Raw genomic sequence first — 121,896 nt, forward strand, 5'->3', positions numbered from 1 at the left:
AGCCTTTGGAATTATTCCCAGGGGAGAAGGTCCAGCACATAACTGGCCAGTAGATAATATTGACCCTTTATCTACTGCTTCAGGGGAACTTAGATGGATACTGAACTTGATACATACTCTGGGTTGGGTTTTGTGTATCTAGTGACTGAAGCCACTGTCTTCAAAACTACCAAAAAGCTGGAACAAGAATATTGTGCCCATTTGGCCCTCTCACATTTCCTCAGATCAAAGCACTCACTTCTCTGCCCACAGGGTACAAACAATGGGCAAAGAAACATTGCAGTCAATGGACTGGGCTTATCATACTCCTTATCACCCTCAAAGGAGTCGATTAGGAGACGACTAGAACTGGACTAAAACCAATAACTACTTAAAAAGTTGCAGGGGTGACGATGGTTTGAAGGATTGGTCTACAAACCTCTCGCTTGTGTTTTGCAACTTAACAGGAGGGAGACTGAAGTTGGGTCTCAGTGAAACAAATTGTTAAGCTTTTACAGTAGAAGTAGGGGAAAGAGAGTGGGGGATAATAGAGGAACATTAAGAAAGGTCTTTCGTGGTTTATGACAATTTCCTTTTTTAAAAAAGATATTTTATTTATTTATTTCAGAGAGAGAGAGCACAAGCAGGGGGAGGGGCAGAGGGAGAAGCAGACTCCCTACGGAGCAGGGACCTCCCCTGCCCCCCCACCATGCAGGGCTCCATCCCAAGACCCTGAAATCATGACCTGAGCCAAGGGTGGGTGCTTAACCGACTGAGCCACCCAAGTGCCCCAACAATTTTCTTTTTTTTAATGCTGAGTTAGTCCTTTTGTGGTGTCAAAACAAAGTACCATAGACTGGGTGGCTAGTGTACAACAGAAATTTATTTCTTACAGTTCTGGAGGCTGAAAGTCAGAGATCACAGTGCCAACATGGTTGAGTTCTAATGGGGGCCCTCTTTCAGTCTGCAAAACACTGATTTCTCATCGAGTCCCCACAAGGCACAGAGAAGAGAACAACAGTCTCTCTCATGACTTTTAAAAGGGCACTAATCTTATTTATGAGGGAACAACCTTCATCTAATCCTGATCATCTCCCAAAGGCTCCACTTCCTAGTACCATCACATTGAGGGGAGGGTTTTTTTGACATAAATTCAGGAGTTAGGGATGGACACAAACAATCAGTCCATAACAAACACACTGGAACAGTAGTCCCTGGTCTGGGTTTACATTCAAGGGCTCCCGAGGGTGATAACGTAGAACGGACTAGCATCCACTAATTTGAACCTAACGTAAGAATTTCGAAGAGCTTGATGGGATAGACTATCCCTTCCCCCACCTTGCCAAGATGGAGCTAACTGCACAAATGTTTTGTTGCCTAGTGGACAGAATAGCCCCATTTTCTCTACTTATTCAATCTGACCCTCTAAATTTGGAACGGACTGAAAGCTAAGTCCAAGCACATCTCATCTCATTACCAGCTACATGGAGTAGCCCAGGGGCTAAAGCAGAGGGATCTTATTCGAAAGGAAAGGTTTGAATTAAAATTAATGATTAATGAAATAAAAGTGAAATTATTGCTGAGGGGAAAGGAGCCAATAAATGGCTTTTGCAGAAGGGAAAATCTAACAATGAGGGCGAGACTTAAACCGAGACTTAGAATAAGAGAATAATATTCTGTCTTACTTCAGAATCATGTGCCTGTTCCCAAGGAAGGACCCTGCCAAAACCTCTTCCTCTTTTGAGGGATGCCTGGGTGGCTCATGTCTGCTTTTGGCTCAGGTCATGATCTCAGGGTCCTGGGATCGAGCCCCATATTGGGCTCCTGCTCAGCAGGGAGTCTGCTTCTCCCTCTGCCTCTCCCCCTGGCTTGTGATCTCTCTCTCTCGATCACTCTCTCTTTCTCCCTCTCTCAAATAAATAAATCAAATCTTAAAAACAAAACAAAACCTCTTCCTCTTTTGAAGAGCCAGAAAGTGAACCGAAGAGAAACAAACTTCCAGGAATGGTCTACATTCTCAAAATGAATGATAAAAATGGGAAGTGCTAACAATGACTATATAGAAAAATATTAATGTGACTGTGTCTTTTGGTTTTTGTTTCACAGGACATTAGTCCTACAGGGGAGAACTGGCCTTTCCAAGGAAGAGGTAGACTTGATTAATGATAGATTGATTACAGGTCTTAATCATTTAGCAGATGTATACCTTATATAGTTGAGATAGCTCTAGATAAGGGAGGCAGGAGAATCATCAAGTCAGCATAAAAATATGAGAAAATTTATGCTGATACTATTTAGCGGTTTAGTTTCTGCTTGAATTCTACCTCCTCACTGGTCATTGCAAATGTTTGTGTCTGTGCATGCATTTCCATTGTAAGGCAAGTTCATTTCTTTCAAAATAAGGATAATTGTTTTGTTGTAAAAAGGTCTTGACTGCCGATTAGAATGGCGGACTGAGCTGTGACAGTTGATTCCCACAGGCCAGAAACGAGTCTGTACTGTTTTGCTAAAGTTCCTGCCTGGCACTGACCCCTGGCCAAGGCATGAAACTTATCGATCGATGGTGTTGTTTCGTAAACATGGGTCTGAGGAGTTTGGGGGTAGTTGTGATTTGTACCACGTTGTCGCCACTGATTATTAATATCAGCAAGACCAGTGCTTTATGGCTGGTCTCAGCTCTGCTGTTGAGACTGGCTATTCAGCAGGAATATACCTACAGCACCAGTAAAATGTAACAAACGCCTGCAAGACACCATCTTGGGCTTTCTGCTTCTATGATATTCTGTGCACACGTCAGTGGTTCCTGATCTGAGAGAGAAAACGGCCTCTGGCTTCAACCCTCACATAAGGCAAACAAAGCAGCCTACCCTGGCCTCTCCAGACTCCTACCAGTGAGGCAGACTTTGTTGTGATGCAATCTTCACTTTAATGCCATTGAGATACATATATATACATATATATATGAAATATAAATATATATATATTTTTAAACAGACTGTAAATTTGTAAGCACTGTCATTTTGAGTCTTGTGAATCTTCTTGAACAATAAAACCCTGTTGGACTGTCAGTACATGCGTAGATATTACACATTAACTAAAAATATCCCAAGAAAATAAGGACACGTAGTTTAGGTTATCATCAGGGATGCTGTTTAAAAGATAAGAAAGTAAATAATAGATGACAAAAGGATGTAATATTACTTAATTTAGGGGTGCCTGGGTGGCTCAGTGGGTTAAGCCGCTGCCTTCGGCTCAGGTCATGATCCGGGGTCATGGGATCAAGTCCCGCATTGGGCTCCTTGCTTGGCAGGGAACCTGCTTCTCTCGCTGCCTCTGCCTGCCTCTCTGCCTGCTTGTGTGTACTCACTTGTTCTCGCTCTCTCTCTCTGGCAAATAAATAAAATCTTTAAAAAAATATATTACTTAATTTAGGAGGAACATAATAAGCAGAATATTTTGACAACAGAACCCCACTACTTAAGGGGGGATGGACAAAACTGGCTGCTCCAGGTCCAGTTAGAACCATCTTCAACACATAATAGTTTATTTGAAATTAAAACACTTGACTAAACATTCAGCTGCTATGATATCATACTGAGGTTGGCCAAGAGCCTGGTCGGACTCCAGAGAATGGTTTTATGATATTTGAATTTATAATCCTAGAGTTTTCCCTAACTCCAAGCTAAGGGCACCATGTTTCATGCCTAAAATGAGACAGTGAGGAAATTTAAGGAGAGGTATTGATGAATAAGTTGGTTTGGTGAAATACTTTGTAGCATCCCACGTGAGTTGAAGTGGGAATCATTTGGAAACCCAACCATGGACAAATTTTCATTTCTTAAATATAATAGTTATCTAGAACTAGGGCAAAAGTTTTAAGGAGTATAAGATTAGTTAGGTCCACCAGATAAGCATAAAAAAGAGATGGTATTTGACAATTTTTTGAAATCACGGTGTAAAAGCAAAGATATCTTACTCTAAAATTATTTAAAAAATTATAAAAATTATTTGTAGGTGATCTAGGGATAAAATCTAAGACAAGGTTTTCCCTAACAGAATGATCTATATGGGTGGAGGCCTGCTTTTCCTACTGGAAGACTGACCCTACCTTCAAATATAATTTAAGACCTGATATCATTTCAACAATTAAATCATAGAACTACTGGGTAGCATAAGACAGACACTGTGGTTATTTCACGACTGAATAAACATGACACAAGAAAAGAACACACAGTTCTTGGCTCAGATAAATAGTTCTCCACCCAAATACTGGAAATCACATAAGGAAAAACTGCCATTAAATTCTGGATGACTCTGTCCACCAATTACTTGGAAGAGTAAATAGATCATCAGGGACAGTCTAAAATAAAACCTGATGGTTGTTAGCTAGCAGTAGTTGAACATTTTAGAGATGCTGGTTCTTGTGCTATGTGTTAAGTATAGTATGTAACTTACAGTAATGCCATAGATAACATTATTATTACCTCTTCACAGATAAGGAAACTGAGGACCATAAAGCACTCCAGTTTTTGAACATGGGGCCCCTGTTTAATGACCTGTGCAGACAGGCTATATGCAGCAATAGAGAAAGACTATCTGAAAGGACCAGAAGTGGTTATTTCAAATGAAGAATTCATAAGAATTTATTCTAGCTCTTCTTCTGTACATCATGCATAACTTATACAAATCATAGCACCAATTAAATTACCACTTTTATAAAGAATGTTCTTTTATTCCTCATTCATTCATCCCTTTCTTCTTCTTCTTCCTCTTCATCATCAACATCATCATCACTCAGTATTAACTGTAAACTGTGCATTGCCCTAATATACTAAACCTTAATCAAAGAATCACCCAGGGCGCCTGGGTGGCTCAGTGGGTTAAGCTGCTGCCTTCGGCTCAGGTCATGATCTCAGGGTCCTGGGATCGAGTCCCACATCGGGCTCTCTGCTCGGCAGGGAGCCTGTTTCCTCCTCTCTCTCTCTGCCTGCCTTTCTGCCTACTTGTGATCTCTCTCTGTCAAATAAATAAATAAAATCTTTAAAAAAAAAAAAAAAAAAAAAAGAATCACCCAAAGGATACCTGGGTGGCCCAGTTGGTTAAGGGTCTGTCTTCCGCTCAGGTCATAATCCCAGGGTCCTGGGATCAAGTCCTGCATCAGGCTCCCTGCTCAAGCAGGAAGCCTCCTTCTCCCATTGTTTGTGCTCTCTCTTTCTCTCTCTCAAATAAATAAATTAATTAAATAATAAGATAAAAATAATAAAAACTTAAAAAAAAAAGAATCAACCAATAAAAAATCCTTACCTTCTGCTTCCTGGTATGCAGAGGATTTTAACAGATCCCCACACCCTTTCAGTAAAGCCAAACAATCCCTCCTACTAAGAAGATGCTGCACAACACAGAATGATGTAAAATAAAAATAAGCAGGGGTGCCTGGATGGCTCAGTCAGTTGGACGTCTGCCTTCGGTCAGGTCATGATCCCAGGGTCCTGGGATCGAGCCTGGCATCGGGCTCCCTGCTCAGCGGGGAGCCTGCTTCTCCTCTGCCTCCACCTGCCACTCTCCCTGCTTGTGCTCTCTTGGTCAAATAAAAAAATAATATCTTTAAAAATAATAAAAACAAAGAAAAATAAAAGTATGTAAAATAGAGACTGAGCTGTCTGGTATAGAGGTGATTCTTTGATTTTCTCTTTCTTATATTAAAAAATGTGCAAATTTAAACTCCTATTCTGTGAGGAAGAAAGTAACAAGAGAACCACTCAATTGACATTATGTAAGGTAGACTTTCTCAAACGCAACAGAGAGGCATCTAATACTTTTAACTGAAATTTTATATTTGGACCAGTTTTGTTGTATTAATAGTAAAAATGCTTCAAACAACATTTCTAAAGCCACCAGTGTACTCAGGAGGTACCTCCAGTGGTTTTACTAGCACAAAATTAGCTTTTAGTTTATAATTTTTTTTGTTAAGTATGTCACCAACACTTGAGTTTAAGTAAGATCACAGTTCTTCAAGTGTTCTTGCTTTTGGTTCTACTCTTGCATATACGTTCATACAATGTGCTTTATTAGTCAAATTTCCCATCCTAATCAAGCAACAGGTTATTACTGAGCGTTTGCCATTTGTAAGACTTTGATGGACATTGTGAGAGAGAAAAGAAATAGATGACAGGCATTTGTCTATGAAGAACTACACTGAGTGGGAGAGAAAAACAAATGAAAAGGGAATTCCTTTGGAAACATTCATTCCATGCCTACAGGGAGACTGTTACCACCCTGGTTCCACAAATACCTGCCTCTCTGGCCACCCATCACTTTCTTCTGCTGGCTCCCATCACTCAGCATTGACCCTTTAACGTAACTCTTCCTCAGTGTTCTCTTGTTCTTCTCTCTACACACGGTCACCCTCAATGACCTCAATTCTTCCAAGTCTTCAAATGAACGTCAATGCAAATGACTCCCCAATCTGTAATTCTTTGTGCTGTGGAATCACATTTCCAACTGCCTGCGGGATTCATTCCAGAGGACTTTGTGGTTATCTCCTCTACACGCAATACCCTCCAGGTCCAGAGACAGGCTTCACAGGGCTAAGAATCCTGTCCAGTCTCCTTGCTAGTTACTGGTTTAAATGAGCACAAAGCATTCTTTTTGGTCTCAGGGCCTGAGTCACTGCTGGGTTTGAGATTCAATCTAGGCATTGGCAAGTGAATAAACAGAGAGTGCCACATGGAGAGATAGCCTCTTTTTTCTCCAATATAGTGTAACAGAGGAAAACTTTTTTTTCTTTCTTTCTAGGTTCTTTGGCTTGTCTAATACTGAAATTGACATGAGACAGCTGAGCAGGAGAAAAATTTAATTTCATACTTATGGGCTCATAAAAATATGAGACTCGAAGAGGTGACCAAAGCAGAGAGTTTTTATACCTTTTAGGCAAAGACACAATAAATCCGTGAAGAACTGACAAGACAAAGAAGTTTGGGCCTGAAGTAGAAAGCTCATGAAGTAACTAGGTTTGCTTATATAGCCTTTTCTGCCCTGAATTTCTTCTCTCTGGCAATAAGGATGCTTTCTACCCTCCAGGTGCAAGGAGTGCACGCTTCACATGGGGGGTTTATTTTCTGTCTTCAGGGGGACAAAGGAGGAGAGTGTCTTTGTGGTAGTGACTATTCCTTATGTAATTTTATTTTATTTATTTATTTTTAAAGATTTTATTTATTCACTTGACAGAGATCACAAATAGGCAGAGAGGCAGGCAGAGAAAGAGAGGGAAGCAGGCTCCCTGTGGAGCAGAGAGCCCGATGTGGGGCTCCATCCCAGGACCCTGGGATCATGACCTGAGCCAAAGGCAGAGGCTTTAACCCACTGAGCCACCCAGGTGCCCCCTGTTCCTTAAGTAATTTTAATTCAAAAGAATCAAAATCCCAAAGACGCATATTTGGGGCACCCTGCCCCAAACGCTATCAGATATCTTGTGCAGATATGAGGCCAGAAAAGTTCAAGAATCTTAAAAAGCAGCCTAAGGAAAAAGCTGACACAAGGAAGAGAACAGAGCAAGAGAAGGGTAATGGAACTGGAGGTACTTTAGGTTAGCCCTAAAAGCCCGTCCCACCTCTGGATTTCTGATTGGCGGACCCAATACTTTCCTTATTATTCCAGTCCATTTGACTAAGGGCTTCTGTCCCTTGTTGCAAAAAGCATTCCGATGGACATACTCACCGTTGGTTAATGGACTTATGGACACAGTCACTTACACTAGAAATCAGAGTCACTGCAGATGCCTTCTTCTTTCACAGTCACACTGTTCTGTGGTTTCTGCATCCACAATCTATCTCATTTCAGCTCCTTCTTTTCATTACCTATTGTCACCCCCATAGCCATTACCTCTGTCCTACAACACTGCAACAGTTCCTAACTGGAATCTCTCTACTTTTTTTTTTTTTTTTTAAGATTTTATTTATTTATCTGACAGAGAGAGAGAGAGATCACAAGTATGTAGAGAGGCAGGCGGGGTGGGGTGGGAGAGGGAAGTAGGCTCCCCGCTGAGCAGAGAACCCGATGTGGGGCTCCATCCCAGGAACCTGAGATCATGACCTGAGCTGAAGGCAGAGGCTTAACCCACTGAGCCACACAGGCGCCCCAATCTTTCCTCTTCTTTTGTTTCATTTGACGTGTTTCTTTTTGCTAGTAACTTTTTAGATAGAGTGAAAAAAATTTTTTTAAATAAAACATAGATTGATGCTATAACTTGGCAGAAATTCCAACAGATTTCCATGACCTATGACAGCGTTTCCTGAATGTGTTCCATAGAACAGTAGTCCCAGGAAAATATTAAAGAAAGGGTTTTGTAGGGGCGCCTGGGTGGCTCAGTGGGTGAAGCCGCTGCCTTCGGCTCAGGTCATGATCTCAGGGTCCTGGGATCGCCTCTCTCTCTCTCTCTCTCTGCCTGCCTCTCTGCCTACTTGTGATCTCTGTCTGTCAAATAAATAAATAAAATGTTAAAAAAAAAAAAAAAGAAAGGGTTTTGTGATCAAATACATTTAGGAATTTCATCTTTGGTAGCCAGATTTTGAGATAGCTCCCAAAGATTCTTCCTATCTCTGGGTACTTACTCTCTTCTATGGTGCCTTCCCACACAGTATCAGGATTGGTTTATGTGAGCACCAGAATATGGCAGAAGTGATGGTATGCTACTTCAGGATGAGGTCATAAACCTTAGCTTCTGTGTTGGTCTTTCTTGGATCACTCATTGTGGGGAAGCCAGTTGCCATTTCATGAGAAGAGATCCATGTGGCAAAGAACTAAGACCTTCTGGGGCACCTAGGTGGCTCAGTGGGTTAAAGCCTCTGCCTTTCCCTTGGGTCATGATCTCAGGGTCCTGGGATCAAGCCCCACATTGGGCTCTCTGCTCAGTAGGAAGCCTGCTTCCCTTCCTCTCTCTCTACCTGCTTGTGATCTCTGTCTGTCAAATAAATAAATAAAATCTTTAGGAAAAATAAAGAGAACCAAGACCTTCAACCAACAGCCAGAGTCCACCTGATGGGCTTATAGCCTTTCTCTACTGGAGTGCTTAAAAAAACAATGATGGAAAGAGCCCTTTCCTTGGTTATCACCTCGTCCCTTGAGCCTCCACAGATTAACACGACAGACTGTGCTGGAATAGAAAAATAGTTATTTACAAAGGAGAGCTATAATATACAAGAGACAAGAGTTAACATATCAACAACTTGAGCTTTCCTTTGCATACCTGAGGGGAAAGTATCCAAAGACTTTATTGGGAGGGTGCCCTCACCAGGCCCTTCCCTCTATTCCTAACAGGACTGTCCAGGCTCTTGCCCTGCCTCTGCTCCAAACATCTCTTCTTCAGGATAGTCCTACAACCCCATACTATCCTTGGGAAAAAACCTTGTCCTTCTCCTTCTATAGGAAAAGATTTCTTCCTCTGGATCTTTCTCCCAACATCTGCCCAAGCCTAGGGGCCTTATTGTTTCATAAAGAGACAATAAGAGAAGAAGGAAGTCAGCACAAATAACTGTAAGAAGTCTGACTATATAATCTGCTTCTGCTGGGCAGGAAGTTTTCATCAGTGGGGTACCCACTCTTAGTGGCTCTGGTCTCAAGTAAAATTCTGAACTAGGTGAATAGCAACACTGCCAGTGCTTTGGTCATTTGCAATGTAAGTATATCTCCCAAGGACTTGCATTAATGACTTATCTTGAAAATACCAAAGTCTAAATTCATACTGAAAAAAGAATGTGTTCTCCGTCATCAAGATTCCCCAGTGTGCCGATGAGTTTCCAATGGTTCCTTTCCCACTCCTCCAAAGAGCTTAAGGCCGTTACAAAATTACTTACTGGCTTTTAAAGTCTCCCTTCTCTCTAACTCAGAGATTGGCACCAGCCTCAGTTGTGCTCTTTAGACTCCCACACCCCTCCTGCAAATAGGTGAGAAGGAAACTGTTGATACTTTCCATCACTAGGGCATGGTCCAGTGAAAACAAGAATTGGAAAAGATCAGGGAAAGGGTGTCTGGTTGGCTTGCTCAGAAGAACGTATAACTCTTGATGTCGGGGTCATGAATTTCAGACCCATGTTAGGTATAGAGATGACATGAATAAACTGAAATAATCAGGGAAAAAGAAGTTGATAGCTTGAATGTGTAACTCCAAGAGACTGTTTCATGTTTATTCATTCAGCTACTATTTGTTGAGTGCCTGTTATATGCCAGGCATGCTGGTTACAAAGACAAGTAAAACATGATTCTCTGAGAGCTCATAGCTTGAGAGAAGATTGATGATTGGGAAATTGTTTGGCCAGATGTTTTAACCTCCAGTCTAATCTTCAATTTGCTAAATGAACCACTTTGAGTGCCTTGTTCTCAAAATGCAATTAGTAAAATTTCCTCCAAGTATTGAAACATGATTGCCTAGGTTCCTAAGTGTACAATACTTGATTTGGACAAGTATGTGATCTTTTAACTTCTGTTTCCTTTCCTAAGTCAATTTCAAAGATATACTAATAGAAGTCAACCTCAAGATCCCTCTTTACACCTAGATCAAATCCTAAACAGCAGCTCTCTGTCTTCTTCTCCTGGTTGCTTTTAGTTGCCAAAAATTAAAATGTTTAGAAGGCATTCTTTCAGAGAAAGAAAGAGAAAAAGAAAATAAAATAAACCACAAGAACAAACAAATCTCAGCTATTGTGGAACCTAAAGTCCCAAAAGCTTAAGGGGGGAAAAAAGGCCTCTAGGGGGCGCCTGGCTGGCTCAGTTGGTAGAGCATGCAACCCAGGCTGTGAGTTGGGGCGCCATGTTGGGAATAGAGCTTACTTGAAAAAAATACAAAAAAACAAAAACAAGAAAGCCTCTAACCAAACAGTCCGGGACAGTCTAGTTCTCCATGATTACTCCCTTCAAATCCTTTGTAAGTCTCAACCACGTGTTTAGACAATCATTTAGGGAGGGAGAAGCAGGACATTTGTCTACTGCGTGCCCACCCTTATCAAATAGTATTTGCATTTCCAAGGTAACTCAAAACCCCTCCCCCTGTCCTCCTTTATTATGGATTCTGATTCATTTTCAGTTTCTTTCCTGAAAAGTACAGTTAAGAGAAACAGGGTGGCTGAGATTGAAAAAAGGAGCCAGTGCAGTCCCACAGAGCCACTGATTAATTATAAATTAGCATTTTTCAACATAACCGATGGAGAACTTTGACATGGAAAACAGTTCCTATATATTATGTTATATTTTTTTTAAAAAATCACTTGCTTTGACCTCATTTTCTTCTCATAATCTCTTTTCTCCTTAATCGCTTTTTGAGGGTTTTTGTTTCTGTCTTCTTTTTATTGGATTTACATTTTTCATTGTGTCCCTTATCTCACTGGTTCTCCTTTTCCTCTTTTTTTTTTTTTTTTTTTTTAATACTGCTTAGGACATTGTAGAAACGTATACTTCTAAATTTGTTATGCTGTACTTTTTGTTTTTGAATAGATACTGGGCAAAAGAGGAGTTCAGGATACAAGAAATTTGTGTTATATTCATTTTCTGCCTCAGTAGAGAAATAGTGCCTTCTAGTGTTTGCAATAACGTTTTGTATTTGCACCATTTCCATTCCGAAAAGTAAAATGATACTTCTACTTTTTGTAGTTCTACCTATTTATTAAATATATTGATAATATTTTTATTTTAGGGACTTAAAAGACAGGATGATAAAACATATTTAATGAGCTTATGATAGCACTTAGTCCAAATATGTGAAAGGATTAGCAAAATGTATTCTACCTAATGCATTCCCCATTTAGCTGCCGTTGGTCACCAACTGGTGAGGAAACAAATCACAAAAATGTGATTCATGATACTGCCAAGAGTGCTAAAAAGATGCCGTAAAAAGAGAATTGAAAAAAACTGGTTGCTTGAAGGCACCATGAAGGAAATGTTACAGGAGAGTTGCTCAAACTTTCTATCCCTCAAGGTATCGCTTTTGGGTTTTGACTTGGATTTTGAAGGGATTTGATTGACATGTCTTCTTTGCTTCTGCTGTCCTAAACCACCTCTATTTCTTCTAGAAAAGGCCATGTTCTTTGGAAGAAGAGCTGTTCTCTCAGAGAAGCAGATATATTCCTTACACAATTTATCAGTTGTGAGAAGTTAGCTGTTGTCCAGTATTTCCCAACTTTTTGTGGCTGGATAAGCATTCCCTATAGTGGATTCTCACTTGTTGACTATTATGAAAACACAAGGAATAACTCTGTGCATGTGAATATCTATGTATTATGTTAGGGTTCTCTAGATATACAGATACAGATAAAGATATAGATATAGACATAAATGTAATTATGTACATTTCTGTGTTTTTATGTATCTACACATACACATATCCTAATGGTTCTGTTTCTATATATTTCTGTATATTTATTTTTATAAAGAGATTTATTATAAATGTAAGGACCTATTTAGCTAGAGGCTTCCATCAAGGTTAAAATAATAACGTTGTTTAACCCTTAAACTATCCCTGCTCCCCTTCCCCCAGGAGACTTACTTAAAAACAAGTCCCGGAAACCAGCTCCAGGTAATAAAGCCCAGATACAAGGGTGGGTCAGGCCAGGTGGAGACATCTGATCAGTGGGGGGATGTACACTGTCTCCCTAGTTACCAAGGAGTATGGGCCCCGCCCTTTGGGCACCATTTGGGCGCCAATTCTGACCAAGGTGATAGGCTGGTTCAAATGTCTAATAGGGTAAATTGTAATTCAATTGGTCACCTAGCATGACTGTGCAGCTTTCTCTGTGTGTTACAGTTTCATTGGCCACCTGTGCGTGGCCAGGCCCAACCACATGGCCTTTGCCCTTAAAAGCTAGTCCGTGAAAGAAAGGTCTCCCTCTCTGTAAGAGGCGCAGCCCAGGCTGGTCAGTTTGATTCTTGATGCTTGGCGCAAAGTAAAGCTTTGCTTGACCTTCGCTTTATATCAGTCTCGCTCCTTTAATCATGGACCCATTTTGGGGGGAGTATAACAATTTGCTCATGCACTTTTGGAGACTGATAAGTCCCCAGATCTGCAGGATGAGTTGGCAATCTGGAGATGGAGGGCTGATAGTACAATTCCAGTCCAAGTTCAAAGGCCTGAAAACTAGGAGAGCCAAGATTCAGTTCCAGTTCAAAGGCGGGCAGTCTTAAGACCCAGCAAGAGTTGACATTTCAGTTTGAGTCTGAAGGCAGAAAAAATTCTCCTTTACTTGAGGGAACATTAGCCTTTTCTTTCACTCAAGCCCTTCAACTCACTGGATGAGGCCCCACCCCCATTTGGGGGGGGAATGTGCTTTACTTAGTCTATTGATTCAAATGTTAATCTCATCAGAGATACCAAAATAATTTTGATCAAATATCTGAGCACCCCATAGCCTAGTCAAGTAGACTTAAAATGACAGGTTTTATCAACATATACAAATTAAAATATTTCCTTAAAATGTTTATAGCATCATTGTTCTATAACAAACATATTGTTTCAGCATTCATTGAGTCTTATGAATTTCTTTCTTCGAAGCAGTAGACTGTACAATGTCTAAATGAGTTATTGTAGGCAGAGTCTTTACTCCACAAATAACTGGAAGGAATATGGAAATAATAATATTTACCAAGCACCAACCATTTATTCGGGATTAGCTGTTAACACAGTTAATTTTTACAATAATCAATTGAAGTAGGTAAGATTACTATCATTTTAGAGATGAGGAAGCTGAGACTCAGAGAGGTTAAATAACTTGCCCCAAAGTAGCAGATTATGACTCTAGAAATAGAAACAAATCTTAAAAGCTCATATTCTTTCTACTCCAATTTGTTATCATTAACAAGCTATATTACTGAGGCAAACTAATTAACTTCTTCAGACTTTGCAAATTTTTTGCATTGCATTGCATTGCAAAATGACTATGATCTAGATTTCTTTTTTTAATTTTTTTAAATTAAATTAAATTTTAAATTTTTTAAAGATTTTATTTATTTATTTGACAGAGATCACAAGCAGGCAGAGAGAGAGGAGGAAGCAGGCTCCCTGCTGAGCAGAGAGCCTGATGCGGGGCTCTATCCCAGGACCTTGGGATCATGACCTGAGCTGAAGGCAGAGGCTTTAACCCACTGAGCCACCCAGGTGCCCCTAAAAGATTTCTTTTTTTTTTAATATTTTATTTTTTACGTAATCTCTACACTCAACATGGGGCTCAGACTCACAACCCCAAGATTAAGAGTTGCATGCTTTGGGGCACCTGGGTGGCTCAATGGATTAAGCCGCTGCCTTCGGCTCAGGTCATGATCTCAGGACCCTGGGATTGAGTCCCGCATCAGGCTCTCTGCTCAGCAGGGAGCCTGCTTCCCTCTATCTCCCTCTCTGCCTGCCTCTCCATCTGCTTGTGATCTCTCTCTGTCAAATAAATAAATAAAATCTTTAAAAAAAAAAAAAAAGTAGCATGCTTTGCCGACTGAGCCAGCCGGGGCCTTGAACTAGATGATTGCTTAGGTCTCAATTGTTAGAGTTGATAGCAGAGATTTACAATTATCTACCCAATATGAATTAACCTATTCTTTCTTGCCAATAGAATAGAGACAAACTCATTTAGCATACTTCCTTTGCCCTTCACCTTTACCCTATTCCTACCTGAATACAGACATGCTGCTAAAAGAGAAACATCATGTCCCAATTCCTTGGTGCAATGTTTGTTTTCTACTGTTCTAGCTAACAATCTTTTCAACTTCATTCCAAGATCTAATGTTGGCCTTCAAAGTACAGTGTGTTCCCCCAGGGTAGAAGCAAAATGATTGTAGGTGTGCCAAATAAATGTACATATATTTTAAATGATAGGTTTTCCCTGAATACAGGAAAAATTTTGTCATTGAAGCAATTTGGAAAATGCAGAAAAATTGGAAATTAAAAATATGGGAAGCCTGCTATTCCTTAATGAAGAGAAAGAGAAAACCAATTTTGAAATTTTGCTGTATTTTTCACTTTTGGTCGTAGTGGAATGATCAACTGTAAAACTGCCTTAAACATATTCAGCAACTATTTTCAGACAATTAACAGCATAGATTGCAGTTTCTGAGAGAAAGAAAACTCATGAGGTGAGTCTCATGACTGATCAGCTTTCTGCCTAAGGAAAATTTCCTAACCGTAGTGCCAAGGGCTTGAATTGAACAGAGCACAGAGATCCTGCTGAACTGAGGAGATGGGCATGAGAGTCTGTGGCCTCTGAGTTGGCTAAAATCTCTGGGGCAAGACACTGGAGAGGAATAAGCTGTACAGAAAGGGGGTGGCTCTAGATATAACTTTCTACATATCCAGATCTATATATATTTTATTCCATTCATCTATATAGCACCACACACATACACACGTATAGTGAGAGAGAGAGAGTGAGAGAGAGAAAAGAAAGGTCTAGATAAAGATATATAAATATAGTTATGTATCTCCTGTCTAGCAACACAGACAAAGCATTTGATAAAATAGCCATTCGTGGCATAAATTCTCATCAAATAAGAATAAAAATTTTGTTAGTCTACAGCTAGTATCATTCATGGACAGACAAAGGAATGCTTTCCCTCTAAGATGGGGCATAAAGATAGGATATCCACAGTCAACACAGTTAGTATTATTGTATTGGAGGTCTTAGCTAATGCAGCAAGGCAAGAAAAAAAGATACAGAGATTCAAAAGGAAAATGGAGGGGCGCCTGGGTGGCTCAGCGGGTTAAGCCTCTGCCTTTGGCTCAGGTCATGATCCCGGGATCCTGGAGTCAAGTCCTGCATTGGGGCTCTCTGCTCAGCAGGGAGCCTGCTTCCCCCTCTCTCTGCCTGCCTTTCTTCCTACTTGTGATATCTCTCTCTGTCAAGTAAATAAATAAAATCTTTTTAAAAATAAAAATAACATAATTAGGAGTAAATTAAACAAAAGGTGTCCAAGACTTCTTCACTGAAAAAATGTAAAACATGGCTGAGAGAAATTAAAGATCTAAATAACAGAAAAATAAATCATATTCATAGACTGAAAGATCCAAAATTGTTGTCAGTTGTTGATATATATAATCAATCCAATCTTAATCAAAGTCTCTGAAGAAACAGACAAGCCGATTTTTAAATTTGTTTGGAAAGGTAAGAAAACAAAACAGCAAAAACAGTTTTAGATAGCTTGTTATTTCAACACTATTTGTTGAAAAAATTTCCTTTCCCCATTGCATCTCTTTGATGCCTTTGTCAAAAATAAACTGATCTTCTAAGTGTGGACCTATTTGGGGGCTATTTTGTTCCATTGATCTGTTTACTGATTTTATTCCAATGCTACACTATCTTGATTGATCTATATCCCTGGTGTTTGTATGACTGGTTCTAAAGCCTGTATTCCTCAGGGACAGTACTCAGGAAAGGAAGATGGATGTGAAGTGGCGGAGGGAAGAACAGAATGAAATTTGTGAGGTTGAGCTGGATGTCCGTTGGATGGGCCTTTCATCACCTCGAAGCTTCCAACTTTGATGATAGGGGTGTAATGCAAGGAATCCAGTTGACACATTTTATCTAAGAACTATTTAGGCACCCTCCCCAGGAGGTGAAGAAGCTGCAGGGGGAGATCTGGAGGGAGCCAGGACTGCAGTCCTGTCCACACTAGCAGGTGAGCAGGCAGATAAGAGACGACTGTAACACTTGCTGGTGCTTTGCACTGGTGTTATAACTACAAGAAGAAAATGGCTGTTACTTCACTTCTGTCTTCTAAAAATCCTGCAAAGAAATACCTCATGGCCCTGGAACTATAGGCTGGGCAACTGTTCTCCATAGTTCTTTCACTTCTCTGTACATTTTTAGAGCAAAAGCAGTGTCAGACTTTATTTTGGAATTTTTTTTTTTTTTAAGATTTTATTTATGGGGCACCTGGGTGGCTCAGTGGGTTAAAGCCTCTGCCTTTGGCTCATGTCATGGTCCCGGGGTCCTGGGATCGAGCCCCGCATGGCCTCTCTGCTCTGCAGGAAGCCTGCTTCCTCCTCTCTCTCCTCCTGCCTCTCTGCCTACTTGTGATCTCTGTCTGTCAAATAAATAAATAAAATCTATAAAAAAAATAACGTTAAAAAAAAGATTTTATTTATCTATTTGACAGAGAGAGAGAAAGAGAACACGTGAGCAGGGTCGGCGAGAGGGGCAGAGGGATAGGAAGAAGCAGACCCCCCACCCCTGCTGAGCAGGGAGACTGAAGTGCAACTCAATCCCAGGATCAATCCCAGGACCCTGAGATCATGACCTGAGCTGAAGATGCTCAGCCAACTGAGCCACCCAGGTGCCCCCATTTTGGAATATCTTTTAAAAGATACCTGTACAGTGAACAGCCTTGAAAGAAAGAGATAGCGTCTTCGTCTGGGACAGAGGGTGCATTTATTCCCTCTACAATATAATAAGACAATAATGTAATAATGACGCATTCCAAAGCAAAGGTTGGGCAGGTTTGCTTGCAGCCCATTATAAAAGACTGGGAGTTTTCCCAAGCTCAAAGACCCTCAGCTGTGACAGCAACCCATTACATGGGTCCCACCCACCCGAGTCCTCCTCCATGTTGCCCCTGTGGGACTTGGTAGGGGTGGGTGTGAGGGCAAAAGAAGCTGTGTGAACACGAAGCTCATGCCGACTGTTTGTGCTGTGAGAGATAAAGTCCTCTATCTCTAACCTGGATATCTCCTGTCTTCTGCCAGATCCACGGAACTGTGACAGGACTTTAAAAGGGTAAAATCTGGAAAATATGAGGTACCAGCTTGGCTAAATTCACCCAGCACAAATCCGTTGCAAAGAGACAAAGGGAGAGAGGACATGGGGGGTGAGGGAGGAAGGGGTAAAATGTTTGCAATTCGTAAATCTAGATGAAAGCTATGCGGGTGTTCCTTATATTCTTTTTTTTTTTTTTTTTTTGAGAAAAAGAGAGTGCGAGCAGGAGAGGGGCAGAGGGAAAGGGAGGGAGAGAACACCAAGCAGGCTCCACACTCAGCACAGAGTCTGATGTGGGAGTCAATCCCAGGACCCTGAGATCATGACCTGAGCTGAAATCAAGAGTCAGACGCTTAACTGACTGAGACACCCAGGTGCCCCCTACACTATTCTTTCAATTGAAATTTTACAAAGTAGAAAGTCAAAAGGGAAAAATCACCCAGACTGCTATGGGAGACAGGAGAATGGGAAGAGCCGAAGCTGGGATATTAGTTTGGAAGTCTTAAGCAGCTAGCCAAAATGCAAACCAGAAATCTAGATGCCATTTTGTCATCCTTTCCCACATCCAAACCATCACCAGATGACCTCCTGGTCATCTTAAGCTTTGGTATAACCTCTTTTTCAGTACCAATATCTGGATTAGGGCAAGACTAATAAAATAACCTCCTAATTGGTGGTCTTGCCTCCAGCCCAGCCTTCTCCAAGTCATCCTCCAAATTGCTGCCAGGATAATCTTCAAAGATCTTTTCTGACCATGTCATTTCCCCACTCAAAGCCTTCTGCAGCCCGGATGAAGTTTAATCCTTTACACAGCCTACATGGCATCATGATCTGGACCCCGCACTTGACTTACTTACATATGGCACCAGAACAATGGTCACATCTTTGTTTTCCCACATATATCACCCTCTTTTCTAGGTGGTATTTCTGCTGCCTGGAATGTTCTTTTCACCTTGACTTCTTGCTGCATGCTTATTCATCCTTTCCTATCTGGTGACTGCAACACTCACTGGTGCTGAGCCACTTTCTGAACCTCACACTCAGTGAGAACTTCCTCCTCTGCGCTATTTCACAGCCTTACACATGCTTCAGTTGTTTCACACGTTCCATACTGTTATATTATTTATTGACGTGGCTGTCTTCCTAACCAGGCCATGAGGGTCTTACAGGAAGAGACTGAGTCATAGCTGTAATCCAATGCAAAGGACAAGGACTACATGTGGCAGGTGTTCTAGAATAGCTCATTGAAGTGGACTGAAAATCCTGACACCTTAAGAGAATTTAGGGAGGGCAGGGAAGAGATGAAATCCTGAAAATGTCAAGCATAAACTTTTGCATGGCTGAATTCTAAGATGCCCACCCCAAGAGTCAGCCCTGAGTCACCTCTTTGAAGTTTGAAAACACGTAAATGAAGCAACTGAATGGGGAATTGTAACCACTTTCTTTGAAGAGTGTTTCTGGCTAGCTATTTGGGGAAATACAAAATGATGGCCAATATTTTTTTTTTTTAAATAGGAAATGTATGGAAATTCAAATTGAGTATTAAAACATAGCGCTAGTTCATGAACAGAGAGAATGAATAACTTGGAAGAGGGAAAATGGTTTAAACAAAATTTCTTTTTTTTTTTTTTTAAGATTTTATTTATATATTCGAGAGAGAGAGAGCACCAAAGTGGGGAGACGCAGAGGGAGAAGCAGTTTCCCCCACTGAGCAGGGAGCCTGTGGCGGAACTTGATCCCAGGACCCTGGGACCATGACCTGAGCCAAACCTTTAACAACTGAGCCACCCAGGTGCCCCAAAATTTCTATTATTAATACAGTATCTCTTCCCCACATCCCCCGCATCATCATTTTGTACCTTCTGAGAGAGAGAACTCAATCTCTATTCCTACCATTTGAGAGGTCCTCCATTTTAATCTAAAACAGCTGAACTCAGAGAACCAGAGAATAACGTGGTGGTTTCTAGAGACTGCAGTGGGATGGAAGAAAAAGGGAGATATTGGTCAAAGGGTACAAACTTCCAAACTTACAGTGATTATAGCTAATAATATCATATTATATATTTGAACGTTGCTAGGAGAGTAGATCTTAAATGTTCTCACCACAAAAAAGAAATAGTAATTATGTGACAGGATGAAGGTATTTGTTAATTCTTTGGTGGTCATCATTTTGCAATATTTAACTGTATACCTTAAAGTTATGCAATGTTGTATGTCAATTATACCTTAATGGGGCTGGGAAAAAAAGATCTTCATTTGAACAATAAAGTCATTGAATTACTGCCTGAGACTCTACATTTTTGAAGAAACATTGCAAATAGGATACTTCATAGTTATTATTTTTTATGTAGCAGAACAGCTCTAAAACGCTTTGAAATAGGATAATTTTTTTTAAGATTATTTATTTATTTATTTGACAGAGAAAGATCACAAGTAGGCAGAGAGGCAGGCAGAAGAGAGAGAGGGAAGCAGGCTCCCCGCCGAGCAGAGAGCCCGACGTGGGACTCGATCCCAGGACCCCGAGATCATGACCTGAGCCGAAGGCAGCGGCTCAACCCACTGAGCCAACCCAGGTGCCCCGAAATATTCAGAATAATTTTAAAAGCAAGGTTTTTGTACTAAACCATCTATGATATATTTTCACATATTAATCCCAAAATACTACCTCATTATATCAGTGTTTAATAGCACCAATACGTAAAGGCAGTGTCAGGAAAATTGATGTCCTCAGCAAGAAGAACAAGGAGCAGAAAGTATAATGGTAACAGATGACAGAGGAAAAAGCAGAATGCATCACCTCCTACTTTGCCTTCATTTTCCATCACAAAGAATTATCCTCAAATTAGAAAAGGTAAGAACTGCACGTGAAAGGGAATTTTAGGCCAAGGCAGGTGAGCATATAAGAAAACATCCAGCCCTTTAGTGTAACTTTACCTCTCCGGTTTTACTGAGAGAATTTGAAATGTGTCCAACTTTGTTGGGAACCGGAGAGGTGCCAGAAGACTGGAGATGGACAAATGTCCTCATTTGCTAAAAGAAGAAACTATATAAGCCTGTGAACACATTTTTTCCTTGGCAAAATTCTGGAATGGAAAATTAGACAAATGGTTTGTGAATCTCTTTTAAAAAGGGGTGGAAACAAGACACAGCATGAATTCACTAAAAAAATAAGTGGACCTAAATGAAGTGTTCTTCCTTTCTAACAGGGTTCCTGCTCTCCCTGGTCTGACCTCTACAGGTTAACACAAGGGAAGAAGGTGGACCTGGGAGTGGAATGAGGTTGAATTCCCTTCCTGGCGCCCCCACTTACCAAAAGGGAGACTTGGACACTCAAATCTCAGAGCCTGTCTTGTAACCCAAATGTGATGCAGCTTCTTTGGACTAGATCTGCTCTCACGCAGATACTTACTTGAGACCAATTCCACATATGTGGTCTTATTAAAAAACAATAATGACTTAAACTTTGAAAGCATTGATAAATAATGGGGATTATGTTACACATGACACAATAAAACTTCTTAGAAATCCCTTTATCTAATCTGACTCTCCCTAAAATTCTTCCCCTTGGGAATCTACATCATCACTCATCTACTTCATTTCTAACTCCCTCAAAACAAACAAACAAACAAACAAACAAAACACACAAACCCCACTCTCTACAGCTTCTCTAAGTATACCTCTGCTTTCAGTAAAACATCAATATTTAGAAAATGAATTTGTGGGGGCGTCTGGGTGGTTCAGTTGTTAAGCGTTTGCTTTTGCGCAGGTCATGATCCCAGGGTTCTGGGTTCGAGCCCCGCATGGGCTCCCTGCTCAGCGGGAAGGCTGCTTCTCCCTCTCCAACCCTCCTTGCTTGTGTTTCCAGTCTCATCTCTCTCTCTCTGTCAAATAAATAAATAAAACCTTTTTAAAAAATGAGTATGTGTTAGATAAAACCAAACCATACCCACATGTGTCCTAGGGAGCTTGAATTCTTCTGTCATGTCAAAAATTAAAATAATTAAACCTATGTCAGAAACTTTTTGATAGGACTAGCTTAAAGATTATATACAAAAAGCTTTGGTCTCATCGCTCAGTAAGTAGTAGCCATTATTCTTCATCACTACTCTCACTACTGTGATAGAGCAAGAAGATGGTATGGACCCTGTATATCCTTAATTTTTCAAGGCATTTGACAAATCTTCAGGACAAGGAAGGTTGGATGATAGTACAGTTCATTGGAAGTTGAAACAGTTTATACAAAGGTAAAATAGAAGTTTCTCGTACTTTGTCAGAGGCCTCTATGGCCCTATCCTGTTAAACATTTTCATGACTCACTTAACATAAAGGAGCATATTGGACATGCTAATCAAATTTGTAGTTTATACAAAATGGGAGGTGATTAATAGACAAGCTTAAAGACCAAAAGATTCCAGAAGGTCTGAGAAAGCTGATACAAAAAAATAATGCAATATGGCTTAATGTAAAATCAAATTTCCCCCAATGGTTACCTTTTACATAAATATAGTACAGTAACAAAACCAGAAGTTTGACATTAGTACATGTGTGTATAATTCTGTGTCATTTTCTCACATGTGTAGATTTGTGTAACCACTACTATAATCAAATCTACTGGTGTAGACATTTTACCTTACCTTCATTTATGTTCCTTTACCATCCCACATTTATAATATAATTGTCTTAAATATTTCCTCTATATACAGTGAGAACCACATTAGACAGTGTTATAATTTTTGTTTCAATGGCCAAATGGAAACTCAAGACAAGAAAAGTATTGTATTTAGCTGTATTTTTGCTCTTTCTGTGTTCTTTCTTCCTTCCTGATGTTACAAGATTCTTTCCCTTATTATTTCCTTTCTGTTTAAAAGAGAACTTCCTTTAGCCACTCTTTGAGGGCAGGTCTAATTTGGTGAATTTGATGTCATATTCTCTTAGTTTTCCTTCATCTGAGAATGTCTTTTTTTTTTTTTTTAAGATTTTATTTATCTATTTAAGAGAGAGAGAGAGAGAGAACACTAGCAGAGGGAAGTGTAGAGGGAGAGGGAGAAAGGCTCGACAAACTCAGAAATTCTGACCTGAGCCAAAGGCAGACGCTCAGCCAACTGAGCCATCCATGTGCCCCATATCTGAGAATGTCTTGGATGATCCTTCACTTCTGAACAATATTGTCTCTGGATAGAGAATTCTGGTTTGACAGTTCTTCTCTTTCACAACTTCAAAAATATTATGCCATTTTTTTCTGGCCTCTATGGCTTCTGATGAGAAATCTGCTATTATTCCAGTTGTTTTCTCCTTATAGTAATTTTCATTTCTCTCTGAATGCTTTCAATAATTTCCCATGTCTTCAGTTTCCAGAAGTTTGACTATTATGTGCCTTGACATAGATTTCTTTAAGTTTATCCTGTTTGGTGTTCAGTCCATTTCTGGCAACTGCTTATGGGTTTTTCAGTTGGTCGGTTAGTTGGTTGGTTGGTTGGTTGGTTTTGCTGAATTTGGGACCTTTTCAGTTTCGATTTCTTCAAATACTTTTTCAGCACTGTTCTCTATTCCTTGGTCTAGGACTCAAATAATATGACTATTAGACTTTTTGTTGTAACCCCGTAAGTCCTTAAGATTTTGCTAATTTTTCTAAAAATCCAATTTCTCTTAATGTTTAGATTGTTTAATTTCTACTCTTCTATCTTCAAGTTCACCAATTCTTTCCTCTGTCCTCTCCATTCTTCTGCTGAGCCTATCCATTAAGATTTTTATTTTGGTTATTGAATTTTTTAACTCTAGATTCCCATTTGGCTCTCCTTTATATATCCTCTTTCTCTTCTAAGACTTGGTCTCTTTGCAAAACTTTCTATTTTGTTATTTTTCTTTATACCTGCTTAAATTGCTTGTTGAAACACATTTATGATATCTTCTTTGAAATCTTTGTAGAATAATTCTAACATCTGTGTCATTTTGGTGTTGACGTCTGTTAATTGTCTTTTTTTTTTTTTTCATTCATTTTGAAACCATCCCATTTCTTTCTGGTTGCAGAAGGATATGCTAACTTTTAAAATCTTCATGTCAGTCCTATGAAGTAACTCCTATTAGATACATTTCAGAAAGGGAAACTGACTACAAAGAGTTTAAGTCATTTGCCCAAGATCACACAACTAGAAGTGGGGATGAGATTCAAATCTGAAGCAGTCTGGTGTCAGAGACCATGCTCATAACTGCCACATAGGCTTATAACAACCATATATTTATTCATCACTACATTTCAATCAAAGTATTATCACATTTAATTTCATTCATTAATTCAAAAAATATGTATTGAGCGCCCATTATGAAGCACCTTGTACTAGATATAAAGGGACAACGTTAAAAAGACATGGTCTCTGGCCATAAGATGATTACAGTCTAGCAAAGGGTATAGAAATATAAATAAATAATCAAAATACAGTAGTGGATAAATGTGGTAGATACAGTGACTGCACCAAAGGGATTGTAAATTTGTTTGGAGAAGGAAGGAAAGTGTCACAGATGTTTAATTTGGATCTTGAAAGAATAGGATGTCAGTCAATGGATGAGGTAAAAAAGGAATTCCAAGCAAAGAGAACAGCATACACAAAGGCACGGAAGCATGAAAATAGCATCAAGTTATTTGGGAAGCAGTAAATAGTGACATAGCTATTGTGCATGGTGACTGTTGTGGTGTGGAGGGTAGCATTGTTTTTCCCAAATTATCCTGATGCTGCCTATTAAACAATTCATTATTTGTTTACCAATTTGAAACGCCACATGTATCACACACTAAATCTTTATAAACTGTTGGATCAGTCCATTCTCGCTATACTATCTACTCAGAAAATGATTTGATTTTCAACAGCTTTAAAGTATATTTTCATATCTAATAGTGTCTTTCTTTTTCAAAGATTCTTAGATTTAGGATGAAATGGTTCAGATGGTGGGGACCCTTGAAATTTTAGTTGGAATAGCATTAAATTTATAATTCATTTTGAGCAGATGGAAAATCATTAAAATTTTGTCTTCTAATAGAGATGTGTCTTTTTATTTGAGTCTTCTGAATAAAGCTGCATGTTTTTTTACATGCTGTATAATTATAATGCTTATTGCTAGATAATTATTTTAGTTTTACTTTGTGAAAATGATTCTGAAATTGATTTTTTTAATTATTATACAAATACATAGTGAATTAAGTTTTATTTAATGCATTAACAAGATAATCAGTAAAATTCTGAGCTTCTTCAGAGAAGGACAACTAGGGATACCTGGCTGTAGGAGCAGAGGGAGAGGGATAGAGAGAATCTTAATCAGGTTCCATGGGATCTCATGACCCTGAGATTGTGACTAAACAGAAATCAGGAATTGGATGCTTAACCTATTAAACCACCCAGGCCCTCCAGAGCATACGAATCTTGATCTTGGGGTTATGAGTTCAAGCTTCACATTCGGTGTAAAGATTACTGAAAATAAATAAAATCTTTTTTTTTTTTTTTTTTTTTGACAGATCGAGATTATAAGTAGGCAGAGAGGCAGGCCGGAGGCAGGTCAGGGGGTGGATGGGGCGGGGGTGGAGGTGGGGGAAGCAGTCTCCCCACTGAGCAGAGAGCCTGATTCAGGGCTCAATCCCAGGACCCCGGGATCATGACCTGAGCTGAAGGCAGAGGCTTTAACCCACTGAGCCACCCAGACGACCCCCCCCCTTTTTTTTAATCTTTAAAAAAGAAAAGGAAGGGTGGCTCCATCGGTTAAGCGGCTGCCTTTGGCTCAGGTCATGATCCCAAGATCCTGGAATCAAGCTCCATAACGGGCTCCTTGCTCGGTGGGAAGCCTGCTTCTCCCTCTGCCTGCTGCTCCCCCTGCTTGTGCTTTCTCTCTCCTATCTCTCTCTGTGTGTCAAATAAATAAGTAAAATATTAAAAAAAAAAAAAACAGAAAAAAGAAAAAGGAAAGGAGAAGTAGAAGTAGAAGCATATAGTTAGTGGGAAAAGGAATGCTGAAATAAGATTGCTAAATTAAATGCAAAACCGGTCGGTGTCATAAGGGACAAAAAAACATAATCTTGGTCTTATCTTTACTACCAACAGAAAAAAAAAAGTACATCCTATTCATTTCTATAAATTAAGCTCAACTATTATAGGAAAACATCTGGTCCCTCTGACCTACTGGTCAGAGTTACAATTTCTGAGTCAGAGATGATCCTTGGGCAGCTTATTTTAAAATCCTCTAAAAGAATACTGAAGCATAGAATAGCCAACACAATTCTGGAAAAGAAGAACTAAGTTGGAGGGCTGACACTAGCTGACTTCAAGATTTATTATAAAGCTGCAAAAATCAAGACAGTGTGGCAGTGATGAAAGAATGGACAAAGGGATCAATGAATAGAGCCTAGAAATAGACCCATACAAATATGTGAAAAAAATATATATATACATATTTGTATGTATAGTGAATATAGTGAACCGATCTTTGATATGGAGTAAAGGAAATCCAGTGGTATAAAGTTAGTCTTTTCATAGATGGTGTCGGACAACTAGATAAACACATGCAAATAAATGAATTTAGATGCTAACTTTACTTAAACCTATCAGAAAAATTAGCTCAAAATGGACTTCACTAAAAAACAAACAAACAAAAAACTATAAAACTTCTAGAAGATAATATAGGAGAAAATCTAGAATTTTTAGATACAACACCAAAAGCATGATCTATGAAAGACAATATTAATAAGCTAGACTTAATTAAAGTTTAAAATTTCCTCTCTGCAAAAGATACTGTCCAGAGGGGCATCTGGGTGGCTCAGTGGGTTAAGCCTCTGCCTTCTGCTCCGGTAATAGTCTCAGGGTCCTGGAATCAAGTCCCCCATTGGGATCTCTGCTCAGTGGGAAACTGCTTTCCCCTTTCTCTCTGCCTGCCTCTCTGCCTACTTGTAATCTTGCTCTCAAATAAATAAATAAAATCTTAAAAAAAATAAAAAGATACTGTCCAGAGAATGAAAAGATAAGCCATAAGCTTAGAGAAAATATTTGCAAAATACATATGCGATATAGTACTTATATCCAAAATATAGAAAGAACTTCTAAAATGGAACAATAAGAAAAATAAATGTCATTAAGGAGCTGTGAATTAAAAGAATAAGATGTATTACTAGAATGGCTGAATTCCCAGATGCGTTTTTATTTTTTTAAGATTCTATTTATTTATTTGACAGAGAGAGAGAGACCATAACCAGAGAGAGTGACAGGCAGAGGGAGAGGCAGACTTCCCACCAAACAGGGAGCCTGATGTGGGACTTGATCCCAGGACCCCAGGTTCATGACCTGAGCCAAAGGCAGATGCCCAACTGACTGAGCCACCCGGGTGTCTTAAATTCCCAAATGCTAATAAGACCAAATGCTGATGAGGATGTAGAGCAACCGAACTCTCATCCTTGGTGGTGATGCAAAATGGTTTAGCAACTTCAGAAGATAGTTTGGTTGTTGCTTTTTCTTTTCTCTTCTTTTCTTTTCATTTTTTTTAATTTATTTTTTATTTATTTTCAGCATAACAGTATTCATTATTTTTGCACCACATCCAGTGCTCCATGCAATCCGTGCCCTCTATAATACCCACCACCTGGTACCCCGACCTCCCAGCCCCGCCACTTCAAACCCCTCAGATTGTTTTTCAGAGTCCGTAGTCTCTGATGGTTCACCTCCCCTTTTCTCTTCTTTTCTTAAAATATTTTTATTTATATATTTTTCTGATACAGAGAAAGAGCACAAGCAGGGGGAGCAGCAGAGGGAGAGGGAAAAGCAGGCTCTCCACTGAGCAGGGAACCCAATACGAGGCTCCATCCTAGGACCCCAGGATCATGACCTGAGCTGAAGGCAGAGGCTTAACTCACTGAGCCACCCAGGTGCCCTGCCCCCCGCTTTTTAGTAAAGATTTTATTTTTTAGTAATCTCTACACCCAATGTGGGGCTCGAACTCACAACCCTGAGATCAAGAGTCATATAGTCCACCAACTGAGCCAGCCAAGTGCCCCTAAGTGGCACTTATTTTTAAATTAGCCTATACTATGTTATTTGCATGTACTTTAATGAGATATTCTATTTCCCCCAGAGATATTCTATTCCCCCATTAAATTGCTGGTTTTGTGAGCAGAGTCCATATCTTATTCCTTTATGTATTCATAGCATCTAACATAGTTACTTATATACTCATAAATGTTGATAATAGTGCCTTTTCTTCAAATGTAAACCTTTGCCTGGGAAGAAAGATAAGAATAACATGTGTTTAAAGGTTTGAGATGATCCCTTACATACATGGTCAAAGAATTTTCAACAAGGACCAAGACCATTCATTGGGGAAAGGACAATCTTTTCAACAAATCATGCTGGGAAAACCTGGACATCACATGCACAATGATGCAATGGGGCCCATACCTTACACCACATTCAAAAATTAACTCAAAATGGATCAAAGACCTAAAAGTAACAGTTAAAGGGGTGCTTGGGTGGCTCAGTCTGCCTACCTGCTCAGGTCATGATCTGGAAGTCTTGCCATTCAGCCTCATGTAGGGAAATTCCTGCTCAGCAGGGAGTCTGTTTATCCCTCTCCTTCTGCCTCGCCCCCACCAATTCATACTCTGTCTCTCTCTCTCAAATAAATAAAGTCTTTAAAAACAAAATAAAAAAATAAAAATAACCTTCTGGGGAGGACAAAATACACAAAACTGTCTTTCCTAATGTTAACTTAAAAATATATATATCAATAGGTTAAAGATGTGTAAGAATTCACATTGTTAACACATCGAAATCATAAAAAGGAAGATAAAATGTAGTTACATCAAATTCTGAGCACAGTGCTTTTGCTCAGATGTTTATATAAGTCTGTCTCCTGCATTATGCTTTTCATTACAGCTCTCCTATGCAGAAAAACTTGGCCTCTGTAGGATCTCCTGAGAGCGCCTACCTCAGTCACGCTGCTTGCTAGCTTCAGAGGGCACAGGGAAAATTGTTTGCATCTGCTTCTCTAAACCTCTGGAAAGAGAGACTTAAAGCCAGATCGTTCACCATAGAAAGGAGCCATAGCCTAGGAAAATACAGTTGAATGTTCAGCTACAGTGATATTCAAGTGACTATGAATCTCTACCGCAGGGAGCACCAAGAAAGGGAAAGATAGTTATCTATTATTCATAGAGCTATACCTACAGTGGTCATTCTCAGTTGGTCCTCCTGGGTTAGGTCATCACCCTAGTGGGAAAAGTTGTTACAGTGAGCTCCTCTAATCCTAATGCAGAGCCTACAGAACGGTAGAGAGAGAGTGGTAACTTTCCTCAATGACAGCCACATCCAGGAGAGTAAGAAATTATCGTTGTAATGTGGGTACAGAGTCCTGGCAGGAAGCAGGTGGTTAATCAGAAGGGTTTATTAAAGAGACTCTAACAGCTATAGGAAGCTGATAAAGGCTAACAATAGCAGGGACCACTTGGCACCTCCAGGCTTGAAGGGGTAGAAGGAGCAAGATTACCAGAATCCTAAAAGAGCTCTAGCAGTAGGTGAAGCTACAGCTGATGAGGAGAGCTGTTGGACAGGAACTGTAGCCTTTGGTAAGGAAATATAGCATTGCTGATCCTTGCCTCACTTCCTGCCAGAGGCTCCTACTCATTGGCCACACTCAACCGAATCCAGACGGTAATGAAGTCTTATTGATGTCAGTACAACGTTGCAGATCATGCTTCCAGAATCCAGGGGGCACAGAGCAGAGAGTGTTGGAGAGTGAATTTGCAGGAACGAAAAACGACTATCTGACCAGCTTGATGAGATTTATATGATTTTTGAAATTCTGTGTTCTAAATGAATGATAAGGGGCGCCTGGGTGTCTCAGCAGTTTAAGCCTCTGCCTCCGGCTCAGGTCATCATCTCAGGGTCCTGGGATCAAGCCCCGAGTCGGAGCCTGCTTTGCCCCGCCCCCGCCTGCCTCTCTGCCTACTTGTGATCTCTCTCTCTGTCAAATAAATAAATAAAATCTTTAAAAAAAATAAATGCGTGATAAATAATTGACATGATTGAGGGGGTCAAGTAGGTAGAAGCTAGTTGTGGATTTTTTTTAGTTGGAAGTTCATGGCCTGTGAGATACCAAAGAAAGGGAATTTTGAAGAGTGGCTTTAAAGGATAGGGAATCTTTGCATTGGGTCTCATATAGAGGACTCTGGTTTAGAAGACAGAAAGGAATCAACCAACTCAGCAAAAATAGCCAAGATAGTCAGCAGGGGGCAGTCTCCAGGAAAGTTGGCTTGTATTTTTTTTTTTTTAAGATTTTATTTATTTATTTGACAGACAGAGATCACAAGTAGGCAGAGAAACAGGCAGAGAGAGAGGGAAGCAGGCTCCCACTGAGCAGAGAGCCCGATGCGGGGCTCGATCCCAGGACCCTGAGACCACAACCTGAGTGGAAGGCAAAGGCTTAACCCACTGAGTCACCCAGGCGCCCCAGCTGGCTTGTATCTTAAACATGAAGTGTGAAGGCCCCATAGCCAAGTCCCAGTTGTAGCTGCATATTCCTTTGAAACAGTGAAATTATAAAGTCCTTCTCACCTAAAGAACTTCTCTGCCTAACAGGTACCAAATCAGTAACTTAAGACAAGGAAACATATTCTATGCTATTAAAATCAACTTTCCACTCCATGCTGCAGATATTCCGAAAGCCACAATGGTAGGAGTTCTGCTCTATTCTCTAAGTTTGGAATACTATAATGTGCATTACAATCAATATTGTGGTGCCCACTGGCCTGGACCTAAGTTTAGAAGTTCGACTGTGGATCTATTTATTTTTTATTTATTTATTTTTTTTAAAGATTTTATTTATTTATCAGAGAGAGAGTGAATGAGAGCGAGCACAGGCAGACAGAGTGGAAGGAAGAGTCAGAGGGAGAAGCAGGCTCCCTGCGGAGCAAGGAGCCCAATGTGGGACTCGATCCCAGGATGCTGGGATCATGACCTGAGCCGAAGGCAGCCGCTTAACCAACTGAGCCACCCAGGCGTCCCTCGACTGTGGATCTAAATGCTGTTTTCCACTCTTGCCACTAGAGCTCCTCAGCAGCTGGGGTGAGTAGGGGAGAGAAGCTAACAAGATGGGAAGGGCAGAATCCAGTGAAAGAAAAAAAGGCAAAATGACCTCAGGGTTATGACTGGGTGTTTAAAAAAAAAAAAAAAATTAAATGGGAGGCTTGGGTAGAACAGGCAGTGATGAGAGAAAGAAAGGAAAAAAAGTCTCAAAAAGCTGGCCAATACAAGGTCAGGAAAGGGCAGTAGGGGAAAAAAATTTCTCTGCCTTCTCTGCCTTCGGAAGAACAAGAAATTTGAATCTGAAGAGTGGTGACAGTAACTGGCAGGAACTACAAAAAAGACTTGCACATTTCAGATTGGCGATTATTATCAGGGGTCAGCAAAGCACTATTATGCCTTGCTGCTCTTTTTTTTTTTTTTTACATGAATCAAAAGATCAAAACACATTGTTCTGTTGGAGGCAACAGAAGAGTTACCAGATTAACTCCCCATCAATCTAAAACCAAGTTGACAACCTTCACATATGTGTTTATGTAAATTATATACTCTGAAAGTGTGTGACCTTTTAGATCTAACCTTTGTGTCTAACCAGTAAAGTATATTCAAATGTACTTAGGACTCCTTTACACTCTTTAAAAATATTGAAGATTCCAAAGAGCAGTTGTTTACGTGGTTTAAACAACATTGTGATAGAAATTAAAACAGAAATTATTGGAACATTTATTTAAAAGTAACTATAACAGGGGTACCTGGGAGGTTCAATCAGTTGGGCGGCTCTTGATTTTGGCTTGGGTCATGATCATGATCTCAGGCTCATGAGATTGGGCCCCACATTCACATGGGAGTTGGCCTGGGATTCCCTCTGTCTCTATCCCTCTGCCCCTTGCTCTGCTTGCTTTTGCATTTTCTTTTTAATATTATAGTTACTATAATCAACCTATTATATACTTACATAAATAATATATTATTAGTGAAAAATAATTGTATTTTCCAAGATAAAATCTCTTTTTAATGCCTGCCTTACAGAACACAGCTGGATTTTCTTTTTTCCTTTTTTTTTTTTTTAAGATTTTATTTATTTATTTGTCAGAGAGAGAAGGAGAGAACAAGCGGGGGAAATGGTAGGCAGAGGCAGAGGCCGAAGCAGGTTTCCCACTGAGCAAGGAGCCCCATTCAGGAATCAGTCCCAGGACTCTGGGATCATGACCTGAGCTGAAGGCAGACATTTAACTAACTGAGCCATCCAGGCATCCTACTGCTGGATTTTCATATATACTTTTGCAGTTAGTATGTGCATATATTGTTTTGGTTGAAGTAGAAGAAGAAAATCCAATCTCACACAAATACGTAGCTAGAAAGTGAAAAAATGTTTTAACAACTTTTTCAGCTAATTGTGGATATTATTTTTCAGTACTGCACTAAATCTAGACAAGAGGTCAATCCTCAGAGGTTAGTTGCAATGTGGAATCTGAAATGTTACCAGTGAATATTTTGTACCCTGTTATGTTAAAATTGATCTGTCTCAAATCTTGAATGGATATTATTACACCCAGGCATGATTTTGTAACATCATGCACTGGTTATTTAGAAAATACTAGTTCACTGGCTTATGCAGATCTTCCAAATGTTAACAAATTTCACTGTAAAATTTCAAGCAATTGCATTTATTAATTTCGCCACCAACTTAGTCAAAATGTCTTTAAGTGTATTGGAAAGCTGTTGAGTCACGGGGCAGATATATTTTCTAAAAGTCTAATTTTGGGGGCACCTGGGTGGCCCAGTGGGTTAAGCCTCTGCCTTTGGCTCAGGTCATGATCTTGGGGTCCTGGAATTGAATCCCACATCGAACTCTCTGCTCAGCAGGGAACCTGCCCCCCACGCCCCCCACCCGCCTGCCTCTCTGCCTACCTGTGATCTCTGTCTGTCAAATAAATAAATAAAATCTTAAAAAAAAATTCTAATTTTCAGTTGGAAGTTTGAATTTTTTCATTGGCAACAAATCCTGCCAATAGTTTTCCTTGATGTGATGGGCTCACCTAGTTCATTTGTGATAAAATGTCTGCCAAATACCCAGTCCTTAAGAAACATAGTTTGTCTCAATCATTATTTTAAGTAAAAATAGTGTTCCATGGAAATAGTTGCTAATTTACCTCACAAATCACCACTTGTGCAAGTGCTTAACCATGGGCTTTGGGATGCAGTAGAAGTGCTTTCTTTATCTTTCCCAAGAATGACACACAATATTAAAAAGACATGTATTCAAAAATTGAAGTTTAATAAAATCAATTTCCACTGCTTCATCAAACACATTCTAAAGTGAAACTGGTTAAAAAGAAAAGAAAAGAAAAAGAAAAAGAAAAAAGAAAAGGAGGGGGCACCTGGCTGGCTCAGTCAGTAGAACGTGCGACTCTTGATGCCAGGGTTGTAAGTTCAATCCTCATGTTGGGTGTAGAGATTACTTAAAAATAGAATCTTAAAAAAAAAACAAAGGGGCGCCTGGGTGGCTCAGTGGGTTGGGCCGCTGCCTTCGGCTCAGGTCGTGATCTCAGAGTCCTGGGATCGAGTCCAGCGTTGGGCTCTCTGCTCGGCGGGGAGCCTGCTTCCTTCTCTCTCTCTGCCTGCCTCTCCATCTACTTTTGATTTCTCTCTGTCAAATAAATAAATAAAATCTTAAAAAAAAAAAAAAAACAAGGGGCGCCTAGATGGCTCAGTCAGTTAAGCATCTGCCTCTGGTCAGGTCATGACCCCCATGTTCATTAACATTTAATAAAAATGGGGGCACTTGGGTGGCTCAGTGGGTTAAAGCCTCTGCCTTTGGCTTGGGTCATGATCCCAGGGTCCTGGGCTCAAGTCCCACAAAGGGCTCTCTGCTTGGCGGGGAGCCTGCTTCCATTCCTCTCTCTCTGCCTGCCTCTGCCTACTTGTGATCTCTGTCTGTCAAATGAATAAATAAAATATTAAGACAAAATTAATAAAAATGTTAAAAAAAATAAAAAAGTAAAAGTGCAAGTCTTCATTTAAAAAAAAACCTTAAACTGGTATTTTTTTTTTAAAGTAAGCTCTTTATCTAATGCAGGGCTCCAACTCAGGACCCTGAAATCAAGTTGTATGCTCCACCAAATGAACCAGCCAGGTGTCCCTGCAACTGGTTTTTTTTTTTCTTTTTAAAGCTTTATTTATTTATTTTAGCGGGGAGGGGCAGAGCGAGAGAATCTCAGAGACTGACATGGGGCTCGATCTCACCACCCACAAGATCATGACCTGAGCTGAAACCAAGAGTCAGATGCTTAAGTGACTGAGTCACCCAGGCACCCCAAAACTAGTATTTTTAATAGTGAGTGCATGGTATTAATAGGATTATTAATAACACAGTAATTGTTTTTGTCTACTATTGCTCTTATGTCATCAGTGCAAATGTCAACACAATAAAAGGCAAATAATGTCTTAGTTGTATTATGATGATAATTTGGTCATTGCAGACTGACCTCTGAAAACATATCAGGGACCCCTACATTTCTGTAGAAAATATTTTGAGACAAATTCTCCCTATCCCGACAGAATGTGAATCCTGCAATTCCAGAAGTTTTCTGTTTCTTTTTCACCGATACACTTCTAGGACCTATATCATGCCTGGCACGTAGTAGGGATAATTTTTGTTTAATTAATTAATTTTTAATGAAGTAGTCCACCAGAACTAGATCATAATAGTGAAGAGTTTATAAGTGGCATTACTAGGAACTCATTTTCAAAAAATTTAGTTTTGAATAGGTAAAATATACAAGAAGGTACATGGTGAAAATTCTTACATTTTGCCTTCTTCAAGGCATTTAAGTTATTTTCTCAGAGATAATCCCTACTGTCAGTTTCTTATGCATTTTTCCAGTGATATTTTGAGGACTCACAAGTATTACATACATAAGCATATTCCTTATTTCCTTCACACATATGGTGGTGCACTACACACAGTATGGACTGCAGAGTGCTTTTCAAAAGTAAACTTTTTCTTTTGAAGTAACTGTAGATTTACAGAAAAGTTTCAGAGATTCTTGTATATTCTTTGCTCACTTCTACTAATGTTAACATCTTACATAACCATAATACCATGTCAAAACTAAGAAATTCATATTGTATGATACTATTAACTAAACTACAGAATTTATTTAGATTTCATTAGTTCTGTCCTTTCAATTCTAGGATCTAATCCAAGATACCACATTGCATTTAGCATACTGCTTTTTTCCCCTTAAAATGTACTTTGGGAATTGTCTCATATCAGTTAATACGTAGTTGCCTCATTCTTTGGAAGGACTGTAGAATGACTTCCTAGAAGTAGAATTTTAGGTCCAATGATTGTGTGTGTTTAAAAATGACCAGTGGTGCCTTGGTGGCTCAGTCAGTTAAATGTCCAACTCTCGATTTTGGGTTCAGGTCATATTCTCAGGGTCTTGAGATGGAACCCTGTGTCAGGCTCCACTCTAAGTGCTGAGCTTGCTTAAGATTCTCTCTCTCCGGGGTGGCTGGATGGCTCCGTGGGTTGGGTCTCTGTCTTCTGCTCAAGTGGTGATCTCAGGGTCCTGGGATCCAGCCCCACATCGGGCTCTCTGCTCAGTGGGAAGCCTTCTTCCCTCTCTCTCTGCCTACATCTCTGCCTACTTGTGATCTCTGTCTGTCAAATAAAAAAATAAAAATTAAAAAAAAAAAAGGTTCTTTCTCTTTTACCCTCCCCTGCTTTCTCTTTCTCAAGAGAAAAAAAAAAAAAGACCAAGCCCCTCTCCCCCCAAAATTACCATAGCCTTCTAAGTAGTCCCCCTGTGATTTGAGTGTTGCAAGTTTCTTTGAAGTTCCAAGATTAAGATTGGGGGCGGAATGAAGGTGACAAATGTAAAGTACTCAAAACAGTTTTTGCACACTTCAAAATGATTATGTTCAATGTACTGACACAGATACACATAGCATTGCATGAATTACATTATAGCAATGATTCATTGTACCATCACCCACACGTACAGTTGGTTCCTCTTAGGACCACTAGGGGGCTCTGCTGGAAGGGTTTATAATTTATGTTAGTCCACTTAGGGAGTTATTTCCAAATGATGTTTTAGAATTCTGACCTCTTAAAACTTGAAAGAGATCATCTAATCCAGCTTCCTTATTTTGTAGGTGAGGAAACAACGCTTGGCCAAGATAGCTAGCATGGAGGAGAGCTGGAATCAAATATCTCATCTTGGTTCCTGTGGCAGAATTTCAAGAACTTTTTTTCCAAGTGCTTCCACTTGAATGATTCACTCCAGGGAATATTTCCTTTTTGGTGCCATAATTTCAATAATTCTGCTAAGGCTGTGTATTTGTGGTATTTTTTTTAGGCGAGTACTTTACTAATTGATTAGGTGAAAGAAGCTCATGAAATAAAAACTTCTAAATAACCTTTATTACTTCTTCCAGAATGTTCTATTTAAAGTACCGCTCAGCACCAAAACCGTATTATTTACTGAAACCCTAGCAACGACTTTCAAATTGCCTTTCAAACTTCCTTTCCACCTAAAACATTTTACTCTTATCTTCATTTGTTCATTTAATATTTATTGAGGGCCTACCAGTGCCAGACACTGTTGTAGGCCCTAGGCCTACAGAAGTAAAGCTACCATTCCTCCGCAAGAAGCTTCTATTTCTCCATTTTTCACTTTAATATACAAACTATTTTCACATGTTTTAGTTTAGTGGTTCTCATAGTGTAGCAGCAAGAGCAGCAGCATCTGAGAACTTGTTCGAGAAGAAAATTATTAGACCTACCCCACACTCTAGGGATGGGGGTCTAGCAACGTGTTTTTTTTTTTTTTTTTTAACAAGGTTTTCAGGGATTCTGATGTACACTGGAGTTTAAACACTATTAAAACTCGGTATTAATGATCTAAGGAGCTCAAAGATCAACATCTGGCTTCTAAATCCACCTCAGGCATCTCCATGGAGTACCTGTTTCAGATACACGGGATGGGACCCAACAATGACCACTCTTTATTCAGTGACGTGTAGTACCTGGAATGATAGTATTAGCAGTGGCACTCTTATGGCTCCAGAACAAAAACGGACCGCAGTGGATCTTTCTGGGCTACACCAACAGAAAATGGGCCGGATCGAGTTCTGGAATGATGTCTTTCTACACTAGACACAGTCAGGCACATTAAGCCTGTGGGTTCTCGGTCTGGCTGAGTCAGGTCCACGCTCACAGGCGCTGGTAGCCGAGGGGGGGGGCCGTTATGTGGGGCTCAGCCTTCAGTCAGAGGCCATGGTTGGAAGCCCCGACCACACCACAGTGATTTGAAGAGAGGCGGAGGCACAAGAGAGGAGCCGGGAGGCCCCAGCAGGGTTGGCCAGCGCGGAAGCCGCACCCTCCTGGCCCCAGACGCCGGCAGGGCGGAGCCGCGCGGCCGCAGCTCGGGCTGAGACGCGCGGCGCGGCGCGGCGCGGGCTCGCGTTTGAGGCGTATGGGGCTACAACGGGAGCGGCTGCGCCGCCCGGCCGGGTCACCGTCTTGCGCATGCGCGGACCCGGCGCCATTTTGGTGGCCGGGCGCGGAGGTGATTCCACACTGAGGAGAGCGCGGCGGCCGGGGTGGCAGTGGCAGCATTCGTGTGCTCGGGTGTGGATCGCCGAGGGAGGAGGCGGTGGTGGAAGAGGTGGCGGCGGTGGCGGTGGTCGTAGCGGTGGCGGAGGAGGCGGGTACGAATCAGCTGCGGGCGGAGACATGGCCAACATCGCGGTGCAGCGAATCAAGCGGGAGTTCAAGGAGGTGCTGAAGAGCGAGGAGGTCAGAAATGAACTCCCGGACATCCCCCACCCCAGCCCAGGGCGGGAGGGTTCTTCCAGCGGCGACCCCCGTATCCCCGGTAACCCCTGGGTGGCCCTCCTTGCGGTCGCCCTTCTGCCTGTGGGAGAGCAGCAGTCTCCCCCTGCTTCCGTCGCCTTCTCCTCCCCTCCCTGGGCCCTGGGATGGACCGCCTCGCGGGCGGGTGGTCTGGAGAGGAACACGGTTTTGGGGGGCAGATGGGGAGGGGGGCATTTCTTGGGGGAGGGTGTGAGCTCTAGAGAGAGCCCCGAGACAGTGGCAACAGCTGGAAGTCTGGCTGTAGGGTGTGGAGGGAGCAGGCCGAGCCTGAGAAAACCCGGGAAGTGGGTTGGGGGAAGGGGAAAGGTGGTAACTGGATCCGGAGAGCTGCGCTGCTCAAAGGCCCACACTTTTAAGGGTATTCTACATTATGGCCTGTTTGGCCTCCACCGTCCTTTCCTTTGGGAAGGATCGGTGAAAGGCGTTAGGTTTTGATAAAAGAAGGACGTTCAGAGTTACTCTCTCCTTAGTTCGGTGTTGGGAGAGAAGAGGAGACATAATAGGATACTCTTTTATTTGAGTGGGAGATAAGGGAATTTTCATCTGAGGTAGAAAATTGATTCCAGATTAGATAATTACCTCATTTCCCCCGTCCCCAACTCCCCAATTTCTAGGCCTCTTTTCTGTTGACATCAGAAGCTTTTTGATTGGGTGAAGGCAAGTTGTTTGGTGTATTAAAGGCACTTAAATATTATTCGTTAGGAAAAAATAATGGAGAGTATGAGTAGCTTATTTCAAAATATTGTTTACAAGTTATAGATCAGAGAGTCTCTCCTAAGACAGTGCCTCTGTGACTTGTATTGTGCCATGAAACTTCATTATGATGTCCCTCATAGTTAACTTGATTCTTACTTTTGAAAAACAGCCCTATTAAAAACATGGGATTTCACCAGATCGATACATTATTATACCTCCTTATTTAGTAGGTTTGTTCCAGTGTATCTTACCTGAAATTATTAGAAATATATTTTTTTGTTTCAAGCTGCTCTTGAGTCTTGCAGAATTTACTCTGATGTTGGTCATATTTATTTATATAATTTAGTCAAAATAGCCTTGTGATTTGACTCAAAACCATGCAAGTATAAGTACAATTTTTCATACCCAAATCAACAAGAATGCAAAGTTTTTTTCCTCCTTGGATTTAACAAAGAGATGAAAAAGTAATACTGAAATACTTAGTATTTTCAAGATGTCACATATTTTAATAATGCATCATTACTATTTGTATTTTTCTCTTAATGTTGGAACTTTGATAAATGATTTGTGTAATTTAGCATTCTGAGTGTGTGATAAGTAATAGATATAAGTGAGCTTTATTTCTGATACTGACTCTACAGTGATTATTTTTCCAATTCGACATGTTGAATATAATTCTTTAAAATTAACCTAAAAATAACAATTACCAGTAGATTTATTGAATGTAGTAGTCTATAAGAAATGATCTGAGCATGTGTATGAACTCTGACCTCTGTATTTGTTCTAGTGCCAAAACTCTGAATGGAAGGATGACTTTGTATTTTTGTGGTACAGTGCAGAAATAGGGTCATAAATGTCTGTACTGATATAAGTCAAACAATGAGTCTTACTTTTTATTTGCAAGAAAATATATTTGAGTATAGTTGACATATATATTCCTAATGAAAGATTCCGTTAATACAGTTGCCAATAGCCTAAAACATTTCTTCTATAATAAAGTTGCACAAACCTGAGACTTAATATAAGACTTCTTTCACATGCTTTTATTTTCTAATACTTAAAAATGGTAAGTTACTGCTCTCGTGATCCATATGATCTCTTTGCTTTGTATATGAGGTGACTTTCACGTATTTCATTTAAAGCTTAAAAGAAATCTAGTATTGCCCTAGTGTGCATATTGTTAAAGCAATACTGCTCTTTATATGTAAGGGATACTGAAGCCTTGCTTCAAGTAAGCATTATAGTATTTCAGAGGAAGAGAATAGGAAATGCAAAAAAATTATTTTTTTTAAGAAGAGTACTTTATAAATCTGGAAGGAGACTTCTTCCAGAAAATAAGTTGCAAAGTATACTTAGAAAAGGGTCAGATAATTCAATCTTGTACTATAACCAGTAAATGACTTTATTTTCACCAATATTTTATTTCATCGATAATTTAGTAGGCCCAGTTCTATAAGTGGGTTATGTTGATTACTTTCAGCTCACTGAAGGACTTGTAGTACAGTCCATGTGTTTCCTTTTTAAGTGTGGAAATGTCGTATTTTGAGTGTCTGGTCATGTAACCAAGTATTTCATCACTTCATCTATGTAACTCTCCATGTTTACCGAAGTTTCATATGCTCTTATTTACTGGTTGATTCAAGTACTTTTTTTTTTTTTTTTTTTTTTTGGCATTTTAAGTTGTCTTATAAAGATAGCTGACATTTGCTGAATTCTGACCATAAGAAGTTATAAGTGGCCATTCTTAAAGTGTGTTAATTAAAATATAGTCTCCAAGATAAATCCAATGTGAAAAGCAAGGTGCAGAATAGTGTGGAGGCGGCCAGCATTTGTGTTGGAAGAAGGGAGAAATATGTGTATTTGTCTCAATGAGAAATTGGTAAAATTGATTATTTCTGTATAAGCGAATGTGTCTGAGGTAATAGGCATCAAAGGATCCCTTTTGAGTTTTGAGTCATACAAACCTAGGCCTTTTTTCCTTGAGGCTGTTTGGAAATCCATCCTTTATGTGTCAGACATTAATTTTAAATATGTGTGAATTTTAAATAATATTTCAAATTGCCAGGAATGGAAAATTGGTTAAAATACATGTTATAGTTATTTTATGAGTGCAATTACTAAGTGAAATGTAGATTTTGAGGCTATAATAAAACTATAATATGTATTCACAGATTTATTATTATTGCTGTTAAAAACTAACCACCATTTGTAGAGTGGCTGTCAGTACCATTTGTTTATGCATTATTGCTAATTTCCAAGAACAATTCTTTGAATTAGATTTCCTATATCTTAGATGAGGAAATTGAGATTCAGAGAAGTTAAATTATTTGTCTACAAACATAGCTTTAGGATTTGGGTCTAGGTCCCCTTGTGTTTATATTGTACCACACTGTCATTACTTTCCAAGGATAGGCATTCTTTAATTATTTAAAAATAACTGAGACTGGTTTGTATTATGGGTTACAGGATTTAAACATAACCTAATTTAATAGTTTAAACATTAAAATAAGGGATGCCTGGGTGGCTCAGTCGGTTAAGCATCTGCCTTTAGCTCGGGTCATGATTCCAGGGTCCTGGGATTGAGTTCCCCATGGGGCTTCTTGCTAAGTGAGAGGCCTGCTTCTCCCCTTGCCTGCTGCTCCCTCTGCTTGTGCTCTTTCTCTCTCTCCCTCTGGCAAATAAATAAAACCTTAAAATAAAAAATTAAAATAAGTGTTACCTGTAAGTTACTTAAAGATTTAGCTGCGAGTCAATATGCAAAATACTTCAAAAAATTTTTATTTTAAAGCACCCAAGCTGGGGGATGGGCAAAAGAGTGAGAGAGAGAATCTCAAGCATATACCCCACTGAACTCAGAGCCCACATAAGGCTCTTTCTCAAGACCCTGAGGTCAAGACTTGAGCTGAAACTAAGAGTCGGACGGACACCTAAAAGACTGAACCACCCAGACGCCTCTGCAAAATACTTTTAAATTTGAAGCTCAATGAAGTAAAATGCCCTGAAGTCAGTGTACATACTCTTGTGTGTTTGTGGTATGTTATCTGTAGTTTTTCATATTGTAATTGTACTTCGCTGACATTTTCTAAGATTTCAGTAGGGAATACTTAAATTTATGGCATTATAAATTGATTTCATGAAAACTACTTTTGTAGTTTTCTTTTAAGTGCTTAAGTGGATTTTGTATTTATTGTCATTTTGAATTTAATGTATTTGATCTAGTTTGATCTATAGAACTGGTTGGCAAATCTTTAGAAGTAAAATGTTGATTTCTGTAGACCATAGTTTCTCAACCTTAGCACTGTTGACATTTTAGGCAGATAATGAATTCTTTGCTGTGAGTGGCTCTTCTCTGCATTGTAGGATGTTTACTAGTATCCCTGGCTTCTATCACTAGTTGCCAGTAGCACAGCCAACCCTCCTCCCTACCTCCTTGCTCTGTCTCCCTCCCTGCCAGTTGTATCAACTAAAAATGTCTCCAGACTTTGCCAAATGTTGAGAACCACTGCTATCAACAAAACTCTTTAGAACATTTCATACTATTAAATTTGTAAGATGTGTAATATATTTTATCTAAAAGATGACAGTAAAGGTACAAAAAAGTTTATAGCATGGCTACTACTACTACTAGTTTTGAGTGATGGTTTTAGGATTTTATACTTGTTTTCCCTTTGTAAATGATTATTTTTTTCTTTTAAACTTTTTCCTTTTTGATTAAAAGAAAGAGGTGAAATTCCCTGCTGGAAATTAATATAACCACAGTTTGAACAATTTTTTTAAGAGTAGAAAAGCAGTTTTTACAGTTATATAAGTTACAGCTCTCTGTAACTTATTTAAATAATGTGCCTTATGGGGTTCTGGGTGTGGGCTGAGTGAAGAAAGCTTTTGATGGGGTAAAAAAAATAATTGCAACCTGTCCAAGTAATACTGTTTGGGGTGCATTTCTTTTTTTATTTTACTATTATAAAGACTTTGATCTCTGTCCATCAGGCATAGATTTAGATGCATCTGGAATTCCCTATATCACCCCTTTGTGACCCTCAAAACTAGTAGTAGCCATGCTGTGAACGTTTTTTGTACCTTTACTGTCCATCTTTTAGATAAATATACATGTATATATTTATTAATATGTTAGTGGTGTCTTAGAAAATGTTAAAATGCGTTGAGTAGGGGTGCCTGGGTGGCTCAGTGGGTTAAAGCCTCTGCCTTTGGCTCAGGTCATGATCCCAGGGTCCTGGGATCGAGCCCCACATCTGGCTCTCTGCTCCACGGGGAGCCTGCCCCCCCCAGCCTGCCTCTCTGCCTACTTGTGATCTCTGTCTGTCAAATAAATAAATAAAATCTTTTTAAAAAAATGCATTGAGTATTCGAGTTGAAAGAGACCTTAGATCTAGGCCAAATTCCTCATCTATAAGATCAGGAAGCTGAGGCCTGAAGAGATTGATTGTTTTTTAGTGATACAGATCTGGTGAATGAACCCAAGCTTTTTGCATAGCAGTCCATTCTAACCATTATATATGGTTGCTCTATGGGACTATTTTTTTTTTCATAAATAATAATGTAAATGCTGAATGCTAATAAAACAAAGTATGATTGGCAGTTTAATATTGCCTTGTATTTAAGTATATTTTGCCTTTTTTTCTTGGTGTTAAAAACTAAATTTGGCAGAAGGCAGAGATATTTCACTCCTTAAGCATGATACAGTAAATTTAGCTTCGTGATTAAGAGCGTGGGCTTTGGAATTAGATTTGCTTTGGGTCCTGGCTTTTCTATTTAATATCTGCAGCTTTGATTCTCTTAGAGTTTTCTTATTTGTAAGAATGTAGGAAGATTAAGAGTCTTTACAGTGCTTAGAGCAGTTCTTGGGACATCCAATGGATAGCTGTTAAGATGTCAAAATTAGGGCGCCTGGGTGGCTCAGTGGGTTAAGCCGCTGCCTTCGGCTCAGGTCATGATCTCAGGGTCCTGGGATCGAGGCCCGCATCGGGCTCTCTGCTCAGCAGGGAGCCTGCTTCCTCCTCTCTCTCTGCCTGCCTCTCTGCCTGCTTGTGATCTCTCTCTGTCAAATAAATAAATAAAATCTTTAAAAAAAAAAAAAAGATGTCAAAATTAGCTATATGTTCATATTTTACTTATTGGTTTGGATCATAAAGGGTTCCTTCAGTGTAGTGATAGTGTTGTGTGAATTTGCCTGAAAGAAAGGATTTAAATGAAGAGGCTTTAGTACTTATGATAGAGTTACTTTGTCATCTCTGTGCAAACAACCTGTGGCCAAGGGGAATGCAAAAGAAAAATCTGGGCCTTGTTCTCATGGTGTTTGTTAATCCTTCTTTAGGAGACAGTTAAGAGTACCTGGGTGGCTCAGTCGGTTAAGCAGCTGTCTTTGGCTAAGGTCATGTGAGATGAGCCCCACATGGGGCTCCTTGCTCAGCATGGAGCCTGCTTCTCTCTCTACCTGCCACTTCCCCGCTTGAGCTCTCTCTCTCTCTCTCTCAATCACTCTGTCAATTAAATTAAAAAAAATTTTTTTTATTAAAGGAGACAGTGATAAATTGGGGAAGAGTTTGTGTTAAAATGTGACCTTTTTAAGTGAAAAGGTACTTTATTTAGAAGCATTTCAGATAATATAGCTTTACATGATGATTTGGGATTTCTTGATGTGACTCTGGTTGCCTTGAACTGCACCAAGAAATCTAGATTCTAATCCTATAATATATGTTATCTTGAATCTCTTGGTAAAACTCTTGTTTTTTATTTTTTTAAAGATTTCTTTGAGAGTGAGAGTGTGCACACAGGGGTACAAGTTGAGGAAGGGGCAAGGGAGAGGGAGAAACAGATTCCCTGCTAAGCAGGGAGCCCGATGGGGCTTCATCCCAGGACCCTGAGATCATGACCTGAGTGGAAGCAAACACTTAATTGACTGAGCTGCCCAGGCACCCCTAAAATTCCCATTTGAAAATTGATTTTTGGAAAATAGAAAGTGGTGGTCACATCCATCTGACATCCCTTGTTCTCTTATGTAATTTTGCAAAGGAGAGAACTTCATTTCTCAAAACCTTTGTCCTTTTTCTCCCTTCAGTTCTTTGCTTTTACTGCAAATTTAAAGTAATAAATACTTCAGTTGAATGCCTGCTAATATATAAACATATATATATAAACATATATATTTTATATGTTTGGCAGCCTTATGAGATTGATGTTATTCTTATTTTACAGATTAGAAAATTGCAGCTTTGAAGAAAGTACCTAATTTTCTCAGTATCAGGCAACTTGTTGGTGGAACAGGAGTTGGAAACTAGGTCTCTGACTCCCAAATATTTACTAATTATGGTGGAAAGAATAATGTGCGATCATGTCTGCTGCTTGCTACCTGTCCATTATTTTTAAAGATGCTTTTTAAAAAAAATTTGTATTTTAACAGGGCTCTATTTTTTTTTTTTTTTTTTTTTTAATATTTTACTTGGGGCTCCTGGGTGGCTCAGTGTGTTAAGCCTCTGCCTTCGGCTCAGGTCATGATCTCAACATCTCGGGATCAGGTTCCGCATTGGGCTCTCTGCTCAGCGGAGAGCCTGCTTCCCCCCTCTTTCTGCCTGCCTCTCTGCCTACTTGTGATTTCTCTGTGTGTCAAATAAATAAATAAAATCTTAAAAAATATATATTACTTAAAATATTAAATATTTAAATTGACCGTGATCATGACCTGAGCTGAAGGCAGACACTTAACGACTGAGCCACCCAGGCGCCCCTTTAAAGCTGCTTTTTAAGATTATGGACTATCTTACACTTTGAAGTTTAGAAAACAGTAGTGGATACTTTTATGTTCGTGGTATAGATTTAGCAGATCTTAACTCTCTCATACTTGGTTAACTTACCCTTTCCCTCAAGCAATAAAACAACATGTAGATGAAGTTCACTTTGTAACCTTTTCCCTTTTCCATTCTCTTTCTTAGAAGTAACCACTGTGCTGAAGAGGCCTATATCCTTTCCATTCATACTTTTGTTTTTACTATTGAAACCATAAGGTTTTTGTTTTTTTTTTTTTTTTAAAGACTTGACAGCGAGAGAGGGAACACAAGCTAAGGGAGTGAGAGAGGGAGAAGCAGGTTCCCCGAAAGGAGGGCGCCTGATTCGAGGCTTGATCCCAGGACCCTGGGATCATGACCTGGGCCAAAGGCAGACGTTCGACGACTGAGCCACCCAGGTGCCCTGAAATCATAAGCTTTTTTAAATGTCAAAGCACTTTTTAGTGTTTTTAAAAGTTTAAAAATTTTTTTCCAGATGATTGTAATATTCTACATTTCCTGCAACTTCTCTTCTTTTTATTATTTTTTATAAGATTTTATTTATTTACTTATTTGTCAGAGAGAGAGAGAGAGATCGCACAATCAGGCAGAGTGGCGGGCAGAGGCAGAGAGAGAATTAGGCTCCCCGTTCAGCAAGGATCCCAATGTGGGACTCCATCACAGGATCCTGGGATCATGACCTGAGCCGAAGGCAGTGGCTTAACCAACTGAGCCACCCAGGCATCCCTCTTCTTCTTTTCTTTTTGAAGATTTTATTTACTCATTTGAGAGACAGGGGACAGAGTAAGCACAAGCAGGGGTAGGGGCAGAGGGTGAAGTAGAAGATTAAGAAGTAGAAGTAGAAGAGAAGTAGATTTCCCTCTAGGAGCCTGACATGGGGCTGAATCCCAGGGCCTGAAGATCATGACCAGAGCTGAAGGCAGATGCTTAACCATCTGAGCCACCCAGGTGCCCCTTGTGCAACTTTTCTTTTATGTGTTACTTTTTTTTTTTTTTTAAAGAATTTATCCATGATAGTGCATATTGCTTTAGTTCCTTAAATTACATAGTATTTCACATCAGTTTTGTTGTTGTTTATTCATTCTCTGTGGACAGCATGTAGTTTCAGCTTTTAGCTGGTGTACAAAAAAAAAAAGCATTGTACATTACATGTTTTCTTGGACACGTGAGAGTTTTTTCTAGGAAGTAGTATTGTAAGATCTGAGTGTATTTGCATCTTCTGTGTTATTGGATATGGCTTCAACTTACAATGATGCTATCAATTTGCACTCCTCTAGCAGTGTGTAAGAGTTCTAGTGACCTGACATTTGTAAGACTTATATTTTTATATTTTTATCAGTCTGATGGATGTGAATGGTAACTTATTTTAATTTTAATTTCCCTTCCCAGTAGAAATATTAAGCATATTTTTGTGTTGATTGGCCATTAGGCTTTGCTTTGCAAACTCAGTGTTCTCATTCCTTACCCATTAAAAAAAAAAAAAACTGGGACACCTGAGTGGCTCAGTTGGTAGTCTGCCTTCAGCTCAGGGTCATGGGATCGAGTCTCGCATCCATTGCCCTGTGCAGCCCTGCACAGCAGGGAGTCTGCTTCTGCTTCTGCCTCTCCCCCACTACTTGTATGTGCAGTATGCACATGCTCGCGCATATTGTCTCTCTCTCTTCTCTCTCTTGCAAAAATAAGTAAATAAGAATTCAGTCTTCAAAAAAAATTTTGGTGGTTTGTATTTTTCTTATTTATATAATTTTTTAAATATAATTGGTTGGTTAATTCTTTATATAAGTTTGTCTACTTCGGTTGTGTGGCTTAATTTTTAGCTTTTTTTTGGTAATTGTGGTATACTATACATCTAAAACTTAGCATCTTGTATGTTTTTAAGTGACAGTTTCAGTGTACATTTTTGTACAGCCATTACTACTATTCATCCCCAGAACTTACTTCATCTTGTAAAACCGAAATTCTATATCTATTAAATGTTAACTCTACTTCTCTGTTGCCCAGCCTGTGGTTCATTGCTCTACTTTGTGTCTCTGTGAACTACTCTGTTATATTTGTGACTGTTTTCTTTTGCTTAACTTTGTCATATCTTTTGACTGAAGTTTAATTTTTATTATTTATTTATTTTTTTAAATATTTTATTTATTTGACAGATAACAAGTAGGCAGGGTGGGGAGGGGAAGCAGGCTCCCTGCTGAGCAAATAACCCGATGTGGGACTTGATCCCAGGCCCCTGAGACCATGACCTGAGCTGAAGGCAGATGCTTAACCCACTGAGCCACCCAGGCATCCCTGAAGTTTAATTTTTAAGTAGTCACACTTTGAGGGGATTGCTTGGCTGGCTCAGTTGGTAGGGTGTGTGACTAGATCTTGGAGTTGTGAGTTCAAGCCCTGTTTTGGGGGTAGAATTCACTTAGAAAGAAAGAAGTAAGTCACATTTTTCTATTTTTTCCTGTATGGTATGCTTTTTGTATGTTGTTTAGGAAATCTTTTCCTTTAATTACAAAGATGTTTTAAATTTGGTTATAGGAGCAAATGAGGTTATATTCCTTAACTACTGTCCTCAGGCTTCTGTCTCCACCATATCATATGGAAACTACTTCTTCAGGAATTATCATTATCTTCCCACTTGTCAAATGTGGAGTAACTTCTCATCAGTCCATTTTTGTATACCTTTCACTTCATTTCTCAATGCTTGCCTCTTGTGGTTGCTCTGATACTGCTGTTTTGCCTTCATACTGTGTTACGTACTACACTTTATAAGTTGATTTCATCTGTTATTTTCCATTTATCTCTTAAATCTTTGTTTCCTTTTTTGCATTCCTTTTGTTAATCACTCTAGGTTGGGTTTTTACCCAGATGGACTATTAAAAGTAAAATTTTTATTTACTATTATAGTAAAACAGTTTGCTTATATTTTTTTAAACTTACCTCTTTTTTATCCCTAGGTTCTTTTTTAAATAGATTTTATTTATTTATTTATTTATTTATTTATTTAAGAGAGAGCGCGCACAAGCAGGGAGAGTAGCAGGCAGAGGGAGAAGCAGACTGCCCACTGAGCAAGGAACCTGAAGTGGGACTTGATCCCAGGACCCTAAGATCATGACCTGAGCTGAAGGCAGAGGCTTACCCTACTGAGCCACCCAAGTGTCTAAGACAGTTTGCTTATTTACATTTATTTCTCTGCACCCTCTCTTCAGCCCTCCTGGTGCCATGCCACAGGATGGATGGATTTATTTATTTATTTGTTTATTTTATATTTATTAGAGCAGGGGGAGGACAGAGGGAAAGGAAGAAGCAGACTCCCCACTCAGTAGGGAGCTGGATGGATGCAGGGCTCTATCCCGGGATCCTGGGATCGTGGTATAAGCCAGAGCTGGATGCTTTGACTGGGCCACCCAGGTGCCCCCATGCCACATGATTTATGACCTTGTCATTTTCCTTTAGTTTCTCTACTGCCTATTGCATAAAGGCCAACTTGTATACTTTTGTTCTAGCTTGCCTTTCTGGACCTGTTCCTGTCAAGTCTCATCACAGTTGCATGCGTACACATACTTCACTCTCTGACCTTCAGCTGTACTAAACTGTTCGCCATTTAGTTATTCTGTCTGCCTGGAATAAGCCCTTCCTCCTCCTTTGCCTTTGAAATAAACTTATCCTAAAATGCTGCCACTTCTAAACCTTTTGTGGAAAACACAGTTTACCCCTGGTTCCCAGTGTCATTTTGTTAGGATTTTGTTAGAGTAGAAACTGTAGATATATTGGTAATTTTTTTAAAAGATTTTATTTATTTATTTGATAGAGACAGCCTGAGAGGGAACGCAGCAGGGGGAGAGGGAGAAGCAGGCTCCTGCTGAGCAGGGAGCCCAATGGGGAACTGGATCCCAGGACCCGGGGATCATGACCTGAGCGGATGGCAGATGCTTAATGACTGAGCCACCCAGGTGCCCTATACGTTGGTAATTGTACATATGTCTTTCTGTCCTCCTAGATATCATTGAGCTCCATGAGGATGCTTATTCATCTTTTTTCCTTTGTCTTGTATAGTGCCTGGCATTGGTAGGCTTAATAACATTTACAATAAGACAGAAAATCTTTGATAATCATCTACTTTTGTTTTTTTGGAGTTGCTGCAGAAAGTGTGTAAACCTTTGCATAGGTGTTAGGGCTGCCATGTTACTCTGATAATTTTTTTTTTAGCCTTTTTGGGATTACATATTTTTCTAGTTATTACAGATGCAGGGCTAGTTTATGTAGCCTTCTTTGTCAAGTGACTATGGGTACTTTACTTTTAGGTTTCTTTGTTTTGTTTTGTTTTGTTTGTGTGGTTTTATTTGTTTTTGCTTAATTTGAGGGAGAGAGTGGGCAAGAGAGACAGAGAACATGAACAGGGAGGAGGAACAGAGAGAGAAGCAGACTCCCCACTGAGCAGGGGGCCTAATGTATGGCTCTGTCCCAGTACTCTAGGAGCACAACCTGAGCCAAAGGCAGATGCTTAACTGACTGAGCCACCCAGGCACCCAAGGTTTCTTTGCTTTATGTGAACTGTCCTGTTTGGGATTGATGTACTTAAGAGTGTGGGTTGTCTGATACTGTTGTTTTTCAGCAGTGATAATACATTTTACTTCATTTTTCTTAAATCCTTCTGTAGTAGTTCCTTTTTTTTAATAGAATATACTAAAGTTTATGCATCTTTCGAACATCTGGTTATTTCCAGGTTTTGCTGGTACATGTGTGTAAGAATTGTGGATGTTTATCTGAGAGTGGTATTACTAGGCCATTGGGTGTTTGGATGGGATATATGTGTCAGACATTTTATCTGTAGGCGTGGTCATACTTTGATTAAATCCTTAGGTGCTTTATCTCTTATTGCTCTTAGGAACTGTGAGTGTGAGTCATTGAAGGCAAAGACTTATATTTTCAGTTCTCCATTGCTTAGCTCATTGCCAGGTAAGCAGGAAGCTTACCTGGCAATTTGTTTTCCCTAATGAGTTTAAGGGTTTTTTTTTTTTTTTTTTAAGCGCCAGGGAGCTCATTCTCAACCATTATGAAGGTATGACCGCTTATCCTGCTTCTGAGAGTAGGGACTTTATAATATGTTGATAAAGGTGGCCCATAGATGAAGAATGGGTTTCTGTTCAGTGTAAGTGTTGATAATTTGGTCACTTCATGCTTTGGGGTGATGTAATGTCAAAGCCAAACCTGGGAAATAAGATGGTGAGAAGGCAGTCATTTTTTTATTTGTTTTGCAGTTTTCCTTGTTAAAGATCTTAGGGAGCATCTATTTAGTATTATATATAATGTCATCTATATCACTGTGGGTTAACTCTTAATAGTTTAAGTCTACATTTTTCTCCATTTATTTAACAAATATTTATTGAATACCATCTGTGTTGTTAATAAGATAGACATAATCCAGGGGGCCTGGGTGACTCAGTTTGGGCAGCTCAGTTGGTTGAGCCTCTGCCTTCAGCTCAGGTCATGATCCCAAGGTCCTCGGATGGAGCCCCTTCCCCTCCTAGTTGGGCCCCCTGCTCAGCAGGGAGTCTCTTCTCACTCTGCCCCTCCCCCTGCTCATGCTTGGGTGTGTGTGTGCGCGCATGCCAAGTGCTCTCTGTCTCTGAAGTCAGTCAGTCAATCTTTTAAAAAGAAAAAAAAGATACACATAGTCCACGCTGTTATGGAGTAAGTTATGATCTAGTAAGGCCATGAAACATTGAACAATGTCTGTTTGTTTGAATTTAAGTAAGGAGAACTGTGGGGTGGTGTAACCTAATCTCAGGGAAAGAGTTCTTTGGGAATAACCCTTAAACTGATAGTTGGGAGGGTAAATTGGAATTAACTTAGTCATACATCAGGATGATCAATTCTTATATGCATACAGAAAGCACTAGTAATCATTATAGTCACTGTAGAACCATTTAATTGCTTTTCCCTTTTAAATAAATAGCCAGTTTCTGTGAATACAAAAGTAACATGTTTGCTTATTATTGAATTTTGGAAACTACATGGAACTATAATAAAGTAAAAATTATCTGTAATCACACCCCTGGGGATAATTCTTTTTTTTTTTTTAAGATTTTAATGATTTATTTGACAGAGAGCGAGAGATCATAACTAAACAGAGAGGCAGGCAGCGAGAGAGGGGTAAGCAGGCTCCCCGCTAAGCAGAGAGCCCGATTCTGGACTTGATCCAAGAACCCTGAGATCATGATCTGAGCCGAAGGCAGAGGCTTAACCCAATGAGCCACTAGGTACCCCAATAATTCTTTTCTTTAAAATATTTTTGTCTATGAAATAGTTCAAACATGTGAGATACATCTTAATTTTGTTTAATTTTTTTAAATGTATGTTTGCATATATAAACACATTCTGAAGTTTTCCAAAGATTTGAGTATAATTCCAATCTGACTTTCAACCCAGATTTGCAATTTTTAATGTTTTTCAGTGATTTGAAGCTGTCTTTCACTATTAGACTCCCTACTTTTTTTTTTTTTTTTAAGGTTTTATTCATTTAGGGGCACCTGAGTGGCTCAGTCATTAAGTGCTGCCTTTGGCTCAGGTCATGATCCCAGAGTCCTGGGATGGAGCCCCACATTGGGCTCCCTGCTCTATAGGAAGCCTGCTTCTCCCTCTCCCATGCCCCTTGCTGTGTCTCTGTCAAATAAATAAAATCTTGGGAGGAGAAAAGGTTTTATACGTTTATTTGAGAGGGTATGTGTGCATGATCAGGGGGAAGGGCACAGGGAGAGGGAGAACCAGAGTACCCACTGAGCAGGGAGCCTGATGATTCCCGAGAAGCTCAAAAGGTAGGCATCCTCATTGGTAAGCATCATGGTTTGTCTTTGTATCATCAATGCCAAAAGCTTTTTATTTAACAAATACTTTTTAAAATTTTTAAAAAGATCTTATTTATTTATCTGTAAGATCAGAGGAAATAGTGAATGTAAATTAAAGGCCATAAATTAGGAATAAATTTGCTATGTTTAAGCAAGCAAAAGGAGGTTATTGTGGCTGGAGTATTGTGGGTAAGAGGCCGTGAAGGATGCAAGATGAAGTTAGAGATGTAGGCAGGAGCCAGATCACACAAAATTTAAGTCCAAAGTAAGGAATTTGTGTTGTGACTCTGAAATCCATTTGAGGATTTAAAGAAAACAAAATTTTTGTTTTTAAAATACCACTTTGGGGACGCTTGGGTGGCTAAGATGGCTGAGGGTCTAGCTCTTGATTTCAGCTCAGGTCATAGTCTCAAGGTTGTGGGATCAAGCCCCACATTGGGCTCCATATTGGGTGTGGAGCTCTCTTGGGAATCTCTTTCCCTGTTCCTCTGCCCCTTCTCCCTCACCCACCTCACCCCTACTCTCTAGATCTTTCTCTCTTAAAAACAGAACAAAACAAAACACTCTGATGCCTTAAACTTATGACTAAGGAAATAACAATTCAGGGTGATGCCTGATTCCTCACTGCTAATGTGAGATGTATTTTTGAGTAGGTAAATGTTGCCCCAAGGTTACCCGTCTACCTTGTGGGATCCTTGGGATTCAAGATCTACCCCTCCCCCTTAAGAGAAATACCTCTTTAGCTGCTGTGTGGAGAATAAATTGACACTGAAGATGTAAAGAAAAAGGGTTTCGGAGTTAGGGGTTGATTTTTGCTGGAGTAAAGTCCAGTCTGGAAAGTATCCCAGAGTTAGTTGGTTAGGGATTATACAGTGTTAGTAGATTACTGACTTTCAGTTTACCTTTCTTAGGAGTTTGACCCTTGTCCTTAAACTCTCAAAATGCCTGTCACAGCTCCAGACAACATGTCTGAATTTCAGAAAGGGAAAAGCATAATCAGCATGTCAGCTGAGCTTCCCCTTTTTAAAGAGCTTTCTGAGAAATCCCATTCAGTGACATCTATTTTTATTTTTTTTTATCCTGGCCTGTGTCATAACATCTTCTTGGTTTACGTGAAACTGGGGGATGTTTTTTTAGCTGAGCACATTGCTCCCCAATTAAAGTCAGGGTTTCATTAGGAAAGAAAAAAGAGGAAGGAAGTTGGTTAGACATCTTGCCCTGTGGAGGTGGGAAGTGGCAGGAATAAAGTAAGGAAGACCTTTTTGGAAGCCTTTCTAGATAGCCTAGGCAAGAGATGATTGTAGCTTGGGATTACAGTTAAATAGGCTGAAGAGAAGTATTTGGGATATGTTTTAAAGGTAAGTCAAAAGAGCTTGCTGGGGCGCCTGGGTGGCTTAGTGGGTTAAAGCCTCTGCCTTCGGCTCAGGTCATGATCCCAGGGTCCTGGGATCGAGCCCCACATCGGGCTCTCTGCTCGGCGGAGAGCCTGCTTCCTCCTCTCTCTGCCTGCCTCTTTGCCTACTTGTAATCTGTCTGTCAAATAAATAAATAAAATCTTTAAAAAAAAAAAAAAGAGCTTGCTGATGGTGCAGATGAAAAGTGAAGGACCTGGGAAAACACCTACTCTTTTACCTAGGAACCAGACATTTGGGGTGCTATTTTCCGAGATGGGAAAGAGTGGGAGGAGCACATGGAAAGTGTCAGGGAAGATTTAAGAGTTTTGCTTCGTTCTTGTCAGGTTAAAGCTTAGACTGGGTGACTTAACTGTAGGAGAATTTGGTTAGAAAAGGAGGGAGCCTAGGACAAAGTTCTGGTTTTTGTTATGGATGCCTAGCATCTTTTGTGGTTGAGCCTAGAAGAAACATCAAAAGATAAGGAGAGTGAGCTTTTAGTGATATATTAGGAAAATTAGGGGAGTGTGGTGTCTTTGAAATCAAGAGATGAGTTCCGAGAATGGTCAGTTTTGTTATGCTGCTGAGTAAAAGAAATGAGCACTGAATTTGCAGCACAGTTATCATTGGTGACCTTGACTAGAATATTTTCATTGGAATGGTGAAGATGGATGATGATGATTGAACAGAGTTAGGAAGTGAGGTGAGAAACTAGAATCTATGGTCAGCTAATTTTAAAGTTTGTTTTGACAGGAGCAGAGAAGAGAAGGGGAACTGCAGAAGAATATGGCTTCAGAAATCTTAATTTTTTTTTTTTAAGATACTATTTATTTATTTTAGAGAGAGAGAGAGCACATAAGTGCAGGCAGGAGAGGGGTAGGCAGACTCTGTGTTGAGCTTAGAGCCCAACTCGGGGCTTCATCTCCAACTCAGAGATCATGACTTAAGCCAAAATCAAGGCTTAGACACTTAATTAACCGAGCCCCCCCAGGTGCCCCTTAAAAAATTTCTCATAGTTTATTGATTATGTTTGTATATTGATGGAGGGGAAAAATTGATTATGCTAGAGAAAGGAGGAGTGATTGAGCCTGTAAAGTCCTTGAGAAGAACAGAGGGGGGATATTACGAGCATAAATGGAAGGATTAATCTTTAATAGGAGCAGAGACACTTAGGGCAATGTTAAGTTTTCATTTGGGATTTGTGGTCTTCACTTGAACATGAGACCAATTAATGATGGTTGTGTGTGTGTGTTTTCCCAGCAGTGCTGCTTGGGGCAGATACAGGAAGGTGGTTTTGTTTTGTTTAAGTTAATTGGGGAATGAATTTAACTAGCATGGGGCTTTGCCATGTGAGTACCATGAAGGAACAAAAGCTTCAAGGTTAGCAAGGGAATGACTGAGAATGACGGAGAGTGGTGATGTTCGATTAAACTAGCTAATAGCTGGGTTTGGAGTACTAAATAGTGACTTGATCTAAGGAGGTTGGGAATTTGAGAAACTTGAAATGGACTTCAGAGAAGGTACAGTTTCTGGTGATGACGAAGTTATGTTTATGACCATGGGGAAAAGATTTATAATCTTTAAATATTTATTAGAAGCACAGTCTTTGTCTCCTTACTCTTTTTTGAGAATTTAGAAATGTACAAAGATGGCAGGTGTAAGCAACAGTCTCTCATCAGACGCAGATAGCTGTTGCTAGTAACATTTTTTTTTTTTTAAGATTTCATTTCTTTTCAGAGAGAAAGCACAGGCAGGGAGAGCAGCTGGCAGGGCATGCAGAGGGAAAAGCAGGCTTCCCGTTGGGCAACAAGCATGACAGGGGACTCTATCCCAGGACTCTGGGATCACGACCTGAACCGAAGACAGACTTAACCGACTGAGTCGCCCGGGGCAACCCGGCATCCTTTTTGTTTGTTTGTTTTTTTAAACCAAATCAAGGTCATAGTATGTAGTATTACTGTTTTGTATTTTTTTTTTCCCTCTTAATATGTTTTCTGTTTCCTTTTCTTCCTAAGTAGGCTCCATGCCCAACTGAGACTTGAACTCACCACCATGAGAACAAGACCTGAGCAGAGATCAAGAGTTTGATATTTGGGGCTCCTGCGTGGCTCAGTAATTTAAGCATCTGCCTTTGGCTAGGGTCATGATCCCAAGGTCCTGGGATTGAGCCCTACATTGGGCTTTCTGCTTAGTGGGGACCCTGCTTCTCTCTCTCCCTCTGCGTGCCACTCTGCTACTTGTGTGAGTGCTTGCTCTCTCTCTCTCTAATAAATAAATAAATAAAATCTTTAAAAAAAAAGATGTTTAACTGACTGAACTACCCAGGCACCTGATAAATATTAAATATTCTTTTAAAATGTTTACTGTTCAGAGGTGCCTGGCTGGCTCAATTGGTGGATTGGGCAACTCTTGTTCTCGGGGGTTATGAGTCTGAGCCCCACGTTGGATGTAAAGATTACTTAAAATCTTTTTTTTTTTTTTAAAGATTTTATTTATTTATTTGAGAGAGAGAGAGAGACAGGGAGAGAGGGAACACAAGCAGAAGGAGAGAGAAAAACAGACTTCCTGCTGAGCAGGGAGCCTGACATGGGGCTCCATCCCAGGACCCTGGGATCATGACCTGAGCCAAAGGCAGGTGCTTAATGCCTGAGCCACCCAGGTGCCCCAAGATGACCTAAAAATCTTAAAAAAAAAAAAAAAAATTATTGTTTAAATAGTAAGTGGCATTAAATATTAATAGTATTTAACAGATATTTAATATTAAAAACAAAACCAGTTTTGTTTTAAAGTTTTATTTGTTTAAGTAATCTCTATACCCAACATGGGACTTGAATTCAGTGGCCCCAGGATCATGCTCTTCTGACTTAGCCAGCCAGGTGCCCCTAAATCATTCTTTTCTCAAACATTTAAAGGTTGTTTCTGTTTCTTCCAAAGTGTGTGTGTGTATGTGTATGTATTGAATGGAATATATATAATTTTTATATTAATTTATTTCCCTAAGATAGATTTCCTGGAAAAAAGTTACTGGGTAATAGTGTCTGAATATCTCATATGCTGATGACCAAAGTGCTTTCCAGAAAGTTTGTTGTAAATTACTGTAGCACTGGCACTGCATGAGGTAGCCAGTTTCATCATGGTCTTACCAGTAATACAATCTTTTTTTTTTTTTTTTTTTAAAGATTTTATTTATTCGACAGAGAGAGATCACAAGTAGGCAGAGAGAGAGGAGGAAGCAGGCTCCCCGCTGAGCAGAGAGCCCGATGCAGGACTCCATCCCAGGACCCTGAGATCATGACCTGAGCTGAAGGCAGCGGCTTAAGCCACTGAGCCACCCAGGCACCCTACAATTTTTTTTTTTTTTAAAGTCAAATTGAAAAATCAGTTGTCCAGTTTTATTTTTTAATTTTACTTAATTTTTTAAAAAGATTTTATTTATTTATTTGAGAGAGAGAGAGTGAGTGAGAGCAGAGAGGGTCAGAAGGAGAAGCAGATTCCCGGCTGGGCTGGGAGCCTGATGTGGGATTCGGACTCCAGCATCATGACCTGAGTAGAAGGCAGACACCTAACTACTCAGCTACCAAGGTGTCCATATTTAACTTTTTATTAAGAAATCTCCTTCCCCCCCCTTCTTTCCTCCTGCCTTCCTATCTTGAGAGACAGCGCAGGCGTGCATGTGCCCAAGCGTGGGGGTGTGGAGAAGAGGCAGGGGGAGAGGCAGACGCCCCACTGAGTAGGGAGTTGGATGCTGGGCTTCCATCGCAGGATCCTGGGATCAAGACCTGAGCTGAAAGCACTTAACTGACTGAGCCACCCAGGTGCCCCTTATTAAGAAAATTTTCAAATGGAAAGTTGAAGGATACTTATATTCCCACTAATTTTAGATTCAACAGTTGTTAATGTTACTGTTATGAAGGTAATTCACTACCAAAATTTTGAGCTTGCATCTCCTAAAAATAACATTCTTTTATATAACCATAGTATCATTATTCTACTAAAGAAAATGTTAATTCCTTGGTATCTAATCTCATATGTCCTCAGGTCGTATAGCCTTTTTTGGGAGAGGGGAACCGGATCTACTTAAGGTTTACAAATTGCATGAGAATGTAATTTTTAGTGTTCTAAAATTTACAGTGGTTCTTTGACACACACCCTTCTTTTTTTCTCTTTTTGACACTGAAAATCCTGGAGATTTCTTTATGGAGGTGCTTCTTGTATTTCTTGTAAAGTGGAAGTTTATGTGTAAAGGTTTGACTAGATTCAGGGTCAACATTTTTGGCAAGACTTTTGGCAAGTGTAGTATATATTTCATATTTAGTCATTAATGGATGTGTAATAATACCATGTTGCCTCACTGTTAGCGATACTAGGTCATTTGATCTTTGTCTGCACCAGTTATTTCATTGGGCATTGCAGAAAGTTGATTTTCCTAATTGGCAACTCTACATTTGTTTAGCTGATATTCTCCCAGAAAGAAGAGTTTTCTGTCGTCAACTGGAAAGAAAAATAATTATTATCAGAGTAAAGATTGGTATAGTAGTTGCCTCCAATGGCAATAATGATTTTCCCCTTTCCCTTTTTTTATTATCAGTGCGTGGATGTCTTGATCAATCTAGGCTACCATAACAAAATACTATAGTTGGCATGGCATAAACAAGAATAAATTAACTTTCTCACTGTTCTAGAGATTGGGGATTTCAAGTCACAGCTTCAGAAATAATTTGAGATCTTTGTTGTTTGAAATTCTTGTGGTTAAAATAACATTTATGCAAAATGAATTCGTGTTGGATTTTATAATAGTGTTTGTGTTTAGGTGAAAGGATTCTTCTTTTTTTTTTTTTTTTTTAAGATTTTATTTATATATTTGACAGGCCACAAGTAGGCAGAGAGAGGGGGAAACAGGCTCCCTGCTGAGCAGGGAGCCCCATGCGGAACTCTGTCCCAGGACCCTGAGATCATGACTTGAGCCGAAGGCAGAGGTTTAACCCACTGAGCCACCCAGGCATCTTTTCCCTTTTTTAAGAAAAATAGAATTTTATCTCAATTTCATGTATATACTTTGTCAAATTAAGGCCTGTATTGTTCAAATTAAGGCATTTAAAATACATTTTTAACTTTTTTGGATTTTAAGATTTATTTATTTTTAGAATGCGTGTTTGCAGGGTTGGGGGAGTAGAAGGAGAGGGAGAAACTTAAGCATAGTCATTGCTGAGTGTGGATCCCAACTCATGACCCTGACTGAGATCACTACTGGAGCAGAAACCGAGAGCCCCATGCTCAACCAAATGTGCTCCTTAATATTTTATTTTTAAGTAATCTGTACACCCAACTGGGGCTCAGATTTACAACCCCCAAATCAAGAGTCATATGCTTCACCGACTGAGCCAGCCAGCACTCCCCAAGTGCTTTTTGATAAAAGTTTTCATGGAGTGAAATCATTATTGAATTCTTGGAATACATTTCTCTTGGCCGTTTTGAATAGTACTTCAATTTGTAATGTATGTTAACCAAGATTTTGTTCAGAGTTGTGTATCTTTTTAGTGAGATTTGCCTATTTTTGTTCAGGATTGTGGTGGGTAAGTTTTCGGGGTAGGGACTCAGAGCCATGTTTGTTTTATAAAATGTGTTTATGATCATTCTTTTCATTTCATTGTTTTCAAGCCATATGGGATTATTCTTTGTAAATTGGGATATGTGTTTGAGAACCCAGGTGGCTTTTTAGAGCAGTTGCTGAAAGGCATGTTCTTTGTGAATTTCTTTCTCTGTCTTAATGTCCTGTTCATGTTCAAAATTTTTGTCAATTTAGGTGTTTTAAGAATCTCATATGTAATACACTTTTGTTATTTATGATGTTATTAATATGTAGCAAATACAGGGTTTGATTTACTTCATTTTTTAGTTTCTTTTTCCCACCTTTACTTATTATCTTATTAATTGAGCCGAAGACTTTTCAATTTTATTTTAGTTCTAATGTTTTTCTTCCTTTGGTTTCATTTCTTTAGTTATTTTTTTCTTTTTTACCGTCAGTACTTTTTATCATTTAAGATTCCTTTGCATTTTCTTAGTGATACAGGAATTTGGAAGATTAAAAAGTTGTTTTAAATTAAGGATAGAGGGTCTTTGTGAAAATTTATTCAATGCAGAAATATGTGGAGTAAAAGTTTTCTTCTTTTTTTCAATCATTACTTTGGTGGGGAGAGAGAATGGGGGAGATGGGAGAGGGAGAGAGAGTCTTAAGGAGACTCAGCACTGAACCCAGAGTTCGGCGTGGGGCTTGATCTCATGACCTAGAGATCATGAGCTGAACCAAAACTAGGGTCAAATGCTTAACTAACTGTGCCACCCAGGTGCTCCAGAGTAATAGTTTTCAATACTTACTCACCCTTTCCTTCCTGTCTTCAATCCTAATCCTCTTTCAGAGGGAACTTTGAGTAACTTTTTCCATGTTTTTATATATTTAGTAAACACAGGAATTTTCAGTTTATGAACTTTCTTACATACGAGCAAAGTTACAACCACAGTAAAAGTATTTTAGCTCTGTGAGTGATGATAGTTGATGTCAAGGAAGACTTGTGTAGAATCACAAGATTTAAGAACAACTTTTTGGCACACCCTGCTTCCACAGATGCATAGCTTCCCTCATCAGTATCCCCTATAAACTGCCAAGGTATAGGTTACATTTGTTATAACTTATGAACCTACACTGATAGATCACAATCACCCAAAGTCTATAGTTTACCTTAAGGTGGTTCACCTTTGGTTTTGTTTATTCTGGGGGCAGTGTAATGTGTTCATCATTATAATATCATACAGAGTGGGTTTTTTTTTTTAAGTGTTTATTTTTTTTAATACGATCTTATTTATTTGACATACAGAGATCACAAGTAGAGAGGCAGGCAGAGAGAGAGAGATAGGGGGAAGCAGGCTCCCTGCTGAGCAGAGAGCCTCATGCAGGGCTTGATCCCAGCACCCTGGGATCATGCCTGAGCCAAAGGCAGAGCTTTAACCCACTGAGCCACCCAGGCACCCCTAAGTTTAATTTTTAGTCATCTCTGTACCCAACATGGGGCTTGAACTCCTGACCCCAAGATCAAAAGTTGCATGTTCTAACAACTGAGCCAACCAGGCACCTCCCCAGAGTATTTTCATTGCCCTAAAAATCCTCTGTTTCATCCTATCCATCTCTCTCCCCACTGCCACCACTGCTGACCTTTTTACTGTCTCCATAATTTTGCTTTTCCAGAATGGCATATAGTTGGAATTGCACAATTATGTAGGCTTTTCAGATTGACTTCTTTCAATTAGCAATAGGCATCTAACTATCCTCTGTATCTCTTTGTGGCTTGATAGTTATTTTTATTATCTATTTATATATGTAATAAATACATATTTAATTTTCCATTATCTGAATATATGACAGTTTATCCATTCCTATACTGACGTACATCTTGGTTGCCTCCAAGTTTTGGCAATCATGAAAAAAGCTGCTATAAACAACCGTGTACAGGTTTTTGTGTGGACATAAATTTTCAACTCCTTTGAGTAAATAACCAGGGAGTGTGATTAGTTCTGTAAGAAACCACAACTGTCTTCCAGGGTGGCTGCATAATTTTGTATTCCCACCAGCACTGATTGAGAATTTTTGCAGTTCCACATACTTGCCAGCATTTCATCCAGATTTTGGCTCTTCTAATAGGTGTGTAGTGGTATCTCATTGTTACAATTTGCGTTTACCCTGTGGCATTATGAAGTGGACCATCTTTTCATATGTTTATTTGCAGTCTGTATATCTTGTCTGTTAAGGTCTTAAGTTCATTTTTTGTGTTGTTTTCTAATTTTTGAGTTTTATGAATGTATTACTTTTAAAGATTTTATTTATTTATTTGACAGAGATCACTAGTAGGCAGAGAGGCGGGGGTGGGGGAAGCACGCTCCCCAGTGAGCAGAGAGCCTGATATGGTGCTCGATCTCAGGACCCTGAGATCATAAGGTGAAGGCAGAGGCTTAACCCACTGAGCCACCCAGGTGCCCCTCTTTGTATGTTTTGTGTAACAGTCCTTTATCAGATACATCTTTCGCAGGTATTTTCTCCCAGTCCCTTATTCCTTCATTCTGACATTGTCTTTTGCACAACAGTTTTCTATTTTAATGAAGTTCTAGTTATCAGTTATTTCTTTCATGGATTCAACCTTTGGTGTTTTATCTAAAAAGTTATAGCCATACCAAGTTTATCTAGATTATCCCCTTTGTTATCTTCCAGGAGTTTTATACTTTTGTATTTTATGTTTAGGTCTCTAATCCATTGAGTTAATTTTCATGAAGGGTGTTGTAAGCACTGTGTCTAGATATTTTCCCCCCATGTGTGTATGTCTGTTGTTTAAGAAATATTTGTTGAAAAGACTGCTCTGTTGTAGTCACTTTGCTCTTTTGTCAAAGATTAGTTGACTATTATATTTATGTGCGTCTATTTCTGGGCTATATATTCTGTTTCATGGATCTCTTTGTTCTTTGGCCGGTACCATGTTTTGATTACGGTAGCTTTACAGTAAATTTTTTTTTTTTTTTAAGATTTTATTTATTTGGGCGCCTGGGTGGCTCAGTGGGTTAAGCCACTGCCTTCGGCTCAGGTCATGATCTCAGGGTCCTGGGATCGAGCCCCACATCGGGCTCTTTGCTCAGCGGGGAGCCTGCTTCCTCCTCTCTCTCTACCTGCCTCTCTGCCTGCTGGTGATCTCTCCCTGTCAAATAAATAAATAAAATCTTAAAAAAAAAAAAAGATTTTATTTATTTATTTGACAGAGAGAGATCACAAGTAAGCAGAGAGGCAGGCAGAGAGAGAGGAAGGGAAGCAGGCTCCCTGCTGAGCAGAGAGCCCTATGCGGGACTCGATCCCAGGACCCCGAGATCATGACCTGAGCCGAAGGCAGCGGCTTAACCCACTGAGCCACCCAGGTGCCTGCTTTGCAGTAAATCTTGAAGCTCGGTAATGTCACTCCTCTGTTTGTTTAGTCCTTTAATATCATCCATCAGAGCTTTGTGAGTTTCCTCATATAATTCTTACACATATTTGTTAGATTTATACCTCATTATTCTGACTTACTGGTGCTAATGGTAAATGGTTTGTGTTTTTGAATTCAGATTCCAATTTTTCATTGCTGATATATATAAAGTGATTGATTTTTGTGTATTAACCTTGTGTCCTGCAGCCTTGCTATAATTGCTTATTCTCAGAATTTGTAATTTCTTTCAGATTTTCTATATGGTGTCATTTGTGAACAAAAATTTATTTTTTCCTTCTCAATTTGTACACCTTTTCTTATTGCAGTAGCTAGAACTAGTTTAATGTTGAAAAGGAATGGTAAGAGGTAATATCCTTGACTTCTACCTGATCTTACTGAGAAAGCTTTGCGTTTCTCACCATTAAATATGATGTTAGCTCTTAGTTTTTTTGTAAACATTATTTATCAAGTTGAGAAAGTTCCATTCTATTCCTAGTTTATATGGAGTGTTTTTATTGTGAATGGGTTTTGGATTTTGTGAAATAGTTTTTCTAGTTCTGTTGATAACGATTGCATGGTTTTTCTTTTAACCTATCGATATGATCAGTACATTAATTAATTTTCGAACATTGTATTAGTATGTGTAGCCAGGATAAATTCCACTTGTCATGGTATACAGTTGACCCTTGAACACAACACAGATTTGAATAGCATAGGTCTACGTAATACATTTTTTACAAATACAGTAGAGTAACATATTTTCTTTATGATCTTGTGGGTATATTCTCTTCTCTAACTCACATTATTGTAAGACTACAGTTTTTTTTTTTTTTTTAAGATTTTATTTATTTATTTGACAGAGAGAGATCACAAGTAAGCAGAGAGGCAGGCAGAGAGAGGAGGAAGCAGGCTCCCTGCGTAGCAGAGAGCCTGATGCGGGGCTTGATCCCAGGACCCTGGGATCATGACCTGAGCCAAAGGCAGAGGCTTTAACCCACTGAGCCACCCAGGTGCCTCAGGACTACAGTATTAATACATGTAACATATAACATATGTGTTGGTTGTTTATATTATCAGTAAGGCTTCTGGTCAGTAGTGGGCTATTAGTACTTAAGGTTTTGGGGAATCATCCAGAAGAAGAAGAAAGTGAGAGGGGAGCAGAAGGTATACTGGAGAGAATTATTGGGGAGAATTTCCCCAATATGGCAAAGGGAACGAGCATCAAAATACAGGAGGTTCAGAGAATGCCCCTCAAAATCAATAAGAATAGGCCCACACCCCGTCACCTAATAGTAAAATTTACAAGTCTCAATGACAAAGAGAAAATCCTGAAAGCAGCCCGGGAAAAGAAGTCTGTAACATACAATGGTAAAAATATTAGATTGGCAGCTGACTTATCCACAGAGACCTGGCAGGCCAGAAAGAGCTGGCATGATATTTTCAGAGCACTAAACGAGAAAAACATGCAGCCAAGAATACTATATCCAGCTAGGCTATCATTGAAAATAGAAGGAGAGATTAAAAGCTTCCAGGACAAACAACAACTGAAAGAATTTGCAAATACCAAACCAGCTCTACAGGAAATATTGAAAGGGGTCCTCTAAGCAAAGAGAGAGTCTACAAGTGGTAGATCAGAAAGGAACAGAGACCATATACAGTAACAGTCACCTTACAGGCAATACAATGGCACTAAATTCATATCTCTCAATAGTTTACCCTGAATGTTAATGGGCTAAATGCCCCTGTCAAAAGACACAGGGTATCAGAATGGATAAAAAAAAACAAAACCCATCTATATGTTGCCTCCAAGAAAACACATTTTAAGCCCGAAGACACCTCCAGATTTAAAGTGAGGGGGTGGAAAAGAATTTACCATGCTAATGGACATCAGAAGAAAGCAGGAGTGGCAATCCTTATATCAGATCAATTAGATTTTAAGCCAAAGACTATAATAAGAGATGAGGAAGGACACTATATCATACTCAAAGGGTCTGTCCAACAAGAAGATTTAACAATTTTAAATATCTATGCCCCCAATGTGGGAGCAGCCAACTATATAAACCAATTAATAACAAAATCAAAGAAACACATCAACAATAATACAATAATAGTAGGGGACTTTAACACTCCCCTCACTGAAATGGACAGGTCATCCAAGCAAAAGATCAGCAAGGAAATAAAGGCCTTAAACGACACACTGGACCAGATGGACATTACAGATATATTCAGAATATTTCATCCCAAAGCAACAGAATACACATTCTTCTCTAGTGCACATGGAACATTCTCTAGAATAGATCACATCCTCGGTCCTAAATCAGGACTCAACCGGTATCAAAAGATTGGGATCATTCCCTGCATATTTTCAGACCACAATGCTCTAAAGCTAGAACTCAACCACAAAAGGAAGTTTGGAAAGAACCCAAATACATGGAGACTAAACCAGTATCCTTCTAAAGAATGAATGGGTCAACCGGGAAATTAAAGAAGAATTGAAAAAAATCATGGAAACAAATGATAATGAAAATACAACGGTTCAAAATCTGTGGGACACAACAAAGGCAGTCCTGAGAGGAAAATATATAGCGGTACAAGCCTTTCTCAAGAAACAAGAAAGGTCTCAGGTACACAACCTAACCCTACACCTAAAGGAGCTGGAGAAAGAACAAGAAAGAAACCCTAAGCCCAGCAGGAGAAGAGAAATCATAAAGATCAGAGCAGAAATCAATGAAATAGAAACCAAAAAAAACAATAGAACAAATCAACGAAACTAGGAGCTGGTTCTTTGAAAGAATTAATAAAATTGATAAACCCCTGGCCCGACTTATCAAAAAGAAAAGAGAAAGGACCCAAATAAATAAAATCATGAATGAAAGAGGAGAGATCACAACTAACGCCAAAGAAATACAAACTATTATAAGAACATACTATGAGCAACTCTACGGCAATAAATTTGACAATCTGGAAGAAATGGATGCATTCCTAGAAACATATAAACTACCACAACTGAGCCAGGAAGAAATAGAAAGCCTGAACAGACCCATAACCAGTAAGGAGATTGAAACAGTCATTAAAAATCTCCAAACAAACAAAAGCCCAGGGCCAGACGGCTTCCCAGGGGAATTCTACCAAACATTTAAAGAAGAACTAATTCCTATTCTCCTGAAACTGTTCCAAAAAATAGAAATGGAAGGAAAACTTCCAAACTCATTTTATGAGGCCAGCATCACCTTGATCCCAAAACCAGACAAGGATCCCACCAAAAAAGAGAGCTATAGACCGATATCCTTGATGAACACAGATGCGAAAATACTCAACAAAATACTAGCCAATAGGATTCAACAGTACATTAAAAGGATTATTCACCACGACCAAGTGGGATTTATTCCAGGGCTGCAAGGTTGGTTCAACATCCGCAAATCAGTCAATGTGATACAACACATCAATAAAAGAAAGAACAAGAACCATATGATACTCTCAATAGATGCTGAAAAAGCATTTGACAAAGTACAGCATCCCTTCCTGATCAAAACTCTTCAAAGTGTAGGGATAGAGGGCACATACCTCAATATCATCAAAGCCATCTATGAAAAACCCACCGCAAATATCATTCTCAATGGAGAAAAACTGAAAGCTTTTCCGTTAAGGTCAGGAACACGGCAGGGATGTCCATTATCACCACTGCTATTCAACATCGTACTAGAGGTCCTAGCCTCAGCAATCAGACAACAAAAGGAAATTAAAGGCATCCAAATCGGCAAAGGAGAAGTCAAATTATCACTCTTCGCAGATGATATGATACTATATGTGGAAAACCCAAAAGACTCCACTCCAAAACTGCTAGAACTTATACAGGAATTCAGTAAAGTGTCAGGATATAAAATCAATGCACAGAAATCAATTGCATTTCTCTACACCAACAGCAAGACAGAAGAAAGAGATATTAAGGAGTCAATCCCATTTACAATTGCATCCAAAACCATAAGATACCTAGGAATAAACCTAACCAAAGAGACACAGAATCTATACTCAGAAAACTATAAAGTACTCATGAAAGAAATTGAGGAAGACACAAAGAAATGGAAAAATGTTCCATGCTCCTGGATTGGAAGAATAAATATTGTGAAAATGTCTATGCTACCTAAAGCAATCTACACATTTAATGCAATTCCTATCAAAGTACCATCCATCTTTTTCAAAGAAATGGAACAAATAATGCTAAAATTTATATGGAACCAGAAAAGACCTCGAATAGCCAAAGGGATATTGAAAAAGAAAGCCAACGTTGGTGGCATCACAATTCCGGACTTCAGGCTCTATTACAAAGCTGTCATCATCAAGACAGCATGGTACTGGCACAAAAAACAGACACATAGATCAATGGAACAGAATAGAGAGCCCAGAAATAGACCCTCAAATCTATGGTCAACTAATCTTCGACAAAGCAGGAAAGAATGTCCAATGGAAAAAAGACAGCCTTTTCAATAAATGGTGCTGGGAAAATTGGACAGCCACATGCAGAAAAATGAAATTGGACCATTCCCTTACACACACACACACAAAAATAGACTCAAAATGGATGAAGGACCTCAATGTACGAAAGGAATCCATCAAAATCCTTGAGGAGAACACAGGCAGCAACCTCTTCGACCTCTGCCGCAGCAACATCTTCCTAGGAACAACGCAAAAGGCAAGGGAAGCAAGGGAAAAAATGAACTACTGGGATTTCATCAAGATCAAAAGCTTTTGCACAGCAAAGGAAACAGTTAACAAAATCAAAAGACAACTGACAGAATGGGAGAAGATATTTGCAAACGACATATCAGATAAAGGACTAGTGTCCAGAATCTATAAAGAACTTAGCAAACTCAACACCCAAAGAATAAATAATCCAATCAAGAAATGGGCAGAGGACATGAACAGACATTTCTGCAAAGAAGACATCCAGATGGCGAACAGACACATGAAAAAGTGCTCCATATCACTCGGCATCAGGGAAATACAAATCAAAACCACAATGAGATATCACCTCACACCAGTCAGAATGGCTAAAATCAACAAGTCAGGAAATGACAGATGCTGGCGAGGATGCGGAGAAAGGGGAACCCTCCTACACTGTTGGTGGGAATGCAAGCTGGTGCAGCCACTCTGGAAAAACAGCATGGAGGTTCCTCAAAATGTTGAAAATAGAACTGCCCTATGACCCAGCAATTGCACTATTGGGTATTTACCCTAAAGATACAAATGTAGTGATCCAAAGGGGCACATGCACCCGAATGTTTATAGCAGCAATGTCCACAATAGCCAAACTATGGAAAGAACCTAGATGTCCATCAACAGATGAATGGATCAAGAAGATGTGGTATATATACACAATGGAATACTATGCAGCCATCAAAAGAAATGAAATCTTGCCATTTGCAACAACGTGGATGGAACTAGAGCGTATCATGCTTAGCGAAATAAGTCAAGCAGAGAAAGACAACTATCATATGATCTCCCTGATATGAGGAAGTGGTGATACAACATGGAGGCTTAAGTGGGTAGAAGAAGAATAAATGAAACAAGATGGGATTGGGAGGGAGACAAACCATAAGTGACTCTTAATCTCACAAAACAAACTGAGGGTTGCCGGGGGTAGGGGGTTTGGGAGAAGGGGGTGGGATTATGGACATTGGGGAGGGTATGTGATTTGGTGAGTGCTGTGAAGTGTGTAAACCTGGTGATTCACAGACCTGTACCCCTGGGGATAAAAATATATGTTTATCAAAAATAAAAAATTAAAAAAAAAAAAGGTTTTGGGGAATCAAAAGTTACATGCAGGTTTCCAACTATACAGGGCATCAGCACCCCTCACCCCCTTGTTCAAGGGTAACTGTATAGTTCTTTTAATTCATTGTTGGAGTAAATTTGCTTTTTTTTTTTTTTTTTTTTTTTTTTGGATTTTTGCATATGTGTTTGTGAGGGATACTGGTCTGTACCTGTCATTTGTCTGGTTTTGGTGTTAGGGTAATACTGGCCTCATAGAATGAGTTAGGAAATACTTTTTGCTTTGCTTCTATCTTACAAAAGAGATGATAAGTGGTAGAGAATTGGTGTACTTTCTTCCTTAAATGTTTGGTAGAATTAATCATTGACATTATCTGGGGCTGGTGCTTTTTGTTTTATAAAGTTATTATTGATTCAATTTCCTTAATACAGTCTTACTCAGATAGTCTGTCTGTTGAATTTTGGCAGATTGTGTCTCACAGCAGAGAGAGAACACAAGCAGGGAGAGTGGGAGAGGGAGAAGCAAGCTGTCTGCTGAGCAGAGTGTCCAGTGTGGGGCTCAATCCCAGGACCCTGGAATCATGACCAGAACCAAAGGCACATGATTAATGACTGAGCCACCCAGGTGCCCCAGGTGGTGTCTTTCAAGGAATCAATTCACTTCATCTGATTCATCAAATATTTGAGCATAGAGTTGTTTGCAATATTACTTGCTGTTTTAATGTCTGTGGAATTAGTGGAGATGGGTCTCTCATTTTGATATTTAGTAATTTGTGTCTTCTCTCTTTTTTCTTAAACTGTCGAGAGTTTATCAATTTACTTGATTGTTTCAGAGAACCAATTTTTGGTTCAGTTGCTTTTTCTGTTTATTTCTTGTTTTCAATTTCATTGATTTCAATTTCATTGCTTCAGCTTCTAAATTACTTTACTTTTCTTTGTATATAATTTGTTCTCTTTCTGATTTCATAGGTGGGATCCTAGATTAATTTTGACTTTTTTCTAATGTATGCATTCAACATGAATCGCCCTCAAAGCACCATTTTTATTACCTTCTGCAGATTTTGATGTCTTTTTGTTTTCATTTAGTTCAGAACATTTTAAGAGTTCTATTAAGGGGTCTTCTTTGACCTGTGTGTTATTAGGAAGTGTGTTGTTTAATCTCCCAAGTGTTTTGAGGTTTTCCAGCTATCTTCCTGTCATTGATTTCTAGTTTATTTTTATTTATTTTTAAAAGATTTTATTTCTGAGTAACCTCTACACTCATTATGGGGCTTGAACTCACAAACCTGAAATCAAGAATTGCATGCTCTGGGGGCACCTGGGTGACTTAGAGGGTAAAAGCCTCTGCCTTCGGCTCAGGTCATGATCCTTGATGGAGCCCCACATCGGGCTCTCTGCTCAGCTGGGAGCCTGCTTCTTCCTCTCTCTCTGCCTGCTTCTCTGCCTATTTGTGATCTCTGTCTGTCAAATAAATAAATAAAATCTTTAAAAAAAAAAAAAAAAAAGAATTGCATGCTCTGCTGACTGAGCCAGCCACTTGCCCCTGATTGCCAGTGTGATTCTATTGTGGTCTGACAGTATACTTTGTATGATTCCTGTTCTTTTGAATTTATATTATTCCTGATCTTCTGAATTTGTGTTTTTTGAGCTTGAGAAGAGTATATATTCTCCTGCTGTTGGATGAAACAGTTTATGGATGTACATTAGATTCAGTTTGGTGTTTGCTAATTAGCCCATCTATGTTTGTCTGCTGGATCTGTTAAATAGTAGTAGAAGGATGTTGCAGTCTGAGGATAGTAGTGGATTCATCTCTTTCTCATAGTTTATTGTACTGCCTCATGTATTGTGAAGCTCCTTGTGTTTTTTGTTTGTTTTTAAGATTTGTTTGTTTATTTTAGAGGGAGAGGGATTTTTTTTTTTTTTTTTTTTTTAGATTTTCTTTATTTGAGAGAGCACTAGAGCACAGGGAGGGACAGAGGGAGAGGGAGAAGCAGACTCCCTGCTGAGTGGGGAATGCAGTCTGGGGCTCCCATCCCAGGACCCTGAGCATGACTGGAGCCAAAGGCAGCTGCTTAACGGAATGGATCACTAAGACCCTGAGAGAGAATCTTTTTTTTTTTTTTTTTTTTTTAAGATTTTATTTATTTATTAGGGAGACGCATCGAGAGAGGGAACACAAACAGGGGATGTGGGAGAGGTAGAAGCAGGCTTCCTACTGATCAGGGAGCCCGATGCAGGGCTTGATCCCTGGACCCTGGAATTATAAACTGAGCCGAAGGCAGACTGAGTCATGCAGGCGCCCCCAGACAGAGAATCTTAAGCAGACTCCCCATTGAGTACAGAGCCTTGGTGTGGGGTCGCCCTCACAACCCTGAGATCATGATCTAAGCTGAAATCAAGAGCTGGATCCTTAGCTGACAGACCACCTAGACACCCCTGAAACTGTTTTTATGTTTATATATACTTTAAGAATTTTTTAAAAAGATTTATTTATTTGAGAACAAGAGAGAATTGGGGGAGGGGCAAAGGGAGAGAGAGAATCCTCAAAACATGCGGCTCTATCCTAGGACCTTGAGATCATGACCTGAGCTGAAATCAAGAGTCAAATGATTAACTTACTGAGCCACCCAGGCACCCCCCTTTTGGCTGTTCTTGAATAATGCTGCCATGAAATGGGTGCAGATTATTTGAGACCCTGATTTTTGAGCATGTACCAGAAGTGGAATTGCTTGATCACATAGTAATTCCATTTTCAATTTTTTGATGAACAACATACTGTTTTCCATTGTGGCTGCACTGTTTTACGTTCCCACCAGTAGTGCACATGGTCCCAGTTTTTCCACATCCATGTCAACACTTACTGCTTTCAATTTTTTTTTATAGTAGCCATCCCGGTAGATCCTTGTATCTCACTGTGGTTTTGATTTGCATTTCCCTAATTATAGTTATGTAATAATGTTGAGAATCTTTTTATGTGCTTGTTGGCCACTTGCATATCTTGTAGAGAAATGTCTATTTAAGTACTTGACCCGACCCCCCACCCCCCCCGCCGTGTGTGTGTGTGTGTGTGTGTAAAGTGATAGAAGTTTATTAAATGAAGATAAAAAGTTCTCAAGAGTGAGAGGGGTCTCGGCAGGGTTGCCCAAGTACTTTACCCATTTTTTTTTTAAAAGATTTTATTTATTTATTTGACAGACAGAGATCACAGGTAGGCAGAGAGGCAGGCAGATAGAGGGGAGGCAGGCTCCCTGCTGAGCAGAGAGCCCGATGCGGGGCTCAATCCCAGGACCCTGGGATCATGACCTGAGCTGAAGGCAGAGGCCTAACCCACTGTGCCACCCAAGTGCCCCACTTTACCCATTTTTAATTTTTTTTTTTATGATTTTAAGAGTTCTTTTACATATCCTGGATATTAATCACTTGTCATTTACATGACTTTTAAACAATTTCTTCCATTCCATAGGTTGCCTTTTTACTCTGTTGATTGTGTTCTTTGATGCACAGGAACTTTTTCTGGATGTGATTCCAGTTTATTTCTATTTTTGTTGGTGTCAAATCCAAGAAATCATTGCCAAATCCAGTTGTCATGAAGCTTTTATGTTTTCTTAGTTTTATAGTTTTTCCATTCTCTTTACCGTCAGTGTGTCTTTGTCTTTACATTTAAAGTGAGTTTCATTTAGATAGCATATAGTTGACCTTTTTCTTTATCCACTCCAGTAGTATCTGTCTTTTGTTATATTTAGACTATTGATATTTAAAATTATTGTTGATATATTTGGATTAATGTCTGATTTTTTTAACTGTTTTTTTTCCCTTTTTTTAAGATTTTATTTATTCCGAGAGAGAAAGACCGATCACAAGTAGGGGGAGAGGCAGAAGCAGACTCCCGCTCAGTTGGGAGCCCAACATGGGGCTCGATCCTAGGACCTGAAGATCATAACCCAAACCAAAGGCAGATGCTTAACCATTAGAGCCACCGAGGTGCCCCCTCCTTTTTTTACTGTATTTTATTTGTTGCCCTTGTTCCTTCTCTTTTTTGTCTTACACTCTTTTTCTGCCTTAACTTGTTTTATTGAGCATTTTATGATTCCATTTTTTTTCTTCTCTTAGCATATTATTTGTGCTTTTTCTTTCTTTCTTATTTTTAGTAGTTGCCTTTGAAATTGCTGCATATACTTAACAGGTACTCTTTGTAATAACACTGTACTACTTCACAGGTAGTGAGAGTACTTTGTAACAAAATTCACAATTCCCAAAAAACCAAAAATTCATGTTTCCTCTCTCCTGTCTACTATAACTCATTCATTTCTTACCCATGAGGTATAGTCACCAGATACTTTGTTGTTATTGTTTTGAACATATTCTTATCTGTTAGATAATTAAGAATACGAAAAGTCAGGGGTGCCTGGGGGACTCAGTCCATTAAGGATCGCACTGTTGATTTTGGCTCAGGTCATGATCTCAGCATTGTGAGATAGAGTCCTGCCTGCATCAGGCTCCATGCTGGGCGTGGAGCCTGTTTGGAACTCTCTCTCCCTCTGCCCTTTGCCACCTACTTTCTCCCCATCACCCTCCTCCCTTCCTCCCCCAACTCCTCCGCCCAGAAAAGAGTAAGATCAAAGATTCTATTTAACCTTTATTTTTTCTCTAATGCCCTTTGTTTCTTTTTTCTTTATGTAAATTCTGTGTTTCTGATCTATAGCATTTTCTTACTTCCTGAAGAATTTCTTCTAACATTTCTTGCAAGACAGGTCAGTTAATAATAGATGTCCTATTCTTTTTTTTTTTTTTTTTTAAAGATTTTATTTATTTATTTGACAGAGAGAGATCACAAGTAGGCAGAGAGGCAGGCAGAGAGAGAGGAGGAAGCAGGCTCCCTGCCGAGCAGAGAGCCCGATGCGGGACTCGATCTCAGGACCCTGAGATCATGACCTGAGCTGAAGGCAGCGGCCTAACCCACTGAGCCACCCAGGCGCCCGATGTCCTATTCTTATTTGAGAAGTCTTTATTTATCTTTCATATCTGAAGGATACTTTTGCTAGATATAGAATGTTAGGTTGGTAGGGCTTTTTGCTTTCAACACTGCTGTTTTTTTTATTATTATTTTTTAAGTTATCTCCACATCCAACATGGGGCCTGAACCCATGACCCTGAAATCAAGAGTCACATACTCCACCGACTGAGCCACCCATGCGTTCCTGCTTTCAACACTGAATACTACAGTCCATTTTCTTGCTTTCATGATTTCTTTTTTTAAAAGATTTTATTTATTTATTTATTTATTTATTTATTTGACAGAGAGAGAGAGAGAGACAGCGAGAGAGGGAACACAAGCAGAAGGAGTGGGAGAGGGAGAAGCAGACTTCGCACCCAGCAGGGATCCTGATGCAGGGCACCATCCCAGGACCCTGAGATCATGACCTGAGCCGAAGGCAGAGCCTTTAACCCACTGAGCCACCCAGGCACCCCCCAATGTAATTTTTTTCTTTGCTCCTTGTTCGGCAAGGTTTATTTTTTTCTTCTGATTTTCTTTTCAAGTTTTTCTCTTTGTGTTTGGTTTTCTTCAGTTTGCATATGATATGCCTAGCTTTGGATTTCTTAGGATTGATTCTCTTTTACATTCTCTGAATGTCTTGGATCTGTGATTCAGTGTCTGTCATTAATTTAGGGATATTCTTGGTCATTATTGCTTCAAATATTTCTTCTTTTCCTGTCTTCTCATTCTGATATTCCCATTACTTGCATGTTACACCTTTTGGAGATACTAGTCTTTTTCATTTGTCTTTCCTTTGCATTTCAGATTTTGGGGTTTCTATTCATTTTTTTCTAGCCCACAGATTCATTTTTTGTGTTTACTTACTAATGGGCCCTTCAGAGGCATTATTCATTTCTGTTAGTTTTTTTTTGTTTTTGTTTTTAATTATTTCTAGCATGTTCTTTTAATTCTTTCTTAGAGTTTCCATCTCTTTGTTAACATTACCTACTTGATTTGGGCCTTGTTAACTTTTTCCATAATGGCACTTAGCATATTAATCATAGTTTAAAATTTTTAGTCTAATTCTGGCATTTCTGCCATCTGAGTCTTTTTCTGTGGTTTTGTTTTTTGGTATGCCTTATAATTTTTTCTTGAAAGCCAAAGTCATGAACGATGTACTGGGTAAAAGGAACCAAGGTAGATAGGCCTTCAGTGTGAGACTTTATGTCTGTCTGTCCAGGGATACTGTTTGCTATAGCTGTAGATACCAAAGTCTAAAATCTCGTCTGTTGTTCTTATTTTTGTCTTCCGTGTTGCCTCTGGGGCTCCCTAGAGATATCTTCTTAAGTCAGGTCTGAGACATGCAGTTCTTGGAGTTGTAATCCCCTGCTTTACACAGGAGCCCTATTGATGTGGTGTTTGGGGGAGAGGAAGCAGTCTATAGTCCTGTAATTGGGTCTTACTCTTTTTTTTTTTTTTTTTAAACCTTATTTATTAGAGAGAGTGTGTATGTACAAGCAGAGGGGAATGGCAGGCAGATGGAGAAGGAGGCTCCCTGATGCAGGACTCAGTCCGGGGACCCTGGGACCATGACCTGAGCCACCCAGGTGTCCCTGGGTCTCAGTCTTTTAGGGAGCCTAACCTTTGCTAAGCTGTGGCCTTTAGAAATACTTCTCAGTCCCCCTGCTTCAATGATACTGGAATATTGGAGGGCTTTGGTATAGGGTATTTCCATTCACTCAGGTAGGTTAGATCTGTTTTAAGACTCTAGTTGGTTAGGTTCTGGTGAAAGTTTCTCTTGAGGACAGGCCTTGTTAAGAAAAACGGAATAGGTCTGTTTCAAAATGGCTTCTTTCCCCTTCTCTCTGCCAGGAGCATGAGCCCATTTTCCTCTGATCGTCTCTGAAAATGTGGTAGGGAACTTGGAGGTAAAAACTCAACAAAAGTGGCAAGGCCCTTTGAGAGTTGTTCACTCTCAAATTTATTCCGACTGTGCCTCCAGCACTCTGTCAATTACAGTTTAGTTTTTCCTCCTGGGGTAATGGCTCATGCTTGTGAGCTTTTGCCCTGATAATTTTGAATCTTACTTTCTCCCAGTCACGTCACCACGTCACAGGGTAGCATTTGCCCTGTGCTTCAGTTCTCTGATGGATTTAAGAGGAGTTGTTGATTTTCAGTTTTGTTTGACTTTTTTCCTCTGTGGATGGGAATGGTGATTTCTGAGTTTTTACATGTAGGGTTGGAAACCAGAAGTATATTCATTTATTTTTGTTTGTAGTATTCTGTTAAATTTCACTGTAATTCTTGTAGACATCTCTGAATTAATTGGTTACTTAGATTAATGTTTTTCTCATTATATTTAATGCATCAGTGATTTCCCTTAGGGTTATACATTTTTTCCTACCTGTAATGAAATTATTTCCGTAGGCAGTTTCTAGGAGTGGTCATATTGGGTTGAAGAGTGTGACAAGCACATGTGGGTGGCTCAGTCGTTAAGCAGCTGCTTTTGGCTCAGGTCATGACCCCAGGGTCCTGGGATCGAGTCCCACATTGGGCCGGCTCCCTGCTTGGTAGGAAGCCTGCTTCTGCCTCTCCCACTCCCCCTGCTTGTGTTCCCTCTCTCACTGTGTGTCTCTCTCTGTCAAATAAATAAAATCTTAAAAAAAAAAAAGTGTGATTTTATGGTGTTACTACTTTTTTGCTGTATTGCCTTTAAAAGGGCTTCTGAACTTTATTGATATCCCTTCAACTTCAGCAGTTTTGGTTATTAAGAATTTTGCCAGTTTAGAAAATGTAAAGTGTAATAGATTACTTTACACGTGGATGTCCAGTTGGTCTAGTACCGTTTATTTATTTTTTATTTTTTTTAAAGATTTATTTATTTATTTGATAGACAGAGATCACAAGTAGGCAGAGAGGAGGAAGCAGTCTCCCCGCTGAGCAGAGAGCCGGATGCGGGGATGCGGGGCTCGATCCCAGGACCCTGAGATCATGACCCTAGCCGAAGGCAGAGGCTTTAACCCACTGAGCCACCCAGGCGCCCCTCTAGTACCATTTTTGCTGAAAATAATTGTTTTTGGGGGCACCTGGGTAGCTCAGTCGTTATGCATTGCCCTCTGCTCAGGTCATGATCACAGGGTCCTGGGATTGAGCCCTGCCTCAGGCTTCCTGCCCAGTGGGAAGCCTGCTTTTCCCTCTTCCACTCCACCTGCTTGTCTTCCCTCTCTCACTGTCTTCTCTCTCTGTGTCAAATAAATAAATAAAATCTTTTAAAAAACAAAACAAAACAAAACAATTTTTCCCTCCCATCAGATTATTCCTTTATCAAAGATGAGTTGACTATATAAGTATCGGCCTATTTCTGAGCTCCCTGTTCTGTTGGTCTATGTGTCTGTTACAATACCGTGCTATTGATTTTATGATAGCTTTATGATAGCCCCATCAGAAATGGAATAAATGAAAAAGGGATGACTTTTTTTTTTTAAAGATTTTATTTATTTATTTGATAGGTAAAGATCACAAGTAGGCAGAGAGGCAGACAGAGAGAGAGAGGTGGAAGCAGGCTCCCTGCTGAGCAGAGATGCCCGATGTGGGGCTCGATCCCAGGACCCTGGGGTCATGACCTGAGCCGAAGGCAGAGGCTTTAACCCGCTGAGCCACCCTGGTGCCCCAAGGGATGACTTTTAATAATTTTCAGATAGCACTGTGGTCTCCTATCTGTCCCAGATCCATCTGTGTGTGTGTGTGTGTTTAAAGCTTTTATTTATTTACTTGAGAGAGAAAGAGAACATAAGAGCAGGGGGAGGGGCAAAAGGAGAGGGACAAGCATACTCCCCACTGAGCAGAGGGGCCTGGTGTGAGGCTGTGTCCCAGTACCCCAGGATTGAGACCTGAAGCAAAAGACAGATGCTTAACTGACTGAGGCACCTAGGCTCCCCCATAGTTCTTGGTTTTATTTACCCTAAGGGAACCAGTTTCTTACTTATGGTCCTGGAAGTGTGTGTTTGTACACATTCAGGGCTTTAAATGTGAAGAAAATAACTATTTTGCTTACTTTTTCTTTCTGCAGTCTTACAAGTGATATGTGAAGTCTGACATTTTTTTGAGTAAGTGTAAAATAAAAAGTTCTAGGGGTGCCTGGGTGGCTCAGTTGGTTAAGCATACACCTCAGGTCATGATTTCAAGGTTGTGAGATTGAGCCCCACATTGGCTTGTGCTAGGTGTGGAGCATGCTTAAGATACTTTCTCTCCCTCTGCCCCCTTTAAAAAATCTAAATGACAAAATATTGTGTCAAAGTATAAGTAAAGGTTTGTTTTTTTTTTTTTCTCACTGACATACAACAGGGCATTCTGTTATTGATGGTATCTTAAGATAAGTCAGTGAAATTAAGTATGTATGTCTTGGCTCACAAGTCATTTTTGAAGCTTAGCTTCACTAATTATTAGCTGTATGACCTCTGTATCTCAGTTTCTGTGTTGGTTAATACATAAGATCGTTAAAAGGGTCAAATGAGTTACATATAAATCAGAATACTACTTATAAGGTGTTACATAAGTATTAGCTATTATTTTCACTCTCTGCCAGCAACATTAGCTACTCTCTCCTTAAAACATTTTTTTCCAGGCACCTGGGTGACTCAGTTGGTTAAATGACTGCCTTTAGCTCAGGTCATCATCCTGGAGTCCCGAGATTGAGTCCCACATCGGGCTTCCTGCTCAATTTGGGGGAGAGGGGTTGGCTTCTCCCTTTGATCCTCCCCCTTCTCATACACTCTCCCTCTCATTCTCTTTCTCAAGTAAATAAAATCTCTTAAAAATAATTTTAAAAATTAAAAATTCAAAAAAATATATTTTTCTTCCTTTGGTGCCAGTGATAACAGACTATCTTGGTTTTTCCTGGTCTTGCCTCATCATCATATCATCAGCCCAGATCACTTCTGAATTTTAGATTTTATTTATTTATTTGACAGAGAGAGAGATCACAAGTAGGCAGAGAGGCAGGCAGAGAGAGAGGAGGAAGCAGACTCCCCACCAAGGAGAGAGCCTGATGCGGGGCTTGATCCCAGGACCCTGTGATCATGACCTGAGCCGAAGGCAGAGTCTTTAACCCTCTGAGCCACCCAGGCGCCCCCACTTCTGAATTTTAGATCATGAACCATATTCTTGGCCCTTTGGATTTTCATATATAGCTCTTTTCAACATGGCCAAATCTGAGTTTTTATTTTCCTCTTCCCCCAAACTTTGACCTCTTACTTTCTTGTTTCCTTATCTTATTTTTTTATTGCATTATCATCCAGTCAGTAGAAAAGCAAACTATAAGAGTAATCCTGGTTCCCTCTTTAAGAGAGCATATGCTTGTAGTTTATAATAACTTATTCCTAGAAATTTTTCCTCCTCTCTCTCTTTTTAAGATTTTTAATTATTTTAGGGGTGCCTGGGTGGTTCAGTGGGTTAAAGCCTCTGCCTTCGGCTCAGGTCATGGTCTCAGGGTCCTGGGATCGAGCCCTGCATTGGGCTCTCTGCTTGGCAGGGAGCCTGCTTCCCCCTCTCTCCGCCTGCCTCTCTGCCTAATCGTGATCTCTGACTGCCTAATAATTAAATAAAATCTTAAAAAAAAAAAGATTTTTAATTATTTTAGAGGTAGATAGCACAGGCGTGGGAGGGAGTGTCAGCAGGGGGAGGAGCAGAGGAAGAGGGATAAGCTACTCCCAAGCTGAGCAGGGTACCTGATCTCATGACCCTGAGATCATGACCTGAGCTGAAATCAGGAGTGGGATGCTCAACTGACTGAGCAACCCCGATCTCTTATCTCTCTTGATTGATTTACTTCTTTTCATCAAAGTGAGCTTCCTTCCTTCCTGTAGTCCTCCCTTCCCGCTCCCTCCCTCCTTGCTTGCTTGCTTGCTTGCTTCCTTCCTTCCTTCCCTCCTTTTTTTCCAAAATGGACTTTCTAATTACTCTCACTGGTTCCTAACCTTTCTCTCTGTGTCTGCTTTAATCTACCTCCAGGCATTTTTCCCTCACTACAGTGGGTTTGTTCTTGAAAAGACTCAAATCTGATTGTTAAATCACAGCCTTAAATGTTTCTCATTGTTCTTAGTGACCCTGTAATCTGGCTTCTGCCTACTTTCCCCAATTCATTTCTGGTCCTTTATTTTGTGTGTATTCCAGGCATATTGGTGGCTTTTCAATTCTCAAACATGCCACGTCCATTATTGCTTCTGTTTTGCACAGGTTGGACTTTTCTGCCCTGAAATGCCATCACTGGCATTATTCATAAATCTTTTAAAGGTAGTTTCCTTAGAGAAGCTTCTTCTTATCCTCCAGATTCCCTTTGTTAAATATTACTCTCATGATATTATGTACTTCATTTAAAAATTGTATAATTTATTGTTTAATACCTTAGAATGAAACCTCTGTAGATGTGGATAGGGTGGGTTAGAGAACATTTCTGGTTGATCATTTTACCACTATTTGCCTTGTGAATAGTGAGTACTCAGTAAATATTATGGGATTAATATGTTCAGAACTTTAATTATTCTGCATTACATATTGTGTGAAGTATGGTAACAGAAATCCAGAAAGTAAAATTTTAATGACAGACTGTTGCTGTAATTGGAAAGACTTATTTCCTGGTTCTGTGTTATAGGTGCACGTGTCCAATATTGTAGCCACTAGCCACATGTGACTTTTTTTCAAGTTTTAAAAACTGTTTTTAGACTTTTTAAAATGTACAAATCAGAGGTTATTAGTATATTCACAAAGTTGTGCAACTGTTACCACTAATTCCAAAACGTTTCATATCCTTAAAAATAATCCTTGCACCCATTAGCAGATCCTTCCCATCTCTTCCTTCCCTCTCCTCTCTTAGCAACCAATAATTTACTTTCTATATTTGTAGATTTGACTATCACATTTGGCTTTTGAACACTTGAAGTGTGGGCAGTCCAAATTCAAATGTGCATTTGATTTGTAAATTAAACACTGGGTTCCGAAGACACTGGTTTAAAAAAAAAAAAAGAAAGAAAATATCTCAGAATTTTAAATTTTGATTACATGTTAAAATGATAATTTTATATATAGGAGATAAATTATTATTAAAGTTAATTTCTGTACTTCCTTCACTCTTTCTGATGTGATTACTAGAAAATTTTATTTATTTATTTTAAAAGATTTTATTTATTTGACAGAGACACACGCAGCGAGAGAGGGAACACAAGCCGGGGAGTGGAAGAGGGAGAAGCAGGCTCCCTGTCAAGCTGGGGGCCTGATGTGGGGCTTGCTGTGGGGCTCGATCCCAGAACCCTGGGATCACAACCCAAGCCAAAGGCAGACGCCCAGCCATCTGAGCCACCCAAGGTGTCCCTAGAAAATTTTGAAGAATATTTGCGGCTTACTTTTTTTTTTTTTTAAGATTTTAATGTTTATTTTTGTGAGACAGAAAAGGACAACATGAGCGGGGGTAGGGGGAGAGGCAGAGGAAGAAGCAGACTCCGTTGAGCAGAGAGCTTGATGCAAGACTTGATCCCCATATCCTGGGATCACGACCCCAGCGAAGGTAGATGCTTAACTGACTGAGCCATCTAGGTGCCCTGTGGCTTATATTATTATACATCTATTGGACAGTACTGATCTAAAACTTGTATTTAGTAAGGTTCATAAATGTTCCCTTGGCTTTAGTTCCCTTCTGGTCTCTAAGTTTCCATGTCAACCTGCTTTGGGTATGTGACATGCCCCAAGCTTCAGAATAGTTTTTACTTATTAACTACTTGGAAAGTGGAAATCTTTCTTATTTGGGGGGCCTTAGAATAGTAGGGGAAAATAAGTCATTCATACTAACTTAGGGGAAAATAATGGCAACTCTTAAACCTTTTAAGCCTCTTTTCCAACAAATTAGGAAGAATGAAATTCACATTTATTTGCATGATACTGATAAACAGTGCTCCTAAATTTTGGTAGATGTGATTTGACTAGGAAACAAACTGATAGTTTCTTTATAGCATATGAGAATGATCTATAACTTCAGGGGTAATTTAGATTTAAAATTTGAAATTCAGATTGAAATTCTGTTTTAGAATAAATCTTCCCGAATAAATATAAGTGAGAGTAATGCGACAAGTGGTCCTTTAAAAAAAAAATACAGTATTTGCTTTAGGTGGAAATTTTCTGCTTCTACATCATTGTCAGAAGTCAACATATTACAGTGTTAAGTGACTACTGTACATTCAGCATTTACTTTTTGGCAGACATTGTTTTATATATTGTATTAATTAAATTCCCCCAAGAACTGTACATAGTAAGTACTCTTATAATTCCCAGTTGACAGAGGTTGAAACTTTGGTTGAATGGTTAATTAACTTGCTTGAGGTCACATGTAAGTTTCAACAGGTTAAATAACAATGTACTTAGAGCTTTTCTGATAAAATCTTTCAGTTTTTAGTTTTTCTCACTAGAATGTAAGCTCCAAGTGGGCAGGGACTTAGTTTTGTTCACTAACACTTGAGATTTTTTTCTGGCATATAATAGACTCCAGGAATTATTTAGATGAATTTTGTGATGATATCAATTCACTTAGAGACTTGGCCTTGGAAAGCCAGTAGAATTGCTTTAAATTCTGCCCTGTTGCTTTATTAGCAGTAATGCCAGTTTATGACATCCAGATAAGATTTTTTTTTTTCTTAAGATTTTATTTATTTATCAGAGGGGGGGAGAGTGAGCACAGGCAGACAGAATGGCAGGCAGAGGCAGAGGGAGAAGCAGGCTCCCCGCCAAGCAAGGAGCCTGATGCGGGGCTCGATCCCAGGACGCTGGGATCATGACCTGAGCCGAAGGCAGCTGCCCAACCAACTGAGCTACCCAGGCGTCCCTGACATCCAGATAAGATTTAACATTATGTGCTATTATGCATACTTTATATTTTAATAGTTGATTTTAGAAATGTTTGCTAGAAACTGTAGCTTCTATTCATATCTTTTCCTTTTATGTGTTAGAATCCCATTGGAGCCACAAAGGAACATTAAAAAAAACAGAACTACCAAAGGTCCAACTGTGTGTTTAGTTGAGTTGGGAGAAGAAAATAAAATCAGTTTTGCAGATGTTGCCACAAAAAATGTAGTACAGTGGTAGCACAGTTCTTAAGGGCTTCATCCAAAAGCCTTAGTGTTCTTGGTCATTAAAATGAATAACAAACATATTGTTTTGTTACTTGCTTTTAGAAATAACATTTCCATTCTTAGACTGGAAACAGAGCTGTGAAGTAAATTTTATAAAGTAGGGCTTTGAAATCAAATGTTTTTATAATTAATATTATTGGGGAAAGGTAGCTATGCTTCTTTCTTAACGATTCTCATTAAATTTGAGATCTGTGTTCTCATTTTAGAGTAATAAAATTGAGAGATGTTAAGTGACTTAACTAAATTAATGCCAGTTGAGTGGCAGAACTTGGATTCAATTCACATTCATCAGACTTCAGAGAGCACACTTTTTTAAAATACTGTCATCTTTTGCCATTTTCTGTATCTTCCTTACAGTTCTTTGATTTTAAGTTAGTTTGTTGGGGGCACTGGGATCAAAAATCTGGATTGTGGAGTAACTGGACGTTAAACTGTGGAGTAATAAAGGATAATTATTGCATGATGGAAAAAATTAAGCTGTGAAAAATCTGTCTTTAACTATCCATATTCTTTTTATCTTTGCTTATCTAGAGATAAAGATCCTACTCTGTCTAGACCATGTAGCATGCTTCTTTATAATGGATTCATCATGGTGATTGTATTTTTTTAAGCTAATTTAGTACATTTTTCATACATTAATAGCGTGCTTTCTGTAGAGAAAAAAGTGTTTTCTTCTAATTATAATTCGGGGATAATGAGGACAGAAACAAGGACAAAGGAATACTAATACAATTAGTAATTGTTTATTTAGCTTTTTACTAACTTGAGATTTGGGGGCAATCTGGAAGGCAGCCTCTCTGATTTCTTTTACCTCTTCTTTTCCTCCCCAAAACTTTAATCATGTCCTTTAGTATCCTGACATTTTAGGGTTATTTACTTGTTTTTGGAAAGGGAATATTGTGGGAAGCTATAAAGAACTTTGAAAACATTGATGATTTGAAAGATCGGATTACTCTTGTTTTACTTAGAACTCTCGGGGGAATTGAAGTTCTGCTTGCAGCTTCTAAATTTGTCAGTGGAAGTATGGTTTCTCTGATTTTCATTTTAACATTATTAATTCCTGTGCATACTGGACAAATTATTTTATCATTGGTAAGAATGTATATTTCGTCCTCCACTGCAAATACCAAGGATGATAATGATTTTTTAGGGCACAGGAAGAAGTTTCTCATGTGTATATTTGTAATGAATTTTAATTTGGGGGTAAAATTAACTTCAGAAAAAAATGAAATACATTAATTCCAAAGGTAAAAATAGAAAAAGGTTTTATAAAAATAAACCTATTAATTAGAATGTTTTTCTAATGTATAAAGTTTCTTAATCTTGTTATTATTAAAAGATAAGATTAATTAGAAGTCATATGAAATCTGTAAAATTTGGGTTTTAAAGTTGTGTATTTTTTCAGTATTTATTCTGTATTAATATAAACTGCTTAGTATAGAAAAAGTAAAATTGGTATCTACTTGTTGGAGGTTGGGGGAGAAAGCCATGGACCTTAAAACAGTAATTCTTACATTGTTCATCCACTAAACAAGCTTAAGAAGGTAGGGTTGAGAGCAAAAAATTTACTCTTGAAATCCTGCAAGGATTTTTTTAAGAGTGGATATGTTGTGTTACTTAGGTAAAAATATGAAATCCTAACCAAGAAAATGAATACATAACTTGTATATTAAGGATGTATGTTTTTAACAATTGAAAAAAAGAGAAAGTTTACCATATTAGGAATTTAGACTTAGGACCAGTAAGGTATTAGTGTAGATTACAAAGTATAAATTGGAGAGCTTGTTTGCAGACAGGTACTTTTAAACAGTAATGTGAATCCCCTTGGAGGGTTTTCTGCATCATTTAATTAAGGTCACCTTTAACAGATTGAGAAATTGAAATGATAGTATAGATATGACTTTGAGAAATGTAATGGGCAAAATAAACAGATGTAGATAAAGTTAAAATAAGTCTGTTTTGAAAAGTAGGTAGTTGCCACTGAATTAAACTAAGCAGTATAGCTTAGTTTAAACTAAGCAACTTAAAACAAATTCTACAAGGCATTAGATGATTTTAGTGAGGCATTTTAGGCTTCAGGAATTTGCATGGAAAGGGAAATTAGTTAGATGCTTCGAGTTTTCACCAGTTGGGTGGATGGAATAGTATTTTAGTTAACCTAAACATCTAGAACTGTTGTGGTTAGTTTAACTGAGAGTTTATACCCTACATGGCTTTTAATGACCCTGAGTTTTCTGTTTATATGGATAGAACCCATGTAACCTGGGGTGCAGTATAGCAGCGTTCATCTACAGATGAATAATAGACTTTTCACGTTGGACCTAACATACATGAAGTTGGCAAATGTAAAATAGGTGTCTGCTCTTTTTCTCTAAACGTTCCAATAAAGTTAACAAGCCATTGTACTATTTTGTTCAGAGTGGTGTTATTTCATTAAAAACAATGAAGTGAAAATTTGTTAGTTTTTTGGTTTTAAATATTCTTAAAACTGGCTAATCAAATCCTAGAAAAGCATAGGTTATTATTTTTTACTAGAGCAGATAATCAAGTTAAAGAGGGGGTTTCAAAAATTTTTTATAGATAATACTTTAAAATAGGCTTTTTTCTTGCTGATATAACTAACATTTATTTTCTGTTTATTTTTAAGACGAGCAAAAATCAAATTAAAGTAGATCTTGTAGATGAGAATTTTACAGAATTAAGAGGAGAAATAGCAGGACCTCCAGACACACCATATGAAGGCAAGTACTTTTTTCTGTATCAAAATATTGTGCGTATTAGAACTTACCTGAAACATTAAATCAGAATAATCTTAAGTATCTATAAATTACATGGAAGGTAACTTCATTTGGCTTAGGATATTACAACATTTAAATAATAAATTTAGATATTGCTGTAGACTGATTTTTCTTACTGAATTTTAGCTAATTTTTTTCTTTCCCCAACATAGATTTAGTAGAAGCAAGATACAATTTATATAGGTTAGAATTTCACAGTAGAAAACATCGAGCGTATTAAGCCTCTAATATATGGACTATAGATGCTCAGTTACCCTTCATATGGTATCTATAACAAATCTTGCCTTAAATTTCTGACTGATAAAATACTTATTTTTTTTAATAAAGCTCCTCTCCCCTGTTTGTCATTAAGTATTTTATTCATTCATATGTCTTCACACAGGCTGTGTTCCAAATATTTAATTTTCTTTATTCAGGAAAGCTTTGAATGATCGTTTCAAGACAGAAAAAAGAAAGGAGGCAACTTTGCTGAACTTTGTGTTCACAAACTAAGTCTGTAGCTCCTTTAGACTATGGAATTGGGTGGTAAGATAAGGAAAGAAGCTTTTTCATAGCTTTTTATTTCCTCATTAGGCAAATCTTCAGTAATGAATATTACTATAAATTTGGGTTATGTAGCATATCCAAGGTTCTTGCCTTCAGATATATGCTTAGTAGAAATCATAACAGAATTTGTAGTTATAGTAACATTTACTGAGTTCTTACTTTCAGAGCTTTACATGTATTTTCTCATTTGATCCTTAAAACAAATCTTATGAGGTAAGTAGTTATCACTGTTCATAGAATGAAGAAACTTAAGCTCAGAGAAATTAAGTGCCTTGTTTAAGGTCAGACATCTAAGTGGCACAGCTGGGATTTGAGTCCTAATAGCCTTTGACTTCAAAGCCAGTGTTTCTCTTTACTTTCTGCTTTTGAATAAATGAGAATTGACTAAATATTGAAGGTGGTGGTTATGTCTACTTTGACCAAGGTCTTATAATTCCTCAATGAACAGTTAACCCAAAGTCATCAGAAAAACCCAGTATTCTAAAATATTTTAGTTTTCATTAAGTTTTTAAAGACCCTAGAATGTCTTTAGTATATCCTACTAATTCTTAAATGGTAAAATTTTATTTCCTGTTTTATAGTTCATATAAGTCATTTCTTTCTTTTTTTTTTTTTTAAGAGGGTTTGTTAGTTTGTTTAAAATTTTATTTATTTATTTGACAGACAGAGATCACAAGTAGGCAGAGAGGCAGGCAGAGAGAGTGGAAGGGAAGCAGGCTCCCCGCTGAACAGAGAGCCCGATGCGGGGCTCAATCCCAGGACCCTGGAACCGTGACCTGAGCCGAAGGCAGAGGCTTTAACCCACTGAGCCACCCAGGCACCCCCATATGAGCCATTTCTTAACATTATTTAGTTTTGTATTATTTACTAAGTGCCTCTTATATGCCAGGCCTCATCTGGATGCTTTATGGATACCGTGCATTTAGTCCTTTTGACAATCATTAGATGGAAAAAAGGTCATTAGTTATAGAAATCACGTTCTTGTCTTAATAGTAGATAGTGTATGGAATGATACACTCACTTCTTAAAGGTAGGCATTATAAATATTCTTGAATCTTTTTTAGGTTGTTCAGATGTATTTTTAAAAGATAATATGGCAATAGCATTACCATTCTAGAACTGTTCCAGCAAACAGATATTTATTTCCTGAACTTAATAGGCAGAATGTTCATTACATTCTTAGAAACCCTTAATAAAAGTAGATGAATTTTTAAAAAATTGGATAATACTCATTTGTAGATAATTAAGTTATAAATATACCATATTCTTTATTAATTGGAAGCAAGTTTGATCATATTTAAGTGTTTCTGCTGCTGCCACTAAATGAGATACTAATGTTTGATAATACTAGTTTTTGTTTTGATAAGACTAGTTTTAATATGCTTTTTGGATGTAAATTGTGTCCTTTTTGTCATAAACTATTAAGGAGAAATTGTTCATTTTATTTAGGAAAAGCACTATTCAAGGGCATAAACTAAGATATTTTTTGGAAACATGAAGAAGATTTTGAAGATGTATTTTGATAATATTTATTGCAGGGCTCTTGGTCGTTTTTGAGAGTTTTTGTTTTTTTTTTAATCTTTATCACTAAGGCAAATGTTTCCATGTGGAATGTTGAACTGTTTATAATGATTAACTAATGAGGAAATTATTTTATGTTGTGTTAAAAGCAATCAGATTGAAAAGTAGAATACCCATGGGAAAATTAGCCATATTGCACGTGTTACTTAACTCTTGTTTTTTTCTTTTGCTGTAATAGTGGCAAAGGAACAGTATAGTTTTTGAACCTTTCTTCCTAAGAGTTGTTTTGAATTTATGAAATAATTGTTGGTATTTTAAAAAATCTCATCCCTTCTCCATTTTCTTTTTAAATGAAGTTAACTCTAAAAATTACAGTTTTAATAATAAAAGCTATTTAAGAAGAAATGATTTATAGTGAAAACTTAAAATATGAATTATGTAGTTATAAAGCTTGCTTAGTTGTGTTGCTCTGATGTAAGTGTGTATATATACACATACACACACCCATATATATAACAAATAATGCTGTGGTTAATGTTATGGCGGTTATATATTGAAAGTTGTCAGATAAAAATGCAAGACAGAGGATATTAATAGCATGTGGAGTAAAAATAGGATTGAGAGGGGGACTCTAGGGGCCAGCATTATTTATGTAGTAATTCTGGGCTCTCGCTGTTCCTAAGAAATTGTTTTGGATATTCAAGAAGGAACAACTTTATATGAAAGATTATAGAAACCGTCATCTAGAATTTAACAGAAAGTTAGGAAGGAAAAAGAACCTACATTTTACTCAGGCCACATTTATTATACCTATATTTGAAGCTGGCATTTATAACTCTAAACAAAAATAATTCTATCTATAAACACAGAATTTTCTCAGGTACTCTTCTCTTACCTATCTTACTTGGTTTTTTGTTTGTTTGTTTTGACTACTTTCCTTTATATTGATTTCACTCTTGCCATATGCTCTGTGATTCAGGCATCTAGTTCAACTCATGCAGAAGTCACTATGGGATACCATTAAAAAGAATTAGCTAGAAAAGAAGAATTGGAACTAGAAAGGGGTTGAAGAAAGTGTTACCAAGTGAATTGCCCCTTTGTTTTTCTCCCAGATCCACATTCATCTATTCCTAACAATAGAGGGAGGTGGATTTGAGAGAATGTGGGTGATACTGAAAATTGAATTATGAAATTTTTTTTTAAAGATTTTATTTATTTATTTATTTGACAGAGATCGCAAGCAGGCAGAGAGGCAGGCAGAGAGAGCGAAGGAAGCAGGCTCCCCGATGAGCAGAGAGCCTGATGTGGGGCCCGATCCCAGGACCCTGGGATCATGACCCGAGCCGAAGGCAGAGGCTTTAACCCACTGAGCCACCCAGGCGCCCCTGAATTATGAAATTTTTAAAAAATATTTTTAGTTATTTATTTGATTGACAGAGATCACAAGTAGGCAGAGATGCAGGCAGAGGCGGCGGGGGAGGGAAGCAGGCTCCTCACCAGGCACGGAGCCCATCAGGGCTCGATACCAAGACCCTGAGATCATGACCTGAGCCGAAGGCAGAGGCTTGACCTACTGAGCCACCCAGGCGCCCCTGAATTATGAAATTTTGAAGTTAATAATGCTAGTGCATAGTTTTTATTTTATGTTACTTTTATTATGGAAAGTTTTAAGTATCTAGAGAAGACAAATGGTATAATGAATCTTTTGTGTACTTATCATCTGGCTTTAATAACTATCAATTTAGGGCCAGTCTTTTATCTAACTCATCCCTTTATTATTTTGGAGCAGATGCTAGGCAAAATATTTCAGTGTTACAGTTTTATTTGTTATATTCTGGAATAGTGTGTATTCTATTTTAGTAGGTCATAAAATGTTAGAATTGGAAGGTTCCTTGAAGTTAGAATTCAAATCCACCCCCTCATCCAGTGGAAGGCTTCCCCCCCTTCAGTTTCCCCTCCTTCAGTTTCCCCCCTCCTTCAGTTACCTTTTCTTGAATTATCCCATTATGGGAAGCTAGATAAAGTTTTTTTAAATATGTATTTGGCTGCTAGTTGCTCAAGATGACTTCAAAACAGAATGTTGTGTTTTGTTTACATATTACTGGTCAGAACAATCTCTTTGTAAAGTGTTTTCTTTTGTATACCTATTGAGGAGAGGAGAATAGTCTTTTGTCTTTATGCCTACCTGGTATTGTTGAATTTTATTTTTTAAATTTTAGCAAGTGTTGGCCTTTCATTGAGGGCACAAGTTAAAAGTTTGGGGCATTTTAACATTTGAGAGAACCAGCTAGATTTTTTTCAGTTTATGACATAACCATATGTCCTTTTTCTCTGTACCATCTGCCCTTATACCTCCTTACCTTCTTTTTGTCCTCCCCCCCCCCCATATTTTTTGTTATTTAACAGCTCTTCTCTGTTGCCTAGAGGAAACAAAAGGAGACGGGATGTATATTACCTAACTGTCCCAGTGAAGCATTGGATTGTCTTTGGATTTAATGTATTTGTCTGTCTCAAGCTCTTTTATTTGCTGAAAACTAATATGGTTGTATAATGGCTATTTTATATGTTTTAAATAAACTTTCATTTAACTAGTGTTTTTATCATTTCCTTTTTGGGTTTCAGCTTAGGAATGAATTTGTTAAGATTGAATATAAAATAGTACGTGTTTTGAGAAATATGTCACTATATTTTGTTTCAAATATTTGAGGTGAGCAGCATTCTTAACTTTCTGTTTTCCCATTTTTTAGGAGGAAGATATCAGCTAGAGATAAAAATTCCAGAAACATATCCATTTAATCCCCCTAAGGTATTGTAAGTCTATTTTTTGTGCATGAACTTCTAAAGTTTTTCTCAATTAATTTATATTTTATTGCATTGTTATTAAGATTACAGCTTTTTGAGTTATTGTCTGTATAAAATTTAGTAGGGACAAGCATTCAGGTAATACCAAATAAACTTTGTTACTGACTTTAGAATGAAAAGCAAGCTTACTCAGAGGTAGCTAGTAAGGCTATAGACAGGAATAGGATTTTCATCTGCCAATGGCTTAAATTCTAGGTCTGAAAAAATTTATAGTGCTCCCAAGTTTTGAGAACCCTTATACAGATTTGTACTTGCCTCAAAGAAGTATGGGGTTTTTTTTCTTTTCTTTCTCTCTCTCTCTCTTTTTTTTTTTTTTTTTTTAGGGAAGAGTATATTCTGAATTCAGTCAGTAGTTATTTGAGTACTGTGTGCCAGTGTACTGGAGCTTTCACGGAGCTTTCATTGTCCTTGCTTTCGCGGAGCTCACATGTTAGCAGATGTAAATCTTATGAACAAATAATTGGAACTGATGAATATTAAAAGAGGAAATGGAATACCTTAGGTCATGTATAACAAAGGGAACTAACCTAAACTTAATTTTTCACTGAATAGCTTCCTTTATCTTTTACTTTTGCTGTTAACACTTTAGTTTAGGCCTTCAGCTTTATTACTTTCCTGGTTTGCTTATTATTTAATCTGTCTTTGCCACGCATATTCATTCTTTGCTGTTCTGTTCTGTAAATCTTCCTAAAGTGAAGTTTTGATGTTTCTTTTCTTTCTTTGTTAATAAAGTCTAAACTCCTTGGCTGGGCATTTGCAACCTCCTACAGCCTAACCCCAATTATCTTTTCAATCCTAATTTTCTACTACCTTTGCCCACAACATGGGTCTGATTTTCCAACCTAGGTTATTTGCTGTTTGTAGATGGTGCTTATTATTTCATACTTTTCTGTCATTTTCACTTGAATCATTCTCTGTATCATTTAAAATTTTAGGGTTTTTTTTTAAGGTCTAGGTAAAGTGTATCACCATTTACCTTAAACTGTATCCATCAAATTGTTCCTCTCCTCTTTTTTTTTTCATAATTTAAAAAAAATTTTTTATAAACATATAATGTATTATTAGCTCCCGAGGTACATGTCTGTGAATCACCAGGTTTACACACTTCATAGCACTCACCATAACACATAACCTCCCCAGTGTCCATAACCCCAACACTCTCTCCCTACACCCCTCCACCTGGCCTCCCTCAGTTTGTTTTATGACGTTTCTCTACTCTTTTAATAACATTTTATATTACTTATACACAGCTGATCCTGTGAATAGTGTGGGGGTGAGGTACACTGACTCTCCATGCAGTCGAAAATCCCTATATAACTCTTGACTCCCCCAAAACTTAAACTTCTAATAGCCTGTTGTCAACCAGAATCCTTACCAATAACAAAGTCGGTTAACACATTATTTTTATATATGTATTATATACTGTATCCTTATAATAAAGAAAGCTAGAGAAAAATATTAAAATCATAAAGAGAAAATACACTTAAAGTACTATACTGTACTTATCAGAAAAAATCCAATGTAAGTTGACCAGTTCAAACCCATGTCATTTAAAGGTCAGCTGTAGTACCAACACAAATACAGTACCAATTAATGTATTATTTGGGGTATGTATCTTTTACTAGCTTTTATACCCCTCAGGTGAAGGACCATGTCTTAATATATCTTTGCATTTTCTGTGGCTCCTTGAATGTCCTTGAGCATATGATAGTAGTCACTTGGAAAATGTTCTAGTATTCATTCAGCCTGTTGGTGGTTCCCATTTAAGAATAGACATGGTAATGGAAGTTCCAGGGTGCACTTGGGTCACCTGCTGGTTTGGAGTGTCTATTCTGTATCTTATGTACATCTATTTTCTCATATGCCCACTTGATTCTTTTAAATTGTTGCAAAGTAGACATAACATAAAATTAACCATTTTAACCATTTCTAAGTGTACAGTTCAGTGGTATTAAATAGTCATGTTGTGCAATCATCACCTCTAGCCATCTCTAGAACTTTTTCATCTTACCTGTTAAATAACGACTCCCCCTTCACTATGGCCCCAGCCCCCAACCATTGTTCTACTTTCTCTGTATGAATTTGATTAGGTACCTCAATTAAGTGGAATCACAATATTTGTCATTTGTATCTGGTTTATTTCACTTAGTATAATGTCTTCAAGGGTCATCCATATTTCAGCATGTATCTGAATTTTGTTCCTTTTTAAGGTTAAATAGTGTTCATTTTTCATATATGCCACATTATCCATTCAACCATCAAAAGACATTTTGGTTTTTCTAACTTTTAAGATGGTTGATTTTTTTTTTCTCCTTGGTTTTTTTTTTCTCTATTATAAAAGCAGTTTGGTGGCACCTGGATGGTTCAGTTGACTAAGCATCCAGCTTTTGATTTTGGCTCAGGTCATAATCTCTGGGTTGTGAAATCAAGCCTTATATCAGGCTTCATGCTGGGTGTGGAGCCTACTTCAGATTCTCTCTCTTCCTCCACCCCTTCCTGCTCCTGCTGTCTCTTTCTAGAATAAACATTTTTTAAAATTAGTTTGTGCTTTTTGTAGAAATTTGAGAAAGTTAAATAATAAATTATAAAAAAAGAAAGCATTTTTCAAAATGGCCATTTAGTGATAACACTATTATTAAGTTATCATCTTATATCTGTGACTTAGTTTTCATACTCATCCTGGTTACCCTCCACTGGCTTCAGTCTAGGTTTTAATGTTGTCATTGGAATGAATACATAATTGAGGCTACTTTAATTGTTGAATACCACAGATTTAACAAAAGAAGATTTAAATGTTTAAAAGATGCCCTCTTAACCTAAAAAAACTTTTTTAATGGATATAAGGAGGAAGAAAAAAGAAAAGCCCTCAATAGAGACTACTTTCAGCCACCACATTTTTTACTATTAGAGAATGGCAGTAGCCGCTGTCACTTGTGAAACAGTCTTAACAATTCTTTTGACAGAGAGAGAGAGACAGTGAGAGAGGGAACACAAGCAGGGAGAGGTGGGAGAGGGAGAAGCAGGCTTCCCACTGAGCAGGGAGCCCTATACAGGACAGCACCCCAGTCTTAACAGTTCTAATAAATGAGGGGCCTGAGGCTTAGAGGTTAAGTAGAACCCAAATCCTATAAGGCCCAGTGTGCTCTACTTTTTTGATCCTGATGAGGAAGGAGTGAGGGCATAATCTCTAAAACAGTGATTATGACTCCCCCAAGAACAAGAGTAGTCCACCAAAGTTCAAATCTACTTCGGCCATTTAACTGGCTTTAATAATTTTTTTTTTTCCTCACTAATCTCTGCCCAACGTGGGACTCACTATCCCAAGAACAATTGCTGCATGCTCCAACTGAGCTAGCCAGGCACCCCTGGCCTTACAATTTTAGGCAAACTGTGTGCCCTAGTTGCCTCATCTATAAAATCCTCACTTAGGATTGCTTGTAAAGATTAAATGAATTAATCCATGTATACATTATTGTAATAATTCTGTGAAACATTTTTTCACATTTCTTAAAAATTTTTATTTATTTGAGAGTGAGAGTGACAGAGAGAGGGAGGGAGCACGAGTAGGGGGAGGGCCAGAGGGAGACGCATACTCCCCAAGGAGCAGGGAGTCCAACTCAGTGCTCCATCCCAGACCTGAGCTGAACGCAGATGCCTAACCAACTGAGCCATCCTAGGCACCCCCTTTTCACGTATTTTAATGTCTCTGAAATCAAAATACGCCTTTCGATAGATGATATGTCATAATGTAATTGGCAGAGTTTTTTCTTTCTCAGGGTACATAAAGTAATGGTGTGTTATGTAATTCATGGTACCTGAGATTTAATGAAATAGTAATACTTGTAACTTGCTACACAGAGTAAGCACTGTGTAAATATTAGCATTAACCAGTGACTCCCATTCTAAAAGGCTCTTCTTGGGGTGCTTGTGTGGCTCACTTGTTAAGCATCTGCCTTTGGCTCAGGTAATGATCCCAGGGTTCTGGGATCAAGCCCCCACATTGGGCTCCCTGCTCAGCAGGAAGCCTGCTTCTTCCTCTCCGACTCCTCCTGCTTGTGTTCCCTCTCTTACTGTGTCTCTCTCTGTCAAATATATAAAATCTTTAAAATAAAATAAAAGGCCCTCCTTGAAGTAGCCTTGTCTTCCTTCTGTGACATCGTTTGAAAGTATAACATTGGCACTTACATTTCCAGTATAAGTTGAAATTCTCATTCATTGCTCACCTGGATGGCTCAGTTGGTTAAGCAACTGCCTTTGGCTCAGGTCATGATCCCAGGGTCCTGGGTTCGAGTCCCACATTGGGCTCCTTCCTTGGTGGGGAGCCTGCTTCTCTCTCTGCCTCTGCCTGCCACTCTGCTTGCTCTCTCTCTCTCTCTCTGTCTCTGTCTCTCTCTCTCTCTCTGACAAATAAATAATTTTTTGAAGATTTTTATTTATTTATTTTTTAAGTAAAATGTTAGAGCTGCTTTGATACATAGTTTGGTCAAAATGGTGAACAGAGTTGCCTTATGACCTATATCAGTTCTACCCAGGCACCTACCCAGTAGAAATGAAAACATGTCTACACAACAACTTGTACACAAATGTTTATACCAGCACTATTCATAGTGGCCAAAAAGTGGAAATGACATAAATAAATGTCCATTAACTTAATGGATAAATAAAATGTGGCATATTTATACCATGGGACATTTTTTTGGTTATAGAAACAAATGAAGTACTGATAATGTATTATATAGAGGAATTTTGAGAACAACATGCTACATGAAAGAAGCTACATACAAAAGGCCACTCATTGTATGATTTCATTTATATGAAACATCAGAAGAAACAAATCCATAGAGACAAAAAATAGGTCAGTGGTTGTTTAAGACTGAGGGTGTGTGAAGGAATGGGGAGTGACTGCTGATGGTTACATGGTTGCTCTGTGTATATACTGAAAACTGTCATGGAGTTACGCACTTTAAATGGGTGAATTATAATCTCAGTGAAAGTGTTTAATTATTTCCCTCTATAGTCTTTTATATAGCTCCACAGTGATTGCATAGCCCTGGCTCTATTTCAGGCACTTGACACATTATTTTATTTATTAGTCCCTCTCTCACCTTTGTTTTCTAGCATAGTGGGAAAAATAGACTCATAACATAACAGAACTCCTATTGTTCTTCAGGCCACTACTATGCTAATTCCAGACATTCCACATTGAGGTAGCTTCAATATTTAGAAAAGTGTCCCTCTGGCTTCAACTAGTTAATCTTAGTTGTAATTTAGTATTCTTTTAAATATGGTATTCATTCCACTTATGGCATTAAGCTTTTGTAATAAATGTAAATGAATGTATTATAAATATATTCTAAATATGTTGAGCTTCTAGATAAAATGAATTTTTACTGATTGGTAAATATAATGGAAAAATTGGGAGTATTTGTAAATTTCTTGCTGGATTTTGTTTGTGTTTAATATATAGGCTCAGGTTTAATTTTAAGTCTCATGAGATAGAAGTATTAAAAGTAGCTGGTTATATTCTCACTGATGTGCAGCTAAAATTGCACAAGGTTGAAACTTACATATTTGATAACAGTGGGCACAGAGTATTTCCTGTTTATTATTCTGCAATAAATTATGAACCCTAAAGAGCAGGAGGTTTGCTTCTAGATAGAGAAGGTATATCTTTAAGGCAGCTGAGTATAGTGTAGAAGGAATTTAATTCAATGCATAAAACCAGTGTTATTTCTGAAGTGAATTGTAATATACTGTTAATGAAAAAATTAATTAAAGTAGGAAACCTCTAGCTCAATGATTTGCCCAGTTATGAATTAGAGATTAGGTTGTGAATTTTTCGGTTTTTCCTTGACATTATAAATGTAGTTTTATATGTGAAATTGATTATAAATATCATTGCTAATAACATTTAATGGGTCTGCCCATCTGCACATGCATATTTAAAATATAATAGCTTTTTTTTTTGGACAATAAGTTAGTTAAAGCTGTTTTAATACTGTAACATCCTTGAGTTCCAAGTTTGAAACTGGAAATTCAGTGGAAATGTGAGCTTCCATTTGCCATGAAGTTGCTGAAATGTTTGAACTAAAGAGTAAATGAATACGATACTGTCCTCCAGGAGGGGCTAAGATTAGTGAAGGGGAAAAAAAATAGATTAGTGATGATGGTGTGCCAATATAGATTATAAGAATAGTCTCTTTCCTTCATTTTGGTCTGGTAACACTGTGTACATGGTGTTAAGATTTACATTTCTGGGGGTGCCTAGGTGGCTCAGTGTTTTAATAAGCCTCTGCCTTTGGCTCAGGTCATGATTTCAGGGTCCTGGGATCGAGCCCCGCACTGGGCTGTCCACTCGGCAGAGAGCCTGCATCCCCCCCTCTCTCTGCCTGCTTGTGGTCTCTGTCTGTCAAAGAAATAAAATCCTTAAAAATAAATAAATAAATAAAATCTTTTTCCAGTGTTGAAAGATTGGGCCAATTATGGTTTTTTTTTAAGATTTTATTTATTTATTTGACAGAGATCACAAGTAGCAGAGAGGCAGGCAGAGAGACGGGGGAGGGGGGCGCAGTGCAGGCTCCCTGCCAAGCGGAGAGCCTGATTCTGGGCTCGATCTCGAACGCAGGACCCTGAGATCATGACCTGAGCCAAAGGCAGAGGCTTTAACCCACTGAGCCACCCAGTGCCCCAAATAAATAAAATCTTCTAAAAAAAAGGATTTTTGTTTCTGTATAAGATGTTTAATATTTTTAATTTTTAAAATATTTTTATGAAAATTTTTATTTTATAAATATTTGTTTATATTTACATTTTTTTAAAGATTTTTATTTATTTATTTATTTGACAGATAGAGATCACAAGTAGGCTGAGAGGCAGGCAGTGAGAGAGAGAAGGAAGCAGGCTCCCCGCTGAGCAGACAGCCCGATGTGGGGCTCGATCCCAGGACCCTGGGATCATGACCGGAGCCGAAGGCAGAGGCTTTTAACCCACTGAGCCACCCCGGTGCCCCTATTTACATATTTTTATATTTCTATATAAAAAGGTTTTTTTGAGTGTTCCTCAGAGGTAATGAGTGTTCTAAAGCTACCCAGATGGTGCTAGTATTAGTTTCATAGGTGAAAATAAGGAGGCTTTGTGATTAGTAAGTCTTTTAATACTATAAACCATTACATACCTGCTTTGTAATGTGTCAAATATGACTGAAGCAGTCATAATAAATGTCCTTGAATTGTTACTTACCGTTATGCTTCATCCCTTCCAAATTTTTTTGAGTCTACATTTTTGTTGATATACAGCAGAGGTGTAGTACTGTGAGAAAAAGTGACAAATACAGTAGATATTAATTGTGTATAGAATAATAGGATACAATTCTGGAACATGTGTGGATACCACTAATGACATTAAGGTTTGAGAAAGAAAAAGATGTGACAAATCTAAGAAATGAGATAGTTGATAAATAATTAAAAAAAGAGGAATAGAAGATAAAAAGTGGTAGACCACAGAGAAACTACTAAGGTACTTATATCCATACTAGTGGGTGATACACTGTCCTCTTGAAAAAAATTTTATTACATCATTTACAAATTCAAAGGTATTTATTCCTAAAACTGCAGATTAGTACAAAGTAACAAATAGTTTAATAATTTCCTTGATCCTGCATATATGTGTATTTATTTTCACATAGAGTCTGCAGAGATCATGTATGGAAGACTTCTCTTTAAAAAGAAAGAGACCTTAGATCACTTGCCTAACCATAAACCTTCTGATGACTTAAGTAGCAATTTCAGATTCTTGGGGTTCATGGCTGGCTAAGTCAGTGGAGCATGTAGCTCTTGATCTCCCCATTCTGAGTTTGAATCCCATGTTGGGTGTAGTTCTTAAAAATGAAATCTTTGGGGGGGCACCTGGGTGGCTCAGTGGGTTAAAGCCTCTGCCTTCGGCTCAGGTCATGATTCAGGGTCATGGGATTGAGCCCTGCATCAGGTTCTCTGCTCAGCAGGGAGCCTGCTTCCCCCTCTCTGCCTGCCTCTGCCTGCTTGTGATCTCACTCTCTGTCAAATAAATAAATAAAATCTTTTTTAAAAAAGGAAATAAAAATCTTTTTCCAGTGTTAAAAAGATTGGAGCAATTTTTTTTTTTTAAGATTTTATTTATTTGAGAGAGAGTGAGTAAGAGAGAGCACATAAATGGTTTGGGGGTGGGGGAAGAAGAGGGAGAAGCAAGGGGAGGGGAGCAGTAAGCAAAGGCAGAGGGAAATGCAGGCTCCCCACTGAGCAGGGAGCCCAGCATGGGACTCCATCCCAGGACCCTGGGATCATGACCTGAGCCGAAGGCAGATGCTTAACCGACTAAGCTACCCAGACATTCCAGATAGAACAAATTTTTGTTTTAAAGTCACAAAATGGTATAATGTCTTTGAGTTATTGAAATTATGGCATGTGGTTATTTTGTATCTTTATGCTTCAAATTATTGAATGGTTAGAAAATATGATAAGAATATTATGGTTATATCTATTAGGAAGAAATGTTTATTGTACATAAGCCTGGTATGCCCGTCTTCTTTGACCAGCTTTGTATTTGAGAGGGATGCTGGTTAGGTCTAAGAATAGGTTTGTCATGATGTTAATTGCGTATTCATTTAGTGTGAGACATTTCAGGTACTTGGGGTGCTCTGGTAAGCAGGATAGATACTGAGCCTTTTAGGGAAGGCCAGACATAGAAGGAAGAAATTATAGAAATGTGGTCAGTATGATGAAATAGGAACATACAGGGTGTTGTGAGAACTGATCAGGAAGAAGTGATATGGAAATTAAGACTTAAAGGATTAAGTAGGAATTAGCCAGGAGAAGAGGGCATCAACATGTGTTACTAAGAGAAGAAACAGGTATGAAAGGCCGACGGGAGGGGCTCCTGGGTGGCTCAATGGGTTAAAACCTCTGCCTTCAGCTAAGGTCATGATCCCGGGGTCCTGGGATGGAGCCCGCATTGGGCTCTCTGCTCAGCAGGGAGCCGTTTCCCCCTCTCCCTCTGCATGCTTCTCTGCCTACTTGTGCTCTCTCTTTCTCTCTATCAAATAAATAAATAAAATCTTAAAAGGCCCAAGGGAGATTGATTGATTGATTGATTGATTGATTTTAAGATGACCTGGAAGATGGGCTGGGATAGTTTAAGAGTGCAGACTTACATAAAGGGAATGAGAAGTCATTAAAGGGCCTTAAGTAGAGTAGTTAGTCAGTTGTTTTAAAGGTCACTCTTTATTTCAGTGTGGAGAATGGATTGAAAGGAACCAAAATGAAGTTATTAAAGTCAGTGGACTGTTTAGTAACCCAAGTATAGAATGATGGTCTTGTTTAACAAGTTGGTGATTCTGTGGATTGAGAGTAGATACCTCTGTGTCTACTCTTGTAAGCAAGAATTAAAAAGGGTCAAGGCATGGGTAGATTCCATTAGTTTTAGGTGTTTTGAAGTCATTGGTAACTTGAAGTTCTTTTTTAGTATATAATTTAGTGTGTAATTAGGTGAAGTAGTAATTAACAGGTAGTATCGACAAATCCTGTCACAAAGAGAGAAGTGGAAGCTGTCTGCTTAGCTGCTTTCCATAAATAGCTTTAGATTTAGAGCAGATATTAATGAATCAATTTTTGTAGAGTACTTATTGTTTGGCTTGGGGCACCTGGGTGGCTCAGTTGGTTAAATATCAGATTCTTGATATTGGCTCAGGTCTTAATCTCAGGGTGGTGAGTTCATTGCCACGTGGGCTCCACTCTGGACATGGATCCTACTTTTAAAAAAAGACAAAAACAAAACAAAACAAAAAAACCATTGCTTGACTTACAGTACTTAATGAGTTAAGTATAAAGAAGTTTTGACTTAGGTGATTATTATATATGTGTCAGATAAAATAACAATAGGTTCCCCGCCCCCCCCCCCCCAAGTAGTAATATTTGGTCCTTCAGAAGCTCGTAAGTAAGACCTGATGGACTGGATTTCATTTCATGGTGATCTGTTAGAGTCAGTATTTTCATTTTGTTCGTTTCTTATCCATCCTAAGACAAATAATGAGGTGATCAGAGACTCAGAATCTGAAAAGAGGTTGTGTAAGTTCACGTATTGTTCTTTTGCTAACTTGCTCCTGGATTTTTGTATAAATTTCTTAAACTCTAAGCCTAAATGTCTCTTGAGTGCCATTGTCTTTCAAATATATGTTAAAAAAAATTTTTTTTTTTTAATCTGAGAAAACAATTTCTACAGAAAATTTAGGAGCCATCTTACAGCCACTTACTACTAAAATGCTTCCATGTACTGATTTTGTTTACTTTGTCCTTCAAAGCTGTCCTGCATCCTACTTGACACTGAATAAATTGCCATTTGCTATCTATATTAATTTTTATTTTATGTTACTTTGTCTACCTAACTAGATTTTAGTCTGTGTTGTAATTGTCATAGCATGGACTATTATGGTAGGTAAATTGTAAACACCTGGTAATTACTGGGTTTCTTTAGGGGCAGAACATTTATAAAAAATTTTTTAAAAATGTATGTCAGTGACAGCATTCAGCATGCTTTGTCTTTCACATCCTTCCCTTCAGCTAGGCAAAATAATGGTAATGTAAGTATGGACTTTTTTTTTTTTCCTGAGGATTTCATTTTCTTGTAGTTATACTTGAACTATATGAGTTTTATTTCTGTTACTTAAAAACTCAAGTGTGCTTTATATTCTAGGTCCGGTTTATCACTAAAATATGGCATCCTAATATTAGTTCCGTCACAGGGGCTATTTGTTTGGATATCCTGAAAGATCAATGGTAAGAAATTTTGAATTCACTTTCTTCCCTCTCAATGAATTCCAAGGCTATGCTTAGAGTGTTAAATGTGTAATTGCCTCAAAACATGAGCATATATTATACTTTTTCTTATTTGGGCTATAATTTAAAATTTTATGAAGTCTCAAGTACATATTCAAAAATGTGTTGGGGTGTCTGGGTGTCGCAGTTGGTTAAACATCTGATTTTTGGTTTCAGCTCAGGTCATGAGCATAATTGAGCCCCACATCAGCTCTGTGCTGAGTGTGGAGTCTGCTTGAGATTCTCTCTACCTCTCCCTTTGCCCCTGCCACCACCTCTGTAAAATAAATAAATCTTAAAAAAAAAAATGTATGTTAGAATTGAGATCACAATCATTATTTAAATAGTGACTTATGGAGCTCCAGGGTGACTCAGTCTGTTAAACATCTGCCTTCTGCTTAGGTCATGATCTCAGGGTCCTTGGATCGAGCCCTGCATCAGGCTATCTGCTCAGTGTGGTGTTTGCTTCTCCCTCTGCCTCTGTGATTGCTTTCACTCTCAAGAAAATAAATAACAATCTTTTTTTTTAAAAAGGGGGGGTACTTATTAGGTTATGTCAAAGCTAGTTTTACATCTTGAAAAGTCTCAATTTCATTTATTTTGGTAAATTTGGTTCTTCCCTGTCTCTCAAAGATACTTGTAAAAGACTAGAAAAATAAGTATTAAAGTAATCAGCTTTGATGTCGGTGGAATGTAGGCAACAAAAATGTTAAAAATTGTGTTAAATGAGCTTAGTTAAGGTTCTCAGATTCAAAGAAAGGAATACCTTTATAAGTGATATCTGCATTTGCATAGCACTTTATAGTGCTTTCACATGTTTTGTCTGATTTGATTTAGCAGCAGCGTGTTTAAGAGTTAGTTCAAATCATGACTCTGCCATTTACTAAACTGTGGTCTTGAGCAAAGTACCTAGCCTTTGTGCCTAGTTGTCCTCATCTCACAAGATGGGGTTAATACCTACTTCATAGGGCTATTAAAAGGATTAAATGAATTGTTTTATGTAATTTTCTTAGATTACAGCCTGCCATATTCTAGCAGTATGAATGGAAGAGAAACTAAGACGAGCTATATAAAAAGGATGTCAGAGTGGGTGAAAACAGTAACAAACTATGTGTTTGATTTGTTAAGAAAGGGAAAGAATGGACAAGAATGAACAAGGTGAAACAAATGACAACATTTACTATTTGGGGAATTTGGTTTATTTAGTAATTGGATAAACAGACAAGAATTGTTGGTTTGGTTTTGCTTTTCCATTCTAATACCACATCTGAGTAAAGCCTCCTCCCTTGGTTCATCTCTTGGGGTCTAGTTTCTTTTTCTGTATTCCATATCCTTAAACATTGTATGGTATGAAATAGAACTAATTTTATTCTGTCATTCTTTTAACTTGTGACCTTTCATAATTTGGAGGTCTCAGTGTTTTTATCCATAAAATCATCTCAAAGGCCCCTTCTAATAGTTAGAACATTCAGTGATACTAATGAATATTTGCAGACATTGTACTTCTTTCACTTGGTTTCCGGGAAGTTAGTTCCTCTCTTCTCCCCTTTCTTGTGCGCATTCCCAGGTTTCTTAACTAGTTCCTCCCTTATTTCTAGGAGAGTACCTTGGGGCTAAGTCTTTACCTCTGCTACTTTTCATCTATAGTCACTTCCCTGGTATGCTTATCTGATTTTAGAACTTCACTTTTTAAATACCAGCAACTCATAAATCTGTGTTCCTTGGACTCCACACTCATATGCTGCTACCTGCTTAACATCTGTACTTCAATATGTATGTAGTAGACATCTCAAACTTAAAATATGTTCAAAACTCAACTGATACTCCCTAACCCCAAACTTGCATCACTCCATTTAAGTTACTGGCAACTACATTGTTGCAGTTGCTTTGGCCAAAACTTCATCATGATCCTTGGTTCTTGTTTCTCTGGTACCCTGTACCCCATTTGCAAATTTTATTGGTGAAACTTCCAAAATCTTATCAGCAGTTTCATTAGTACTACCTCACCCAAGTCACATTACCTCTTTAACCTCCCTGCTTCTGAATTTGCCCTACTCAGCAGTTCTCAAAGAGTGATACTCTTCTCCCTGCTCCCCCCTCCCCACATCCCTTTTCAAAAACAAATATAGCTCCAGACTAAAATTTCCCACTGGCTCCCCTTTTTGTTCAGTTAAGCCAGCAGTACTACCACTTCTGGTTATCTCTTCTGAAGTTGAAAGATTATGGTATATATGTGGACAGAGCACTTGGTACTGTTGTACTGAAACACTTTTTGTCAACTGTTCCTATTAGGCAGATGTGAAATAGCTGAATTTTAAAATAATTGAAATATTTTAAAATGTCAAAGGCAGGGGCACCTGGATGGCTCAGTCAGTTAAGTGGCTACCTTCGCCTCAGGTCATGATCCCAGGGTCCTGGGATTGAGTCCCACGTGGGGCTTCTTGCTCAGTGGGGAGTCTGCTTCTCCCTTTCCCTCGGCCTCTCTCCCCTCTGCTTGTGCTCCCTCTGATGCATTCTCTCTCTCAAAGAAATAAAGTCTTTTAAAAAAATAAGTGAGATGAGATATACATGGATATCCTAAGCCCCTCTCCCCAATTTATTGAGGTATAGTTGACAGAGTCAGTGGATATTCATGTTTATTTAGGCTTCAGATCTGGAATTTGGTAAAGAAAACTAAAGGATAGTAATCCTCAGAAAAATAAATTGACTAAACATTGAATAATTTGAGATAGGTGTGCTAGAAGACTGTTTTGGTCTTTTGTGAATTCATATGGCAAGTTACCTTTAATATTTAACAGTTTTATGTTAGTATGGTTTATTAACTCCACAATGTGTTCTGTGTGGAAACTATCTTCTGATGTTTTTCCACTGACACCTATTATGACTGCAGGTGTCTGTTTACCTGAAGAAATAGAAGAAAATGACTACACATAAAAATTGTACTCAGGGGGCACCTGGGTGGCTCGTTCATTAAGCATCTGCCTTTGGCTTGGGTCATGATCCCGGGGTCCAGAGATGGAGCCCTGCTCAGTGGGGAGCCTGGTTCTCCCTCTCCCACTTCCCCTTCTTGTATTCCCTTTCGCTGTCTCTCTTGTCAAGTAAATAAAACCTTTAAAAAAAAAAAAAGTGCACTCAGTGATACTGCCCTTCTAAAAGACATGAACAGGGATTAAGAGAATATCTAGATGGTTAATAAACAGTGTTCAGCATTATTAGTCATTAGGGAGGTACTAATTAAAATTACAGTTAGATACTACTACATACTTAGAAATAGTTCTCATGCATTGATGGTAGTAGGAATGTGGTTCAACTACTCAGCCAGCAGTATCTACCAGAGCTAAACAGACATCTTTGATATGGCCCAGCAGTTCCACTCCTAGGTCTATATCCAAGAGAAATGAATGCATATGTCCTTCAAAAGACTTGTAGCATGTTTATTCAATAACCCATATACCTGTCAATAAGAAAATGGATATATAATGGAATAATTGTCCAGTGAAACACTGCAATAGTAGTTTTTGAAAAAGCGTAATGACACAAACAACATGGATAATTCTCACAGACATGTTGAGTGACCAAAGCCAGACACAAAGGAGCACATACTGTATGATTCTGTTTTTATAAAATTCAAAATGAGCCAAAACTAATTTATGGTGATAGAAATTGGGATAGTGGTGGGAGTGGATGAGGGTTGTGAAAGAGAATCAAGAGTGAGGTGTTTTGTTTTGTTTTGTTTTGTTTTTTGAGTGCTGAAAATTCTCTATATTTTGATCTATGTGATGGTTACATGGGTGTATGCATATATAAAAATTCATCCAGATGTATATCATTTAACTCTGTTTGTTATGCTTTAATAAAAAGTTATAACAAAAAAGCTGCCATACTCTTAAGTAGCAGTGTTTTGAATAAACATCAATTATATGGATGGTCTTCTGAAGACCCTTAACAGAAAGTCAACAGTACTGACAGTTCATATAGGTGCTGTGTGTTTTGGAGGCTCTACTGAGTCTGTATGCATGAATATTTAATTAGCCATTTTAACTCTGTTTATTGAGGTCTTAGCAAAATTAATTTACTGAAGATAGATTTGTAAGGTACATCATCCATTGACTGTTAAAATTAGCTGACACATTTTGAAATTCCATATTCCTGTTTACCTGTTAGGATTTGTTTTTTTACACATAGAATCCTAAAAAATCTTAGTGCATTATGAATTTAGTCAGTACTATGTAGAAGGAACAATAAATAGAATTAAAGATTGTATTTCTACTGTATACTTTCTCACATTACTAAATTTAAGGTTTAAAAATTAACGTAGATCAGTCAACATACACATTTAAAAAAAATTTTTTTTAAAGATTTTATTTATTTGAGAGAGAGATAGAGCATAGTGGGTGGGAAAACGGGTGAAGCAGGCTCCCTGCTGAGCAAGGAGCTTGAGTCAGGGCTTGATTCCAGGACCCTGGGATCATGACCTGAGCTGAAGGCAGCTGCTTAACTAGTTTAGCCACCCAGGTGCCCCCTAAAACATATACATTTCTTTACACTATCAAAGATGTTATAATTTCTATAGTATGTAGAGCCAGAAGACTGAGTTTTGTTTTAATAGTAATTTTATTACAACTGATGATTAAAATAATGTCATTGTTTGCCATTAATTTTTTATCCAGCTTAAAACTTCACATTTAGGGTTTTTTTTCCTCACTACCATTTTAAAATATTTATTCATTCATTCATTCCCTTACTTTTACCTGCACTCACTCTTTCTGTTATGTTTTGATTTTTAAGCTGGGGATCCAGAGGGGGAGAGCATTTTATGCAGACTCCACATCCAGCATGGAGCCCAACATGGGGCTGGGTCTCATAACCCTGAGATCATGACCTGAGTCCAGATCGAGAGTCACACACTTAACCATCTAAATCAGTTCTTTGTTTTTTTATTTTATTTATATTTATGTATTTTTTTGAGGATTTTAATTTATTTTTTGACAGACAGCAAGAGAGGGAACGCAAGCAGGGGGAGTGAGAGAGGGAGAAGCAGGCTTCCTGCCAAACAAGGAGCCTGATGTGGAGCCCAATCCCTGGACCCTGGGATCCTGACTTGAGCTGAAGGACGCTTAACAACTGAGCCACCCAGGCACCCCCCCCCCTTTTTTTGATTGAAGTATAGTTGGTGTACAATATTAGTTTCAGGTGTCATTTAGATTTCTTTTTAGTCAACTAATTCTTAATGGTTTATAAATACCTCCCCCAGTATTTCATTATGAAAAATTTGAAGCATACAGAAAATATACCTTTTTCTCATTGAGATTGTTAGAAATCAAATCTTAAGATTTTTCCTTTCATATTGAGAGCAAACTGTCCCTTTCAATATGTTCATCTTTATTTCCTTAATAAAGATGTAATACTGTAATAGTTTGTATCCTCCCCATAAAGACTGTAAATAAAATAAATAAAAGATAATTGCCAATTAAAGAAGTAGGAAGTATTTATAATACAAACTTACAAATCTCTAAGGGAAGAGCTTCTCACTTTAAGAAAAGTTTTAAGGATGCCTGGGTGGCTCAGTCAAAGCATCTGTCTTTGGTTCAGGTCATGATCCCAGGAGTCCTGCATTGGATTCCTTGCTCAGTGGAGAGCCTGCTTCTCCCTCTGGCTGCCCTCTCCCTGCTTGTGCCCTCATGTGCGCTTGTGCACTCGCTCACTCTCTCTCTGACAAATAAACAAATCTTCAAAAAATAATAAAAATAAAAATAATTTTTTTAAAAGATTTTATTTATTTATTTGTCAGAGAGAGAGGGAGAGCAAGAGCGAGCACAGGCAGACAGAGTGGCAGGCAGAGTTAGAGGGAGAAGCAGGCTCCCTGTGGAGCAAGGAGCCTGATGTGGGACTCGATCCCATGACGCTGGGATCATGACCCGAGCCGAAGGCAGCTGCTTAACCAACTGAGCCACCCAGGCGTCCCAAGAATTTTTTATTTTGTAAAATATATAACATAAAACTTATCATCTTGGTTTTTTTAATTGACATATAACATGTCATCTTATAAATGACAGTGTAACATGGACATCTTCACTGTTTCAAGTAAGTGTACAATTTAGTATTAAGTATATTCACATCATTATGCTACCAGTCTCCAGGACTTTTTTTTTAGAGCAGTTCTACATTCATAGCTAAATTGGGAGGAAGGTACAAAAATTTCCTATACACTCCCTCCCCTGCACACGCATAGCCTCCCCCATTATCAGCATCCTCTATCAGAATGGTACATTTGAGGAACCTGCATTGTCCTATCTCAGTCACCTGAAGTACTTAGTTTTTATTATGGTTCACTCTTGGTGTTGTCCATTCTATGCATTTGAACAAGTGTGTAATGACATGTATCCATCATTATGGTATACAGAGTATTTTCACCCCCCCTAAAAGTCCTCTGAGCCCTCACTCTTCATCCTTCTTTCCTACCCCTTCCCACCTTTTCATCTTTCAAAACTGAAACCATACCTATTAAATAATAACTTCCCATTCCTCTTACCCTTCTGGCAATGACAGTCACCATTCTACTTTCTGTCTCTGAATTTGGCTTTTCTAAGTACCTCATGAATCATACTATTTGTCTTTTATTCCTGGCTTTACTTAACATAATGTCAAGATTCATCCATGTTGGGGTGCCTCGGTGGCTCAGTCGTTAAGCATCTGCCTTCAGCTCAGGTCATGATTCCAGGGTCCTGGGATCAGGCCCCACATTGGGCTCCCTGCTCGGTGGGAGGCTTGCTTCTCCCTCTCTCACTCCCCCTGCTTGTGTTTCCTCTCTCGCTGTGTCTCTCTCTGTCAAATAAATAAATCTTACCAAAAGAAAAGAAAAAAAAAGATTTATCCATGTTGTAACATGTGTCTGATTTGTCTTTCTTTTTAAGGCTGAATACTATTCCAGTGTGTGTATATATATATATATACCACATTTTATTTATTCATGGGTTGATGGAAATGAGTTACTTCCACCTTCTGGCTATTGTGATTAATGTTTGTTGTGAACATGGGTGTACAAATATCTCTGTCCCTGCTTTTCATTTATTTTGGATATGTACCTACAAGTGGAATTGTTAGATCATATGGTAATTCTGTTGTTTAATTTTTTTTGAAGAATTGCTATACTGGGGGTGCCTGGGTGGCTCAGCTGGGTGGCTGAGCTGAAGCGTCTGTCTTCAGCTCAGGTCATGCCTGGGATCAAGCCCTGCATCGGGCTCCCTGCTCAGTGGGAAGCCTGCTTCTCCCTCTTCCACTCCCCCAGCTTGTATACCCTCTCTCTCTGTCTTTCTCTCTCTCTCTCTCTGTCAAATAAATAAGCAAAACCTTAAAAAAAAAAAAAAAAGAATTGCTATTGCTATACTGTTTTCTGTAATTGTTGTTCCATTTTGCATTCCCACCAACTGGGCATAAGGATTCCAGTGACTCCACATCTTCACCAGCTACTTTTATCTTTGTTTTGTTTTGTTTGATAGTAGCCATTTTAATGGATGTGAGGTAGTATCTCATTGATTTCTTTTTTTAATGATTAGTGATATTAAGCATCTTTTCCTGGGCTTTAGAAGATTTATATATCTTCTGTGGAGAATTTTTTTTTAAGTCCCTTCTTATTTTTTAATTGGGTTTTTGTTGTTGAGTTAAAGGAGTACTTTATATATTCCAGACATTAACCCTTTATCAGATACATGATTTGCAAGTATTTTCTCCCAATTCTTTGGATTGCCTTTCACTCTATTGTTTTTATCCTTTATAAAGGAGGTTTTTCTGTCTACACAGTTAACTTTGATGTAGTCGGACCACTTTCTCTGTTTTTTCTGTTGTTGCCTGTGCTTTTGATGTCCCATCCAAGAAATCATTGTCAATTCCAATGTCATGAAGCTTTTGTGTAAATTTTTGTGTTATATACATGCGTGAATTAAATGATACTTTTTAAGCAAAAATAACTTGCTCTAGTTCAGAATGTTGTGGAATGATATCACACTTGCTTTAAAGTAAGGGATAATTGCTTGGTGATATCGTATGTTTTAGGAGTGGCACTGAAAGTAAGCTAAATATACTAGTTTATCACCTTAACTTTATGTCTAGAGAAATGGATAAAAATTTAAGTCAGTGAGTAAAGCTGACCAGAAGGATATTGGCAACAATAAGAAAAGCAAGTCCAGCTCAGAATGGTTTGACTTGTCTTAAAAAATGGAAAGCTCATTCTTTCATTTTGTAAAGTAAAAAGAGAAAAATGTGATAGGCAGATACATAAATTTCTGTAAATTACATGATTAAGATAAAATCTAGATTATTTTTAGCTCCACTGGTTTTTTTTTGTTTGTTTGTTTTTGTTTTTGTTTTTGTTTTTGTTTTAAGATTTTATTTATCAGAGAGAGAGAGGGGGAGAGAGCGAGCACAGGCAGACAGAATGGCAGGCAGAGGCAGAGGGAGAAGCAGGCTCCCTGCCGAGCAAGGAACCCGATGTGGGACTCGATCCCAGCATGCTGGAATCATGACCTGAGCCGAAGGCAGCTGCTTAACCAACTGAGCCACCCAGGCGTCCCAGCTCCACTGGTTTTTATATTTTATTCAGAAAACATCCACTTTGCTTTTGTCGTGCAGCATGTTCTTAACTGCAATATTTTCCTGTTTTGATTTATAGGGCAGCCGCAATGACTCTCCGCACGGTATTATTGTCATTGCAAGCCCTTTTGGCAGCTGCAGAACCAGATGATCCACAAGATGCAGTAGTAGCAAATCAGGTAAGGTAGCTGCTTTTGAAAGACCTCCTTATATTTACCTGTGAGTCTCTACTACTGTAATGGTCTGCAGTATTAACACATGTGCGTAGTTCTATGGAACTAAATCTGGAGATGGTTTTCTTTCTTGTGGTGAGATTATTTTGCCAGATGTAATAGTGAAAACTTTATTTTTACTATATTAATTAGGTATATGATAGATGCTTTTTAAAAAAATATTAATGGAAATTTTCAGACACAATGTCAAGATTATACAGTAAAAACTGATAATCCTACCTACATCTGGATTCTGTGATTGACATTTTACTATACATGCTTTATCCTACATGTATCCATCTGTCTATCCCTCCATTTAGTGATAATCCCTCCCTGGTGAAAATTTTTTGTAATTGTATAAATTTATTTCTGTGTTATAAAAATAGAGATAAACTTGTACATATTTTACACTAGTTACAGAACAGCAGTGAACAGTCACTTGATCCTCTTTCACATTTAAGAGAACTGAAATCTGAATGCTCAAAACACTCTACTGGAACTATGGCTTTTATGTGCACAAAAAACAAAATCCCTGAGAAACCATTTAATGTTTTTTCTTCAAGTAGAACTCTCCTTGGAGGATCACAGTTCTGAGGTTCAGGTTGTAAAACATTGGCTCCTTGTTCTCCCCGACCTGATGATAATTTTAACCAGCTCCTGCTATGGCTGAAGTGGCACAGTAAAAGTTACCAAGGATCTTATTATTATTGCCAAATGGAATAAATATTTTTCAGTTCTGATCTTTCAGTTGTGATCTGATCACCAAGGCAGAGGTCAGCAAATTAGAACTAGACTAGCTATTTTTGTAAATAATGTTTTATTGGAATACAGCCACATTCATTTGTTTACCTCCCAGCCACAAGTGGCAGGGTTGAGTAGTTGCAACAAAAAACAGTATGATTAAAAGCTTGAGGTAGTTATTATCTGGTCCTGTGAGAAAGTTTACCAATCCCTATTCTAAGCCATTAGGATTTACTGAGCCTTTTTTTCACCCCTCCACCTAAAATTTTTTTCTTCTCTTGACTTCTGAGTTAACTACTCTCTTCTCATCTTGGTAGTTGTAGTTGTTTCTTCTTAGTTCCTACAATTATTTCTCTTCTTTCTCCTTTTAAATATAGTACCTTGGTTTAGACATTGTTCCTTTTATTTTCCATTACATAGTCGCTTGGATGATCATACCCAGACTGGTATTATCACCTGTCAGTTGAGAAAATGTTTAGGTTTGACCTCTCCCTGAGTGCAAGAGCCTATTCAGAACTGGATAGTTCTATATGAATGCTTCATGGCTACCTCAGTACAGCATTCCCATACTGAACATAGAAAATTAAGTCCTGCAAACTTGTCCATCCTTGCTTGATACCATCATCAGCTTAATTAAATATCTAAGCCACAAACTTGGAATTCTCTGTGCCTCCTTTTCTCTTGGTGATTCTGTTCCCAGTGTCTCTGTCATCATACTTCTCTGATTTGCCTTAGTTCACATTTTAAAAAACTTCTCAGGCACCGGGGTGGCCTAGTAGTTTAAATGTCTGCCTTTGGATCAGGTTATAATCTCAGGTCCTGGGATGGAGTCCCACAACAGCTTCTCTGTTCAGTTGGGAGTCTGCTTCTCCCTCTCACTCCCCCTCTATGCTCGCTTGTGTACGTTCTCCTTCTCTCTCTCAGATAAATAAGTAAATAAATTTAAAAAGTTAAAAATTTTTCTCAATTTAACTGCTCTGATAGCTGTGCCTTCCTTGGCCTCTTCCTCATCCCGTCTTCTACATTGTTGCCAGTGAACTTTTTAAAGTACAAATCTTACTTTGCTTTACTACTAAAAACCTATCAGAAGCTCTGCTGTCACCACTTGGAAATCCACATTCTTTAGTTTGCAGAGTCTTTACATGATTTGAACTGTCTTCAAAACCCAGCTTCATCTCATAAATTCTTACTATTCCTTGGACTTCTGCTTTCTCAAGATGGTATTCATTTCTGCTGGTCATTTCACCCAATCTGCCATTTTCCCCTGCCTGTTCCTCTTAGTAAACCTATTCCTTTCCCTTCAAAAGCTGTTCACTCCTTATTTTATATATATCTTCGTTAATACATTCTACTGTTGTTTGTGTCAGTGTGCTTAGAATTAGGGTTTTACAGGGGCACCTGGGTGGCTCAGTGGGTTAAGCCTCTGCCTTCGGCTCAGGTCATGATCCCAGGGTCCTGGAATCGAGCCCCACATCAGGCTCTCTGCTCTGCAGGGAGCCTGCTTCATCCTCTCTCTCTGCTTGCCTCTCTGCCTACTTGTGATCTCTGTCAGATAAATTTTAAAAAAATCTTTAAAAAAAAAATTAAAAAAAAAAAAGAATTAGGGTTTTACATGCTGCATGTATGTGCTGTTCATTTGCTTTCAGTAGTCAGAGGCATGGCTTGAATCTCAGCTTTGATTTCCTGTGGAATTCTGAGCCTTAAAGGCTGAAGTTGGATTTAGAGCTTTCCTCTAGCTACTAAAACAGTTCAATAATTTGACTCACTTCCTCGTTAGGAATTAACAAGGTAGAAACTAGATATGTCATTATAATATATAATAGAAGATGATCAGTCTTAAAATAGTCAATACATGTAAAATACTTTTAAAAGAAATATTAAAGTGAATTGGACAGTTATTTTAAACTTATACTTAATTAAGTAATGTTGGTTCCAGAGTATTTAAGAATAAATTTATATCTTCTAATAAGAATGGCAAGTCTTACCTTTTAAAAGTATCATGAGTTCATAAACATCTCAAAACATGCTGTAAATTAAGATTGCATATCAAGACATCTGGCTAGCTCAGTTGGTGGAGCACATGACTTTTAATCTTAGGGTTGTAAGTTTGAGCCCCATGACAGGTGTAGAGATTACTTAAAAATCTTTTTTTTCCTCTAAGTAGGCTCCATGCCCAGCATGGGGCCTGACCTGACAACACCGAGAGCAAGAGATGCATGCTGTACCAACTGAGCCAGCCAGGTGCCCCCCAAATAAAATCTTTTTTTAAAAAGACTTTGCACATGATATTTCCTTAAATCATTCCATACTAATACACAAAACAGCAAAAAAATAGTTGTATTTTTTTCTGAGCTGTGGTTAATACAGAAGTCAGTCACATTTGTTAGTTAGTGTCCATACAGTTTTAGAAGCAAATAATTCAGTTTGGTTGTATAATGTTTGACACGGCAGTTTTGAAACACGTCCATACCTCACTTCACGTCATATTCGCTTTCTGTTATTTGTATCTCTTGAAATTGGAGATTTAAGTTGATAAATATAATTGGTCTTTTTTTTTTTTTTTTTCTTGGTCAGCACTTGTGAATCACAGCTTCAGGTCAGACTTTTTTGCTTGAGTGACCTCATTTGCAACAGAAAGTTGTTGAATCAATCACATTTTAAATATAAATTACTTTTACTTAGAAAAAGCCAGTTCTTAGGTAATTAAGTATTGAATATTGTGACTGCATTGTCATGTCTTTCAATGTTTTTCTTCATTATAGTACAAACAAAATCCTGAAATGTTCAAACAGACAGCTCGACTTTGGGCACATGTGTATGCTGGAGCACCAGTTTCTAGTCCAGAATACACCAAAAAAATAGAAAATCTATGTGCTATGGGCTTTGATAGGGTAAGTACCAAAAGGCTTGCTTATTTTGATACATTGATTGATTTAAAATTATTGCTGCAAATCCTTGGCTGACAAGAGTGGTTCAGAGATACTCTGAATCTAATTTTGTTAAACTTTATTCTGTTATTACAATCAGTGATTTTTTCTTTTCCTTTTGCTAATTCCAGTCATTGGTTTAGAAGCTTTTTATGCACTAGAAATACAAGGCAACTTAAAAAAAAAAAACAACACACACACAAGAAGAAAACAAGGTGTGCTTTGTCAATATATAGTTAGGATTCAGTATTTTTAAAATATTTTGAGATTTGATTTTTTTGTTGTTCCCTTTTCTTCTCTACAGAATGCGGTAATAGTGGCCTTGTCTTCAAAATCATGGGATGTAGAGACTGCAACAGAATTGCTTCTGAGTAACTGAGGCATAGAGAAAGCTGCTGATATAGTCAAGCTTGCCCCTTCTTGAGGAGCATCAACATCTGTTATTTTTAGGATTCTGCATAGATTTCTTTTAAACTGGCATTCTTGCCTAATGATGTTATCTAGGCAACATTGGAGACTGAAAAAAATCCCTGCTCTGTAAATAAAGCTAATTAAACGTCTGTGTAAATTTAAAAAGGGGAAATACTTTAATTTTTTTCTTAATAGTGTAAAAATTCTTTGAGCTAAGCTAAAACCATGGAAAAAACATGCTACTTTAGTGTTTAGCAGTGTACCAAGACTAGCAAGAGTTTGCTTCAGGATTTCGTTGAATAATTAAGATAATATTTTGAGTGTGTCAGGGCCATTCAAATTGTTGGTGTTTGCATCACAGCTACCTTAACTGTTTTTAACATGGATCCTCTGTGCCTGTGAATTTACTTGCATGCTTGTACTTGACTTCTTAGAATGGGTAGCTGAAAAGACCACCATTTTAAGCATCTGAGAATTATTAAATATGAGATTTATCCAGAATTGAAGATGGTGACCTATTCAGAGCCTTTTTGTCCTTGTCAGCAGACTGGGACACCATATCTATTTTTCCCCCTCTCACCACACACAGCAAATATTCCAGTAGTAAATTTCTCTCTTTGGTGGAGAAATGTGCCTCGGGGCAGTATCCCTTGCTCCATATTTAGGTCGTAAATTTGCAATGTTTTGTTATAGTTCTTCACTCTTAACTTTCCTGTGTGAGTAATAATGTAAAAATGGAGCTGCCAATTTTGTTCCTCTTGCAAAAACAATAAATACTTGATGTTGCAGTATTCCCAAGATTCAATGAAAGAACCCAACTTAGTTTTTCAGTGAATTTGACATCTTTCTATTTTTAAACTGATGAATTTTTCTTTGAGAACTTGCAAGGATGCAATCAGCTGTTGGCAGTTTTTTAGACTAATTTTGGCTTCATAGAGGTTGCTTTAGCAGGTCCTTTCCCAGTCACTCTTGCTTGCATTTGCCCCTATTGATGCCTGAAAGCTGTGTGGTGTTTTATTGTACATACTTCAGATACACATAGGAATAGAAGTGTGTTATAAATCTAGCTTTCTTTATGATGTTTCTGATAATATGAGAATTGAAAACTTTACCTTTTCTTGTACATAGTCAGACTTTCTATTCGTATTAAAGTTACATTTCATTCTAAGTTCAAAAGTTTGAAAATTGTTAGTTTTGCAAGCTCAAACACTAATGTGACCATTTTATGAAGGCTGAAATGGATTTATGCAGGCAGTTCTATACATAGAAACACAGTTCTTATTAAAATTTCAGGACCAATGCAAAATAAGAAAAATGTAATGGAATGAAAATGAATGAAAGTAAGGCTGTATATTGGAAGTCATATTATAAAAGGTTTGCTTTCTTCAAGTGTTATTTATCCTAAATTATAATCATTAAGTGTTTGGAAAATAGTTTTGAACCATAAATTCAGTATAATTTCATTTGACTTCTCAATAATCTTAGAAGCAATAAAAGAACCATTATTAACTATATTGTAATGTTAAAGATGTGAAGGTTCTTCCAAAAACTTGTAAGGCTTTCCTAATTAATAGTAAGCTCTTGTAGTTAATATTATTGCATACTAAACACAAGTTGCTATGTTTTTTTCCCCTATATATTTGCTTAAGCATAAATTTCTTTATACAATCACCTCTTTTAATTGTTATAGTTTAGTTACTTTCTAAGATGCCAAAGGAAACAAGATTTTTTCTTTATTTATTTTAAATAGCTAAAACCTTGTACTTTTCCTTATATTTTGAAGTAAGGTTGGGATTGTGTGGAATGTGGACAGTTTTGTTCCAGTGTTGGTTAGATTTTTTTTCTTTTTTTTTTTTTTTAAGTGGAGGGTTGGCTTGGTAATACTTGGATTATTTTAAATATCAAACACATCTACCCAATTTACTATTTGCCTATATTATCAGGGTATATTTAATTGTCCTGTGGTTAGACAAAAGATAGAATAAACTCAGAGGTTACTAAGGTCAAACATTACCTACTTAGCTTTTGGAGGCAGCTATACCTTTATACCTTGCCTTTGATTTTTATGCACATTAATGCCATAGGTAATCTCATCCAACTGCAATCAACATGTTCAATGCCCAGGAAATTGAAAAGTATAATATTTGGTATAAGAGGTTCTCCATAATTCATTTTTCATTTCAAAAATTTATTTACCTCATTTACATTAAATGTGATAATCCCTCTTTCCTTTCTGGTGCATTTCCCACTGTCCTCCTGTTTCTTGTTTTTTACTTCTCTACGGATAAATGCATTTCCCTAAACATAAAAACTAAGGCAATTGCTTTTTTTTCTCTGGTCTTACGGGTTTGGGAAAAGGACACTAAAACTGCAGGTCTAGAGAAAAGGTACCCTGGTGGAAATTATTTTTATAATTCTCAATTTTTTGTGATTTGTCAGTTGTAAAGACCTCAAAAATTATGGAATATATATATATGTGAAAATCTTATTAGGGCAGGCAGATTTGCTAGAGGTCACTGATATTCCAGTAGGTTTTTATTATAATTGGGTCTATTTCCTGGGTATGTGCCCAACTTTTTAAAAGGACAAATACTTAGTTGTATAGTATTTCACTACAGATTACTGGATGCACGAATAGCAATTTGTCACTCAAGTAAGTATACAGTAGGTGGTATATCAATATTTGAGAACTTTGTACTAAATTAGATTCTCTGAGTTAGCTCCCCAAAATATTTGGAATTGTGACTGTGGTTTACTTAAATACATAATAACATTCAAGTATATATATGTTTGGATTCTGGGTATTTTGCTTTTGAGGAGAGTAATCTATGAAATGAAAGTAAGACTGACTTTTTTTTTCATTTTGGAGATATTTCACATTTGTGATTGTTGGTGGCGCTTAAAACTATGCAAAAATAATTTTTTAAAGTATCTGTAAGAAAGAATTGGCAGTTAAAATGGATATTGCTTATTTATGCACTACAGAATGCAGCATATTGTGTTACTGTTTAGGCTGCTTATCAATAAGTTTATCAATGTGAAAAGCAGATCTTGGTTATAAGTGTATGCCTGATTTGAGCTTTTAAAACTCTGCAGTAGGGGTATGATAATGTTTCCACAGTACTTGTAGCAACATGGGAAATAAAACATTTTTGTTGTTTTAAAGATTTAAGGTGGGTTCAGGCAGGGGGAAGGGTTGGAGCCAGGTATACTTTCTTGTACATAGATGGAAACAATGTTTGGATATGATAAAGGAAGCCGTCTGTTTACAGTTAACTTTCTTTCATGGACTTTTACAAAATGATATTGTATTAATCACTTTTTCTAATTCAAGAAATTTCAATTCCAGGGTACAAACCATTGGTTTAAAAAATTTGCATTTCCATTCCTTTAGTACCAGTTTAAAATAAATGCTTAACATCAGCTGTTTGCTATCACTGGGGAAGAAGGCAACTTGAAGTATTTACTGATAAATAGCCTTTTTCCCAAATGTTACTTTTCTGCAGTGTCTAACATATAATGTCACATGTTCTATTTGCACTGTTGCAATATGGATCAAAAATCTGGTGGCATAGGGATAGGGGAATGTTAGTCTCTCCCTTGTCCCTTTTATTCTGTTAACTGCTTTATTGGACTGATCTACCCTCATAAACCTGTGATCATCACCTAAATGTAAGTTGTGAATGTGTCACCTTTTGCTTGGTTACTTCAACCATGCTGCTATATATAATCAGGTGTGGCACGGTTTATCAGTTTGGTTCTAGGGGGTGAGTGAATACAAATCATTGCACTGTGCTGTTAAATGATCCTTGTGTGCTTGCTGTTACCTACTTTTTACAGGCATCATAATAAAAGCTAGACTATTTCTTTGGGGGGAAAGAGACTTATTTAATGTAATTTAAAGACTTTTCCAATAGAAAATGAAATACTATTGAAAATAATATCTATTTTTTAGCTTTCAGCAATTGATGGTGCTTTGTTGTGGTGTCTGCTGGAAGTCTACTGCCATTATAGGGATTCTCATTAACCTCACTGAGAAAGAACCTTGCTTGTTAGCTTCTCTAGATCTCTATTCTAAATAATCTGTTAGTGATGATAAATTCTGTAGGAGGGTCTATTCTGAGCCATTAACTTCCTGTAAGGGGAAAATGGGAGGGTTACCAGAAAGACCATTGAAGCAGGGTGGGCTATGGGTGGAGGGTTGGGTATTTGTCTTGAGAATTAAAAACTACGAAACACTTTTGTACACAACTGATTTTTTAAAAAATAAACACATTTTTAAAGATGTTGAATTTTTTTTCCCCCCTTACTGGGAATTCTTAAAAATAAATGCCTGCATGTTTTCCCCGAAAATGGTTTATATCTTCTTTCTGGGTATATCTTCTTTCTAGGTAGGCGGTTAAACTTCAGCATTACTTTGAGCAAGAGAAAGAAGCAAGTAGATGTGTCTTCTAGACAAAGTTCATAGTAACAAGCATATGATGATAAAAGGGATAAATTATATTGGATCTTTGAATTTTAAAATTCATTGAAACTTTAAAGTTAACTAATTTGAAAATAGAGTATTATTTGGCTAAGTTCTGGTCCAAAATTTAGAGTAATCTAGAGTGAATTGGTACTGAAAGTAATGTTTCCTGTTTTCATATATGTGCACCAATCATTCTGGAAAGGAGGGTGACTATTCCCATGGAAAAGACTTGAATTGTTTCAGAAAGTCATGCATTACTAACCTTGGATTACTCCCTGCCTCATAATTTTAAGAGGCTATATCGGTTAAGATTTGTACTAGTTTTTTCACATGGCAAAACTGATTGTTACTTTATGTCTCTAGGGCATTCATAACCAGCTTTCAGCAGACCTATGACTTTTCTGTAGCCTGGAGATGGAATTGCCCCTGACTGGAATACTAGTATGAAGTGCTCTTTTCATGGAGCAAGCTGGATCTTTACATGCTAAGTCAAGAATAACAGATGGAATTCAAGTGAGCTCTCATACCAAACCCTAGGAAAAGGATGGTCAGATTTAAAGAGTAGTAAAGTAGTAGTAAAGTGGTATATATATTTTGTTTCAATCGTCAAAGAATTAAAGATTTTCAGTAAAATAACATGAATTCTCCAATGCCTTTTAGGAGTATGTCCCACAGTAATACACTATCCATGTTTTCGTGTTGTAATGTTCATTTTGCCCCATTTAATTTCAGTAAAAAGACATTAAAGCACAACTGTATTCTAATCTTCCTATTGTAAATTACCTTTTAGTAAGATACAGAACCAAAGTCAAGAAGGCCAAGCTGTTCAGTCAGTATTAGTATTTGTAGAGCCTTTTAAAAATACACATAGGTAAAATAAGACAAATACTATAAAGCTGGACAACTTTTGAGAAACCCAAAGTATATTTTATTTCTTACAGAGTTAATATACCTAATACTTTCTCATTTACAGCATAAAAGCTTTGCTGCATGCACAGAATATGCCTAACTGGATTTAAGGGCAACTAGTAAGGCCTTTTCTTCACTCACACAACTAACATACAGCTCTTTAATTATTGTGTTTATTCCTGTCCATTTTTAATATGTGAAATATATATTCCTTTTTGTGCACATTGTTATTTGCATTATATTGCTAGATGAATGACCTTGTGTCCTGAACAATATTGAAGAACAAGAGTAATGGCATTGACATTGCACTGGTATCTTCTAATGATATTTATAGAATTGTAGAATTTTAAGGGAAAAGGGGGAGTTTCCAGGCTCGCTCTTTTTTTTATATAGAAAATTAAATGACTTGGATACTTTTTTGTTTTTTGTAGGAACTCCATCATATTGTTAATTTATATGTGGCTACTAAACTTGGTAGTGTTTTAAGACATTTTAATGCTATTCTTGTTTTCCTTAAAAATAGGAAATATGAAGGGATCATTTGCAAGCATGAAAAGGAAAACCAGTTCAGGTGGGAGTAAGGTCTTCAAGGAAAGTGTACCCAAACCAGTGAAATCAATGGTATGAATTGAACAGAATGTTTTGGTAAACTATCTTCAACTGTATTTAAGGCTCCATGACTTCTGTTGAAGTTGCTTTACATGTACCAAACATACTATTTTCTGTTGTAATAATAGAACAGATAGTGTTCTTGGTTTATGGAGCCCATAGAACATGATCTTTCAAACCACAAAATCTAATTGGCTCTTAAAACCATCTTATTCCATTTGTTTTATTATTTTTATCTTAGTTTTTTATTCCATTATAGATACTTCAGTTCATAATTGAATAATGTTATACTGTGTATATGAGGTGTAGCTCCTTTCAGGTTAACTTTACTAAGATGTCATGACATAGAGGTAAAATCAAAAGGCAAAATTTTTATAAAGGAACAAATGTGGGGCACCTAGCTGGCTCAGTAGGTAGAGTATGTGACTCTTGATCTCGGTCAGGGTCATGAGTTCAAGCCCATTGGACATAGAGCTTACTCAGAAGAAGAAAAGAAAATTCAGTAGTCTGCTGGTTGATTTTCCTTTTTAAAAAAATGTTTTCAAATTATAAACATGCATTTTTAACAACCAGAAGCAGTGAAGGGTTCATAATGGGAAATCTGTAATCTTCCTACTGTAGTAATAATCCATTGAGAAAGTAGCTTTTAAATGTTTCTGGTTTTCCTTTTTAGGTTACCTCAGGTAACTCTGGGCTTTGTTTTCTAACACCTATGTTAATTACATTTCTATTCCATCAATTATATGTAGTATGTTTTGACTTCCTGTTTTTATCCCTAACCGTCATTTAGTATAGATGGTCCCTGACTTTTAGTGGGTTAATTTACTTTTTTTTTTTTAACCTTATGACGGTGCAAAAGCAATATGCATTTTTTTTTTTTTAAGATTTTATTTATTTGTTTGACAGAGATCACAAGTAGGCAGAGAAGCGGGCAGCAGGAGAGAAGGGGGAGGAAGCAGGCTCCCTGCCGAGCAGAGAACCAGATGCGGGGCTCAGTCCCAGGACCCTGAGATCATGACCCTAGCAGAAGGCAGAGGCTTAACCCACTCAGCCATTCGGGCGCCCTAGCAATATGCATTCTTTAGAAACTATACTTTAAATTTTGAATAATGATCTTTTCCTGGTTTAGTAGTATGCAGTATGATACTCTTGTGATGCTTGGCAGTAAGACTGAGCTGTAGCTCCCAGTTAGCCACATGATATGAGGGTAAATAATGATATAGTTAGAGCCATTCTGTACATATGTAGCTATCCTGTTTTTTACTTTCAGTACAGTATTCGATAAATTACATGACGTATTCAGCACTTTATTATAAAATAGGCTAATCTGGGGCGCCTGGGAGGGTGGCTTAGTTGGTTAAGCATCTGCCTTCCACTCAGGTTGTGATCCTGGGGTAGGGATTGAGACCTGCCTCTGGCTCCCTGCCCAGCAGAAAGACGGCTTCTCCCTCTCCCTCTGCCCTTGCTTGTATGTTCTCTCTCTTGCTCACTCAAATAAAGTCTTAAAAAAATTTTAAAAATAGGCTAAGCTAAGCTGTGGTATTAGGCATATTAAGTGTATTTTCAATTTATTGATTCTTTCAGCTTACTCTTAATGGTATGTAACTCTTATAAGTTGAAGATCTACAGTGGAACTAGGTTGAGGGAGGGAGGTCACATGAATGAAAGCATTGAGAAAGTAGGGTGACTTTGGGGCCAGGATATGTATAGGTAAGCAACACCTACTCACTGGAGCAGAAATTGCTTTGGAACTGAAGTAGAGATAAGGAATAAGTAAACTGAAACAAGGAAATTATATCTAGATTGGAGTAATAATTAGAAGGAGAAGGTAAAAGGGAGAGACTGAAAGGAAGAAAGAAAAGTCAAAATGTTGTGAAAGATCAAGGCTGTAAACCTGAGGAGGGCAAGATAGGAAGGGAAAGGAGTGCAGTGTTGGAAGACACCCATGTAGGGAGTGCAACCAAAAACCTGGGCCCTAAATGGTAATCATTTTAACGCGCTCAAGTTGCTGTTCTAACCTTCTATCCCCAACTCTCTTAGCTTACCTGAGTAGGTTAATACTTTTTCACTGGGCCTTTCAGGAGCTTCTCCTCCCAGACATACTTCATTAAATTCTTTATTACTAGCCATAGGTCTTCGATGATTTTTTCGTCATCGAGCAGTTCTTTTTTTCCAATGCCTTTTTCCATTAAACT

The 121,896-nt window shown here is 38.2% G+C and overlaps 1 protein-coding gene and 1 non-coding gene across 2 annotated transcripts; both read left to right on the top strand.

The window, feature by feature from the left end:
- The first annotated feature begins 37,228 nt into the window (after positions 1–37,228).
- UBE2K (ubiquitin conjugating enzyme E2 K) lies at positions 37,229–117,580 on the top strand. Its single transcript, XM_004764020.3, has 7 exons — positions 37,229–37,550; positions 84,912–85,005; positions 89,877–89,935; positions 100,714–100,796; positions 109,504–109,603; positions 113,140–113,268; positions 113,609–117,580. The coding sequence occupies exons 1-7, from the start codon at positions 37,281–37,283 to the stop codon at positions 113,681–113,683; spliced, it is 810 nt and encodes a 269-aa protein (XP_004764077.1). The 5' UTR covers positions 37,229–37,280; the 3' UTR covers positions 113,684–117,580.
- Positions 52,529–52,676, top strand: LOC123391226. The gene has a single exon (XR_006605863.1). It is a non-coding gene; the product is annotated as a U12 minor spliceosomal RNA (small nuclear RNA).
- Positions 117,581–121,896: the final 4,316 nt, after the last annotated feature.

The sequence above is a fragment of the Mustela putorius genome, unplaced genomic scaffold (assembly GCF_011764305.1).
Source record: "Mustela putorius furo isolate JIRA1106 unplaced genomic scaffold, ASM1176430v1.1 tig00000083_pilon_pilon_pilon, whole genome shotgun sequence".
Taxonomy (NCBI): domain Eukaryota; kingdom Metazoa; phylum Chordata; class Mammalia; order Carnivora; family Mustelidae; genus Mustela; species Mustela putorius.

What these genes read in the sequence shown, in the direction of transcription:
- UBE2K (XM_004764020.3), top strand. Translation starts at nt 37,281, where the DNA reads ATGCGCGGACCCGGCGCCATTTTGGTGGCCGGGCGCGGAGGTGATTCC. An exon ending in ATCCATTTAATCCCCCTAAG is followed by an intron (nt 89,936 to 100,713) that starts GTATTGTAAGTC and finishes TTTATATTCTAG; the next exon opens with GTCCGGTTTATCACTAAAAT. An exon ending in GTGCTATGGGCTTTGATAGG is followed by an intron (nt 113,269 to 113,608) that starts GTAAGTACCAAA and finishes TCTTCTCTACAG; the next exon opens with AATGCGGTAATAGTGGCCTT.